Raw genomic sequence first — 144,179 nt, forward strand, 5'->3', positions numbered from 1 at the left:
TCTGAGGGATTGCCCCAGCTGAAGTATTCTGCAGCATTCCTTTGGAAATCAAGCTTGATAACACTCCAAATGAAGAGCATAAAGAATCACCCTGCAACCAGCTTTGCCTATAGAAAGAATCAGAAGAGTCCAGGGGTGGCAGATTTTCAGGGGCAGAATGGCCTGGCCAAGCTTCTTCAGTAGTCACTGCCAAGTCATTGAAGGACCAGCCTGGACTATGCAAAAAATACTGGCAATGGCTTTCCAGTCTAACAGAGGTCTAGCTACCCAGTCTAGCAGAGCCTAGGAAGGGGGCAAGCCAGAATAGCAGACTGCTTGATCCAGCTGCGATGTAGAAGGAGTAAACTTGCTAATCCACTGTCATTGCCTTTGAAAAAGAGTTTTGCAGCTCTGGAGTTAAACTTGCCTTGACCAGGTATGTTTTGGACATGTGTGCATCTGTGCATCACTATAGTTGTCCTTTAAATTCATACCCTTTTTTTAAGTTTCTTCCTATTCTTCCCATTTCCTGAACTCTGAGCTTGTTTGGAAGAATGTGCCCCAGTGTTGAGGGAAATACTTTGGAATTACAATTCTTGCTCTGTCCTTTTGTCTTTTGAGTAAATGTTTTCACTGAAGAATTGAATCTACTGGCTGAGTATTAAAGGGGAGTACACTGGTTGGGGCATGTAAGATAGGGTTTATTTAGGAGAATAGTTACCTACTAGTTACCCTTAGAACCCAGTAATAAGACACTCCTCTGGGATGCACCTCAATTGGGGAATGACTGAACAAGTTATAGTATATGAATGTTATGGAGTACTACTGTTCTATAAGAAACCATGAATGGGGGTGGCTAGGTGGCGCAGTGGATAAAGCACCGGCCCTGGAGTCAGGAGTACCTGAGTTCAAATCCGGCCTCAGACACTTAATAATGACCTAGCTGTGTGGCCTTGGGCAAGCCACTTAACCCCCATTGCCTTGAAAAAAAAATCTAAAAAAAAGAAGCCATGTATGGTCAAAATTTACAAAATCATGGAAAGAATTACAGGAACTGATCCTGAGCAAAGGGAGCAGAACCAAGAAATCATTTTACACAATAAAAACATTGTGAGTTGATCAACTTTGAGGTTTGCAGTTCCTCTCAGCAGCTCAGAGTTAGGACAACCCTGGGACATACCAATCCAGACAAAGAAAAAAACAAAACAAAACTATAGGATCTGAATGAACACAATGTTCACTTTTTAAAATTTCTGTTATTCCTTCTTATCCCATGATTTTCTTTCTTTTCCCTTAGGCTTAATTCCTCACATAGAAAATGACTATTATGTAAACATGTTCAACAGAAATATGCACAATGTTCACTAGACTATTCACTGCTAAGGGGAGGGGGAAGGTGGAAAAATGACTTATAATTAATTATGCATATGGATGAATATTGAAAAACTTTCATAACATGTAATTGGAAAAATAAAATCTCAACAAGAAAACGAAGACCCCCACTCTGGGAACCCAATTGACCAGTGGTGGTGTAAGTTGAATGAAGGAAGGTTATATCAATCTTCCCAGCACTTAGCACAATGTCTAGCTTCCAGTAAGTTCTTAACACATATTTGTTGACTAACTGGGAGACCAGGTACTAATTCATTGAAGTAGAATTGAAACAATTTACATGATTCAAAGAAAGCCATAATGAGGACTTCAGAACAACATGATGGCTTCAGAAGAGTGAGGGGGCAGTATGTCTTGCATATCTTTGCAAGGAGGTGGTGAGCTGAAGGAGCAGAATGAGGCATACATTTTCACACACAGTCAGCATATTGCTTTCTTTTGCTTGACTATACCTTTATTTTGTTATTCTCTCCAATTCTCCTGATTGCAACCCACCCATACCCACATTTCCTATTCAATTCTCTTCCAAATCCTCCCATACATGCTTCAATGTACTAGTTGGAGTTTTAACCTTCTGGAAGGAGTAGCACTGAGTTGACTATCTATGATCCCTACCTCTTTATTTACATGCCCCTCTCTTTGTCCTGATTAGACATTTCTTAAATAATATACCTTCTACAGCTTCTTAAGAACCAGTAATCTTTGGGATTAATAATAGCTTCCATTTCTATAGCACTTTTAGATTTGCAAGACACTAGGTATACATTGTCTTAATTGTCTCTCACAGCAACTATGTGGAGTAGATGCTATTAGTGTCATGCTCATTTTGCAGATGAGAAAACAGGCTGAGATGTTAAGTGACTTGAACAGGCTCACATGGTTAACAAATGTCTGAAGCAGTCAGGACTTGAATTCAGATCTTCCTGACTCCAAATCCATCACTATTCACCAAGACAACAAGTTGCCTCAGATACTACTGCCTAAAGTTTCCCACCATACATTTCTCTGTTGACTTTTGGGTCACCCACAATTCTACCACTTCAGAATCTTCAAAAAGATTTTCAGCCAATTTTCTTAAAATAAAATAAGCAGCATCTATCTAAAACCATCAGCAAACATAAATAATGGAGATGAACTAGAAGCATTCCCAATAAAATCAGAGGTGAAATAAGAATACCCATTATCATCACTATTGTTTAATATTGTTCCAGAAATGGTAAGTGTAGTGATGAGAGAAGAAAAAGAAACTAAAGGAATTTGAAGAGGCAATGAGGATCAAAACTATCACTCTTTGCAGATGATATGATGTGATACTTAGATAATCCTAGAAAATCAACTAAAAAAACTACTTGAAACAATTAACAACTTTAGCAAAGCTGTAGGAGATCAAATAACACACATAGAACTGACTGGGATTGTTCAAAGCACTAAATTTTTCAAATGTAATCTAATCTCTTTTTTAATTCTGGGTCCAACTCATGGAGCATGTGCAGAATTTGTTCTAGATATATTGAGAGTCAGTATCGTCCTAAAGTTAAAATGACCTGAATTCAATTCCTGTCTCTGACACTTACAGCTGTGTGACTCTGAGAATGTCACTTAATCCCATTCCAGTTTCCTTATGTATAAAATGAAGGAATTGTACTCCTAGTCTTTAAATGTTCTTCCAATTCTAAAGTTATGATTCCACTTGCCCCGAGGGTACTAACTTCACAAAGTGGAGAGAAGAGAATAGATAGTAAAGAGCTCCCCTCAGATCATCTATTTAAGGCAGAAATCTCATCATTTCCCTCTTGGTTGCACTCTTCTGGATTTCATCACACTCTTGTGTTGGATGCTCTCACTTCTCTTTTCAGTTTTTTTTTTAAATCTGTTTTCTTAAAGTTGTAAGTAAATTCATATGGAGAAATAAAAATTCAAAAATTTCCAGGGATTCAATGAAAAAAAAATGTGAAAGAAGGTGGCTTAGCCTTACTAGATCTAAAATTATATTATAAAGCATCAGTTATCAAAACTGTCTGGTATTGGCTAAGAAACAGAGTGGTAGACCAGTGGAATAGACTAGTTGCAGTAGCAGGAAATGATTATAGTAATCTGCTGTTTGATAAACCTAAAGAGTCCAACTATTGGAACAGAAACTCTCTCTTCAATAAAACTGTTGGGAAAATTGGAAATTAGTATGGAAGAAACTTAGATTAGATCAACACCTAACACCCTATACCAAGAGAAAATCCAAATGTATACAGGATCTAAACATAAAAAACAATATTATAAGCAAATTAGAAGATCAAGGACTAGTTTACCTGTCAGATCTTCAGAAAAGGAAGCCGTTTAAGAACAAGGAAGAGATGGAGAACATCATTAAAAACAAACTAGAAAATTTTGATTACATCAAATTAAGAAGCTTTTGCACAGACAAAATCACTGTAACCAAGATCAAAAGAAATGTAGTAGATTGGGAAACAATTTTTACAGCTAGTATTTCTGACAAAGGACTCATTTCTAAAATATATAGAGAACCGAGTTAAATTTTCAAAAAAAAAAGCCATTCTCCAATTGACAAATGTTCAAAGGATATGCAAAGGTAATTTATAGATGAGGAAATCAAAGCAATCCATAGTCATATGAAAAATTGCTCTAAATCATTACTTATTAGAGAAATGCAAATTAAAGCATCACTGAGATACTACCTTACACCTCTCAGACTGGCCAACATGACTAGAAAGGACAATGATCAATGTTGGAGGGGATGTGGGAAATCTGGGACACTAATACATTATTGGTGGAACTGTGAATTCATCCAACCTTTCTGGAGAGTAGTTTGGAATTGCCCCCAAAAGGCAACAAAAATGTGCATACCCTTTGATCCAGTAATACCACTACTGGGCCTATACCTTGCATAGATTATGAAAAAGGATTAAAAACATCATTTGTGCAAAAATATTCATAGCATCCCTGTTTGTGGTGGCAAAGAATTGGAAATTAAGTAAATGTCCTTCAATTGGGGAATGGCTTAATAAACTGTGGTATATGTATATATGTCATGGAACACTATTGTTCTATTAGAAACCAGGAGGGATGGGAATTTGGGGAAGCCTGGAAGGATTTGCATGAACTGATGCTAAGTGAGATGAGCAGAACCAGGAAAACATTGTACACACTAACAGCAACATGGGTGATGGTTAACCTTGATGGACTCCTTCATTCCATCAGTACAACAATCATGGACAATTTGGGGCTGTCTGCAATGGAGAATACCATCTGTATCCAGAGAAAGAATTGTGGAGTTTGAAGAAAGACCAAAGACTATTACCTTTAATTTAGGAAAAAACTTATTATGTAATTTTCCCTTATACTCTATGTTTCTTCCTTAAGGGTATGATTTCTTTCTCATCATACTCAACTGAGATCAATGTATAATGTGGAACCAATGTAAAGACTAACGGACTGCCTTCTGTGGAGGGTGCAGGGGGGAGGGAAGCAAGATTAGGGGAAAAAATTGTAAAATTCAAAATAAATAAAATCTTTCTAAAAAAATTAAAAATTCTTTTAAAAAATGTGTTTTCTTTCTAAGTTAGAGTGTAAGCTTCTTGAAGGTAAGGACTGTCTTATGCCTTTCTTTGTATTCCCAAAGCTTAACACAGTACCTTGTATTCAGAAGGTATATTTTCATCCATTTAGTTTTTCCTATCTGGATTGTTTGACTGATCTCTTTTAAGTAATCAGAGACCAAAAGTAAAGAGTAACCATGGATCTCATTGATGGCACCCTGTAATGATTGCTTTAGGAGGATTCAAGTAGGAACATCTGAAGGACCTAAAGGGCTGCAGTAGCTCCCTCTTCCTTTCGAATCCTGTTACGGTGGTCAAAGTCTGACAAGCCTAGGGACCCCTTCTCAGAATCATGTGTTTAAAGTCATAACATAACTAGGATTACAAAGGAAAGCAATTATATTGAAATAACGAAATAAAATTTTAAAATCTAGTTCAAAATCATAAAAAAACTAGGAAAATGGAAATGGAAACAACCCTGAGGTACCATGTCTCACCCATCAAATTGGCTAAGATGACAAAAAAAGGAAAATGAAAAATGCTGGAGGGGATATGGGAAAATAGTTATACTTAATGCATTGTTGAGGAGTAGAGCTGTGAATTGATCCAAAGATTCTGGAGAACAAGTTGGAAAGATGTCCCCAAAGCTATTAAAATGAGCATATCCTCTCACCCAACAATGCTGCTGCTAGGTCAACACCCCAAAGAGATCAAAGAAAGAAGGATCCATATGTAGAAAAACAATTACAGTAGTTTTTTGGGGGGCAGCTAGGTGGCGCAGTAGATAGAGCACTGATCCTGGAGTCAGGAGACCCTGAGTTCAAATCCAGATTCAGACACTTATAATTACCTAGCTGTGTGACCTTGGACAAGCCACTTAACCCCATGGCCTAGCAAAAACTAAAAAAAAAAAAGACTACCTATAGTAGTTCTTTTTTATGGTGGCAAAAGATTAGAAACTGTAGGGATGTCCCTCAATCAAGGAATGGCTGAAAAAGTTATGATCTTTAAATGTGATGGAAGGCTTTTGTGTTGTAGGATAAAGGGGATAATTTCAGAGACCTGGGAAGATTTGTATGAACTGATGATGAGTGAAGTGAACAGAACCAGGAGAACAATTTATATAGCAACAACTTTATAAAGATAATCTACTGTAAAAGACTCAGGAATTCTGATAAACAAAATGACCCACCCCAGTTCCAAAGAACTCATGATGAAATATGTTGCTCACCTCCATAAAGAGAGTTGATGGGCTCAGAGTACAGTTTGAAGCATATTTTTTCACTTTCATTTTATTAAAATTTTTTTACGAGAATGGTGGGGAACATAGCTATTGCAAATATTTGTTTTGTATGACTAAATATATTTGTAATGGGTTTTGTTTTTCTTCTCAATGAGTAGAGGAGAGAATTTAGAATTGAAAATAAAAAGGTTCATGGATCTCAGGTTAAGAACCCCTAACTTAGAGAGCTTTTTGGAGCACTGAGAGGGTGACTTGTCCACATTCATACAGCCATCCTTGTGTTTTGTAAATTAATTTTTTAATAAACAAAAAGCAATTTCTTCTTCCTTCTTCCCTCTACCCATTACTGAAAAAAAAGAAAAAGAAAATTCTTTCAAACATATATGTATAGTTAAACAAAATAAATTGCCCCATTGATTATGACAAAAAAAATCTCATTTTTTACTCTATGACTACCACCTCTATGTCAGCATGAGGGAAGCATGCTTTGTCAGCATCCTTGAGGATAAGTTACCCTAACAATAACAATGACAATCATGATAACTAGCAAGACTGCTCTCCATATTCTCCCTCCTTATCCCCATCCCCTGTCCTCCCTGACCCCCTATACAGGAAGCCTTTCTGGATTCCCCTTTGGTGCTAGTGCCTTCCTTGTACTGATTAGTTCCACTTTATCTTGAACATGGCTTGTTTGGGGGCAGTCAGGTGGTGACCTAGTGCAAAGAGTGACAAGTCTGGAGTCAGGAAAATTCATCTTCCTGAGTTCAAATATGCCCTGAAATGCTTACTAGCAGTGTGACCCTGGGCAAGTCACTTAACCCTGTTTGCCTCAGTTTCCTCATTTGTCAAATGAAATGGAGAAGGAAATGACAAACCACTACAGTATCTTTGCAAGAAAACCCCAAATGGAGTCACAAAGAGGCAGACTCAAATGAAACAACTGTTTGGACATTGTCTTCCCCATTAAACTCCTTGAGAGCAGCGACTGACCTTTGGCTTTCTTTGTGTCATGGGCATCAAGTATGGTGTCTGATATTCAGTAGGCACTTAGTAAATACTTAATGACTGACTAACTATATAACTCTTTAAAATTTGCAAAGTGTTTTCCAAGTGTTATCTCATTTGTCCTCACAACAACCCTTGGGGTAAGGATTATTATTATCTCCATCTAACAGATGAAGAAACTGAAGCAAATAGAGGTTAATTGATTTGCTCAAGGTCACAAAGTGACTAAGGTAGGATTTGAATTCAGGCCTTCTTGATTCCTTTCCATAGCATCACATAGCTGTATTCTTAAGAGGACAGTCAGTCACAGTTCCACCCTTTCTTGATCCAGTGCCTCCAGAGAGCAAGTAGGAAGAAGCCCCTGCTCCAATAGCAACCCCTGAGTAGTTGAAGACACCACAGCTTCTATGATTGACAATGCAACATAGCACCATGTTTTCTTTTCCCTCTTGTGTCTCTTTTGTCTACGTCTAAGGATTCCTACTATTTCCCCGTTTCCTTCATTGCCAAAGTGGAAATGAATTCTTTGCAGGGTTAGTTCTACCCTATTTCACTGAAGCTTCTACTGAGGTCAAACTGTTATTCATTGCGGAAAGGAGATCCTCCCAATCCAACTGGATCAGTTGGCCCACATATAGATTGAGAGCCCCCTAGATATAGCAGTGCTAGGCTCAGAATCAGGAAGATCTGAGTTCAAATTCAGTTTCAAAAATTTCCTAGCTATGTGACTTTGGGCAAGTCACTCAATCTCTGTTTGCCTGTGAAATGGCAAAACACTCCAGCATCATGGCCAAGAAACCCCCATGGACAGAGATCCATAGGAATCAGATAAGAATGAATGACTGAACATAATGCCATAGTCCTCAGAAACAGGGAGACGGGCCTTGGAAACAAGGAAATAAATGTGATAACAAGGTCTGGAAAGCATTTTATCATTGTCAGTTACTATTATTATTATTATTATTATTATTATTATTATTATTATTATTAGAGCTAGGGGGTCTGCCTGCCCTCTGGTGGCCAGAGCTCAGAATACAGAAACAGTGGTCACAATTCTCCAATATCTCATCATAGAATATCATGGTTCTTGCTTGTTGTTTGTCCTTTGTTATCAGGGAGGTGATGCCATGACATGCAAGTGAACTGAATTTAAAGTGAGGGAGGAAAAAAAAGATAAAGTGAGGGAGGACTATGAAAAGTCACTAGTCTCGTTTCCTCCTCTAAATTAATCCAGTTCCTGGGGTAGCTAGGTGGCGCAGTGGATAGAGCATGGGCCCTGGAGTCAGGAGGACCTGAGTTCAATCTGACCTCAGACACCTAATAATGACCTAGCTTCTGGCCTTGGGCAAGCCACTTAACCCCATTGCCTTGCAAAAACCTAAAAATTTAAAAATAAAAAAATAAACTAATCCAGATTCAGTGACAAGATATTAATACTAAAACTGGCCCTGGATGCAACGGGAGAATATGTGAATATGGAAGTAAAGGGTGAAGCTCATCAATGCCATAACTAGTTTGGGGAATGGAGAGAACCTAGAAACAAAAGAACAACATTTACCAACAGAGTTTAGGGGCAGACCTGTAATGTCACTGGTATAGATAACTATAAATAAATTCTACCAGTATAAATCTATATCTGCTTGGCATTTTATGGTCTTACAGAGTCACCTGGGTTCTTTTAGATTTGATTTGTCATAGGGATATCCCTATAAGGACTCCTTCTACCAATACCAATTGGAATGTGCCCTGTAACTTACTGTCATAGAGGGTTTTCTGGGAGCACTGGGACAAGGCCAGGATCACCCAGCCAGAGATGGAGCTTGGACTCAGGTCTTCTTGACATGGACATTGGTCCTCAATCCTATGCCTTATAATCTGCAGAAATGGCAGAAAAATGGCAGGAAGGGGCTAAGTATCATAACAATTGTAAACTATATTGGTCATGTAAATATGTAGCTTCAGCGATCACCAAGAGAACAAACTCTTTGAGGAACCATCCCATATAAACTTTGAAATTCTTACCATAAATAAAACCAGAAAGGTGCAATTAACCAAAATACTGGTGATTAGCAAGATGGCAGAGTAAATGTTTTTTTTTTCCCATAGTACAGTGCTGATTATCTTAAAGGCACTTAAAAATATTTATTGTATGATTGAATAAATAAAGATGAGGTTAGAAGATTGTCAGATAGCATCAAGGTCTGGCTGAGTTGATATAATACAAATTGATGATGGCAGTAATCAGTCTGATTTCATGATTTTCTCTCTAAGTCTTCTGTATCTCTAGTATATGGACTAATGCGGACAGGTCGTCAGTTATAAGAAGTGGAAAGTTAATATGACTGAGGATCAGGTAACTAAGGTCATACCTCATGAAATAGTAAAATAGCAAGACATGATGTCTCAGCTACATATGGAGGCAAATAAAATGGAGGAAAGGGAATGGTGCCAAAACAATGTTTAGCATATAGTAGGTGCTCAGTACTATTGTTGGTTGGTTGGTTGGTTGGTTGATGAAGCAAAAAGGGATGGGTCAAGAAATGAAAGATTAGTGAGAACAGTAAATGGATTTAATGTATGTAAGAGAGTTGGAAAGGTAGACAAACTGAAGATTTAGGTCAGAAAAGAGAATGTCTAATTTTTATTCTTATAATGTAAGAGATGCTGAGATCTAAAATGTGATCATGCCAGTGAGAGGCTGAAGGAGGTTAAGAAGGTCATTGTTGCTGACAAGGTAAATAAATTGAGTAGTTAAATTATTAAAGCATATATTCAATCATTCAACAAACATTTATTTACTGAAGTCGGGAAGCCCCTCCAGCACTAGTCAGAATAATGTTGAGGAATCTCAGGTTGGCAGCTGTGCAGAACTTGGATGGGAGAAGAGAGAGACTGCAAGAGTACAGATGGAAAGTGATGAGATGCTATCTAGATGGTAGAGCCTGAGGAGGAGATGAAGGACCTGGAGGACAGTTCTGGACGATTCATTTCAACAAATATTTATCAACTACATCCAAAATCACTAGAAACTCAAGGACAAAAAATGAAAGTCTGTCCTCAGAGAGTTTATATTCTGTTGGGAGAGGAAGAGGGAGGTTTTATAATATGAATGGAAATAAATGATTTTAAAAATGTTCAAAGCAATTTCAAAAAGGGAGAGAGTAGGGGCGGCTAGGTGGCGTAGTGGATAAAGCACCGGCCCTGGAGTCAGGAGTACCTGGGTTCAAATACAGTCTCAGACACTTAATAATTACCTAGCCATGTGGCCTTGGGCAAGCCACTTAACCCCGTTTGCCTTGCTAAAAAAAAAAAAAAAAAAAAAAAGGAGAGAGTGTTAACTGGGTGCAAAACCAAAGATTTAACATAGGAGAATGCATCCCCAGCATGGTTCTTTGAAGAAAGCCATGGATTCCAAGAGGCAGAGCTAAGGAGTGAGTGCATTCCAGTAATAATAATAATAATGATAATAATAGTAATAATTGTCCTTTGTTTTTGAAGAAGATCATGACATCAGTGAGGCAATGCCATAACAAGTATGACAAGTGGGGGGGGGGGGGGGGCTGTGCTAAGTCACTGACCTCACTTTCTCTTCCAGAGCCATCTGGGTTTCGTGGCCGGATATGAACCAAGATGACTGGAGATGACCCTGGATGTGAGGCAATCAAGGCTAAGTGACTTGCCTAAGGTAGCCCAGTTAGTAAGTGTCAGAGGCTGGATTCGAAACCCTATCTCCTTGATTTTAAGACCAGTGCTCTATCCACTGCCTCATCCAGTTGTCTCCTATAACAACAGCAACAACGACAATAATAATAATAAAATAGAAATGGAATCCCCATACAGGAAGTAACAAGTAAGATTGTTTGACTGGACAGCAAATCTATAAAGGGCCTCAGTAATATGAAACAAGACCAGAAAGATAAGTAGGTGACAGATCCTTGAGGGCTTTAAATGCTAGACTGAGGATTTTGTATTTTATCCTGGGGATAAGGATGGAGAGAGAGAGGGAAGGGTGGATTACATGGATTTCAAAAGATGAAAGATTCTTGGAAAGTAGGAAGACAGACTTAGCCCGGGAGCAGGTGTATTGGGCTTAAAGAGTATAGCATGCCCACTCCTCCCCTTGGTCCTGGGAGCTGGAAGAGAGGTCTCTAGTAAAGAAACTGTCCTCAGTGGAGACACAGGTATCTGTTATAGTGAAGAGGCAGACATAACTGAAAAGTGTGAATTCATAGGGAAATATTTTGAGAATTGAGCAGAAGTTCCAGAGGGACCAATGGGGTATGCTAGGAGAGGGCAGACATCATAATAATGGCATTTATAGAGAACTGACTGTGTATCAGGCAATATGCTAAGAGCTTTACAAATATGATCTTTTGAGCCTTACACCACCTTGAAAAGTAGGTGATATTATCTCCATTGTACAGTTGAGGAAACTAAGGCAAACACAGGGTTAAATGACTTGCCCAAGTCACACAGCTAATAAGAGTTTGAGGCTGGATTTGAACTCAAGCATTCCTGATAATAGGTTCAGTGTTCTAGCCACTATACCACCTAGCTACATAAAATGTATAATTATATATTATATAAATACATTAATAAAATTATTACTTCAAATAATGTTTATATTTAACATTTTATTAAATTAACATTTTATTAGGTTATATGTAATAAATAAAGTTATAATAATCTTATAAACAAAATGAATATTTATTAATTTAATAATATAAACTTATAGGTATTATATATTATATAAAAATAGAAATATATCTCAAATATATAAAGATATATACACATATAGAGAGATTTGAGAAGGAATGAGATATGAGAAGAAAGAGCTAATTACAGTTGGGATGGATATTCAGGAGGTAATTAGTGTGACCATCAGTTGCATTTAAAATGGAGAGAAAAAATGATAAACCTTAGAGTGTGTGTCCATTCAGTAGAAACCTAAGAGCATCAGGTTTTTTCCATTGTGATTTTTTTGATAGCTCGTATTCAGTTTGCAGTCCATTAAAAACCCCCCAGGTCCTTTTCACATAAACTGCTCTTGAGCCACATTTCCCTCATCTGATAGCTATACAATTAATTTTTTAATCTAAGTGGAGGCTTTTATAGTATTTCATTAGACTTGTGATTTCATTGATATGGAAACCCTTTCCAGCGGTGCGCATGGAGCATTACACAACCATGCTATCTCATCTTGGGTAGCTCTTGTTCATGTATAACAGTGTTAAAGCAATAATGAAAGTGATTTAAGTTCTTCAACTATTCTTATTTGCTCCTTACACTATTGCCCAAATGGGTTTTCTAGGTATAAATATTTATTTTCCATTTTAGGGAATGTTCTAAAAGGATCCATAGTCTCTTTCTCTTTTTGTCAGCTTCAAACCCCCATCCAGAGACATTATTTCAGGCAAAACACCTTAGTATTAAATTAATCTCTGGGGATGTTTCTTCCTCGGTTGCCTCCTCCCAACTGTATTCACAATAGTCTAGCAAATGTTAGTGATTAACAGTATCTCTAAAGACAAAGGAAACAATTAAAACAAGAAGGGCAAACTGATTTTCTTCATTCAGATAAGATTCCTGAAAGGAGAGAAAAGAGACATAGAGTTATTGTTTTGGGGTCTGTGATGGGGAGTGACTTTGCTTCTGTCTCAACCCGCTTTGTGATCAATTGGCCGGAGCGAGCTCACCCCCAAAGTTCTGGTCCTTTGCTATTTGTGGAGATTGTCTTTGCTTGCACAGTTGCTATCTCAAGTTTTCATGGTTTCTTCCAGCCTCCCTTTCTCCAGCTACAATAAATAATAAGAAGAATAAATAGCTCTTATTATAGAGCAGATACTGAACCAGGAACTTTACAATTACCATCTTTCTTGGACCTTGCAACAATCTTGGGATATACAGAGAGAGAGAGAGAGAGAGAGAGAGAGAGAGAGGATATGTAGAGAAAACTGAGGTTAAGTGACTTGTCAGCTAGGAATCAGCTAAGGCTGGATTTGAACTTTGGTCTTTTAGCCTCCAGGACCTACACACTATCCACTGAACTGCCTACTGCCATTCCATTTGTTCCATTAGGAGTTGGATTCCTCTTTTAATTTGTGTCCTGGTCTCAGTGGACTGACTTTTAGAGGTCAATGTAGGTATGGCTTATTGTTGGTTGATGGAGTATAGTATACATCAGTTGGAGACTGACCTCGGACACTCACTAGCTGTGTGAACCCAGGCAGGTCATTATTCTTCTGTCTGCCTCAGTGTTTTCCTTTGTAAAATATGGATCATAATAGCATCTAGCTCCTCGGTTGTTGTGAGGATCAAATGGGATCATTTATATAAAGAGTGTTTGCATGCTATATAAATCTTAGCTATCATTATCCTATCATAATGCTTCCTTTCTGATTTGCTCAAGGGACTCATTTGTACCTCATAAAGGGATCATCTGGAATGGCTGCATTTTTACAGTTAATTTAACACCTCATTATCTGGCTCCTTTTATGTGATATGGTCTAAGAGATATTGAGCTCCCTACACATGTTCCTGGAAATTTTTCACAGGGGGGGGGCCCACCCAACATGTTTGTCTTGACATTCTAGGAACACAAGCGGAACATGCACGATATCTGTTCATTATCCTTGTTCCATCCTCTGGACTTCTCCACCTTTGTTTTCCTGTCATATGTTTTTGTTTTTGTTTTTTTTTTAATAATGCCTCCTCAGCTCACTCTCCAAACTTCTTCCCCACCTCTTCCCCAGCCATCTTACTACTCAAGAGAAACCTGTGCCCTAAAGTCTCAATGTCCTCATTGGTGATTCCAAAACCCAGGCTGCTGTTTGGGGAGAGAACCTAGTCATTCCTCTCTACTCACTCTTCGGACTTCCCTTCTTAACCAGCTACCTTGCCAACAACTGTGTGGTGACTTTCTCCCAACTTTTCTAGGTCCCCTTTATGTGCTGTCTTCACTTATTAGAATATAAACTCATTGAAAATATATACTTACTTGTCTAGCATATTCTGAGCATTTTGTAAATTATCTATCTATCCATCTATTTTTTTCTATCTATTGTCTTCCTATCCATCTATATTCCTATTAGGTCCCTATTTTTTTTACTTATATTTCTATCTTCCTATCTGTCCTCTAAATCTATCATCAATTGGGCAGCCAGGTGGCAGGGAGGCTAGGTGGAGCAGTGGATAGAGCACTGGCCCTGGAGTCAGGAGGACCTGAGTTCAAATCCAGCCTCAGACACTTGATATATTACCTGGCTGTGTGGCCTTGGGCAAGCCACTTAACCCATTGCCTTGTAAAAAAAAAAAACCTAAAAAAATCTATCATCAATCTATCCATCTGTATCACATCTATCTATATGCCTATCTCTCTCTCTCTATCCTACTCTCTATATTCCTATCTATCATCAATCTACCTAAATGCCTATCTTTCATTTATTTCTGTCTTCTATTTATCTATCTTCCCATCTATCTCTATCCATCTATCTATATCATTTATCTCTAATTCCTATCTCTCCATCTATCTATATTCCTATCATTTGTTCATCTAAATTCCTCTTTTAACTATCTCTATAGCTATATCTCTCTCTATATATATTCCTATCTATTGATATATATTCCTATCTATCACTTATTCATCTGCCACATCTATATTTCTATCCATCATCTATTCATCTATCACATGTATCTATATTTTATCTTTGCATCCATCTACATTCCCATCTATTATCTCTCTGTAGTTATATCTATCATCTATTCATCTGGCTCATCTTCATCTATATTCCTATTTATCCATCTATCACATTTATCTATATACCTATCTTTCCATCCATCTATCTACATTCCTGTCTATAATCTCTCTGTATCTATCATCTATTCATCTGACAAATCTATCCATCTATCTATAATCCCTATATATCATCTATCCATCTATAACATCTATCTACATGTCTATCTTTCCATCCATCTCTCTACATTCCTATCTCTCCATCTATCTATAGCTTACTTATCCTGTGAAACTCTTCTTTGCTGATATGTTCCAGTTTGCTCATACCTGCCATGAATCTGTCCAGTACCCTTTGTGTGACACTTTAGTTAAGGGCCTCAAGTGAGGCGCTCAAGAATTGCTGAGCAGACTTGAAGGTGAGATGTTAGCTAGAATTTATGCAGAGCTTTAAGGTTTACTACGTACTGTCTAATTTTTATCACATTTTATCCTGCAATCACCATGGGAGGTAGGTGCCATTAATATCTCCATTTTACAGTTGAAGGAACTAAGGCAGTATCACCCAGATAATAAAGTGTATCTGGGCTCTGGTCTTCGTAACTTCAGGTTCAGTTCTTTCTTATCCACCTCTTTACTGTGACCTAAGCAAGGGAAGGAACACAGCTGGTGGCGGGGGTGGGGGGGCAGTGAGCTGATGGAAATAAGGATGAGATAACCCCATAAACCTCTCAGAATGTTCTCCAACCCTGAGGAGAACTGCTGTAGCCTGGCACTGGGAGACAGACAGTCAGAGCATCCTCACTATCATGTTCCCCCCCTCCTTTTTTTTTTAACATAGTACTTTTCTGGATGTAGCCACCCCATCACATTGTTGTCTCATGCTGACTTAACAGTCCATGAAAATCCCAGGACCTTTTTATGTGAATCTGTCAAGCCACATTTCCCCCATCCTTGAATTAACAATTAATTTTTTGAACCCAAGTCCAAGCCTTTACATTTATTCCTAAAACATTTCATGTTATTAGATTGAACTGTAAGTTTCCATCTTCAGCTTCTGATTCTACCATCCAGTATAAACAAATAGATGAATGAATAACAATTAATTAAGCACTTACTCTAAGCCAAGTACTGGGATAAGCATTAGAGATTGAAATAGAAAATTGTCAGTGTCCCTGCTTCACGGAATTCATACTCTCATTGGAGGAGACAGCACATAATAGAATTCCAACTGCAGAGTGGATAGCAAGGTCCAGAGTTGGGTCTTAGGGCACATCAGCAAGGAAGATGGCAATACATGAGAGTCCAAAGAAAATGGTGGAAAGGAAGATGGAAAGGATCATCTTTGCTCATCTCCATGGCATGAACAGTCAACGTGACCATAACCCTTGGGGAGAGTGGTAGAGAGGGTTAGAGGGACCCAGCCTCTGATAGGTTGAAGAGAAAAGTATTTCTGAGGGTTGGAGTGCAGCGGTGTCCTTCATCCTATGGGGGTGGTGTGGATGGTCAGCATATGAAAGGGGATGAGGACTTTAGCAGGAAGTTTGGTGAAAAGGTATCTGGGAAGAAACATATATATATATATATATATGTAGGTTTTTGCAAGGCAAATGGGGTTAAGTGGCTTGCCCAAGGCCACACAGCTAGGTAATTCTTAAATGTCTGAGACTGGATTTGAACCCAGGTACTCCTGACTCCAGGGCGGGTGCTTTATCCACTGAGCCACCTAGCCGCCCCTAGTACCAATATATTAACTGTTTTTCCCAGCTGTTGTCATCTGAATATCTGGTTAGCATTCCCTCTGTCCCTTTAATCTGAGAGCTGGCGAATTGTTTACTGGGTCATCCTTATTTTACTTAGATCACTCTATTCCCTCTACAACTGCCCTAGTGAGATTCATTTTAGTTTGAAACTCAGTTTTTAGTTTAAAGGCTTATCTGATCCCTCCCCCCAACACATGTCTTTCCCCTTAAATGTTTAAACCTGCCCATTTTTGTTCACACTGATGAATCTGTCCATGGTTAGAAAGGTACGGACTCTAAAAATGAGAAAAAAGATGGAAGGCTGATACTGAGCTTGGAAAGAAATATATGGACATTAAGAAATCAAAGGCAAAGCAGGTGAAAGACTGTGTCTTGGCAGCCAGATTAGGGAGGTATGAAGTATGATGACTGCATGATCCGGGACATTCATACAGCAGAGGGAAGAGAATGAGGATGGTCTTTAAGTGCACTGCCCAGGGTCATATAGCTAATAAGCATAAGAGTGAGAGTCCAACCTCTGTCTCTCCCAACTACAAGTTCAAAACATATTCTACTATACCATGTTGTCTTTGGATCAACCCCTTTTTTTCAAGGGAATCCCCCTCAAAAAAGTTATAGCCAATTCAAGGCACTTGGGAGGTCCATACCCACCAACAAAACAAAGCCATAGCTCATTAGTCTCTACAAATATATACTTTTATAATTTAGTAAAGGACACGATGACCGTGTTTGTCCTTCATTCCCAAAGAAGATCATGACACTAGGGAGCTGACGCTATGACAAGCACTTGATTTGGATTTGAGTTGAGGGGCCGGGGCTGTGCTACATCACCAGCCTCACTTTCTCCCCCGGAGCCATCTGGATCCAGTGGCCAGATATGAATCAGAATGACTGGAGATGGCCCTGATGTGAGGCAGTCAGAGTTAAGCGACTTGCCCAAGGTCACACAGCAAGTAACAAGTGTCTGAAATTGTCTCCAGGGCCAGTGCTCTATACACTGCATGACCTAGCTGCCCTAAAGGATACAATTAATCCAAAGCAAGACATTTAATGAATTGGTATAGTCTAGCAATAGGTTATTTTTACCTACAAATCTGGAGTATACTTTGCCACAAATATACATATATCATCAGTGGAAAGGATGACCATGCCTAGGGAATATGTAGAATATGTAGATCCATGACCAGGAACAGACATGGAGGGTACACACACATAAGAATACATGGGTGAAGGAGCACATGGCTACCACAAATGGTGAGGGTGCAAGTGCTGGGAGCATATGGACCTGGTCACACACAGGGAAGGATAACTAATGTCCTCTGATGATGTCATTTCACTGCTCTCATTGGTCTGCTGCCCTCTGGTCTCACATGGATATAATTTCTGCCAGGCTGACTGCTTCTAGGTAGTGTTCTCCTGCTAAGGGGTTTTTGCCTTATTGGGGTTATAGTTGTAACCATAACTTTGTGTTACTAGCTTCTGGCTTTAGTCAAATTCCTCAGCTAAGATGCTATCTCTTCCACATAAAGAAGAGTGGTTCTGGCATCTCTCATTTAGCTTGGAGCCTGGAGTCTTAAGTCTTAGTTCTACCATTAGAGAGGCAAACCTTCCTTATCCAGTGTTAGATTAAAGAAAATTTTCAGCTCAAGGACAAGCCCTTTTGGAAGCCAAAATAGTTAACTAAGTTGAGTCCAGAGACATGTGACCTACCGAGTCTGGGGTTGAATTGCATCCTGTTGTTCCAGACTTAAGTTTAGAAAGTCCTTGTAACTTTTGATTAACCCTTATGGGAATCTGGTGCTCTCAAATCCATTCAGAGAAGCTTCATCAAAGAAAAAAGCCATATGGACCAAAAGCATGTCAAATTTCCCTCAATCCAAGATCCTCTGGTGGGTATGGAAGTGGGCAGGAGGCTAAAAACAAAACAAACTTGGAGGTACATTTACAACTGAAGTATCTTCTACCTCCATCATTTGCTCTGAATGCTCTGTATTCCTGCCATAATTATATATATATTTTATATATCTGATGTGTATACACATATAGTCTACACATTATACATATTACACACACACACACACACACACACACACACACACACACACACGTGGCAAGCAATAAGTCACCCAGGCTTTGAGGGGCTCTAGATTAGCTGTCAGCTGTCAACTGACCCTTAACCAAACAGTAAACATGGATGATGTGCATGTGAGCATAAGAAAAAAATGTAATTAGAGAGATTTTGACAGAGATGGCAGAGACAGTATTTCATAGGGCGGGAAAAGTATCAACAAATGTACTAAGATGAAAAAGGATGGCATTTTTAGGAAATGCTGAGTAGCCAAGTTTAAATGATACATAAGAGAGACTATAGATGAATGATGCTACTAGCTAAGTCTGGACAGGTAATTGCAGGTAGATTGTGGAGAATACTGAATGTCAGGCTAACAAGACTACTTTATTCAGCAGGTGAGAGGGAGCAAAGGAAGAGTTTTGAGCAGGGAATTGGCATGACCAGAGCTATGCCATAAAATGATTTATCTGTTATTCTGCATTATGCTTAATCTGGAAATTAAAGCCCTTGAGTAAGGGATCCTAGAGAAGAGAAGCAGAAGGAGAAAAGGAATCCAGTAGGAGAGCATTACAAAATTCAGGAGGAAATGAGAGTGAGGTGCAGAACTTTAATGAGAGGGGCTTCTAGGTGGCAAAGAAGAAGAAAGAACAAGGGGAAGGTGGGGGAGGAGGAGAAGGGGAGGAAGAGAAAGAGGAGGAGGAGGGGGAGGAGGAGAAGGAGGAGGAGGAGGAGGAGGAAGATAAGAAGCATTTTCTAAATGAGGAAACTGAGGCCCAGAGAAATGAAGAGAATGACCTGAGCTCACCAAGGTAGTATAAATGACACAGATAGGATTAGAACCAGAGCTAGAACTCTTTCCATTTTAGAGCATATATCTCCCTAAACTCTCCATTATTCTCAGGCAACATGGTACAGGCAAAAGCATGATGGATTCAGAATAAGATAACCCAAGTTCAAATCTCAGCTCTGCTCCTTACTGACTCTAAGTGATCTTGTGCAAGTCATTTCTCCTCCCCTGGACCTCAGGTTCCTTATACTCGTAAAACAAAAGGGGTTGAATTGCAGTCCTTTCTGGCTCTAAATCTATCATTTCTATTGAATGATCTCCAAGGCCCCATCCCAGTTTTTTCAATGTGTTCCCCTGTGATGTCCCAGGCTTAGGGTTTCTTTCCCAATTTGCCAGGCAGCCAATTGAGAGAAAGGCAGAGGGTCACATGGCCCACACACAAAATAGCCTAGGAAGGTGCACCAACTGGAAAGGGGGGGAAGGGAGAAAGAGAAGTATCGCTGACCAAACATTTTGCTTTGTCCTCATCATGCTTGATATGCCAGACAACAAAAGAGTGAGACACAGTTCAGCCCTTTGTGTTTGATCACAAAGTGCTGAGTCCAAGTCCCAGAGCAGTCCCATGACTCCCCTCTCTTTATGACCTTCCTCTACCCCATTCCTGATGGGTTAGATAGAACCTCCTAGACCCTCTAATTTGGGTCACTGTCTCCAGGTGGCCGTGTAGATCTATTCATGGATCCATCAATGTCCACCCCACTTTGTCCTTAATATATTTATCTGCAAAATGGATTTTAAAAGTGAAAGATAAATTTGATGAGGTACTTTATCATGGGGCAGGGGTGACCCAGAATTCTCCATATCTATGGAGGCAGAGTAGTATAATGGGTGCACAGACCCTTCTAAAATAATCAGATTTCTAGAATTAGCTCAAGGCCAAGGTAAGAAGCCCTGATCTAGAGATCAGATATTAGCTATTTAGGACCTGGGTCATCTCAGGCAAATCTCTTCCCGTCTTTGGACTGACTTCAGATTTTCACTTCCAAAAAGAAAGAAAGAAAGAAAAAAAGCACTAGACTAAATGACCTCAAATGTTTCCGCCAGCTCTGAATCCTGTGATGGACCTTCAGAAGCACCATAGAAGTCCTTACCCTCAAATAACTTTCAGTCTGCTTTGGGGAAGATCTACACAATGAAAGAAAATAAACATAAGAGGATGTTGGGTCTAGATCTCCTTCAGGGCTGGTGACCCTCTGCTCTTCATGGTGCCAAGCTCATATATAGGGTCACTGTTTGAGAACTAGAAGGGACCTCAGAGAATATCTTCTCATTTTACAGATAAAGAAACAAAGGCACAGGGAAATTAATGATATATCCAACATCTCCCAGGTACCTAGTGTCAGAGATGGAATTTGAACTCAAATCTTTATTCCCTTCCCACTATGCCATGTTTCATATTCCCCCCAGCCTCTGTCCCTGTAGAAACAAACCATTTCTGCTTAAATCTTCTACTACTTCTTAGTCATAATGGTCAAGTGAACCTGGGCCAGTGGCAGCTGCCCTACCAAGCTGGAAAGATTTCAGGTAAAGATCTATTGTGTGTTTTGGTCTGAGGGGCTAAATTCAGAGGAATGTGTTGTCTTAGCTCACTGGACCCTGGAGTCAGGAAGATAGAGGTTCATATCCCACCACAGACACTGACTAGATGTGTGACCCTGGTCAAATCACCTAAGCTCTCTCAGATCCAATTTCTTCATCTGTTCAATGAAGGGGTGGATAGATTCCCTCTATGGTCCCTTCCAGCTCTGGATCTATGATCCCATAAGCCTATGACCTCTCTGGGTCTCGGTTTACTCTTCTGTAAAATGAGGATTGGACCTGAGGACCCCCTAACTCTGGACCTATGACTGTATAAGCATCTCTGTGATCATTATCAGGGCAATGACTCATCTGGTCACAGAAACTCTTCAGAGCTATCTACCAAAATACAGATGGAAGGTGATCTGCATTGGAGATGGGGTAACCATCTCCTTATCATCTTCAACTCCATTTGCTCTTGTCAGTTGTCTCCAAGGGATTCACCCAATGAAAAAGGCCCATCCCGACAGCCCCATGTGACCTGGCAGTGTAGGAGAGGTGAACAGATTCATATGGAGTTTCACCTTTTTTTTGAAGAGCAAGAATCACATGGTGTTTCACCTTTGTCTAGCCCACTGCCAGTAAAGAATAAATAAATATTGGCTGTGTTGAACTGAGTAGTAAGAGATTAGTCTATGAGCACAATTATGTTGATGGTTAATGTGAAGGTCATAGGATCATAGAGCTAGGAGTGAGTATAGAGGTCATCTTGTCTATCATCATTTTATAAATGAGGAAACTGAGGCCCAGCATTGAAATGACTTGCCCTAAAGAATTGGAAATTGAATGAATGTCCATCAATTGGGGGAATGGCTGAACAAAGTGTGGTATGGGTACGTTGTTCTATTACAAACCAGGAGGTATGGGAATTCAGAGAAGCCTGGAAGGATTTGCATGAACTGATGCTAAGTGAGATGAGCAGAACCAGAACATTGTGGACCCTAACAGCAACATGGGGATGATGATCAGTCTCAATGGACTTGCTCATTTCATCAGGGACAATTTTAGGGTATCTGTAATTGAGAATACCATGTGTATTCAGAGAAAGAATTGTGGAGTTAGAACAAAGAACAAAGACTATTACCTTCACTTTTTTTTTTGTTTGTTTTTACAAGGCAGTGGGGTTAAGTGGCTTGCCCAAGGCCACACAGCTAGGCAATCACTAAGTGTCTGAGACTGGATTTGAACCCAGGTACTCCTGACTCCAGGGCTGGTGCTTTATCCATTGGGCCACCTAGCCACCCCCTACCTTCACTTTTTTAAAAAAAAAGTTATCTTATTATGTAATTTTGCTATCTCTTGTGTTTTTATTTTTCCCTTAAGGATATGATTTCTCTCTCATCATATTCAATTTTGATCAGTGTATAGAGCATGGAACAATGTACTATCAGAATGCCTTCTGTGGGAAGTGGGAGAGGGAAGCAAGACTGGGGGGGAAATTGAAAATTCAAAAAGCAATAATTAAAAAAAGAAAAAAGAAATACTTCACAAAAGTATTAAGAAACTGAGGCAGAATTTGACCCTAAGTCACAGAGCTCTTTCTCCTGCACCAAGTAGGGAATAACCAGCTCTGTTTAGTGGAGTGGACAATGAAGCCAGTGGTACTATGGTTAGAGTGTTAGCTTTGGAATAAGGAAGACCTGATTTTCAATCCTGCCTTACCTCTGTCAACCTGTTTCTTTTTCTGTAAAAAAGTTGGAGTAAATTCAACCTGTAAATTCCCTTCTGGCTCCAAATCTACCATGCAGTGAATCCCAAAGCCTCTTCAGCTGCCCATGGATAGCCTGGGCATGACCTCCTGGATACACCTCCTGGTAGGTGTGTTGGATATCCAGTCCCTCTCCTAGATTGGTCACTCCCTTTCTTTGATGGACAAGCTAGAAGGAGCTTCTCAGATCCTGCCTTCTGAAAGTGGAATGTATAAAAAAATTCCTTTTCCAAGTTGCCTCTAGTCAGACCCCCCCCCCCATGTACAACTACATAATCAGTGAACTTAGAGAAATATTAATAAATGTGTGTTATGCTAATTCTGTTTGACTCTTTTTTGTTTTCAGGTTTTTTTCCAGGCAATGGGGTTAAGTGGCTTGCCCAAGGCCACACAGCTAGGTAATTATTAAGTGTCTGAGGCCAGATTTGAACTCAGGTACTCCTGACTCCAAGGCCAGTGTTCTATCCACTGCACCACCTAGCCACCCCATGTTTGGCTCTTTCTTAAGGTCAAACCCTGGAGGTTAACAGTTGTCCTTTGTTAGGATAAACTCTGATTGTTAACATATATTTTAATCTAATTATTCTTTTAAAGGCCAAAACTCTCTCTCTTTTTTTTTTTTTTTAGGTTTTTGTAAGGCAAACAGGACCGGATTTGAACCCAGGTACTCCTGACTCCAGGGCCGGTGCTTTATGCACTACACCACCTAGCCGCCCCTCAAAACTCATTTTAACAGCTGGTAAATAGCTCTAGGAAAGCTTTTTAATCATTCCTAAAGACCTGGAAATCCACACTCCCAGAGTTCTAAGGAGAGGAAGATGAAGACCCAGGCTCTGTCTCCTGATCCATTTAACTACTACTTGTGATTGTTCATACAATGATATCTAATTTTTTCTTTTCATTGAATAAATTTTAAACTACATCAGATTTTATTATATTAACAACCCCAGCTGCCCCTGTCCTTCAATTCTTTAAAAACATGATTCTAGGGGGCGGCTAGGTGGTGCAGTGGATTAAGCACTGACACAGGAGTCAGGAGGACCTGAGTTCAAATGTGACCTCAGTCACTTAATAATTGCCTAGCTGTGTGACTTTGGGCAAGTCACTTAACCCCATTGCCTTAAATAAAGTAAAATAATTGAAGGGCACAGTAAATTTCAGTCAGAAGTTAATGAATACAAATTCATAGACCCCTGAAATCTAACCTATGATCCTTTAAGGTGTGTGGATCCCAAGTTACAAACTTCTGACATACTCCAACCTCTTTATTTTTCAGATGAGGCAGTTGAGGCACAGAGAAGTGACCACTTCAAGGGTCTGATTTTCATGTGGTCTGTGGGCTTGGAAAGGGGGGGGGGGTATCACATCTTTGTTTTCATTAACTTTGGATTTCCTTTATAATCTTAATTTTATTTTGTTTATTTAGAAACATTATTTTGAAAAAAGGATGAGTCCCATGTAGTCCAACCTCCTCATTTAATAAAGGAGGAAATCAAAGGAGGTCAGAGTGGGATGGGAACTAAACCAAAGTCTTAGGGGGCTAGATTGGAACCTAGACTAAAACCAGATTGTCTTCCAATACCCTGCCTTCAAGAAGAGAGAGACAGACAGAGACAGAGACACAGAGAGAGACAGAAAGAGAGAGAGAGAGGGAGGGGGGAGAGAGAGAGATAGAGAGAGAGGCAGACAGGCAGAGAGACAGAGACACAGAGAGAGACAGAGAGAGGGAGATTAAGACTGATTTTGTTTGTATTCTCGAGGGAGAGATAGAGAGGGAAAGGGGAGAGAAAGAAAAAGAAGGGGAGTGAAAATCAGACACACAAAGATCCAGAGAGAGAGAGAGAGAGAGAGAGAGAGAGAGAGAGAGAATGGAAAGCAGAGGATGAAGATTTGAGTCCTGTCTGTGACTGTTACTTGAAATTGCTGAGGAGGTAGTGACCCACAGTGGCAGAGATCCATTCCCTATACAGATATAAATCTGTATATACACAGATAATTGATTTCTTTTGCTAACTGCTAGTCTCCAAGTGGTTGGAGCACTTTGGAGACTTAATTCATTGATCCAGTAGCTTTGTTAAGTACCTATTTTGTTGGATATTGGACCATAAAGAAAACCCAGAAACAAAACCCAAGCAGTACCTGCCTGCAGAGTTTGTGCTTAGCTAGTCGCTGGGGCTGGAGGAGGAGACTGCAGAACTTCCCCAGGTCCTGGAGTCTCTGCTCCCTCTCTTTGCCAGTCTGGACCCTCCCCCTGGGGCTTCCTCTCCCCAGATCTCTTCCAGACGCTCAACCAAGGCCAAGGCCGCACAGTATCCTGGGCTGTGTGTCTCCTTGCTTGTCTTTTTGTTCCCAATCCCAGTCTCTTAGTAACCCGCCTGGTATATTTTTCCCTAGGGCAAAAAAATGGAATCCAAAGATCTGTGAGTGGAGGGGCTGGATAGGGGTTGGAGTAGGGTTGGGGTTGGATGGGGGATGAAGAGGGGAGTAAGGATAGGGTGGGGGGACAGCTGATGGTCTTAGACTTTCTGTGGACTAGGGGAAGTTGCTCTTGAGAGGAATGCTTCTCTCAATGTAGTTGCTTCAAAAAATGGGGCACCTGAGCCCCTGGGAAGCTTCGAGATGAGGCGCTCACTCATCTGAGGAATCCCAGGTTCCTAAGGATGGAGAGGGCCTCAATTATCCAAGCACTAAGCAGGTAAAATGAGGCCCCCTCATTGGCCCAGTTACCTGAGCTAGCAGGGGTTCTTTCTCTCAACCTCATTCCAAGACAGATGTGGAGAAAGCCCCAACCCCCACCAAAATGTCCCCAGTCCGGAGTCTGAGTCCACCCAGACAGCAGTAGTGGCCAGGAATGCCTAGATCCCTTTAAACAAAGACCCAGACAGTGCTGGCCCAGGCGGCTGGGCTGCCCAAAGCCAGGGGATCACCTAGAGATCTAGGCAGAGAAAGCATTGTGCTGACCAGTCAGAGGTGGTCGAGTTATATAAAGACATGAGCCGGGCTAGGCGGGTACCAGATGGAACCCCAGGCTGTCCAGAGGGAGCTCGGTGAGTGAAGCTAGCTGGGCCCCTTCGACCATTACTATCCCCCAGCTCTCGGGAGTGGAAGAGACTTGCTAATTGGGATGAGGGGTGGTCACCCAAAAAAGATCCTCTGGGGTCCCTGAAGAAGGGAGTCAGGGTCAGGTTTGGACAGCTGGCCAAATACACCCTGCAGGGGAAAATGGAAATAGGGGGCAAAAGCAGGTGGGTAAGAGTGACTGTTGGTAGAGGCCTTAATGCATCGATGATAGGTCGATCTGTTTTTTGTTTCCACAAGCCTCATAGAATCTTAGAACAGGAAGGAACCTCAAGGGGCATGCAAGAAACAGAGACCTAGAGGCAGCAGGCCATAGTGAGTCCTGGGATCAGGAGGATTGGAGTTCCTATCCCAGCTTAGACCTTGGGCAAATCACTTAACCTGTCTGCCTCAGTTTCCTCATCTGTTAAAATGGGAACAATTAGCAGCCCCTACTTTAATGGGTTGTTTTTGAGGATCAAATGAGGCAATCTGTGTGAAGCATTTTTTGAAAACCTTGAAATGTTATATAAGCTTTAGATCCAGTTAGTAATAGCCCACTTATTGTAAGCCAGGCATTTTACAATGATTATTTCAAGTGAACCTCACAACAAACCAGAGAGGCAGCTGCTATTATTGTCTGTTTTACAGGTGAGGAAACTGAGGCAGGCGGCGGTTAAGTGACTTGCCCAGGATCCTACAGCTAGTAGATTTTAACTTGGGCCAGCTGCTCTATCCACCGATCCAGCCACTAATATTCTTTAATGGACTTGACTAAGGAGCCCCTGCCCCCCAAATACAACCTGGGTCCTTGAATCTACTGCCTGGAAGAGGAGGTGATAGGCCACACCTCCTAGGGTGGCTAATTAAAGCTTTAAATCACAGCAGATGAGGGTCGTATAGGCTTAGTGGAGAGAGAGCAACTCTGGAGCACTCATTCCAGTAGTCCTTTCTGACCCCCCCCTAATTGCCTCAGTCAATCAGCTTTGGGCTATGGAATACAGCAGCTCCCTTTGGATGCACCTGGTCATCTCTGTCCCCAAGATAGAAAGGTTCTTTCCCTCCCTCGGTTCAGCCAAGCCAAAACTGGGAAAAATTTCAATAGAAATTCTACTAGGAAATTTCCCCCAAAGGGGAAAATACCTAAAAAATATTCATCTCATGAACTGAGTCCTGGTTATAACTCCAGTGTGACTTGGCTGAAACAACTTACAGGTCAGTCAACAAGCCTAAGCTCTGAGGATGCAAAGAGAGGTCAAAACAATTCCTGCGCCCCAAAAGTTAGTCTAATGGAGGAGACAGCCTGCAAACCACATAGTAGACAAAGTAGTCGGAAGGTAATTTCAGAGGGAGGGCCCTGGCCATGAGAGGGACCAAGAAAGGCCTCCTGTAAAAGGAAGAAAGCCAGGAAGCAGAGGTGAGGAGGGGGTCTTCCAAGGATGCAGTCAAGGCAAAGACATAGAGGTGGGAGATGAACATGGCTTGCAAGGAACTGGATCAGCAAATGAGTGGAGGCTGGCTCAGTCAGTCCAGTTCCTACTTCTGAATTAATTTATTTACCCCCTAGGAGGGAGTAAAGTGGGAGTGCTGTACTTTGAGTCAAAAAAGGTCTGGGTTCAGATTTCACTTCTGATACCTACTAGCTGTGTGACCTTGGTCAGGTCCCTTAACATTTGTGAGCTTCCCCTGTAAAAGGTAAAGGGCAGAGGCTAGATCAGATGCCCTCCAAGCTCTCTTCTGGGCTAGTTCTATGATATCATGGTACTGGACTGACAACAGTTTGGTAGAAATTGGGGGATTTGAAATCTGAGGACCCAGGATCAAATCCAAGCTCTGTCACGCCATTTGTATGACCTTGGGCAGGTCCACTTCTCTGGGCTTCGATTCTAAAATGATGGGGTTAGGCTAAAAGAGCTCTGAAGTCCATTCCAGAGCTTCATCCTAAGGCCTGGGTTCAAATCCTAGCTTTGCTACTGCCTACTTGTGTGACCTTGGACAAGTCACATGAAAATGACCTTAACCAACTCCCTGAGTTGAGAAGGGAGAGAGTAAGGCTTGGGAGTCAATGACAAGCCAAGACTAGTACAGGGCTTCTACCCACAACCATGGACAATGCCGGAATTGGAGTCAGGAGAAACTAGGATTTAAATCCTAGCTTTAACAATTATTAGCTGCTCGGTTTCAATCAAGTCATTAAGTTTTCTGAGGCCTCATCATCCTCATCTGTAAAATAAGGAATTTGTACCAGATGACTGTGAAGTTCCTTCCAGTTCTAAATATCATGAATTTACATTATTCTCCTCCTTGGGCTTCAGTTTCCTCTTCGGTAAAGCCAGGAGCTTGCATTGGATGGTCTCTGAGTTTCCTCCCCATTGCAGAACCCACCTTCAAGTCCATCAACAGGAGCTACGGGATCTACCATCTAAATACTAGGCCTGTATTAGTACCCCCAAACCTCAGTTTTCTCATGTCTGAAATGAAGTTTGGGAGTTAGACTCAATGGTCTCTGGTTTCCCTTTCAGTTCTAAATCTATAAAACAATTCATATTTAGATCCCTACACATGCACTCTTTTTTGGGGGGGAGAAGCAATTGGGGTTAAATGACTTGTGTCTGAGCCTATTTCTTTTTTGTTGCTGTTTTTGGTGAGGCAACTGGGGATAAGTGACTTGCCCAGGGACACACAGCTAGTAAGTGTCAAATATCTGAGGGTGGATTTGAACTCAGGTCCTCTCAACTCCAGAGCTAATAGTCTATTCAGTAAACCAATTCCCTACCCCTGGAACCTATTTCTTTCAAGGAAATTTGGAAATGACTCATTGGGGAAGTAAAGTTGATTAATAAGTACCTAGCCCACCAACCAGCTTCTCCTAATTTAGAAAACTAAACCCTGTCCACTTTCCTTGAATTTTGAGGTCTCAAGGACCCTCCTCACTATTCATCTAAGAAGGCCCTTCCTCAAAATGCAGATTAATAGAGTTGTAAAACATTTCCATTATCAAAGAAAAAATGATTATTTCCATGAAGAAGTTCCTCTCAAGAGAAGGGTTGGTTATAGACAATGTAGAACAATGTAGACAATGTCCACAACATCTAAGGTTCATAAAGAAGCATCCCAGCTCATCCACTCTAACCTTCTCATTTAACAGATGGGGAAACTGAGACCCAAGAAGATGGGGTGACTTAGCCAAAGTAGCATAGCTAGACTCATAGCTCTACAGTGGGCAGGGGACCCCCATTTCGTCCATCCCCTTCCTTAATTACTAAGGTCCAAGGATGTAAAATGACCAAGATCACACAGGTATTAAGTGTTTAGTCAGGATTAAATCCAGGACCTCTGACCAAAGAACCAGGACTCTTAGAACACAATTTACATTTGCTGCCTCATTTGAGTCTTCACAACAACCTTGTGAGATAGATACTCATACTACAGATGGGAAAACTTAGACTTTGTTATGTTAGAGATAGGATTTGAACCCAGGTTCCTCCTGACCCTCTTATTGTCCCTGAGGTGGACAGGGCTCTAGGTCTCATACCAACCAACCCTCAGTCCCTTCATCCATAAATTGACTGGACTGGATTGGTCTCCAAGATCACCATCTTGCATTTCTGGATTCTAACAGTTTCCATGAAGACTGAGGATGTAATTGTAAGAAGTCAGTCCATTGGCTCACAGCAGTTTTGCCCCTTTTGGAGGGCATGTGGGAGTGGAGAAGCGGAGGCACACTTGAACTGATGAAGGGGGCTCTGGGCTTCCAAGACAGTCAGGACCCCAAAAGTGACATTCTCTTTCTCTTGCAGAAACTGTGCCGGCAGCTCAGATGGCTCAGACAAACCCTCTGCCTGGGCCTCTAGGGCCATGGAAGGTACCAGGGGAAAGACCTGATGGGAGGTGGGGTCTCAGAGGCGAGGCAGAATACGGGGCAGGGTCCAGAGCTAATTGCAAGGCTGTTGCAGCTGATCAACCTCAGAGCCCAGCCATGTATTTGAATACCCTAGGCAGGGTTTTAATGCTGAGGGTGGGCCCAGGGTGGGGCCCAGTGTGTCATTCACCAGAAACTTCCCCAAAACCCGGAGCAGTTGGTTTATAAAATAAATACTTCCATGGTAAGGAGAGTAGAATTTCTTAGCATTCAAAAAAAAGGAGGTATTTTAGAAAGTTGTTTTTAAAAAAAGTCTTTCCTTAGGTTCCTCACCTTCTCCAATTAGCTAATTAGCAGGGCCTGCCCCAAGGTCGGCCATGGTCATACATGGGGTGAGACCCCAAGAGAAAGGAGAGAAATTTTCTACTGATTTGAAAAGAGAATTCTACAGGCTGTGTGTGTGGGGGGTGGGGGGGGTGTCACACTGATGAGCTATTTTTGAAAAGAAAATACACCCAAAGCCCACATAAAACTTTTAGACAAACCAGGTTAGGGAGAGCTGGATTAATTGAGCTAAATGAGCTTCTGGGTCATTTCCTCTCCAAACTGTGCCAGCTGCCTTCAGTTCAATAATAGCATTTGTGTTCATAGAATCAGAGATCTGGAGGTAGGAGTCTTGAAGGCCAACCCCTTTGTTTTACAGATTAGGAGGCTGACTTACACAGGTCATATGGTTAATAAGTATCTGTGGAAGCTTTTGAATCCAGATCTCCCTGCTTCCTAAGTTCATAGCTCTATCCACTATAACTGTTGGTTTTCAGTTGTGTCTGACTCTTTGTGACCCCTTTGGGGTTTCCATAGCAGATACACTGGAGAGGTTTGCCATTTCCTTCTCTAGCTCATTTGACAGATGAGGAAACTGAGGCAAACAGGATGAAGTGACTTGCCCAGGGTCACACAGTTAGTAAGTATCTGAGACTTGATTTGAACTCAGGTCTTTCCAGATCCAGACCCAGCTTTCTACCCACTGTGCCCATCTACTAGATTATGCCACCTGAGAAACTGGACAAGACAAATGACTGAAACTCAAGATCACCCAGGCTATCCCAGACAAAGCCTGTGTTTCTTCACTGAAAGGCAATATGATAGAGTAAGAGAAAATCTCCAGTGTCAAGAGACCTGGGTTTGAATTCTGCCTTGCTACTTATTAACTCTGTGACCTTGGCTAAGTCACCTGTAAGTTGGATCTGGAGCCATAGAAATAGGAAGAGACTCTGATCTCTCTTCCCCAGGAGTCTCCCTCCATTCGGGGTTCTCTGTTCCAATGCCTCCATTTCAGGCCTTGCAATGCTATCTGTTGGGGAAGAGTCCCCACTTCTATCAAGGTCTGTCTGGGAAACAGGTTACACAACCCTCCTATACACCAGATTTGATGATTTGATTGACTTGACTAGATTTGAATGACTTCAGGACATCACCTCTAGTTAAAAATAAAGGAATCTAAAACTTCCTGAATTATTTATTTCTGTATTTGCTACCCCAAGATAAGAGTTTCTCACCTGCCTTGTTTCCCACTTGTCAAATGTCTTTCTTCCCATCCTCGATTCATTCTGTTGCAGGTCACCATCTATGACCAGGAGAACTTCCAAGGCAAGAGGATGGAGTTCACCGGCCCCTGCCCCAATGTCTATGAGTGCAACTTTGACAATGTCCGATCTCTGAAGGTAGAATGTGGCGCGTGAGTATCTGGCGGCCCAGTAACCCTTCCAGGTGTCTGGATGCACCTAGAGTCAGAACCAACCGGAACTGCACTCCCCAAGACAAATTCAATTGGATGGGGCCAGGGAAGGGCCAATTTTCTTTCTTCCTTGTTTCCTTCCTTCTTTGTAGTGGATAAAGTTTTAGACTTGAAGTCAGGAAGGCCTTTGTTCAAGGCCGAGTCACTTCACCTCCCTGGGCCTCAGTTTCCTCATCTGTAAAATGAAGGGGCTGGACTTCTAGTTCTAAATCTATGATCCATCACATATATTATCTTCTAGGTATATTCCTATTTTACAGGTAAGGAAATTAAGACGGAAAGAATTAAGTGCCTTGGCCAGGGTCCCTCTGTCATTGAGACAGAATTTGAACTTAGATCTTTCCTGACTTCAAGTCCATTGTGCTCTATCCACACTGCGCGACCTTGCTAATTATCTATGGTGACCACCACAGCGAGAAGCACTCACTCTCTGGGAAGAAGGTCCCATTTGTCCCATTGCAATGTAGCTGCCCTGAGCCAAAGCCCCACTTGTCCAGTCCTAGTCATGTCTTCGGATGTTTTCAAGGAGAAGAAAGTGTGAGCTCCAAAGAGAAAGGCGAGCTTATCCTTCTATGTGTTTATGGGGAAGGGCAGGGTCCCTACAGTTCCTACCGACGACCCAATGATTCTAAAACACCAGCTTCAAGCAACAACCATCCTTTGATGCTTCGCTAGGGTCTGGAGATGACCCTGAGAAACAATACAAACAACTAGCATCGCTATGACCCTTGGGTTTAAGTGGTAGCGACTCATCACCAGGTCGGCTGTTGAGGAGATCTTTCTGTTTTTGACCAAATCACCAAATTGGGTCCGTGATCCATTTTGTTAAGGCAAAAAAACCCCCCAATGATGGAATTCTACATTTCATCCCCAGAACCCTGAGCTAGCGAAAGTTGGGAGAAGGCTTACTGGATCGACTTGATGCCAGTATATCACATCAAGGAGGATTGGAATAACCAGCTCACTCCCCACCCCCATCTCTCACCCCCATGCGGTAGGCACTCTCCCCCCTTCTCAGGGCTTAAGCGGCCCTAGTTCTCTTTTCAAGTCATTCCTAATTTTGTGCAGGAGAGAGTTGGCAAAGCCAGTCCCTGCGCTCTCCCAGACTGGATGATAATAACAAAATTAATAATTAGCATTTTAAGGTCGGCAAAGTACTATACATGTGCCTATGCTCATCTGATCTTCACAACAACCTTGGAAGGTAGGTGCTATTTTTATATTTATTTTTATAGAGTTGACACCCAAATCCCACAGTTTGTTAAGTGTCTGTGGAAGGATTTGAATTCAGGTCTTCCTGATTCTAAATCTCATAACCTATTCGCAATATCACAGTGCAGAAGTAGAACCTTTCTTCCCTGAAAGTGTTCTCATTAATCCAACTTTTTTGGGGGGAGGGGGTACCATTCATGCCCTGGTTCCTAGAGCCCTACTCCAACAGGACAGAGAGTGGCTTACCACAGGTGTGTGGGTCAGTGGCTGCTGCTGTTGAGCTTGGCAGCCACTTGGACCACCCATTCTTGCCCAGGTCAGAGAGGGAGTTGGAGGGCTTCCCTAGGCACAGCAGCCAGAGGAGCTGCAGCCTCCGTGCGTCAGAACCATCCATGTTCAAATCCCAGTCTTCCAGGGCCCCCTTGTGGATGGTCAATCTTTCTGGCCTGACAAAACTAACCCATTTATCCTATCCTGTCTCCTATATCACAGGTGGATAAAAATCACAGGTCACCTTGTCATCATACTTGGGAGCAAAGGAAAGGTTGTGGCCTGGCTCTGATGGATGCCCAGATAAGGAAAGCAAGATGGGGTAGAGAGGGAAAGGAAACAACTGAGTGGGAGGTCAATTAATAACAATAATAATAATAAACATTTCTATAACAATCCCTAGGCCAGGCATTGCTAAGGTAGAGGCTATTATACCCATTTTACAGAGGAGGAAACTGAGGCAGAATCATGACTTGCTCGAGTTAGTCAAGTATTAGGGTTCAAATTGGAATTCAACTCTCCCTGACTCTAGACCCCATTCTCTATTCCTGTTTCACCTAATTGAACCTGGAACCTGGGAGGCTGGGCCCTTTTGAGTGGAGAAAAGTTATTACTCTTATTTTACTCTAGGACTCTAGATTTGGGTGAACCAAGGAAATAGGAACCTGATAACACCTAAAATTTCACTTAGCTCTTCAGAGATCCCTCTATTTTGTAAATTTAAGGAAAAGGAAGCTAGCAAAAGGGTAGGTTAAAGACAAAGCTGCCAGATTGTGGAATTAGAGTTCCAAGCATGGAATTTGAGAAGGGGGAAAAAAACTAAGGTAGGTTCTCAAGTTAGAGTATTCTTAGGATCCTGGATGAACTATTAGATAGATATAGGGTGGGATGGCTAGGTGGTGTAGTGGGGCGGCTCGGTGGTGCAGTGGATAGAGCATTAGCCTTGAAGTCAGGAGGACCTGAGTTCAAATCAGACCTCAGACACTTCATAATTACCTAGCTGTGTGGCCTTGGCCAAGTCTCTTAACTCCATTGCCTTGAAAAAAAATCTAAAAAAAAAAAAGATATAGGGGATTGAAAGAGTCCTCAATTTGGTGTCAAAGGAGGTGTTTGATTTCTAGCTCTATAACCTACTATAGGGTAGCATCCTAGTGTAGAGCTGGGCCTGGAATCAGGAAGACACGTTGTCCTGAGTTCAAATGTGATCTCAGACACTTAACTAGCTGTGTGACCCTGGACCCTTTGCTTCAGTTTCCTCATCTGCAAAAAGAGCTGAAGAAGGAAATGGTAAACCACCCCAGTATTTTTTGCCAAAAGAAAAAAAAACCCAAAAAACCTAAAAACGGGTTCATAAAGAGCTGGATACAACTGAAACAAAACTTCTAGCCATGGGACCTTGGGTAAGTCTAATAACCTTTCAAGACCTCAAATTTTCCTCAAGATTTCTTCCATCTTTAAAAAAAAAATGAAACTGGACACAATGACTTCTAAGATCTCTCACAGATCTAAAAGTAGCATGGGTTTTAAGCAGGGGAAGACCAGTTTTCCAACTCTCAATCTCTTTTCTGAAGGAATGCTTGAACAGTTACCCAGAACAAAAAATAAACTCAAAATCCCACCTATCACCCTCCCCATTTGGTTCAGGGCCATCAAGGTAAAGTCGTTCCTTGGATGAAATCATGTAAACTGTAAATAGCCATTCATATGTGAATTATTGGGAAGACCCCCTCAGGGGAGGTGGTGTATTTAAGTTCCCATCTGACCCCTTTCTCTCTCAGATGGATTGGCTATGAACATACAAGTTTCTGTGGACAGCAGTTTGTCCTCGAGAGAGGAGAGTACCCACGTTGGGAAGCCTGGAGTGGGAGCAATGCCTACCATGTTGAACGCCTCATGTCCTTTCGCCCAATCTGCTCTGCGGTGAGTAGCTTCAAGAGTGTGGCACAAGTGTGAATGAGGGACAGTGGTATCACTGTTTCCCTTAGGATTTTTTTGCACAGAGATTGTCAGAGGAAATGGAAATCTTTCCTTCAGGAAAACTTAAGGCTATCAATTTGCCCTTGCTCTGCTGGTTATTTTGTCCCGGGTAAGTTGAAAGCCTCAAAGGGGTTGGGGGGTACCCTAAGTGTGAATGACACCCAGATTATTTTTACCTTAAATGTTTAAGAGCAGATGGCTGGCAGCTGAAACTACCATGTGGTAGGCAAAGAGGATGTTTCTCAGACAAATTATTCCCTTTCGCTATATTTGGGTGGTGTTTTATTTGTTGCAAAAACAGGACAAGTGATTGAAGTCAGGATATGCCTCATCTGTCTGCCCGAGGCTGTTCTGACCCCTAACACCCCCACCTCACTATCAGAGAATGAGAGTTGCTCCCCCCCACAACAGTACAGGCTGTTTTTTTCTAAAGGTGTGGATTCTATTACTGGGAATGGATAAGGAAGGTAAGATGATCATCCAATAGAAGGGTTTCCTTCCTTTGAAAGGATGCTCATTTTTAAGATTTTTCAAGGCAATGGGGTTAAGTGGCTTGCCCAAGGCCACACGGCTAGGTAATTACTAAGTGTCTTGAGGTCGGATTTGAACCCAGGCACTCCTGACTCCAAGGCCGGTGGTTATCCACTGCTCCACCTAGCCACCCCCAAGGATGCTCATTTTGAATATACTCTGATTCATTTGAGAGGCAGTGCAGAATAATGAATAGTAGACCAGGCTTGGCATCAGAAAAAACAAGATTCAAATCCTGCTTCTGATAGCACTAGCTGTGGCCTGTAGCAGTTCTCAATTTCTCAGGACCTCACACCATTCTCTACCAATCTGGAGGATGATTGTTTTTTTCCACACTAGGAGTTCCATACACTAATGGGATCAGAGGTCTAGGTCATCAAAAAAAATGTACATTTAAGGATCCATGAAGCCCTCTTCCCAATCCTAAATTATTTTAATCAAATATAGTAGGTTTATATTTAGACTGGTTTAAAAGATGTTTTTTTTTACAAAGAGTAAAACAAAAGTAGTTTTGGAGCAACTTCCAGGTTCTCTTGTTCTTGGGTTTATAGAACCATAAGGAATCTAAGATCATGATCTTCGAGAAAGAAAACTTTCTTGGCCGCCAATGGGAGATCTGCGATGACTACCCCTCCTTGCAGGCCATGGGCTGGTGTAACAATGAAGTTGGTTCTATGAAGATACAATGTGGAGCGTAAGTAGGAAGTGGGATCCAGGCATCAGGAGACACGTCACCCATGAATGAATTCATTTCTTTACTGAGTTTAATCATTCATATTAGAAAATTTTATCTGTATACAGAGTCCTGGACCATAAGGCAGAGAACCTGGGTTCAAATCCTGTCCTGACTCTTAGAGCTTTGTGTGACCTTGGGCCTGTTTACTAAATTGGCAAAATGAGGTTGAAAGAGATGATCTGAGGCTCGTTTGCAACTTACGTTCTATGAGCGTGGCCACCAAAAAGTCTTCATGGGGCTACATTATATTTATTCCCCATTTTAGCACTAATGACTTCATAATAGGACATAGATCACCCTCGTGGATCCATTTTTAATTTATTAGTAGGGGTTTGGGGGTTGGTACTAGGTTGTCAGCACTGGTGTAGTTCCTAATACATGTCCAAGCTAAAGTATAAAAAAAGTACTTTTCTGTACCACAGGCTGGATACAAAGCATTCTGGGGTGAGAATAGGGTCCCCCACATCCAAGAGTTGTTTCACAAATCAAAAATTAACTACATCTCACAAATTGGGTTCTAATAGGATTTTTCATTCATTCTCCAAGAGTTAGATCTGACATTCATTCCATTTCAGTAACAAGGTGATTGGGGGGGGCGGCTTTTCTAGATGGGTCTGCTACCAATATCCTGGATACCGTGGGTACCAGTACATCCTGGAGTGTGACCACCACGGAGGAGACTATAAACACTGGAGAGAATGGGGCTCTCACGCCCAGACTTCCCAGATCCAGTCAATCCGCCGCATCCAGCAGTAGATATCCTAAGAGAGAAGCCCCCAGCAATCGAAAACCCTTCTATTACTTGATTTGAAAAGAATAATGGGTTTCTTTATACTGCTCATAAGCTATCACTTTTGACTGTGACCAACAGCTAAAAATTCTCAATAAATGTCATTAAAAAAAATTAAAGACCAAAGTTGCAGGGTTTGAGAGTTGTAAAGAACCACCCAGGGTCCATATCTCTGAAGTCACTAAGTGCTGTGTTCAAGGCACTGGAAAAGGAGGAATGGAAATGGATTTTATTTGAAAGGACAGCTGTGACAACAGGATCAAGTTTTGGTCATCCAGGCCTTTGCACTGACTTCCAGATGGCTGGGTTTTAACCTGGTAATGCCCAAGCAGTACTGATACCTTGACTGCTTCCTAAACATTTTGCAAAGCCAAGTTTCAAATGCCACCAAAAGGACATTTATGTTGTAGCAACATGTTGAAGGATATACATATGAAAGGAATAAGGGTATAAAAATAGAAAACTCTCGCTGAAGAAAATACCCTTGAATAAGCAGGCAGATTGTCTTGGCAGGATTAAATATCAAAAAAAAAAATCTGACTAGGTTAAGACTCAAGCTCCACAGGTTGTGAGCTCCATTTGCGGAATCAAGGAAGTGAAGAATTCTACAAGAGATTCACCCCGTGTACCCAGTTCCCTGCTGTGACCAACTTTGCAGGCTGCTCAGGAAAATGAAAGTTCCCCACACACCCACTTTTGGCTTCCCCAGCACCAGATTCTGACAGGTGGTGGGCATTCATCTAATATATATATATATTCCTCACCTAGCACTCTTCCTATCCTAAGAGAGGAATGCCAAGCTTTTTTTCTGAATGAGTTACACTCTGCCCAGGGGATGTCAAGGGCACATAATAATCCAAGTAGCAGAAGTTTATCCTCCTCACTACTCTGAATGTCCCAGGGAATGGTCTAAAGTTCAGTAGTTATTCTTTCACCTGGATTAACAGGGAGGGGAGATGATAGAGCCTATCTATGCTTGCTCAATCCAGGCCTTCAAAAACTTTATCCTTTCACCTTGAAAATCCCTACCAGTTAAGTCAATAACTATCATCACTCAGAGTGCTCTCAGAAAGAGCAAACGGAAAAAGGGTCAAATGGAATACACAAACACTTCATAAACTTTAAAACTTTTATTCAACAATTTACATTACTTTGATCTACAAATTTTCTGGGTTTTTTTTCCGATAAAATAAGTAAATCTAGGTACGGTTGCAGAGCTGTCGTTGGGTCAGCAGAGAAAAAAAAAATTCACGCAGCTTTTTAAAAACACAACAAAGAAAGTTTATGACACAAGACCCTCCTTGGGTTCGATGATGTCAGCTACGGCTACAGCAAATACCTAAGCATTTAGCTAAAAGGTTCATCTCTGGTCACTGCTCTTGGGGATGGACCATGAATGCCTGGTGCTTGAAACCTTTATGAAACTACTTGGGAAGCAAGGAGAGAGAAGGGAGGAGGGAAAACCTTCCTATTTATGCTGTTGGGTCCCCCCACCCTTTCCTCAAGTTAACAGGTCACTTAGCTCCTAAACAAACAAGTGGCCAAGACGTATCTCCTCGCCCCACCCCAACCCTGCAATATTCTAAGGTAACTAGACACAAAGGAGAACCACAGAATAGGCTGCGTCCACCTAGGACAGTCTGCTGCACTCTCGAGGGAGCTTCTAACCTTTCAGACCATGCAATGAGCGGATCTTTTGAGTTTGTAGATGATGGCATAAACTAAACTGCCATGAATACTGACAATACAGAAAAGAGGTGGGGGGGGGGTATCTGCCTGTGTTTTTAGAGTCAACACACATTAAGGACCTCCAGGTGGGTGCCAAAACCACTGAAGGTGCATAAGCACACATGTGATGACTGAAAAATAGCCCTCTTCTATACACTGGAAAAGCTGTAACATTAGCTAGGGATTTCTGTTGGATCTAAGAGCACAGGAGGAAAAACTGTGAAGTGATCTCTTTACCATAATGGTTAGCCTTTCCTAAACAAAGGCCCTAAGCTACCTTACCCCCCCACCCCCCAAAAACAGAGAAATCTTTAAAGAATGGCTTAACTAAACCAGTTCAGGACATTTACACATTTTTAAGCAAACACACAAAAAGTAAAGCTATTTATTTAGTGCATGCATTTGCAGCAACTTAACTGGCCCCATATTCCTACACTAAGTAGCAAGGGTGATCGTCAGGGGACAGACTTCCCTCGACAGTTTTGTGCTTCCTCTGCAAACACCCAAAGGACATTTTGGGTGAGTGTAGCAGCTAAACTAATCTCAAAGTCCACTTCCTCTATTTGAAAACTTGACCAAAACTATGTTAAAACTATGTGTGAAAATAACTCAATCCTACCTTTAAACCCACATCCACTTAAGACATGAAACTGGTCAAAGCTGCAGTGGAGCGCCCTTTCACACCAACTTAGTCCACATCCCTTCCTTTGATCCAAGAAATAGTGGTGAAATTCTGGGAGTGGGGGTAGTTGAGTTTGCCAGTCTCCCCAACAACACGACATCATTTCATGTATCTAAGCCAAGCTCTCCTTTCCAAACTGGGTCTACTACTACAAGTGCTCCTTCTTCCCATTTCCTGGTCAACCAAAACTGTGGTCACAAAGCTAAGAGGAGCAGAGGAGTGGAGGAGGAGGGGACGGATGATGTCACTTCTGGGAATGAGACACAAAACTTTCAAAACATGTGCATAGCTTTATTCAGCTGCTCAGAACTAACCTTTTCACGGAGCTTCGGCAAAACTCAAGTGTGCAAAATGCGTTTCTAAGAAGTAATGCGAGCAAAGCATTCACATTCACACTGGTGAACAAGTAGAGGTGAACAAGTAGAGGCGAACAAGTCACACTAAGGAAAGCAAGTCTGGAGACATGAGGGGAACAGGAACAAACGAAAATTGCACAGTTCATTATTTCCAGACAATGGTTGCAGACAAGCATTTTTCTTTATTTTTTTTTTATTTAATAAGCAAGGTGCTGTGTTTTAACAAAAACTTTTAAATCGGAGAGGGAGCTGATAGCACTCTAGCAGCTCCCACAGAATTCCAGAGCAAAGTTGGCTCCATCCCTCCCAGGGTTTTGCAAACCATTTGAGGACCCCTTTGGTTAAAGGGGCAGGGAGAACATCAAAAAGGAACACAAGAAATGCTGTCACATGACTTGAGGAAGGTGCTAAAAGCCAGCAGGTAGCAGGAAGAGGGAAGGACTGGAAGAGAGGACTCCTGTGACTCTCCTCACAACCTACAGAACAGCCACTAACACATTAAGAGTAAAATACAAATTGCCCCAGTTCGAAAGCAGTTCCAGTTTGTGACAGGACCGATAACCACAGAGACCAAAGGGTGAGCTCATCATTCAGCATGAAATGGCAAGAACATGGACCTCAGAAACTACTAAAAGATCTAATTTTTCCTTAAAAAAATACACATGCAAGGCACATTGATATAAAAATATAAAACTCTGGCTAAAGAAAATGTACGGAATAAGCAGGCAGATTTTTATCTCTATTTACAATACCATGGGCAATATTTAAATTTTCTTCTCAAAAAAAAAAAATCTGTCTAGGTAAGGCTAGGCTACACATTCCTCTTATCCCCATTTAAGGGTTAATGGAAGTGATTTCTTACCCTTTTTGGTGTTTTCTTCCCTGTTTTTTCTTCAACAGTTTCCTTTAAGATCCCTTATTCGCTTAAAAATTTCCCTTCCCTCTTGCCAAGTCCCACTTAATCTGTTTATACCTGGGTTTACCTTTGGTCCAAGTCAACAGATAGAGTGGAAGAGTCAGTCTAGACTCTAAACAAACAAAAGAGCTCCTGAAGCATGCTTCCCAGAACCCCTTCATGAGCCAATAGTTTTCTCCTAAAGGAATGAATCTCCCTGCAGTCTCCATTAAAGAATTTATATGTGCTCACTCTTTTCCAAACTCATTATGGAATGATGCAGTATTGGGGAAACTGTCTTTGCAATATAATACCCTCTCTCCAAAGACTACCACAGAAAATTATAGCTTCACCTGGTAATCTAAACATTACCCCCAACCCCCTCAAAAAAAGGGACAATTCCTCTTAAAGACAGACTATGAGGTTATTTATCTAATTAGCTAACAGCAGCACTTAAACAATGATTTCCCATCTACATATTCATCACATTAAGGAAAGTCATCATCTAGGGTGACAAGAGTTCAAGGTTCATTTCCAGGAAGTAACACATCCTTTTTGACCTTAAAGTTATTTCCCCCCTTCTGCCTCTGTCTCCTGACAAAGGAGGAAAAGGGGGCAAAGCTACAGGGATAAATAAAAAGGACTCATTTTCTGATAGTGAAAAGGGAACCTTATGTTTTTTTAAGGCCAAAAAGCTTTCTAGTAAGAGGCTCATCCAGTTATTGTCTTCATGGGTATCTTGGTAAGCTATCTCCTCTGATATGCTCCCACCTCTAACAGTCTCCTATTCACACTTAAGAGTTAGTGGCTGTGCTGCAGATAGGGGATCTAAGCAACCTAGGAAGAATCATGGGCATATTGTTCATGGAAAAAGTGCATCACATTCTTGATTTTCAGTTACTCATAGCAGCAGCAGGAGCTTTAACCCAAGACAACATGAACACAGTTGTAAGTCCATTCTTAAATGCAGCAACACAATGAAATGTCTTCAAGATCAAGAGAGGTTCCTCAATAAAGAATAAACAACACACTTAGACTTTTAACAGAAGGTCAAATTAAAGAGGCATAATTCTTATTTACACATTAAAATAAACCATTTGTTAAAATACTTAATCTTTACAACACCTAGCAAAAAAAAAAAAATAAAAGACATAAGAATAAAGCAGAAATTCCTAAAAGCAGGATCCACTTTTGGAATCCTTATTTTAGCACCTGAGGAAAGACTGTCATGGAAAGCCAACAGTTTCAGCGGCAAACTATAAATTTTACATCAGTTTAAGGTTGGTGTGTTTGCCCTGTACAATTTTCATACCAAAGAGATGCAAATGGGACTGACTTTTTTTTTTACAAGTTTCTATTGTTATTAATAAGGCTGTAGAAAAGGGATACATACTATGATGTTACAAAATGGCTTTAGAACTCGGAACAGAAACAAAGCTTTAGGATGAAGTGTAAAAGAGGAAATATAGATCCAACAATCCCAGAACACTCAGGGACTGACTTCCCCCAAGAATTTCCAGCACCTATTAGCCAAATGCTCCTAGGATTACAGAAGAATTACTTCATTACCAGACTCACTGCAAGTTGGCAAGTGCCAACAACCCACCAAACCTATCTATGCTGCCTCGAATTCAGCTCTTGTCCTAGGGAAGGACATTAAGACTGCAACAAGCTACCTGAATGACAGTGATAAAATTGTTGTGCAAACTGATTTCAAAGCTCAGTTAACAAGATGCACGAGCAGGATCACTCATTTTGTTCATTTTACCTTCAGTCCAAGTTCACACTTCTCACAATTTACACGGGCTAATCTGCTCGTGGACAATGCATGGAAAGGACTTTCCACACCTGAAAACAATCCTGGTGCTTCTACACACTGTGTTTAATAATCTTGGCATCAAGGATTAGGGCACTAATGTGGTTTTCCTAGGCAATAGAGAAGTTGTTTATACTTCTAGCCCTGCTTCCTACTTTTTCCCTTTGAAAAAACTCCTAAAAGGCCAAGATGCAAAATACCATTCCCCAAGTTAAATGGAAAAAACCTTAACTGCACAAAGGAGAGATGAAAGACACTCCTCCAGTGGCATTTTCAACTTGACATGATACCCTGCCCTCCCCAGGACATCATCCTGCAACAGGCTTTGTGTAACCAGGCTTTTCTGCCATGTATAAGGGATTCGAGGTTTCTACTGCTCTCTTCAAAGCTGTTTCAGTCAAGGTATATGTGTGCTGTGTGTGGTCTGAGGAGATGGACAAATGGTCAAGCCAGAGCTTCTCCAACATGGGGTTGGGGTGGGGGGGGGGTTAATTAGTCCAGAGACTTCTCTCCAAGTTCCTGCTGCAGGGGTTATTCGGTGTGTGAGATTGTTCTAATTTCACACCAAAAATCTTTTCTGAATTTTTCTAAGTTCACAGCAATTAAAAGGAGAGAAGCTACTGGATAATTTCATGTGGGATAGCAGCAGCAGCAACCACAGCTGCACCAGAGCCTGCCTTGGCCGTCTGTGGGAATGAACTTCATTGAGGTTAGTTGTGTCTGCCACTCCACACAAACTTTTTTTTTTAGTGGCAGCTCTTATAAGATTCTAAGTGAATAGTGACAGCTAAGCCCCCAAAGCTCTAAAACAGAAGAAATAATAGCTTTGAGGCCAACTATTTCACAGAACAACAATATCCACAAGTTGGTTGCCTCGCCTGGCCTTCCTTCCTTGAAAATAAGGAGCAAATGGATGTTACCAAACATCTCCCTCCTATGAAACCTGTCGCTAGGAGAGGTGGGAAGCGAAGCTGTCTATGTGATTAACTCAGCAGGGCTGGGTGGAAGAAGGAGCAGACAAAGATAAATACACCCTGTCTTTAAGGGGAAAGGGGGAAGAAATTTACTCAAGACAACTTACTGGAAAAGTGGTCTGTGACATAGGGAGTCTAAGATCAAGATAGATTTTTAAAGAATTCTTCACCCTTAATTAGTATTTTCATAGCTATTAAAAAAATAGGTCATGAGCTCATTCTTAGTGCCATATTTCAAATACTACCTCATTTTTTAAAAAAGATTAAAACCACCTGACTTTTTACTCTGTATAATGAAAACAAATGGCACAAAATAAATACAAGTTTGTTCTCTGAATACTAATGCTTCACACAATCCTTTACTTCCAAGTCTTCACTTTCATTTCCCTCCCCCTCACATGCGGGACACCACACACGCACACAAACACACTAGTTTCAGTCTTTAGAATGTAGGGATAGTGTAATCCCTCAGACTGTATTTGGTTTTATGCTACAGTACTAATACTCTGAGTAGAAGAAAAATTCATTATATCCAACAGTAACATATTATCATTATTTAAATGTGCTAAATTAATCACAGCTGAGTTTTTAAAGTTTACACAAAATAATCAGAAAACAGATTAACTCTTAAGATTTTTTTTTTTTAATAAGTGCTCTGGAAGGAATTGTGTGAGGACCTAAGGAGAAACTTTTCAGACAAGTGGAGAGTTAAGTGTTACAAAACTAGCACAAAGGAGGTTTATCCCAATGTCCTGCTTGTCCCTCAGCAAAAACGTCCATTAATCCAATGCCCAGAAATACTGACTTAATGTGGTAGGGGCACTAGGATTCCCAGAAAGATCAAAGTTTCTACCTTTAGAAAACTAACCATACAATCCAGCTAAACTCCAATGGAAGTGGGGGAAAAGTGAAATATTGGGTCTAGAAGTACACCTCTCCACCACCTGTGCAGAGAAGGAAGGCAGGCCCCTCCTTGCTTCGTGCCCCTTCCCCAAGGGTGAGGGGGCCCTGGGAGGAAGCAAGGAAGACAGGGGCCAACAGTTCGCTTATTATCTTTTGACAATTTATTTGAAAGTCCTTAGGCTGAGTAGTGTTTCCTTAATACTCATTAAGTTTTGCTTCTACATATGGAAGGTCAGATTGGGTGATTTTGTTTCTTAAATAAAAATGTGTATATAGAGAAAATTTTTATTCAACTCCTAAACCTCGCTAACCCCAGAAAAGCTACTGGATGATGGGGATGGGATATCATGAGCCAAAAGACTTGAAAATTGAAGGTAAGCAAAATAGATTTGGGAGAGGGGAAAAAAAAAAAGGACTCTGGCCCTAAGGCTGGCAAGTGGTTACACAAGGCAACTGAACACACAGCAGAACTTTAAAACCAGTAAAACAAACTGGAGCCTTTCTTTTTTAAAGCAACCTTATAATGTTTTGACTTTTAAAAAAACTTTTAAAATTTTTTATTAAAAAAAAAAACACAAACACAGACTTCTTCCACCTCAGTATTATGCTGCATTTTCCAGTTTGTTCAATGCTTTAAAGCTCAAGGATGCCTCAGCTCGGAATTGTACAAGAGCCTGAAGCATCCTAGCTTTTGGCAAGCAGGCAGGAGACTCAACAGAATTAAAATAGGAACACAGGCAGACTAGATGCAGGGCACATCTGTAAACATATTATACATTTGAAAATTACAACATTTGTAAAGGTGATACAGTTTACAGGTGAAATGAAACTATTCTGGAACTGGCCAACCACAAGTTTCTGAACCTGGACTGATACAATAAGTTATTTTTTTAATATATATAATATATATATATATATTATGTATAAAAAGCTTGTTTACATAAAATGGAGTTGGCAATCCATGCTTATACTTTTAAAATCTAAGCAGGGCAGAAACCAGCAGACTTTTAAGATATTTAGTTTTGCTATCCTATGTTGAATCCAACAGCTTCTTTCAGGAACTACCTTAATAAAAGCCTTAAATAATTAACAAAACCAGACAACCCATCAATGCTACAATCTCAAAACGTTGGACACACCTAAACAAAAGGGGTTCAGCAAAACAAGTTACTTTATCCCCTAATGCCCCATAGGATCCAATCTAATCTGAGTAGAAGATACCTTTCCACCTAAATGCCCAGCTATTTAGCCTGTATTTTAAGTGTGGGTGCTTTTTTTTTTTAATTTTTAAAATTCTAGTACCTGTGATGGTGCAACAGGTCAAAGAATTTCTTTTGCCACTTACATCTGGTTGATCTTATATTGGACCCTTGATTTTGCACCCCTCCCCCACCCTCCCCCCAAATTAGGCAAAGACAAAAAAAAAAAAAAGCAAAAACTGTTTTATCGTGCTACACACAAGCTGCAGTGCCCAGGATGGCTGTGATGGGGAGCCAGGGCTGATGCTCTCTCTGCCATAAAGGTCTTCCCAGATTTTCACATTCCATTCTTTAAAAATTTTGCTCTAATAATAATAAAGTATATTTAATAGAGAGATAATTAGAAGCAAATAGTCAGAAGTACACAGATTGCAGGAAAATAGAAAAGGGACAGGGTTTATTTCTTCCTCACTGGCTAGAAACAAAAATGGAAACATTTTCGTTCTCATAGGCTTTTTTTTTCCCTTTTTCTTTTTTTAAATGACTTAAGGAAAAAAATTAAGGGGTAAGGAGTTTGCAGAAAAGTAACATTAACATGTTTTTTAAAATTTTTGGATGAAAAACAAGGAAAACCCCCAGCACATTTAGTGTTAGACAGAGCTAGTCTGGAGCACCTACAATTGAAAAGCGGGGTATATTTTTGCTCCCACTTACAGTTAGATAAAAATGTGGGAATGGTTCTTTTCGAAGGTTAAATGACACAACCACCTGCTTGTTCTCAAATTTGTCTTAAATTGACACTCCTATGAATTCTTCAGTCATCAAAGTCCAATGTGTCACTGAAGCCAAGTCAACTGTGCACCACCCAGGATTCCAGAATTGTAGGGCTTCCACCCCCCCCACAGATGACAATTTCCCCAGCACCCTCCAGGCTGTTTCACTCCGGGCAAGCCATGCAAATCGTTTTCTGGAAAAGGCAACCCCACAAACTTCAAGGCATTTCTATCCAGCATTCTCGTAGGGTTCAAAAGTAAAGCAAAAAGACTGAGGGAGTGGGGGAAATGTTGAATCATTCTGGGCTCCCTGTGATTAGTGTAGCACTAGTCACAGAACAAGAAACCGAGACCTTGAAAAGCAGAATTGCCTCTCCAGAGGGTCATTTGTTGCCCAAGTTGATGACAGCAGGAACTTTGGAACCACGCTTGTGTATGGAGTCTGTATTCATTAATCACTTGCATTCACTCTTTAAAACAAAACAAAAACTAACAAAAAGGAAAAAAAATCTACTCAGTACCGGAGATTAAATAACCATGTGTAGTCTCTTGAAATAAATTTTCTGATTCCTTAAGAAGTCTAATTACTTTCAGTTGCCTCTTTTTTTTAAATAACTATATATATATATGTATATATTATCCTGTGATTCTACTTATGGTTCCTCTGCTGCATTGAAGATCTAGAAGGAGCATCAAAGCCTCGTGTCCCCTGTGAGCCGCTCTGATACTGCAGAAAGGTGACAGACAGGCAGCCTGTCTGTCTGTCTGTCTGTCCTGCTGCCTTCATTGATCTGGACTATCCATGGCTTCATCGTAAGTGATTATCCTTTGGGGATCTGTGGGAAGGGAAAAAAAGGTGAAATGACACTTCAACATGACTCCCCTAAGAAACACCCCACCCACTTAACTTGCTGAAAATTCTCTCACATCTAACTATCACAAAATCCACTTGCTTCTTTGCATGTCACTGATTTCCTCTGCATTCCAAAGCAATTCTCAATATTAGAGTCAAGAATCCATATAGAACAGTGCAAATTAAGTTTAATTTGATTACTTTGTGTACACTCACAAGGGAATTCTATACAAAATATACATATACACACATGTATCTCTCTCAAAGTTAAGTTTAGCAGAACTTTTAGTTCTTTTTAATCATATGTAGATTCTGTTATCTCTTAATCTATGACAATATAATCCTAAGAGAATATTGTCTCTTGGGTGTTTGCGTATGCTTGTCCATCCTTCAGGCAATTTTGTTCTAGAGAAAGGATCCAATTTTTTAAACTAGATTGAAAAGTTCTCAATTTTCTTATCTCTTTTGAATTAATATTTTAAAAATTATCAGTGGGGAACTAGGTGACCCAGTGGATAGAGCACTGGCCCTGGAGTCAGGAGGAACTGAGTTCAACTCTGCCCTCAGACACTTAATAACTACCTAGCTGTGTGGCCCTTGGACAAGTCACTTAATCTCAACTGCCTTAAATTAAAAAAAAGAAACTGAGCTTCAAAAAATAAGCATAAGACATGATCATCACAGAAGCCTAGTTAATGATAACAAAAGCAAAAATGAACCTTAAGAAGCCACATTCATTCCTGAACCAATATTTGGGCTGAGTCTAAGGACACATGAGAAGAAAATCAGAGGTGTTATTTGTGAATATGCTTGATTTGTAACAAGCCTTTTCCAATTAAACCACTATCCCCTGACCACCTGACAGAGTTAACTCAATTGCAAAGAAAACAAGTATCCACTTAATAAAAACAGAAAATGTCTTCTCTCTAAAGAAAATAAAAATCCATACAGTAGCTTAATATCCATCTTAATTTTTTGTGTCACAAAATTGAGAATAAATGAACACAGAGGGAACTCCTAACCTCAGTTGGTTTGGTATCATCTAATAGAGGAAAGAGGGAAGAAAAAAGAATATTTGGGGAAAAAATGAAAATAATTACAGATTTTATAAAAAAAAAAGTTTTTCTATTAATCTGGCTTGTACTAGTCTGCATTATTTTACTTAATTTATACAAGATGAAAGTAATTGGTCTCTAGAAGTATCACACTCTATCTGGGGTACTTCCTAACTGGAGAGACCACTGAGGAGGGAGAGCCCTGGTAGACTCTCTCATTAGCTTTAAATACAAGGAAATTTTCAAAAAAGCTAAATGTTATCTGGGAAAGGTCTAGTCCTGCTATAAAGTATGGGACAGGAAGAGAAATAAGGATAAGAGTAAAGCCAGGGAAGGGGAGGCTTTTTACAATATTAGTTACTTGTGGGGACTCTGGGGTAGCAGTATCAAGGATATTGTTTCAGTTCAAGTTTTGCTTGTACAAATATTCATCTATTTTGGGCTAAAAAGTAACTATCTAAACCTTTAAGGAACTCCAACTGCTAGCCCCTGGTTGCTAGGGAGAACACTGGACTGCCATGGTACTTGAATTTTAATTCTTATGAAGTAGGTGATCTAACATCATGGAGCTTAGCTGCCTCATCTGTAAATGAAAAGATAGGGCAAAGTCTTTTCTAGTATGTCTAATTGTAGGTATTCTAGAAATTCTTCTTAGGACGTCTCCAGTATTATCTTAGCCCGAAATACAGTCGATACTAGCCAAAACTCAGTACATAAAAAGTGTCTGGATGGTACAAGGATTCTCATCAATTAAAGATAGTTCACTAATATTTGGCAAGGAGCCAAACAAAAGTAAAATGTTTCATTTCCTTATATTAAATTAAGCTTCAGGACCCTAGAAGAAAAACTAGACTGATGTTAAAAACACAAACACATTATTTTCAGGAAATATAATCAAGCAGGGCAGCTAGGTGGCACAGTGGATAGAGCAGTGGTCCTGGAGTCAGAAGGACCTGAGTTCAAATCCGGCCTCAGACACTTAATAATTGCCTGGCTGTGTGACTTTGGCCAAGTCACTTAACCTCACTGCCTTAAATTAAAAAATTAAAATTAAAAAGAAATATAATCAAGCTATTATACTTTTACAAATATAAAGTTTTCATTCAAGTTCTAATGGTCTAAGTTTGGGAAGTATAGAGACCTCTACCTTCCCATCTCCTTTTTTGGTATTTCACAACTTAGCCATTTCTTCCCACAGATATGCAAGAGTAGGAAAAAGCACTACTTGATTGTGCCCTTCAATTCTTTAATTGATCTGAAGCCAAGAGATAAAGCATTGCAAATTATTTCTGGGACTACAAACTTCAATTTCTGAGGGTTCAGTTTTTTCAGATCCTCATTGAAGCCCTCCTAGAACATCAGTCAAGCATCAAGATCTGATAGGCCCTTACAAGTCTAATGGCAGCCAAGAGTACCCCATCCCCCAAATACTCTTGGTATTTGTAATTTCCACTAACATAATAATCAGTACTTACCTTGCTTCTGCAAATTCCAAATAGATTCCATTTCTGCAAAAGTAACAAGAAAAATGGTATTAATGAATGCCCCCCCCAAGATTCAGCACAGTAATGCTTCTGATTTTAGTGTTAAGACTTAGAACATGTTTTTTTAATCTCAAGATGATGTGAATAACCTTTTCTAGACATCCTAGACATTCTAGACATCCTCTGTGAAGCAGAAAAAGTAGGCCTGGAGCCCCAGAATGTACCGTTCTCCTTGTTGGGGGGGGGGGGTTCCTTGACTATTTCTACTCTGAAACATGGACCAGAAATAGGCTTAAGAACTTCCAAAAGTTGATTTTAGGAAGCTGTTATTTTATAACTGAAATTAAACTACTGGAACAGATCTTTTTCTTATTTATATTCAGGACCTAGGGAAGCATCCTGTCTATGATTTAGTTGGCTATCACAGTTCATCACCAAAAAACCCCAGGGATTCATGTTAGCCCAGTAGCACAACATACAGCACAAGAATGAAATATGGATCATTTGAAATAAATACATTGTTATGGAATCACAGAGCAACAGTCATTTGAGAAATTCTGAAAGACTATCTAAGAAATCTGTCTTCTAAAAATTAATATCTGATAGAAAAAAAAAATCAAGATGACCAAACAAGTCTTTGAAGTAGAAACAGGACACCCCCTACCGCCCCCCCCCCAAAAAATAACAATAACCATGGGGTGGCTAGGTGGCACAGTAGATAGAGCACCGGTCCTGGAGTCAGGAGTTCAAATCTGGCCTCAGACACTTAGTAAATTACCTAGCTGTGTGGCCTTGGGCAAGCCACTTAACCCCATTTGCCTTGCAAAAAAAAAAAAAAAAAAAAATATATATATATATATATACACACACATATATAAAACCAATGAACAACTTAAAATGACTACACTTGCTTAGCCCCCCCCCCCCAAAAGTTGAGAAAATTGTTGGAATAGCACTGCATGCTTTAAAATTGTCAGGTTAAGTGTGAGGTTCTGGAATGGTTTAATGAAATTATTCCCTTTCCCCCCAATATTTGTTACAAGAGAAGACTGTGTGTGTTAGAATTTTCAGAAATTAGTATGATGTGAACTGAAGCTGAGCAAGATGAGCAGTACCAGAAAAACACTGTACACCTTAACAGCAACATGGGGGTGATGATCAGCCTTGATGGACTTGCTCATTCCATCAGTGCGACAATCAGGGACAATTTGGGGCTGTCTGCAATGGAGAATACCATCTGTATCCAGAGAGAATTGTGGAGTTTGAACAAAGACCAAAGACTATTACCTTCAAATTAGAAAAAAAAAAACAAACTTATCTTATGTTTTACTATCTCATATTTTATTTTTCTTCCTTAAGGATATGATTTCTCTGTCATCACACTCAACTGAAATCAATGTATACCATGGAACCAATGTAAAGACTAACAGACTGCCTTCTGGGGGGGGGGGGTGAGAGAAGGGAAGCAAGAATGGGGGGGGGTTGTAAAACTCAAAATGAAGAAAATCTTTCAAAAATAATCAGTAGGATGGAAAAACAAAAGGCATCCAATAAAAGTAACTTTTTCTTTAATCAGTGCTTAAAATAACCTAACTTTTTTTTAAGTCTAAGTAGCAAGTTGTTTTGGAATGATTCTGGTAAATAAGGAATGGTAGTAACCAGCATAGCTCATCAGTATAAAAACAGGTATACCTGTAAATAAGCAGAACAGAAAAAGGAACACTCATTACATTATAACTTCTATGGCAGGACAGCCAAGTCTGTTTTTCTTAACATGGGCTATGCTAATATACAAGTATTTTCCCACCAGTGAACCTCTCCACTTCCTAATAAGCTGTTCTCTGAAATAATATGCAAGGTCCCAGTGTCAGTTAACAGGTGTTTATCAAATACAGGATAATCCATTATCTTTCTATACATACCATGAATTTACTTTCACAGAATTTTAGACCTAGCTCAAAAGGAAGCCCTTTACAAGATTAACTCAAAGGAAAATGCTGAAAAATAAATCATACACACTTTCTGGCTGCTGAGAGAACAAAAAGTATTTAAAATTAAGCTAGAAATTGGTGCTGACAGATGAAACTTTCTTCTCCCTCTGCAGAATGCAATGCCCTTTTTCTTGAGTAGATTGTGAAAAACTCTAGCCAGCAAATCAACACCAATTACACTGATCCTTACTAGACCCAAGAACTTTCGAGGTAGGATAGGGAAGTTTATCTGAACTAAAAAGTCATAGCATTTCTTAAATTTTGTAAGAAACTACAATTAAAGAGGAAAAGCAGAATCCATTAAGAGGAACTACATTATCATTTCACAATACAGAATGTGTATTAGTCCCCAAAACAGCACCCAGATGTGAGATTATCCAGATAACTGAGTTTTAGTAAAACCTGGTGAAGAACTATATGAAGGGATACAGAATGAAGTGAGCAGAACTAGGATATCGTATCTAAGAGACCAACTGTTAAAGACTTGGCTATGCTGATCAATACAAACAATCCAAGGCAATTCCAAAGGACTCAGAATGAAAAATACTATCCATCTCCAGAGAAGAGAATGATGAAATTGAATGCAACTGAAGTATAATTTAACTCTATTTTTCTTGCCTTTTTATAGAGAATTTGAAACTCTCCTAATTCTTAAAACAATGAGGATTTTTGTTTAAGATAACTCAAACAGGGTGGCTAGGTAATACAGTGGATAGAGCACCTGAGTTCAAATCTGACCTCAGACACTTAATAATTACCTAGCTGTGTGACCTTGGGCAAGTCACTTAACCACACTGCCTTGCAAAACCCCCCAAAACAAACAAAAAGATTACTCAGTCCTCTCAGTAGAAGATCAACAATCTTCTGCCTGATCTATTTGCCCGACCCTTTAAAAAAATCTTTACTTGATTCTGACATCTCAAGTTATCATTCTATATCTCTTCCCTTTCATAACTAAAGTTCTTGAGTTACCAACAAATAAAAGCATCCATTTCTTTACCTCTCATATTCCATAATCCCTCTGCAATCTGTTTTTTCATCCCCATCACTTTACTGAAATTGCTCAATATTATCTAATATCTCTTAATAGCTAAATCCAAAGGCCTTTTTCGGTTTTCATTTGTTACCCTCTTGAGGGTTCAACATGGGTCCAATAATCTCAGCAGAGGACTGTCACATTTATATATCCAGTCCTAATCTCTCACCTCTAATCTCATTTCACTGGCATTATCAACAGATGTTAGACATTTCCATCTACATAATCCCACTGTCATCTTGAACTCAACAAAACCCACTGAATCTCTCAGCCCTAGAATAATTTAAAAAAATTCTCTTTCCTTTGTTTTCATTCCCATATCCTATCAGCTGCCAAGGTTTCTCACTCATAGCACCAGTCCCTTCTCCACTCTGCACAGCAATCATGCTCTGCTTCAGGCCCTTGACTTGCTCTGAGACTCGGGGCTAGCCCAATTTCAACTTTTCTTCTCTAATCTATTTGCTCTGTTGCTTCCAAACCAATAGTGAAACCAATATAGGTTAGACCAGGTGACTTCACTAGTCTAAGATCTCTGGTCAGACATGGCAAGCTCTTTACAAGCAGGTCCCCAACAATCTTTCATCATCTATCTTCATCAACATTCCTTACCCCCATTGTCTCTCTTGGGATCTCTAGATTCACTTCTTCCCGATTATTCTCTCAGTTCAAGTCCCTTCATTTGCTTCCCTATGTACATTCTGCCAACTTCCCTCTCCTTCCCAATGAGAGTTGTTTCTTGTGTCTTCTATCCCCAGGACTTAGCAAGTACTTAGCAAAAGGTTAGTTTAATTGAAATGAACTGGATAATTAGTTCTATTATACCTGTATAGAGCATCTAAGAATACAAAATTCCCATTCCAATAACTATCATCATGGCAATATTTTGGTCAGCAAATTTTCTGGGAAAACTGAGGGGAAAAAAAAAATGTTGGCCAAAGGCCCCCAAAAAGGCAATGGGCCCTACCCCAAGTTCAGGGCAAGTCAGGGCTGAGACAACTGTGAGAAGACCCCATTCCTGAGAATTACAAGGCTTAGTCATCAAAACTAGTAGAGTACAGATGCAGGTCTCTGGATCTTGGGGCAGAAGGAAGCTCTGGGATATAAGCAATAACTGCCCAGACAGGTCACACCTTTGGATAAAGCCCCAGACATTCTCTTCGTTAACATAACTGGTACTTGTGTATTTCTTTATCCAGAAAGTCAATATTTAGAGGGTAAGATCACAATTCAACCACAAGACCCTGTACAACCACCTATTTCTGTGATTCCAGACCATGACACCCTCACTTTGGACAGTAAAAACATGTCCTTGAAAGGGTGCACTGTTTCAATTATAGTTTGTCTTTTTGACAAATTGAGTTTTGCCACGATTTGGGGGTCCCAAGTTTTTAAAGTAAATATAAACAGTTCTGAGATAGTGGTGGGGAGGGTGTCAGGGGGAAAAGGAGACATGGGATAATTGTTAGTCAATCTCTTCCTTTTCAGAGCAGTTGTACAAAACTGTCCTTTAACTCTTCTCAAGTGGTTCAAATACAGAAAATGACAAAGAATTCCTAAATTTACAAACCACTCACCAAAGAAATAAATCCAGGTGGAACTTAGAAAAGCAGAAGGTAGACAGCTACCTTCCACCTTTCAAAAAAAAATTACACAAATTGGGGCAGCTAGGTGGTACAATGGATAGAGCACCAGCCCTGGAGTCAGGAGGACCTGAGTTCAAATGTGACCTCAGACACTTAAAATTACTTAGCTGTGTGATCTTGGGCAAGTCTCTTAACCCCAAAGCCTTGGGGGAAAAAAAACACAAATCAAACATTCACCACTCAATGAGTCAATCAGACTTTCTCTTAACATATAACAAAATTTAAAAAAACTACCAAGCTGGGTCTTTGAGATTTTCTCATATGCCTTCTGAGGAAAAAGTCCTCATTTAAAGTATAGGGCCAGTTAATCCCGCCTACGTGCAATTAACTCACCAGTAAGAAAGCAAGCTTGGCCTATAATTTGCATTCTGGAATACTAATGAAGGTCCCAGATTTGATAGCCTCCAGCTAAGAAATTATCTCAGTGCCAGTCCAACTTTTTTAGCCAAGCAATAAATCAGTATTAACTGAAATAAGACACTAATTAATGAAATCCCCCTCTTCGCCATTGTTTTTTTCTGTGACTGGTAACTTGTTTCCCCTCTCAACCCAGCTTAAAAACTCTTCCCAGTACTACTCTGACCAGCTGCAATTTCCATGTATTTCTCATACCTTCTAGAAACCTTCTACTTAAACATGTAAAATATGGTTCTTCTAACCCAATCCTGCTTGAATGCTTGCAACAGATTAGCCTTTATTATGACAATAAACTAGGACTCTTCAAAAAGAAAAAAGGGCTTCAGTTGGGCTTGGAAGGTGACAGAAGGCCCCCCCTTTCTCTTTATGTACCATTACGGGAAGGGAACTCGTGACTCAATGAGCTTTCTCTAGTACTGAATCAAGTACTACCATGACTGAAGAGCCTCCCTAAGGCTTAAAGGACACCAAGCACTCTGGATGGGGTAGGGATGAGCAGCAAGGACACTCTCTCACACTGGCCCCTTTCATTTCAACTGATTACACGCTCTCTCAAGGATTTATACTTAAATTAGTTCTCACTAATCCAGACTCCACTAATTTGAAATGTTATTCAGAATCATAGAATGTAATCCCATGACAACCCTCCCTCTTTAAAGATGAGGACCACTACCATAATCCAAGTCGGCAGAAAAGCAGACTGTCAAAAAACAGTAGCCACATTTTCCAGTTTATATTAATCCAACAAATGTCCAATGAAGCTCTCCCAACAAAGTTTCAGGGAAGCTGCTTTAGCTACATTGTAAGAGCAAGCTCATTTATCCCATAACCTCAACAATGTAGTTAAGAAATCTATTATATTTATTTTAAGCAATTCTAACAGTTCTTTAATAGTTGTCAGGTTTCCTAGTCCTCAAAAGATTCCAAGCAACAAACCTGCTTAGCAGATTACAGGAGTCTGACACAGCAGTAAGATGTTAAAAGCTTGTCAGTGTGGGTGTAGACAGCAAAACTACCAAGAGTCAGAAAATTCAAGTACTGTCGGTAGTGGTCATTTAGGTTGGAGGCAGTTTCATATACTTCTGTAGCCTCCTATTACTCAAGCTGACTTTCAGTTTTCAATAAAAGATTAAATAATATTCAGAGCACTATTTAAAGGTAAAAAGAAAAATACCAGTGCTTTCAGGGGCAGGTCTCCAAAAACCTGGAATTCACTTTCAAAATATACTGCATGATGTCACTTGGCATCTAAATTGTCATCGAACGAAAAAAGCCAAAACTACATTCGTGCCAGTAACTTGGATAAAAACTTAAATCAATTTGTATATAGTGAAGACAGTGCTTTGGGATCTATTTAGAACATAACAGTCAGCAGGAGACCTTCCCATTTACTCTCCACAACCCCAAAAGGGAGGATGATCAATAGTTCTCAGAACCAGGCAAAAAGCAGTATTCAAGATACAAAAGGCTCAAGGCTCAATTCTCCCCAAGTTAGAGCTATGAACTTGTGAAGGGGCCATGTCAAAGACAAGAAGTTGATTTCTAACTTTAACACCAAAAGTTGATACTGTCTCAACTTGGTAGAATTAAAAAATGAGCCCTAAATAAATCTGAATGGGGGTGGCTAGGTGGTGCAGTGGATAAAGCACCGGACTTGGAGTCAGGAGTACCTGGGTTCAAATCTGGTCTCAGACACTTAATAATTACCTAGCCGTGTGGCCTTGGGCAAGCAACTTAACCCCATTGCCTTGCAAAAACCTAAAAAAAAAAAAACAAAAAAAACCCCAAAATAGATAAATCTGAATAATGCCAAAAAAATGCAGAAAAACACTCTAGTGATTTGTTTCTGTGCTCCTTCAACAACTTTTATAATATTGTTCATTCTTAGGCTTCAAGGCCTAAAGTCCAAGAATAGATGAAAAAGGAGATTCTTCCTTCCATTTTCCACCCCAAGCTAGCAAAAATCAATAAGGATCAGAGTAGGGGGGGGCTGCCTCATCTACAAGGACTGCTCAATGGTCCCATCTGTCTCAAGTTGCTGAGAACTCTGCCCCTGAAGTGAACAAATGGTCAAAGGAGACTGTTGGAAAAAGATCAACACTCCATGGAAAAACCAAAAAGAAAGCGACAAGATATACAACTCTGGGCCTTGACAAACACTGGGACACTTCCACTCTTTATCTCTATCATCAACCCCCAGAATTCTACTTCTAGTCTACAAGTCCTGGGACACAACAGCATGCTGCTCACTGCAGTCTTAGGTAATACTGGGTACTCATTTTTTTTCAGTTTGTTAATATTTCCTAACTATCGTGCCTGCTCTACCTCGCCATGAAGGACAATGTCTGGGCCACCTCAAAGTCAACTGGTATCAGGCTCAGAAACTCAGAGACCCCGTACTTTCAGAGACATGAGATGTTTTCTGTCTTCATCTGCTCTTCTACCCACACTACACCTTAAACATAGGGATTTTAAGAATTACTCTACTCATTTGATAGTAACGTGAGTTTCCAAAAACAATTTTTTACTTAATGCCAATTCTCCTTCTTCCCCCTTCCCCCCAAACTAGTAAGAAGGCAACCTGCCACTTGTACTACTGCTCCCTGGCTCCAGCCCTCCCACCCAGCTCTCAAAATCCCCTCCTTCTGGGCTCCCTTCTCTACACCCTCCAAATTCTTTACCTAAGTTGCTAGGGGGAAACTGGACCGTTCCACCTTCTGGACCTTTACACTCCAGCACCTAGCAGGGTCTGACACACAGCAAATGCTTAAGAAATGCCTGCTGGTTCCTATTCCTAAAGTTGTCTTATAAAACTTCTGAAACTACCTGGATCATGATTGCTTCTATTTTAAGCACTTATTATTAAGAATGGGCAGAAGCAGACAAGAATCTGGGAGAAGCTACTGGGAGAGCCAGGAGGAGAGCTCCAGGACCCCTTTCAATATCCTCCATGTGCCTAAGACACCACACACAGCCCAGTGTTTACTGAATGAATAAAAGCAGTTTTCTCTGTGAGTGTTGGGCACTGGAGAGACAAAGGTCACAACTGAGAACCAGAGGACCAGGATGAGGTGTCCATCTGTGAGCTGAACACTAGAGAAATGCAGGGAAGGGTCAATGGCCTGAGGACTGGGGTTAAGGACCAAGAGACACAGAAAGAGAGGCTATGCAAGGTGGTCAGAGTTCAAGAAAGGAGTCAAATATTGAACTGATTTCCATCCTGCCAGGCAGTAGGAAGTGAATAATAATAAAATAACTGCTATTCTTAAGCTGTTGGAATTTGTACTTATGCACTGTGGTCAATCCGTCATCTTGGTGAGGCTGGATGCTAACTTAATTTACAAGATGATCCAAACAAATGAAAATTCAACTATTTTTAGTACTGACCAAGAACTTATTATCACAACCATTCTTATTTGTCAGATTAAACTCTGAAGGACTTTTAACAACACTGAGCCTAACACCTCAGAGGATTTAGTTATTAAAATGTCACAAGAGCCTTCTTGGGACACTGTTTCCTAAAAGTCAACATATCAAAATCCTCTTCATTCTGCGTGTCCGTCTTAGTGGACTCTAGAGAAACTGTCTGAGGTCCACTCAAAAGGTCAAGAAGGCACTGAGGAAGATTACTCGGAATATAAAAAAGCAAAAACCAATCTAATGACCAATATAGTCAAAGTCTTTAAAGAAAATCAAAAAAATCTATTCAACCTGATATTTGCAACTAACATCACCTCACTTTTAGTCCATCTGACAAGCACTACAAGTATCCCTTTCATATCGCTTCATATAAATGTTCATAAAGAGGCAGGATGACATGTCCAATTTCCTTGGCAAAAGTGAAGTACATCTTGGCATTATAGTCCTGAGCCTAGTGTCTCAGCAGCAATACTATATTATGAACAGGTTGAAAAAAGATTTCTTGTTCCTAAAAGCCCTGAGCTACAGCCTCAGCAAGAACTCAGGTTGGTCCCTATCTTCTGAAGAGGCTAGACCAATCCCATCTGCCCAAGCTACTCCTTATTATCTTCCTTCTAGGGCAGCTCAGTGAAGGAAGAGAATAGTCAATTCTGCCCTCTCTTCCAGCCCAACCCTCTCCTTCTAAAAGGCTGACAGAAAAAGGGCAGTTGGCATCATCACCTTCACCTTCTTCTGGGCTGTGGATAGAAACTCAGGATCCCCAACAATTTCATAACAGAACTCCCCATTAACAACTGCTATGGAGGATATTTCAATTAAGCTTATCCTCCTATCCTGTGACCTCTATCCGCAGTTTTCAAGTCCCAAATGACCCAAGTTCTAAGGCAGTCGGTCAATTTGCAAATTCTAGCTTTCCGGCCTCATGGAAGAGACCAGAATTTTAAGTGCAATGGTAAAACTGGCCTACCACCTTAGGCAAAGGAAGGATGTTCCCACCTCCAGCCTCTCTCCAAATCCCTAAAATTTTCTAGGCAGCTTTCAGCACCACTAACTCCTGTTACTGACAAAAATTAATATGTCGAATTGATTAAAACAGACAATTCATTTAGGGGTTCAACACCTCAAAATATTAGCTAATTTTTAACTGTATTAAAGTCATGTCTCAAAGAGGTAGAAAAATGTCAAAACTGGACACTACAGAGTAAAATCTTGCAGAAAACTGGGCAAAAATGTAGAGCCAGGTATTAAATGAACTAGTTCTCCCTTTTTTCCCCCCTTTTAATTCTTTAGTCTATTTAATGTCAAAAAAGATACCATCAGCTAAATGTTTTAATGAAGTAGGTCATATGAAAATTTCAGGTCTATAATAAAAGATATAAAAACTTCTGTATATTTTAGAAGAAGAGAATAGACTAAGTCTTAAACATTATCTTTTCCAGAGATTCAAAACTGTAAAACAAATTTAGGGAAAGGCACTTGCCCCCTCTGGCAAATGTGTGCTGGTGCAGTGGCTAGAGGGCAGGCAGGGTCTGTAGTCCTGAGTTCAGATCCAAAGTCAAACACTTACTGGGTGACCCTGAGCAAGTTATCTCAGCCCTATCTCAGTTTCCTCATCTGTCAAATGAGCTGGAGAAGGAAGTAGCAAACCTCTCCAGTATCTGTTTTTTTAGGTTTCTGCAAGGCAAACAGGGTTGTAAGTGGCTTGCCCAAGACCACACAGCTAGGTAATTATTAATTGTCTGAGGTCGGATTTGAACCCAGGTACCCCTGACTCCAGGGTCAGTGCTTTACCCACCGTGCCACCTAGCTGCCCCCCTCTCCAGTATCTTTGCTGAGAAAACTTAAAAACAGGGTCATGAAAAACTGGACCAGACTGAAAAACAATCAACGACTGCAACCTAGGCAAGACTGGAAAAATATTCTCTATTAGGTCTCTCTCCACAGGCTTCGACTTACCATACAACAGATTTCAGAGTGTTTGTAAAGAGCACCATCAAATCATTCCCCACATGCAGCAGATCTCAAGGGCTACTATCCCACTATACCTTTGATTCCAGACTCCAGCAGGAGTTATTATGTTATTAGCTGCTTAATGCAAAAAAGTATTCTTTAGTTTTAAAAAAAATTTGTATGGCAAGCACCTAAGAAGGCAATCACTCCCCCCATTTGCTATATAGACAGTACAATCAGAATACCTTCAATCCACAAATAAAAGCAAGGTATTTCACAAAACAATGAGTTACCTTTAGTGTGATATACAATAGCAGCCCTCAGGTCAAAAGAACCCCAGCTATCTTTCCTTTCTAGGCCTCTCTGGTACCTCTGTTCTTTGGCGGAGGCTAACAAAGTGTTCGTAGGAGAGGCCAGAGGATTTTCTATCTCGTAGTCCTTTGAGAGAAACACTAGAGCACCTTGACTACTGATGTCTGCTTTTTGCAGGTCACCTGTGAGACTGGGCTCCAAGGTTAAGGCTCCACCCTCAGGGGCAGTCCCGGGCCTTAGAAGGCCGCCCAGAACTTGAGGACTAGTCCGTTTATCCAACTCATAAGCCTTGGGAAACACGGGATGCTCAGTTCCTGAGGGAATTATTTCAGCACCCTGTGAAACCAAAGTGGCAGGATATTCCCCTTGAAATGTCACTTCCATCACTTTGTGATCCGTAGATTTCCCACTAACAGTCTCAGGACCAGCACTAGGCTCATTGATAAAGGATAAACCCCACTGATTCTGGAAGATATCCCCCAGGTTTTGCTGATCTGTCTGTGAGGGCAGATCCACCTGTGCTGCACCCAAAAGCACAGTTTGCATATTTGAAGGGTAGATAAAAAGGCTAGGCTTGATTTGTTCAACGGCTGCTGAAGTGATGCTCAAGTCCTGGAGAATGGCCTCCGTCCCAGAAGGGGTAGGGGTTACAGTACTAGCAGCGGTGGTGAGCAGTGGCTGATTCCCTGGAGAATACAGACTTCCCTCAGTCCCTGACAAAACAGGACCGTTAGAAAAGTTGGCGGAAGTAACCGACTTCATAGCAGACATGGGGACTTGGGACAGTCGACTCGAGGAGGTTTGGGTCTGACTTTCCCCAGCAGACAGGGAAGGTGATGACAATGACAGGGGAGACACTGAAGGGCTCTGAGCGGCTTTGTTGAGGTTTTCTTTAACTTTGCTTGCATAACTTATTTTGGGAACAATTTTAGCACTGCTATTGTCCACTGGAAAAACTGGGGGAGGTTTAAATAGGGTCCAGGAATCCTCTTTGGAGGCAACAGCTGTGGTGTGTTTGATTTTGGGTCGGTCATCAAACTTTTTGCTGCTTCCACCTGGCTTGGCATCAGAGTTTTTCCGCTGTAAGTCCCCAAGAGCAGGTTTCCCTCGCCCTGCTCCTCCAGACCCAGCCTCGTACTTCCAAATGGGTTTGGAGCCATCACCCCGATTTCCCTTCGGTTCACTGTAATCGGATTTGAAATTGTCAAGTCCCTGCTTGAAGTTGGGGGGCGTGGGCTCCTGCTGCATTATTTTATCCGGCACTAAATTCAGGTTCTCGCAGCCCTTGGCACTGTTGCGTCTGGCTTTCCGTTTCTTTGGAGTGGTGTAGCCACTCTCGGAGCCACTACCATCATTGTCCGCCCCTCTGCCTACATAGCCGTTAGTGATATAACCAGAATTGTTTGTTACAACACCATTTGGAATAGATACTGCATCGGCCTTGTCTATAGATTGGTTATCTCTGGGCTTACTTTCATAAGACTTCTCGTTCTTTTTGTCCATACTGTTTTTCTGAATGAAATTCTTGGTTTTAATTCCTGCTTTCCCAAAGGTACTGGTTTTCACAGTCTGCTTCGGATTTAAATTAGTGTCTATAACTTGCTGGTTGCCATTAAGTACCCTCGAAATGGGGTTAGTGGCTTCATCAGAGCCCAAGCTCTTTAATATTTCTCTTTCTCCAGCATTACCATTCAGTTCACCGTAGCCTAGGAAGACAGGGGGAAAAAAAAGTTATTTTGATTGCAATAATATCTATGGCCACCCTACAATTTTAACTCTTCAATTCTCTTTAATTCAAAAGAAATATGTCCCGGTAAATTATAACTGGTCCTAAACACCAAATAAACCAGAAAATGAAAAATATGGCATTTCTACATAGTCATTATAAAGATTACAGAGTGAACCTATCAAAGACTTTTCCAATTCAGCACAATTAGTCGATTCCTCCTTTTAGCAATTTTCATTGGGTAGAGAAATGACAACTCTTAGAATGCTATATCATTTATCTTTTACAAACTCTTTTCCCCATTCTTTAAAATCCTTGATACCTTTATAGAACTCATGAAATGAAGTGAAAACAAAACTGAGTAATCCTACAAAATCTCAAATGTATATCAAAGACAGGTTTGTCTAGAACACCCAATGTAATGAAATCAGGAACAGTCAAGAGTCAAGACTAAAAAGCTTTACTACGTACAATTTCTCTATATTGGCACTTGGAGCTAGCTCAATGATAAATAGCTAATTTTTCAAAGTTCTTGACAGTCTAGTTTTACAGTGTTTCCAGAGATCACCAAATGGTAAACAGGGAACTTGGAACAATCACCCATTCTTCAAACTGTAGTAAGTGGTAGAGTAGTGGCAATGTGCTTTGTAAAGCAACTTGAGATCACATCATTGAAGTTTTACTACCTTTGAATGGAGGACACAGAAAAAGTCCAAGAAATATCATCTAAAATATTGTTTTAAGGGCATCTGAAATGGGAAGAAACAAAAGGACAGGAAGGGGGGGAAAAAAACCTCCCCAACAGGACTTTTACTGCACTCAACCTCCGAATTCATGGAAAGGGAAGGTGATAATGGAAGGCAGGAAATGGGGGAGAGGGGAGGGCTTTAGAAGATGCATATCAAGTTTTGATCCTTCAATCTTTCTAATGCAGACCTATTAATAATAATCCTAATCTATCAACTTTGAGAATGCTATTAGATATTTTAAAATAGCTTCCAAAAGGACACCAATCCCCTAAAATGGCCTTGATGAATGGCTTAAATCACATGGGTTACTGGTAAAATGAGGAAAGGATGGAGGTTTGAACTGAATGAAGGTCTACCCTAAGAACTCATGGCCACATTGAACATACAAACAAGAAAAGGACCAAAAATTTCTTAAATTATTTCTGTCAACCTTTCTATTTCTGCAAAATTCCAAAAGGGGCAAAAAGTAGGTTCCTCTGGGTCCAGTTTTCTAGGGAAAAACCCTTGCTCACATCTCATCAAAAAGGGTTTACGGCTTAATTAAGAGAAACACTGTTTCTCCCTTTCAAAGATGTGTTTTGTTTTTTTAAATCGGCAGGCAAAGTTTTCAAGTTTTCACATCAGAAACACTCAGATGTCCAACAGCTGCAACGACTCGGGTCTTGTGCAATTCGGGACCTAGGACAAAACTCCGCAAAGCTCAGCGTGCAAAGGGGGTCTTAGGAGACAAAGGTTTGTGCTGTTTCGGACCAATTCAAAGTCATCCACGGATCCGCAGGGCAAAGCCCAAATGTCTGCTTTATCCGGGGATGGCCTTTTCTGGACTTGGAGGACACAAGGGCTCTGAGAACTGCCCAGGGCTCAAGCTGGGGCAGCAGCCGCGGCACTGGAACTCGCAGCCTCCTGCTGCGGGGTCTCCCCTTGCCTATCCGCTCGGCCCCCCGGCCCCGCGGCTTCCTGACGCGCAAGCCTCGAGGGGCCCCGGGCCGCTCCCGGCCCCCGCTCCGCGGCCGCGCGGCCCCGGCGCCCCGGGCGCCCCGGCTCCTGCTCCCCCTACCGGGCGGCCGCCTCACAACTGTTTATCCCGCCGGCGCGGGGGCCCAGCTTCCTCCGGGCTCGCCAACGTGCAAAGTTTCCCGGCGGCGCGGGCGCTGCCAGCTGGGCCCCGGCGGGGCGCGCGGCGGCCACGCGGCCCCGGGCCCTTTAACTCCCCCCTCGGGCCCGCCCGCGGCCGTTGCTCCGAGCCGCCCCGGCCCGGGGGCTCCCCGGCCCCCAAGTACCGTTACCTCCGGCCCGGGCGCCCAACTGCCTCCCGAGCCCCCGCGCCCGCCCCCGGCCCGGCCCCGCCACCCCGCGGCGCTGCCCGGGCTCCTCCTGGGCGGGCGGCCCGGCCCGGATCGGGGGTTCTAAGGCAGTAACGCCCCCAAACGGCCCGCCTCGGGAAGAGGGCCAGGCCCGCTCTCCCACGCGGCCGACACGCGGGGGGCCAGGGTCGGGCCGGCGGGGGCTCCCGGGCCTCCAACAGCCGGGCGGGCGCGGGCCCGGCCCCGGCCCCTCCCCCGCCCCTGGCGAGCGGGCGCCGGAGGCCGCGGGACACGCCGCGGGCGGCGCCGGGCAGGGCAGGGCGGGAGGCCGCGCGGCCCCGCGTGGCCCGACCCCAACCGCCCCCGGGCCCGGGCCCGGGCCAGCGCCGAGGCCGGGCCGGGCCGGGGAGGGGGGGAGGGGCCGGGCCGGGGAGGGGGGGGGCGGGGCACGCGCCCGGCTCGCGCCCCCCCCCCCCCGCGGGGCCCCGGGGCCTGTGACAGGAATCGGCTCCCAACATGGCGGACAGGAAGCGGCCCCGCGCCGAGCGGGGAACATTCCAGCCGCGCCGGCCCCGGCCCCGGCCCGGCCCCGGCCCGGCCCCGGCCCCAGCTCCGGCCCCGGCCCCGGAGCGGGCGGGCGGGGCGCGGCGCGGCGCGGCCCAGGCCTCGGCCCCGGCGGCCGCCCGGCCCTGCCCCCCGCCGCCCGGGCCGGGCCGGGCTCGGCCCCGCCGGGGCCACAGGTGGGCCGGGGCCGCGGCCGGGCGGCGCCGGGGGCGGCGGGGGAGGGGAGGCCTCGGGCCCGGCCCGGCCCCGCGTGGAGGCCCGGCGGGGCGGGGGCCCGCGAAGGTCACGCCGGCCGCCGGGCGGAAGCAGGGGCGGGAGGGTGTCCCCGAGCCCCGTGACCCCGGGCTCCCCGCGCCCCCCGCGCCCCCCGCGCCCCCGGACCTGTTTTCTTCTTGGGCGCTTCCTGGTGCGGCTGGAGGGCGTGCTTGGGCTCGTGCCTCAGCGGCTTGGGCTGGGCCTTGGGGCTGCCGCCGTCGGGCCCGTGCTGCAGGTACTGGTGCGGCTGCTGGTGGTGCTGGTGGTGGTGGTGGTGGTGGTTGTGGTTGTAGTAGTAATAATGGTGGTGGTGGTGGTGGTGCGGCGGCGGCGGCGGCGCTGCCTGGGGCGGCTGCGGCGGGGGGTGGTGGTGGTGCGGGTGGTGGTGGTGGCCGTGGCCGCCGCCGCCGCCGCCGCCGTGCTGGGGCGGCTGCTGGGGCTGCGGCGGCGGCTGGGGCTGCGGCTGGGGCTGGCCGGGCTTCTCCTCCATTGAAAGCGGCGGGGACTCCGTGGCTGCGCTGCGGGCGGCGGCACCGTCTCCGGACCGTCTCGGGCTGCTCTCCGGGCGCACACAGTCCATCTGAGTGGCTCTCGCCAGGGCGCCGGCTGACTGGGGGATTCGCGGAGATTGGCAGGCGCCGCCCGGCAATCGGCGGGCCGGGCCGGGCCGCGGGCCCCGCCCCCCGGCCCGGGCCCGCCCCCGGCCCCGCCCCCCGGCGGGCCCGCCCCGGCCGAGCGCCACTTCCCCGGCGCAGCCTCGCAGGGCTGGGCCTCCAACGTCAGCACTATGGCTCTCCGGGCCGCCGGGCCCAGGCCCGCTCCGCCAACAGCACTTTCCACACGCCGCCCCCCGCCGCTAGCTCGCGTCCGGAGCGGCAGATTCCGCGGGCCGCGGGGCCGCCTGCCCCCTCGGGGCGGCGCCCGGGCCCGGCGCGCGGGGCCGGCGGAGGGGGGGCCCCCCGGGCCCGAGACCCCTCCCCGGCCCGAGTCCGGAGCGCGCCCCGCCAACTTCGCCCGGGGCCGGCGGGGGCGGGGGGGGGCAGTGCGGGGGTGGGGCGGGGGGCCCCGGTGCCGGGGGGCAGTGCGGGGCGGCGGGGGCGCCCCGGTGCCGGGGTGGGGGGCCGGCCGGCCTGAGGGCGGGCCTCGACCCCCTCTAGGGGTACCCCCGGGGCTAGGGCCCAGGTGCGGCCGGAGCAACAAGTTGGGGTGCGCAGGCGGGGCTCGGGGGCTCCCGGGGCAGAGGCCACCCCCAGACCTGGGACACATCCGGGCATTGACGCCTTAGTCCTCGGGGGCCCGGTCTAGCCCTGTGACCTTGGCCAAGTCACCGCCGCCCATGAGCGGCCGCAGGGCCCAGGGGCTCAAGCCCCCCCATCCCATCCAGGGCCTCGTGCTGGCCTCCCTCGGGGTCCCGGCCTCCCTCGGGGTCCCGGCCTTTGTGGAGCCCCTGACCCGGGGAGGGCTTTTACAGATGAGGAAATGACCGGCCCAGGGTCACAAAGCTAGTAAGGGTGTGAGTATGGACTTGAACTCGGCTCCCCCGAGTCTGGGTCCCCTGCTCTGCACAGGCCCCGGGAACTCCGGCCCTCTACAAGCAGTGGGCGGACACAAAGAGGCCAGAAACCAGAGATCCTTTTCCACCCATACGTTATTAGGTTCATATGAAATCTATCTGAAAACTGTCTTGAGCCGGGTCTCTTAAAATGACAACTGCTTTTTTGGCTCCCCAAATAATTATAATGAACATATCCCCCCCCCCCCCCGCATTAAAATATTCTGCCTTAAAGTTGCCTAAAAAAAAAGGAGGAATGTTCAACTAATAATGATGTCAATGTCACATCTAGTGGAAAGAGGGTAGAATTTGCTCTTGTTTCTTGGACACCCTGGGCTTCCATAACACACCTTTTGGCTCTTCTGTCCAAACTGTCAATCATTTTGACTTTTGTGGTTTCTTTATTAAAATCAGAACTGCATGCTTTATTAAAGGGCATCTCCAACTCTGTGACTCCATCTACCCCAGGGAGCTCAAAGCTACCAACTTTTCCCTGGATCTGTGTTCTCCTATCTTGATTTAGAGGTTAAAAAAAATCAAAATTTCATTTAGAGATCTTCTCTGATATCTAAAAAACAGTTTTATTCATAGATGATAGCTTTCAAATCTTTTACCTTGTGGTTTCTAAAATCTGGCAAGCAGTATAGTACACTGAAAAGATAAATTGAGATTTTTTGCTTAAGATATTTCAAAAAAAACAACAAAAAAAAACCAAAATACCTTTTCTCCTTCCTAGAGACCAAGGATGAGGTGTAACACTTTTTTTTCCTCTCTTTTACCGTGGATGACTGTTGCCTTGGATAAATCATTTTGTATTACTCTTAAATTTGAAAAGAATTGCAATTTATGAGTGGTCTCAGCAAAATTGGAGGAGAAAAGGATGAGTGTTTTACTAAGAAAAGTACCTGTTATTGTAGTGTTAGTCGTGATAGTTCTAATATTTCATGAACTCTTTAAAATACACACAAGTTCTTTGACCCCAAAACTATATCTTAAAATATTTTAGCTATAAAGTTATAATTTTCACATCCTTTGCCTTGCATTTATACTCTCTGTGTCCGTCTGAAAGACATAGGAGAAGCTGCTACATTTAATGAAAAATGCCTCATGTGTTTGGCAAATCACTTCCCCTCTCAGAGCCTCTGTTTCCTCAACTGTAAAGTGATGATCTGCGGGGTCCCTTGCAGCTCTAATGATCTGGGAATAATAATCTTTCATTCCAGAGCTTCTTGTTTTCCTTGTGAAATCACATAACATCAGAGGAGTTGGCAATGCAGAGTTCAGTTTTATAACTGTAATAATTAACTTTCACTTTACACAAACTATAATCTGGGGGGGGAAAAAACCTTGTCCAAATGTATTATGTGGAAATCAGAACTACCTCCGATGGTGATTCCAACTTCAAAATTAGGCAAATCACAGAGCCTCCAAAATCATAGAATTTCCCATGTGAAGAATTTCCTCTGTTTCATTTCATTATAGAAAAAAAATTTTGCTCATTTTCTTTTAGATCTCAGAATTTTTGCCTGAAGACACAAATTTCGAAATAAAGACTTTTGAAGGGACCAGGTTGGAGATAAGGAGAGCTCAGGTTAGTCTTTCAGCAAGCAGAATTAGGTGGCTTTCTGGATATAAAAGTTTTCAGTTCAGTTGTTTGACCTTTGGAGCATCATCTTGTTAGAAATAAAAGCCAAAGCGGTCTCCATTGTGTTCACTCAAGTGATGGTGTTTCCAGGAGCACAAATCGTGATCCACACTTAACCAACTCCTGAATTTCAAAGTTCTGTCAAACTGAGCTGCCCTTTATTCTTCTCTGAACTGGAATCTGCACCTAGATTAATGGCACCAGACCCATCATTTTTGGTAGTTGACAGTAAGATGTCTACTAGACCTCCTATGATACAAAAGCCAAGTTGAAAAAAGAAATAACTGAATGAAAATAATAATCATTGGACAGTCTGAATCTCATACTACTTTTTAAGGTGTCAAATGGATTTAATAAAAATAAAAGTGATTATCACTTAGCCTGATAGAGATTAACCTGCAGGAGAAAAGATCTGACTGGGTTCCAGTCTTGGCAGTATCACCATAGATGAATCACTTACCCTCTTTGTATCCCAGGTGACTCCCCTTAAGACCATAAGCTACAAAGAGAATTCAGATGGCGCCCCCATTAGGTTAGGTGGCATAGTGGATAGAGCACCAGTCCTGGAGTCAGGAGGACCCGAGTTCAAATCCAACCTGACAATTACCTAGCTGTGTGACCTTGGGCAAGCCACTTAACCCCATTGCCTTGCAAAAAAAGAATTCAAATGGCGCAGAAATTTAGAGCCAGAAGAAACCTGCAAAACCTTTGTTTTACAGAGGGGGAAACTGAGGCACAGAGACTTGAAATAATTACCTAAAGTTACCTAGTATTTAAGTGGCAGAGTGAGGATATGGACACAGGGCTACTGCCTCTGTGCATCATTTGTTCTACTGTTTTGTGGAATCTCCTTTTCCTTCAAGGGCTTTATAATCATTCCAAACTACATAGATGAGGTTATATTATACATAGACAAGTTTGGTGTCCAGTACAAAAGTAATGTCTGAGTGCTAATTTTCAAGGATAAAACTTCTTTGCCCCTTTTCTATAGGTGACCTGGCCACTCAAGTTAAATCTACCCTTGACTGGTCACTTTACATCAGTCTACATTTCAGTTTCCCCATCTGCAGAAAGGTCTGCACCAAAATGCTATGAAAATGAATGAAGTAATGACCCTGAAGTGATTTGGGGGGAAGAATACAACTCTCCATCCAAGGCAGTGTGTTCCTAGTGCTGAGCTTCAGATTCATGCCACCAGGCTTCATCTCTCCAGTTCAAAGTCTAAAAGAATACAAATCAAAAAAGTCTGCATTAGACCTAATCATACAGCCTGGGCACTGAAAATGGGCTTCAGTGACTTGCAAGAAGGCAGCTGGCCCCACTTGTCTCCAGGGTCAGCAATCCCTGCAAGCTGTAATTTCCAGCAAAACAGCCTCTTGATGGCAGTCAATTTAACCAGAACAAATAGCAACTTTTAGCTTTTAGTGCATTCTGGGCATTAGCATCCGTCTAGGTGCTGCCGGGCAGGTGCGCTTTCTCCAACAGTGTACAAAAGGAAGAAGTTATTTTCTTATTTCCTATCTGTAGCCAAAAAGAACTAGCCCCGAGTCTCAAACTGAAGGATGGGACCAGTGTTGCCATGCAGACCATGTGTTTATCTCCATATCACTATCTTTCAGAAAGAGTTCCTGCCCCCTAGGTCTTAAGAAAAGGTATTTTCACCCTTAAATCTCCAAGGAGATAAAGTTTGAAGAGGGAATCTTGTGATAGAACAACAACCTGCTACTGCCATTAACTTTTTTTTTTTAGGTTTTTGCAAGGCAATGGGGTTGCCCAAGTTCAAGTTGCCCAAGGTCAAACAACTAGGTAATTATTAAATGTTTGAGGTCACATTTGAACTCAGGTACTCCTGACTCCAGGGCCAGCGCTCTATCCACTGTGCCACCTAGCCACCCTTACTGCTATAATTCTTGATGAATGGCCAGCCTGTTTGGTTTTATTTCTGACGCTCAGGATGGATAAGACCATAGATGTAGAACCTTTCTTGGATCATCCACACCAACCTCCCCCTTATAGAGAAGATAAAATGAATTCTTTGCCTTCAGAACACATAACAGAGCCCAGGTCCTCTGACTCCAGATCTGCTCTCTCCACTGCACCACACTGCTTTCCCTCTCTATTTTTCTGTAGCTTGTTCTGGGAGATCCATAAGGATGTTCCTTTTTGCACACAAATTCAGATGATCCCACAGAGATAGACAACATCTGTTGCCTACTCTTGCCAGAAATATGAAACTTGTTTACTAAGGCACCACCAAGTAATCCAGAGACCTTCACTTCCATGCAAAAAAGCAGTCAAGTTAACCTCAGATCTACCAGAGATAAAGTGGTTTGGCCTGGATTTCAGGGAACTAAGGCCGCATTTCTTATTATCTTGTTGCTTTACACAGAATTAATGATACTCAAAGAGCCTCACCTATAACCTATACTTCATACCCTTCCCCTATGAGAACTAGGGGGCAGCTCCTGCTCTGCTATTGCAAGGTCACATTATCTTAGATTATCATGTAAAGTGTTTCCTAACCTCATTGTCTTCATAATTACCATTCCAATAAAGCTTCTCATTTCTTTTTTTGTGCATACCTATCTTGGAGATTTCTTAAGAAACTTCCATTTCTCTCCTTATAGACTCTCTCCATAACTCTGTGGTTAGAAATGACAGATCATTATCCTCATTTTGTATGAGAAGCTGAAATACAAATTGTTGTTTGTCCTTCATTTCCAAAGAGAACAAGAAACATCCCAGATGACTTTAGTGAACTGAATTTGTGAGGCAGAATTGTACATATTCATCAGTCTCACTCTTCCAAAGTCATCATTGTCCAGTGGCAAAACAGAAGTAAGAACCACTGGCAATGGCCCAGGATGCTGTAGATGACCTTCATGGTCTTTGGATCAGATTGTTCTAATCTACCCATTCCTCAAGGTGAAGTCTTCACATACTTGGGGTAAACATCCCCCTAACTCACCAATGGGTTTGAGATCTGTTGGTTACCCCTAACCTGATTTAGCCCATCTGCCAGAGTGTGACCACTGTATATGCTGAAGCTTCTTGAAGACTCAAGTGAGAGATATGAGAGAAAATGGACAACAAAAGTGGATGAATAGCCCTGAAAAGGGCTCAGCAAGCCCTCTAACCAGATATTAGTCCTCCCTGAACACCTATACACTCCTGAAACAAATAGGTTGAAGGTCTTACCTAGTTTCATAATATTAGTACTTTCATAATATTAGTAGTTTTGCTTTTGGGGCTGATTGATTCTAGACTTTAAGATTATAATTAGATCTCAAGTCTGTCAAAGGATGACCTAGCTACCAAGATCCTATGTCTTCAGAGGGTCTTCAGAGACCATCATTTTACAGATTAAGAAACTAAAGCCCAGAGAATTTGTCTGAGGTCACATAGGGAGTAAGCTTCAAAAATAGGATTTGAATACAGATACTCTAATTCCCAGAACTAGTATTCTACTAATTTTTTTTATGGGTTTTTGCTAGGCAATGGGGTTACGTGGCTTGGCCAAGGCCACACAGCTAGGTAATTATTAAGTGTCTGAGGTCAGATTTGAACTCAGGTACTCCTGACTCCGGGGCCAGTGCTCTATCCACTACACCACCTAGCTGCCCCACTGTTCTACTAATTTCCAAGAAAAGAGAGACACCCCACCCCAGATATGTGTGTAAGATGTATATATCCATACACACACACACACACACACACACACACACACACACACACGACCTTGTAGATGTATGTTTTATGGGCCCTTTGGCTTTCTAGTGCAGTCATTTCTCATGCTGTTTCTCAGATCTTTTTTTAGAATCACATGTTATAGATCTTTAGTCTTCCTAACCGGGAGAAAAAACCATATTGTAGGCCATCAGCACTTAGAGAGGGAAATTATAGCTCCTGTTTTTACCATTTGAAAGAAATACACATTATTGAACACCTGGAATGTACACGGCAATCTGTAAATACAACAGTAAATTCTATCAGGCTCGGTTTCAGCAGGGAAGGTAGCCCATAGACATAGGGTTTCCTAGAATATATCGAGTCAGCCTGCTGAAATCAGATTTCTCACTGATCATTGTTTGCTGGGATCTGTATAGACTCTTCAAGCTACCACATTGGACCAAAATATCAGTAATCCTTAAAGTCTTGACTATTTAAAAAGTGGTTTCTTCTATTTAATTTGATGTAGCAACATTTTGGGGGTTTCATTTAATATCAATTACACTAACTTGTTTCCTTCAAGTCATCAAACTTTTTCCTTAGGAAAGACAACAGACTTCCCTAGAAAGAATTTCCACATCTTAACCAACTTTAGGAAGAGAGACTACAGAGAATAGCTAAAATTCTTGTCAGTATTTAAAAAAAAATCTGAATAAGATTGGCTTGTTTTACCCAATCATCCTCTTTGAATGTCTTAGAACTTCTCTCTCATTAACCGGATTCTGGGTGAGCTGTTTGGAATAATCTCAGTCATGCAAATATAACTCTTGCCCCTAGTCAATCTATTATCTACCTGTGGATCAGGAGCCATTAACCAAATATCCAGGTTTTAATCAGTTGAATAGCAAAGAAAATAACAAGGGAATAGTCTCTCTTACCTAAGGGAGTATCCCGGCTATTTCCACAACAGTGGTTGAAAAGGACCACTTCCTGGACCACTTTTTCTGAGGGAAGAAGGACATTCTCAGAGGCGGAGCCAAGATAGCAGAGTAAAGGAAGGACATTTTCTGAATAACTCAAACTTCCAGCTTTTGGCCCCATTAGCACTCCTCTCCCATTTAGCTTTTACCTCAATTTCATTCCACCAGTGGTGGCTACTTCTCTACAAAGCAATTCTCTCCTACATCTTAAAAGATCTTCGGCTTTAAAAGGGAGTGTTCCTTCTTTGTGAGGCTGTCTTAGGCCTTAGGCAACTCAGCCCATTTTCACTTCTTTTTTAATAAGATGCTCACTTTCCACAACAGCAATCCTCATCATTTGATATTTAAATGGAACCAAATTCCTTTCAGTTCTCATCAAAAGCCTGGCAGCCAGCTTCAGGCCTATGAAAAAATACCTTGAAGATTTGAGAAGGCTGAAGAAGAACTAAGCAACTTTGGGGCAGGGTAAGTTGGCGACCTTTGCTTGGAATTCCTGAGGCCCAGCTAACTTTTATGTTCTATCTCAGTTTAAAAAAAAAAAACAGGGGTGGCTAGGTGGCATATAGTGGATAAAGCACCTACTTTGGAGTCAGGAGTACCTGGGTTCAAATCAGGTCTCAGACACTTAATAATTACCTAGCTGTGTGGCCTTGGGCAAGCCACTTAACCCCATTTGCCTTGCAAAAACCTAAAAACAAAAACCAAAAAACCCAGCACACCAATCCAGTTTCATTAATTCAGGGCAGATGTTTTTCTCAGGTTTAGAAAATCTGAGGACACCAACATGTAGTTTCCTCTCCAACTGTATCTTGATCAAGATTCTGCTCTAATGGGCCTTATAGAAAATAACAACTCTTGCCATAGCTGGTGGATATTCTTGAAGCCCACTTCTTCAATTTCCCAATGTTATCTATAAACGAAAGAAATCTTCTGGAGGGAGAGAAAATGAAACACTTTATTCCCAAATCCTACTGGATACAGGTACCTCTCCTAGTGTGAGCCAAAAGGTAGGGTAATTACATCAGGTATTATATAGTCTTTAGAAACTCTTTCCCCTCCCACCTGGATTTTTCATAAGCTCTCAGAATTTGAGTTACAGTCTAAGAGGTCTGCCCATCCCATGACATGTCGCTAATATGATTCACACACACACACATCATGCGACGTATGTTATTTTGATGAACCCCAATAGTCACGGGGTGTGTGGGATATTATTCAATTACCTAATTGCACAAACTCAGTTGTTTGAGGTCAAGAGATTTCTAGGTCATTCTTGATCAGTTAAGGACTAGTTTCTTCTAATCTTGGGTTTGTCATTTTTGGAATGAGATTAGGAGAACTCTCAAAGTTTTGTAATTGGCTGGGGCCATTCCCCCTTTGTAATGGATTTCAAAGGGAGCCTCTACCCTGTGAAGACCAACTACACCCTACCTTCCTCACACTCGATGTTCTTTTCTCCTTGGGTACCAAAGAGTCTAACTCCATGAATGCTGATATCTGTGACTATTTTGTAGACTAGAAGATTGTCTAGATAGGTAAAGTATCTTAGGGTCCTAGAGGCAGCTATGGAAGGGGCCTTAGACACCATCTTGTTGAACTCCCTCATTTTACAGATAGAGATATAGATGAGGCCTAGGGAAGTTAAGCTACTTATCCAAGCTCTATGTGGTTTTAGAGGCAAGATTTAAAACTAGGTCTTCTACCCTAAACCCAATGCTTCTTCCAATTAACCCATAAGTATTTCCTATAAGATAGCCCTCCAAGGGGTGGCTAAGTGGCATAGTGGATAAAGCAGCCCTGGAGTCAGGAGTACCTGGGTTCAAATCCGATCTCAGACACTTAACAATTACCTAGCTGTGTGGCCTTAGGCAAGCCACTTAAAGCCATTTGCCTTGCGAAAACCTAAAAAAAAAAAAAAAAAAAGATAGCCCTCCATTAGTCTACTACCTTGTATAGAGCACTGGCCTTGGAGTCAGGAGAATGGGAGTTTGAATCCAGCTTCACACAATTAACTTTTACTAATTGTGTGACCTTGGGCAAGTCATTTAACCCTGATTGCCTCCCATCCAGGGCCATTTCTAGTCATCTTGATTCATATTTGGCCACTGGACCTAGATTTTGCTTGCATTCATCCTCTTTCCTTTTAGAGAAACTATCTTTGCCTGGCATCTCCCAAGGATTGCTAGTGCTCATGTCTTCTGGGTTGAGCAAGGTAAGTCACTAATGCTTGGCTTTGAATACAGTAAGCAAGTCTACCAACTTCAAACTTCCTAGAGCAAAATCCAAGTAATGGACAGTTCATAGTACCCTAGAACTAGGCCATCAAGTCCAACCCCATTCTATAGATGAGGAAACTGAGACCCAGAGAGCTGATGGGATCAGAGATTTAAAGGTGGAAGGGATGTTAGAGTCCTCAAGTCCAACCCCCCCCATTTTATAGGGAAGGAAATTGAGGTCCATAAACATTCAGGGACTCCTAAAGCCACACAACTAGTCTGTGGGACTGAGATAGGATTCCAACCTAGATCTCACATTCTCCACAAATTGAGCTGCCTCTTCTGATTAGGACAGGCCTCCTTCTGTGCTTAGAGGCCCAGCTGCTGCAGATTCAGGAGGGCTGTACTACCAGTACTGATCACTTGGAATCCTTGTTCCAACAAGGATTGGTTCCCACAGTAAACCATCTCCATTTTCAGTCCTCGCTCTGCTATCTCTTAAGAGGAACCTGGAGGGGGTCCTACCTTTGCCCCATTCCTATTTCCCTATACAGGTCTTTGGCCTTGAGCTCCTCTGGCTTCTCCTTTTGAGTGTACCTAAAATGGAGAGGCCTATGTTCCCCATGGTTGAATTCAACAATCTGCAGTGTACCCCATGTCATGCCGTGTGTTGAGGATAAAAAGATAGAAATGAAACAGTCCCTGTCCTCAAGCAGCTCACATCCTATCGTGGAGCAGTTGTGGAAAAATACAATCCAGTCTCTTTTGTGTTCTCTTTTTGATCGATAACCCAAGTATTTCCTAAGCTCTTAATGCATTTCAGGCCCTATGTTATATGCTAAAGACTCAAAGACAAGTGAAATGACTGTAACTATCCAAGAATTTACTGTTACTATCACTGTTCTCTAAGTAACTGTCTCAGCTTTTTTCTTTTTTTAGGTTTTTACAAGACAAATGGGATTAAGTGGCTTGCCCAAGGCCACACAGCTAGGTAATTATTAAGTGCCTGAGACCGGATTTGAACCCAGGTACTCCTGACTCCAAGGCCGGTGCTTTATCCACTGCATCACCTGGTCGCCCCGTGTCTCAGCTTTTCAATGAAAGACTTCTTATTCCTCTAAAAGAACTGACATGAAACAGTGGTGCAGTGAGCCCCAAACCTACTAGATCTGACTCTACTTTGATCTTTGTCTATGCCTGAGGAAACCACCTAGCATCCTATGGGTCATTCTGTTGTTGTCTCTCTCCATATTCTTCCTCTACCTGCTGAATCAATTCTTAGTTCAGAATAGATGGTAGATGGGGGGGCAATCTTGTCACTAATGCAGTTATGCATTAGTCCTGGAATCAGGACTAATGGCAGGGCATAATAAACATGCCTCCTGAATATTTCTCCTGTTTGGCTAAAGAGGGAAAAATTTGAACCAAAGAACTGGAATCCCAAGGAGGCATATTTCAGCTCAATAGAAAAAAACATTTCCTATCATTTAAGCTCTTAGAAACTAGAATGACCTGCTTCATGTGACTCCAGGCCTTGTGGAGTTATAGTCTAGTAGAGAAAGATAGACAAATACAGAAAGAGCTATAATAGAAAATAATACGTAAGTATATTACATGAAAAGCAAATCTAGTGCTTTGTGAGGTCCAGGCAGGGCACATTTATCAGTTTTGTAGATCAGGGAAGATTTCATAGAAAGATAGTTATTGATTTCAGATTTCAGCATTCATATTGTGTCATATTGACATTCATTTGATGTCGTGATCTTTGATTGCAAAGGACTGCAACAACAATAAGATAGGATGCAGCTCATAGTTGAACAAGAAGAGGAAAGGGCATTCTAGGCAGAAGGATCAAAGGTTATAAAAGTGGGGGAGAATCTAGAGCAAACCATGAATAAACTAGTTTAACTGGAACATAGACTAAAACCTAAAAATGGAAAGAAAGAGTGGAGTCAGATAGTGGAGGGCCTTGAAAGCCAGACTAAACTCAATACTAGTTATAGTAAGGAATTGTGAAGGATTTTGAGCAAAGGAATGGCATGACCAGAATGGAGGATACCTGTGGCAGATACTATGTTCATGAGGAATCCTCTGGAATTATGGTCACTTATTGTGTTGAGAGTTCTTCAATTTTTCAAAGTTGCCTTTACAGTATTACTGCAATTGGGCAGCTAGCTGGTGCTTTGGGGAGAGCCCCAGCCCTAAAATTAGGACCTGATTTCAAATCTAGCATCAGACCCTTACTAATGGTGTGACTAGTCACTTAACCCTGCTGCCTCTCTTCTTCCAGGACCATCTCTAGTCATCTAGATTGAAGGAGCCCAGCAAATTCAAATCCAAATCATGTCTTGGCATCACCTCTTCCATGTTTTGGTCCTCTTCAAGAATGAAAGACAAACATCATCATCATCATCATCATCATCACTGCAATTGAATAAATTGTTCTTTTGGTTCTGCTCACTTCACTGCATAAATTCTTACAAGACTTCCCAGTTTCCTTCTCTTTTAATGTGTATCCCTTTAATTTCCAGTTCTTTACTAGCACAAAAAGAATAACTAAGTATTTTTGTGCATATGGATTCTTTTCTTCTTTTTTTGATCTCTTTGGGATATAAACCTTGTAGTAGAATCATCCAGTCAAAGTATGTCCAGTTAAATGGATTTTGGGGTATAGTTCCCAGTTGCTTGTCTGAATGATTGGACCAGTTGATAGTACCACCAGCAGTACATTAAGGTTCCTGTTTTCCCATAACCCTTCTCTGTCCCTTGCAGGTCCATGGTTCTTTTTCAGACCTGAAACTTCTCTTGATTCTCCAAAAACTCTGTCCCTCTGTAGTGGCTCTGGGGTCACATCATTCTCCCCTCTTCTAAGCTTATATGGTTCCTAGATGCACATGGTTCCTTTGGAGGAATCATGGTGCTGTGAAGACTTCTCTCAAAGGCACTGAAGACACAGACTGGCAGCTACCACTGTGGGTGACAACCCAGAAAAGAGTTCTCACTACTACAGTCCTTGGCATTCTCAGATGGCTCAGCATCAGAAACTGATAGAATCTTATCAGTAGAAATGACATTAGAGGATTATGTCTATTTTGTCACTGTATCCTAAAGATGCTCAGACTCTTCTGACTTCCAGTTGAAACCTCTGGGTTGTCATTCCCTATTAGAAGTTGAGCTTCTTGAAAACTAGAAGGTTTTATTTTTCCATTTGTATGACTAGTGCTTAGCACTGTTTTATACATACTAAGATTTTATGCTTTTCATTCATTCATTTATTCATTCATTCATCTGACCAACTTCTCTGTGGTCATCTCTGCCCTGACTCTTTGTCTTTGACCCTCTAGTCTTTCTTTTAAAGGCCAGGTTCAAGGGCATAGCCCTGGTTTATGATTAGCCATGATTCACTCAGTCATCCTTAATGCAGAGTTAAAGGGGAAAGGGACATACTCCAGGTCAGGCAATTCAAACTTCAGCAGGGTCTCTTTCTATATCAAATCAGAAAATCATTGTGAATGATAAATTTGGAGGGAGAAAGAAAGGAAGCCAGAGAATCTGTTGCTTTAATATAGATGAGCAGTAACAAGGGCTTTTATCAGTGGGAAGAGAGAAGGGAAGGATGTAAGAGATATTGGGAAGGTATAATCAATAGATTGGTGATAATAATGGACTATGAGAGGAGAGAGAATATAATATCCAGGTTTTGAAGCAACCAGATCAATATTTGGTGCCACTGACCAAAATGGTGAAATCAGAATAACATAAGTTTCAGACATACTCATCTTGAGGTAACAGGACAATACATGCCTGAACACTGTGCTAGAGCTATAAATTTTGTTGTTTCATTCTTTCAGTTGTGTCTGACTCTTCATGACCCCATTGGGTTTGGGGGGAGGTTTAGACAAAGATACTGGAGTGGTTTTCCATTTTCGTCTCTAACTCATTTTACAGATGAGGAAACTCAAGGCAAACAGGCTTAAGTGATTTGCTTAGGGTCACATAACTAGTAAAGAGCTGGGACTGGATTTGAACTCAGGTTTTTCTGATTCCAGGACTGATGCTCTGTCCACTTCACCATCTAGCTGCCCAATACTATAAATACAACACATGAAGCAAGGAATTTTCATTTGAATGGAGAAAGCAACAAGAATATATATAATAGTATATACAGATTGAATATAAAGAAGATAAGAAGTTTGAGAGGAAGGGCAGTTGGTGAGTAGGCAGGTAAGAGAGATATAGTAAAAGTAGAAAGGGTAGAGTTCTCTGGGGTGAGGGAGAAAGAAGAGCTGAGGATAAGATACCTTTAACAGAAATAGAGAAATTTAAAAGATTGGTGTGTTGGAGTTCTGCTGTAGACATATTGAATCTGAGATATCTCAGTTTGAAATGTTCAATTGACAGTTGGTGACTGGGTCCTGAAGTTCAGTAGAAAGTCTGGGACTGGATCTATAGATCTAGGAGTCATCAGTGCAGAAATACTCTTTAAACCCATGGGAGCTGAGAGGGAGTGCAGAGAGACAAGAGGGGAGAGCCCCCAAACAGAGTCCTCAGGGACACCCCAAAATTGGTTTCTCTGGGTGATGAACCATCAAAGGAGACAGAGGAGCAGCTCCACAGGTTGGAGGAGAACCAGGAGAGAGTAGTTTATCAAAATCCTAGAAAAGAAAAAGGAGATACTAAAGGATGTCAGCAGAGATAGAGGAAGAGGAGAACTGAAAAAAAAAGGGACATGGATTTGATAGAAGATGTGAATCTGGATTCTGGCAAGGTCAGCATAGCATTATTGTATGGGGAATCTGAATAAGGTGATAGCTGAAGCCATGGACCTAGATGAGATCACCAAAGTAGAGAAAGAAGAAGCCACTCCTTTGCCCCAAACCCTTAACTGGCTCCCCACAGTCTACTGAGCAAAGTTCATCCAGGAATTCAAGACCTGCCACTATCTGACTCCACCCTGTCTTTTATCTCTTACTTCTCCCTCCTAGGTATAATTCTGTTTTAGTCAAATTAGAACACTCCAGGACCCAGGAGATTCCACTGTCCTGCCTCTCTAGCTTCATTCCTGCTATTTCTCATGCTTTGAATTCCCTTGCTCCCCAACTCTTATCTGCTAAATTCCTTCCTACTTTTAGGAGATAGGAACACAGACTGGATCTAAAATTGCATTGACATGGAAAGCTTCCTAGTGAGAATATTCCCTTTAAACCAAGAGAGGCCAAAATTGTACTTTCTTTTCTTTTTTTAATGACTTCAAACATTTTCCCAGAGGGCAGCTTAGGTGGCACAGTGGATAGAGCACCAACCCTGGAGTCAGGAGTACCTGAGTTCAAATTCAGCCTCAGATACTTAATAATTGCCTAGCTGTGTGACCTTGGGCAATTCACTTAACCCCATTGCTTTAAATAAAATTAAAAAAAAAACATTTCCCTCCAATGACACACAATTACAGTTTTCATCATTCATCCTTTTGAAAGATTCTGAATTCCACATTTTTCTACCATTCTTCTTTTCCACCCCCTTCCCAATGACAGCTTATTGGTTATACATACATAATTGTGTTTAACAAATTTCCATATTAATCATGTTGTGAAAGAAGAATTAGAACTAAAGAGGAAAAAAAGAACAGTAAGAAAGAAAAAAGTTTAAAAACGTGAACATGGTGTGTTTTGCTCTGCACTCAGAATTCATAATTTTTTCTCTGGGTTTGGATGGCATTTTCCTTAACAAGTCTCTCAGAACTGTCCTTGATCACTGAACTTCTAAGACGAAATGCATCCATCATGACTGATTATCTCACAATGTTGCTATTATTGTGTACAACATTCTCCTGGTTCTGCTAACTTCAATGAGCATCAGTCCATGCAAGTTTTTCAAGGCTTTTCTAAAATCTAGCCATCATGATTTCTTTTTTTTTAATTTAAGGCAATGGAGTTAAGTGACTTGCCCAAGGTCACACAGCTAGGCAATTATTAAGTGTCTGAGGTTGAATTTGAACTCAGGTCCTCCTGACTCCAGGGTCGGTGCTCTATCTACTGCGCCATCTAGCTGCTGAACTATGTATTTTCAAGTCTCATAAGTATTAATGGATGTTAACCTCAGAGAGAAGGTACTTGCTGGCAGGAAGGGGAAGAGCCCAGAAAAGGCCTTCTACAGAAATTGAGATTTGAATTGTCTTTTTTTCTAACTGATATTTTATTTTATTTTTCCAATTACATGTTATGAAAGTTTTTCAATATTCATCTTCTTGCATATTTATGTTATACATTTTTCTATCCCCCTCCCTCCCCATCCCCCTCCCCTTAGTGGTGAACAATCAAGGAAAAGTTGTCCATGTTCATTTTTGTTTAACATGTTTACATATTAAAGGAATTAGGACTAAGGGTAAAAAAAGGAAACCATGGAATTGGAAGGGAAAACATAAGAGAAGTTTTTAAAAGGTGAATATGACAAACATTATTTTGTTTTGTTTTGTTTTCCTCTAGATGAGGATGGTGTTGTTCTAGCTCTTTGAACTGCTGAGAGGAGCTGTATCCATCATTGTATAATTACAATGTACAATGTCCTCTTGCTTCTGCTCCCTTCATTCAGCATCAGTTCATTTAACTCTTTTCATGCTTCTCTAAAGTCTGACTATCCATGGTTTCTTATGGACCAGTAATATCCCATAACCCCATAGTGTTCATATACCATGTTCAATTAATCCACAATTGATGGGCATCCCCTCAATTTCCAGTTCTTTGCCACTACTATAAATTGCTATAAGTATTTCTCAATATGTAGGACTTTTCCCATTTTTTTCTATTCTTTTTGGATATTTCTGGGTCTAGGGTATAATCAGTTTTATTATTCATTGGGCATATGAACTAAGTCTTGAAGGAAGCAGGAAGCTGAGGGGAAATAGGGATGAGGCAAGGGGAGTCATCCCAGGCAGAAGGGACAACCAATGTAAAGGTAGGAGCTAAAACAAGTAGACCAGAGGAATTGTATCACAGAGCATGTCAGAGGGAGGTACCAGATGATTGGAAAGGCAGATGGTAAGGGGCTTTGATCTGCTCATCAGCTATTATTTTATACTGGAGAATACTCAGCAGCCATATCAGGATGAGCATGAGGAGCCAACAAGGGAGATCTAAATGATAGTTGACAGAGTCAGAAGACAAGTAGAGGTGAGGTCCCTTAAGCCAAGGAGGGAAAGGGTATCTGGAGAGTACAGGTAGCCAAATCCATCAAAGAGAAACTAAAAGAAGCCACTCAGTTTGGCAGTTGTTAACATCAGAGGAACCAGTTTCAGTAGGGTAGTGGGGACAGAGGCTTAAAGGCAAGGAATAAAGGAGAGGGTGGATGGGGAGGAAATGGAGGAAGAAAGTGAAAGAACTTTTTCAGGAAGTATAAGCATGAAGAGGACCAGAACCAGTCAACAAGGAAAACAAGAAAGGTAGCCTAGTAGTTGGATGGGGTAGAAGGATATGATGGGCATTTAAAGAATGAATTAAAGTTAAGGGAAGGCTCTTTTTGGGTTCAGGTTACTAGAGCATGTTTGGGGGCGGGGGGAGGAAATTGGAAAGAAAGTCAACAGAGACTGAAAAATTGAAGATGTATGAAGCATCTTCATAGGATGAGAGCTGGCAGTGGCTCCTGGAAGGGGCAAGAGGAGATGGGATCCATAAAGAAATGAGACATTCCAGCAATCCTTCCCTCAAACCCACCCTTTCCCACACTTCACTATATTTATCCAGGGCATCTTGGACCAGAACCTAGATTGGAAACCTTGGGGACATGCTCACTTTCTCACTCTCTCTTAGCTCTCTTAACAAATCAGTTGCCAAGTTGTATGGATTCCTCCTTCACAATGCCTCTTCCTTCCATCCCCTTCTTTAAAAAAAAATGATTTATTTAAGGCAATGGGGTGAATTACCCAGCTAGGCAATTATTAAGTGTCTGAGGTCGGATTTGAACTCAGGTCCTCCTGACTCCAGGGCCGGTGTTCTATCCACTGTGCCACCTAACTACCCCATTCCATCCCTTTCTCAGTAGCCCCAGGACCATCTCCCTAGTCCAGGCACATAGCACATCTTCCCTGGATTATTGTGATGATTTCTTAATTTACCTCCCTGAATCCAGTCACTTTCCTCTCCAATTAATTCCCACACAACTGTCAAAGCAATATTCCTAAAGCTTGGTGTCTCTCATTCTCAGTAAGGTCCTTTTAGCTTCTAGTTGTCTCTAGAATACAATACAAACTCCTCTTTGCCATCTCATCACTGACTGGGACCCTCTTACATTTCAACCTGTTGTGTAGCCCATTGTTTCTACCTGTGCAGATTTTTTCACATTTCAAATTTGTTACTTAGCCTAGGAAGTATCCAACTCTGAATTATATAATCCTCAAATTTGATAAGCCCACTGCCCACCTATGAATTCATTCTATGTATTAATTACAATGTTAAAGGTCTGAGGACAGAGTTCTGTAATCTATCACTAGAGACAACCCTCTGAGTTGACAATCCCTCAAACAGTACTCTTTGGATCTAGTCATGCATCCAATCGCATCTATTGATCTTGGCCATGAGATCATTATAAGAGAGCCTGGCAAAGATCGGAGAGTTGGGTTTGTTTCCCAGTAGGGCCAGCAAAGGGTTATGAGGTAGTTTGCACATTTAGACTATTGCCCTTGGGGCAGCTAGGTGGCACAGTGAATAGAGCACCGGCCCTGGAGTCAGGAGGACCTGAGTTCAAATCCGACCTCAGACACTTAATAATTACCTAGCTGTGTGGCCTTGGGCAAGCCACTTAACCCTACTGGCTTGCAAAAAAATAAATCCTAAAATAGACTATTGCCCTTGTTGAAAATTCAGCCAAAGACTCAAAAAGGGATATCTACTCTTATCAGAGTTTTGTCCAGCTCCCCTCAACACCCCCTAACTTAGTAGGGAGCAATATGGTAGCCAGCATCTGCCAACAAAACCTGGGCTACGCTCTATTCTTGTGGTCCCTTCGAGGAACTGAATATTTTGCTACAGCACCATCTCTGTATCCCAAATCAACTAATGGGAAAATAAACTCCCCAGTTCTTATTCAGACAGAGCCATGATTTTGTCTATAGGGATACTCCCTCTACTGGTGCCAGTCTCAACCCCAGCACTCTTCATCCTTTACAATTTTTGTCCACGTTTTCCCAAAATCCCTCCCTAGTCAACCCACCCAACATACACTGAAGGCTTTCCCCTGGTCCTTTGGCACTTAAGGTAACCCATCCTTTGTTTATCATTCTCAATACCCAACTGATGCTCAATGCCCTTTTTCCAATATAAAGACAGTGCAATCTAGCTGCATCATCTTTAACTAGAAATAGTATTTTTTGATGTTCCTTTTTTGAAGATTTTATTTATAAAGACTTTGAACTCCCTGTGATTATATTATGTAAATAGATACTTGCATATTGATGATACAGTATTGAGTTTTTATTATTAAACTGAAGCTGAAGAGGAGGAGGAACTCATTAACAGTTACAGAAAGGAAATGGAGAGGTATATTCACTTCCATTGTCAGCCAGTTTCAAGAGGCTTATTATAATCCTAGACACCTGTTGCTGGGAAAGGTAACCTGTCATTTAACAATATGGATGTTGCATTAGAACTCTTCAGGTGAGTGTGGTGGCTTAGCCCTTGATGACTTGGATTCAAATATAGACATATTTGTATGCCCTGGCCTAGAGGATAGAGAGCTAAGCAGATAAAAAAAAATGTTTTTAATGAGAAGAGAACAGGAGAGCCAGAAGGAATCACAGATAAGCAGGACAGCTTTGAAAGTTATGTGTTGGGGGCGGCTAGGTGGTGCAGTGGATAGAGCACCGGCCCTGGAGTCAGGAGTACCTGAGTTCAAATCTGGCCTCAGACACATAATAATAAGCCACTTAACCCCATTGCCTTGCGGAAAAAAACAACAACAACAACAAAAGAAAGTTATGTGTTAGATTTATGATATACTTAACCATATAAAATAATAATCCGCAGGCTGCATAAAATAAAGACTCACAGTTTCATGTGCAGCCTCTCCTATACCACACTGTATAGAACAATGCTTATTTTATTTGTTAAGTTCAGAATTTAAAAAGAAGTAAAAGAAGAAAAAACTGGATTAAATATACGCCAACACTGACACTTGTTATCTGTGGGACTTGAGGAAGTTACTAATCTCTGTGAGTTTCAAATATATGGAAAGCAGACTTTGCGAACCTTAAGTACCACATAAAGGCTACCCATTATGAATAGGTAATAGTAATGTAGAAATAATAGTAATAGTAATAATAATAACAAATGAGAAGGTTGGATTAGTAAGGCTAAATCTGTAACCTTGTGACCATATTAACTGAATACCATCATGGTTGAATTGACAAATATGGACAAATGTGTATAGATATAAAGTAGAAATACAAACATATACACATACAGAGAATTCCTCAAAAGCCTTAGTGCAGGGCCAGCTAGGTGGCACAGTGGATAGAGCACTGGCCTTGGAGTCAGGAGTACCTGGGTTCAAATCTGGCCTCAGACACTTAATAATGACCTAGCTGTGTGGCCCTGGGCAAGCCACTTAACCCCATTTGCCTTGCAAAAACCAAAAAAAAAGTCTTAGTGCAGTTGCTATCTCATAGAGCTTAGATAATCTTAAAACTACATTAAAATTTTTTAAATTCTCCAAACATGTGTGTATGTATATATATATATATACATGTGTGTATGTATATATATACATGTGTGTATGTATATATGTATGTTTTATATATATAAAACATACATATAGTATTTTATAATATATTTATTTTATTTATTTATTTTTTTATTAAAGATATTATTTGAGTTTTACAATTTTCTCCCAATCTTGCTTCCCTCCCCCACCCCCACCCCACAGATAGCACTCCGTCAGTCTTTACTTTGTTTCCATGTTGTACCTTGCTCCAAATTGGGTGTGATGAGAGAGAAATCATATCCTTAAAGAGAACAGAATTCTCAGAGGTAACCAGATCAGACAATAAGATATCTGGGGGTTTTTTTTCCAAATTAAAGGGAATAGTCCTTGTACTTTGTTCAAACTCCACAGCTCCTTATCTGGATACAGATGGTACTCTCCTTTGCAGACAGCCCAAACTTGTTCCCGATTGTTGCGCTGATGGAATGAGCAAGTCCTTCAAGGTTGAACATCACTCCCATGTTGCTGTTAGGGTGTACAGTGTTTTTCTGGTTCTGTTCATCTCACTCAGCATCAGTTCATGCAAATCCTTCCAGGTTTCCCTGAAATCCCGTCCCTCCTGGTTTCTAATAGAACAATAGTGTTCCATGACATACATATACCACAGTTTGCTGAGCCATTCCCCATTTGAAGGACATTTACTGGATTTCCAATTCTTTGCCACCACAAACAGGACTGCTATAAATATTTTTGTACAAGTAATGTTTTTACCCTTTTTCCTCATCTCTTCAGGGTATAGACCCAGTAGTGGTATTGCTGGGTTAAAGGGTATGCACCTTTTTGTTGCCCTTTGGGCATTAGTTCCAAATAGCTCTCCAGAAGGGTTGGATGAGTTCACAGCTCCACCAACAGTGTAATTGTGTCCCAGATTTCCCACATCCCTTCCAACAATGTTCATTATCCTTCCTGGTCATACTGGCCAATCTGAGAGGTGTGAGGTGGTACCTCAGAGAAGCTTTAATTTGCATTTCTCTAATAATTAATGATTTAGAGCATTTTTTCATATGGCTATGGATTGCTTTGATCTCCTCATCTGTAAATTGCCTTTGCATATCCTTTGACCATTTGTCAATTGGGGAAATGGCTTTTTGTTTTAAAAATATGACTCAGTTCTCTGCATATTTTAGAAATGAGTCCTTTGTCAGAATCATTAATTGTAAAGATTGTTTCCCAATTTACTACTTTTCTTTTGATCTTAATTACATTGGCTTTATCTGTGCAAAAGCTTTTTAATTTAATGTAATCAAAATCATCTAATTGGTTTTTAGTGATGTTCTCCAACTCTTCCTTAGTCATAAACTGCTCCCCTTTCCATAGATCTGACAGGTAGACTAGTCCTTGATCTTCTAATTTGCTTATAGTATTGTTTTTTATGTCTGTGTCCTGTAACCATTTGGATCTTATCTTAGTAAAGGGTGTGAGGTGTTGGTCTAATCTAAGTTTCTTCCATACTAACTTCCAATTATCCCAGCAGTTTTTATCAAAGAGGGAGTTTTTATCCCAGTGGCCAGACTCTTTGGGTTTATCAAACAGCAGATTACTATACTCCTCTCCTGCTTTTACACCTAGTCTATTCCATTGGTCTTTATAATATATTTAAATTAAATAATATATACACATATGTTCATGTATATATCTCTCTCTCCTTCCCTCCTCTCTCTCTCCCTCCTTCTCTCTCTCTACCTCCTCTCTCTCTCTCTCTCTCTCTCTCTCTCTCTCTCTCTCTCTCTCTGTCATTGCTCAATCATTTTCAGTCATGTCCAACTCTTTATGACTTCATTTGGAGTTTTCTTGGCAAAGATCCTAGAGTGATTTGCCATTTTCTTCTCCAGATTATTTGACAGGTGAGAAAACTGAGGCAAACAGGGTGACTTTTCCAGAGTCACACAGCTAGTAAGTGTCTAAGGTCAGGTTTAAATTAAGATGAGTCTTCATGACTCCAAACCCAAAGCTATCCATTGAGCCACCTAGCAGATAGCTAGATAGTTATAGATGTATTTGCCACTAAGCTTCCACATCTATATATGTACCACCGTGTGTGTGTGTGTGTGTGTGTGTATGTGTGTGTAATATGCCCCAGGGACTCCCACAAAGAAGAATTGAGTTGGGGGGGGGACTAAAGGAGATGGGAGCTGATTGCCTAATTGATGACCCCAAGGGCTTCCTGAGGTCTGTTCTCACCACTAGGTGTTATCATTGAGTCCCAGTTGTTCTCTTCTCATTATATATACACATACACATACAGGGCAGCTATATTTATGTATGTTTGTGGATCTGTGGATTTATGTATGTGTGTGTGTATATGGCAGCTATATGGCACAGTGAATAGAGTGTTGGATCTGGAGTCAGAAGATTAATTTTTCTGATTTCAAATCTGGCCTCAGAAGCTAAGTGTGACTCTGGGCAAATTATTTCACCTGTTTGCCTCAGTTTCCTCATCTGTAAAATGAGCCGGAGAAGGCTATGCCAAACTACTACAAAATCCTTGCTGAGAAAACCCCAAATGGGGTCATAGGAGAGTCAGATATGACTGGAAAACAACACATGCATTTAGGAGTGTATGTCCATATATACACTGGTTGACTAGTTCATTTCTACTATCTAACTTAGATTGTAGAAATGAGCCAGTCAGCTAATATTGTGATGAATGAAAATCCCCAGAGATAGAGTTTCTGAGGAATTAATAACCTCTTTATAAATTAGGCTAATATTTAATTGATGATCATTGGTTTCTCCACAACCAAAAACAAAACCATGGAGATTACTGAATGCTTAAATACCTTTGGAAAAGGAAGTGCCCCGACAGGTGAAAATCAACCCTTATTCAGGTGAACAATTAATGTGAGGGTAGATCTATTCATGAGGGAATGGGCTAAAGGTCTTCAATTCCTTCTAAAGAGAATATGACTTCAAAGGAAGACCTTTAAAAAGAAATAAACAAAAAGCGGATACCCTTTCTGGTGTGTATTATAGGAGAATATTTTATTTATCTATTTATGGGTTTAACTATATGGCCTCTGAAGTTCCTTCCAACTCTGAGATTCTGAGAATTCTTTAGTTAGTGGAGACAGGACAGAACCTGAAACAAAATCTGAATATTTCCCTAAGTGTGAAAGCAGTTTTAAACTCTTCACTGCCTTCATGTGCCTTGTATTTTAGTACCTATAAACTCGACTGACCTTGCCTTTCCTCACAAGAAGCTGGGCAGATATGGCATGATGTTATCCAGTTTCTCTGCTTCTGCTGTTTACTACCTACTACTTCATATTTTAATATGATTTATGTGTAGTGCTTTGAATTTATAGAGCACCTTCCTGGCATGATTCCTGTTGTCTCTAAAACAACCCTGGGAGGTAGAAGCTATTAGTCCCATTTTACCCATGAGGAAACTGAAGTTTAGAAAGATTTGACAACTTGCCTAGGTTCCACCTAGAAAGCCTCCAAGGGGAGATCTAAACCCAGCTCTTCCTGACTTGACGTCTGGTCTGGTACTCTTTTTTTAAAATTTTTTTAAAATTTTTATTTTTTTTGGCACTCTTAACTATTAGGCAACCCTGCCTCCACTTTACTAATAATCCTTTTAGTCCTTAATGAATGAGCGTCTATTTAACATTTTGATGCACATTGGCAAGGTTTCCAGTTGTTTGTTCATGTAATTGTAATAACTTTTGGGGTTGATATGACCTATTTCCTTCCTCAAGATGCTGAACAATATACAAAGGCAGGCAGAGTTGTGGGGGAAAGGGCAATAGTGGGGGCACTCAAGGGGAAAAACTAGATAAGAAACTTGTGGACATTGTGTAGGGAGAAATGTTAATACTTCCAACAAGTCCTTCTTCATTCAATAAGATCTGTTTTTTTAGTTAACAGATGACAGAATGTTTTTGAAATTTTTTTTCCTGGAGTTTTTCCCTTTAAATTTTGCTACTAGATGGAGAAATGAGGCAATGCAAGAAATCACAAGTTTCAGTAGTAGCATGTCAGTAACTAGAATATTCTAAATGAATTATGCAAAATCACATCATTCTAATAAACAGGATAGTCTGGATGATAGGAATATTTGACTCCCATCTATCAAAGCATTTTTTAAGGTCTACCACTACAGGCAATATGGGTCAGTTTGTGTCCTTCCTAAGGAAGCACTGAGGCCAACTCTGTCCATCACATCACACTGACTTTCATTGCCTATTCTATGGGCTAGAGATAGAAAGACTAACATTTTTAAATGTCTCTGACCTCAAAGAACTTACCATCTATTTGCCAAGACAGACTCAGAAACTTTTTTGAAAACAATTATAAAACACTTTTCACACAAATTAAATCAGATTTAAATAATTGGGCAAACATCAACTGCTCATGGATATGTCGAACTAATATAATAAAAATGACAATTCTACCAAAACGAAACTACCTATTTACTGCCTTACCAATCAAAATCCCAAACACTTACTTTAATGAGTTAGAAAAAGTTGTAAGTAAATTCATATGGAGAAATAAAGTCAAGGATTTCCAGGGATTTAATGAAAAAAAGTACAAAAGAAAGTGGCTTAGCCCTACTTGATCTAAAATTACAAAGCATCAGTCATCAAAACTGTCTGGTATTGGCTAAGAAATAGAGTGGTGGACCAGTGGAATAGACTAGGTGCAATGGCAGGAAACAATTACAGTAATCTGTTTGATAAACCAAAAGAGTCCAGCTATTGGAATAAAAACTCTCTCTTCAATAAAAACTGCTGGGAAAATTGGAAGTTAGTATGGAAGAAACTTAGATTAGACCAACACCTCACACCCTATACCAAGATAAGATCCAAATGGATACAGGATTTAGACATAAAAAACAATACTATAAGCAAACTAGAATATCAAGGGCTAGTTTACCTGCCATATCTAAGGAAAGGGGAGCAGTTTATGACTAAGGAAGAGAAGGAGAACATCACTAAAAACAAACTAGATGATTTGGATTATATTAAATTAAAAAGCTTTTGCACAGACAAAACCACTGTAACCAAGATCAAAAGAAATGCAGTAAATTGGGAAACAATCTTTACAGCTAACCTGACAAGGACTCATTTCTAAAATATACAGAGAACTGAGTTACATTTTATTTTTTAAATTCTTTTTTTTTTTTAGGTTTTTGCAAGACAAATGGGGTTAAGTGGCTTGCCCAAGGCCACACAGCTAGGTAATTATTTAGTGTCTGAGGCCAGATTTGAACCCAGGTACTCCTGACTCCAAGGCTGGTGCTTTATCCACTACACCACCTAGCCACCCCATGAGTTATATTTTAAAAAAAAGCCATTCCCCAATTGACACATGGTCAAAGGATATGCAAAGGCAATTTCCATATGAGGAGATCAAAGCCATCCATAGTCATATAAAAAATTGCTCTAAATCATTACTTATTAGAGAAATGTAAATCAAAGCTTCTCTGAGGTACCACCTCACACCTCTCACACTGACCAATATGACCAGAAAGGATAATGATCATTGTTGGAAAGGTTGTGGGAAATCTTGGACACTATTACACTGTTGGTGGAGTGAACTCAGCCAGCCTTTCTGGAGAGAAATTTGGAACTACGCCCAAAGGGCAACAAAAATGAGCCTACCCTTTGATCCAGCAATACCACTACTGGGTCTATACCCTGAAGAGATGATGAAAAAGGGTAAAAACATCACTTGTACAAAAATATTCATAGGAGTCCTGTTGGTGGTGGCAAAGAATTGGAAATCAAGAAAATGTCCTTCAATTGGAGAATGGCTTAGCAAACTGTGGTATATGTATGTCATGGAACACTATTGTTCTATTAAAAACCAGGAGGGATGGGAATTCAGGGAAGCCTGGAGGGATTTGCATGAACTGATGCTGAGTGAGATGAGTAGAACCAGAAAAACACTGTACACCCTAAAAGCAACATGGGGGCAATGATCAACCTTGATGGGTTCGCTCATTCCAGTGCAACAATCAGGGACAATTAGGGGCTGTCTGCAATGGAGAATACCATCTGTATCCAGATAAAGAACTGTGGAGTTTGAACAAAGTTCAAGGACTATTCCCTTTAATTTAGAAAAAAACAGATATCTTATTGTCTGATCTTGTTATCTCTTATACTTTATGTTTCTTCCTTGGGGATATGATTTCTCTCTCATCACACTCAATTTGGATCGATGTACAACATGGAAACAATGTAAAGACTGACAAATTGCTTTCTGTGGGGATGGGGGAGGGAAGTAAGAGTGGGGGGGGAATTGCAAAACTCAAAATAAATAAAATCTTTAAAAAAAATCCTCATTCCAGTTCTTTCACTGATTGACTAGCTCTATGACTTTTGATGAATCCATTCATTTCTCTGGGTCTCAATTTCTTCATCTATAAGATGAAAGGGTCAGACTAGATGATGTCTAAGGGTCCACTCAACTCACACACTCTTTGAATGTCAGGATGTTATTTGTACCTCTGGTAGCTGGATACCAATTGACTCTGCCACTTATATAACTTTGGACAAGTAACTTAATTTCACTGGGTCACCGATGTCATATAAAAAAATGTTCATCTATAAATAGTTTACCTTTAAGGACCCTCCCAGTTCCAAATCCTTTAACAGATGACATGGATAGATAGATGCATGGATGATAGATGGATGGATGGATGGATGGATGGATGGATGGATGGATGGATGGATGGACAGAGAACGTGGTTATTGTCCTTCATTATCAAAGAAGACAAAAATCACATCACTATGTTAAAGACAAGTTATAGTGTGTCTGACTATGAGTGATCAAACTGATAAGAGCCTGGAACACTCTACCATAGGTCAGGCAAAAACTGTCAATGTGAACACCTGGGGTGGTTACTCTAAACTTACTTATTATGTTCTTTCTCTGATGAGAGCATGCCATTCTTGGTGGTCCTATGGCAGTGTCTTCCATGTTGAACAATCAATCCTAATGTTCTTATTTATTTTATTTTATTTGGGGGGGGGGGTTTTGCAAGGCAAATGGGGTAAGTGGCTTGCCCAAGGCCACACAGCTAGGTAATTATTAAGTGTCTGAGACCGGATTTGAACCCAGGTATTCCTGACTCCAGGGCCGGTGCTTTGTCCACTGTGCCACCTAGCCGCCCCCAATCCTAATGTTCTTGAGAGAGACTTTCAGGATGTCCCTGTAGCACTTCTTCTGACTATTGTTAGTCTTGCCCTGTGTGAGTTCTCTATAAAATAGGCTTTTTGACAAGCATATGTTTGGCATTCAAACAACATGAGCAACTATCATAATTGCTCTCTCTGAGCAAATTGAGACCAGAGAAATGAATGGAATCACCAAAAGTAATATTTGAATGCTTGGTAATTTATCTTGAGAAAGGACCTCAGTGTCTGATATCTTCTGCCTGTTTATCTTCAGGATTTTCATAAGACAATTTAATTGGAAGTGATTCAGTTTCCTGGTATGGTTCTGGTAGACTGTCCAGATTTACAAAGCAAAATTCAATGAGGTCAGCACAATGGCTCTGTAGACCTTCACTTTGATAATCAATCTAATACTTCTTCTCTCCCACACTTTCTTTCAGTGCTTCCAAATACTGAGCTAGCTCTGGCAATGTGTGTGTGTGTCAACCTCATTATTATTGTGTACTTCCTTGGAAAGTACACTGTCAAGGTAAATGAACTTATCTACAGTATTCAAAACTTCTCCATTTGCTGTAATCAAGGGTACTACATATGGATAGTGTGGTACTAACTGATGGATCACCTGTGTTTTCTTGGTGTTAATTGTTTTTTAGAAAAATTTATTTATTTGTTTGTTTATTTATTTATGGCAATGGGGTTAATGACTTGCCCAAGGTCACACAGTTAGGCAATTATTAAGTATCTGAGGTCAGATTTGAACTCCAGTCCTCCTGACTCCAGGACCAGTGCTCTATCCGCTGTACCACCTAGGTGCCCCCACTGTGCCACCTAGCTGCCCCTTGGTGTTGTTAGGCAAAAATTAGCACAAGTAGCAGAGAACTGATCCATACTTTCCTGCATCTCAGCTTCAGAGCTGCATTGAATGTACAATCATCTGCACCAACACTCCTTCCACTTTGGTCTTGGCTTGTGTTCATTCTGTGAAGGCATTTGATAACATGGCTGAAAACATCATGCTAAAAAAGATGGGACCAAGGACTCAGTCTCATTTCACTCTAGTGACCAGGAAATCTCAAGTGCATCATCTACTATCTAGAACCCGGGCATGCATGCTGTCATTAAATTGATGTACAATACTGGTGAACTTCTCCAGGCAACCAACTTTTGACATAATTTTCCATAAATCCTCACATTTGACACTATCAAAGGCCTTAGATCTATTGTATTCTTTTTTTTTTTAGGTTTTTGCAAGGCAAATGGGGTTAAGTGGCTTGCCCAAGGCCACACAGCTAGGTAATTATTAAGTGTCTGAGACAGGATTTGAACTCAGGTACTCTTGACTCCAAGGCCAGTGGTTTATCCACTACACCACCTAGCCGCCCTGTCTTAGATCTATTAATGTTGTATACAGACCTTTGTTCAGCTCCTCTCATTTTTCCTGGAGTTGTCAGGCAGCAAACACCATATTTTTTTCTTTTTTCTTTAGTTGTTTTTTGAGTTTTACAGTTTTTCCCCCAATTTCACTTCCCCCCTGCCCCCACAGAAGGCAGTCTGATAGTCTTTACATTGTTTCCATGCTATACATTGATCTCAGTTGAATGTGATGAGAGAGAAACTATATCCTTAAGGGAAAAATAAAATATAAGAGATAGCAAAATTACATAAGATACCTTTATTTTTAATTAAAGGAAATAGTCTTTGGTCTTTGTTGAAACTGCACAATTCCCTCTCTGGATCTAGATGGTATTCTCCATTGCAGATACTCCAAAATTGTCCCTGATTGTTGCACTGATGAAATGAGCAAGTCCATCAAGATTGATCATCAAGGGAGGCTAGGTAGCACAGTGGATAGGGCACCGGCCCTGGAATCAGGAGTACCTGAGTTCAAATACAGCCTTAGACACTTAATAATTACCTGTGTGCCCTTGGGCAAGCCACTTAACCCCATTTACCTTGCAAAAACCTAAAAAAAAAAAAAAGATTGATCATAACCCCATGTTGCTGTGAGGGTATACAGTGTTTTTCTGGTTCTGCTCATCTCACTCAGCATCAGTTCATGCAAATCCTTTCAGGCTTCTCTGAATTCCCATCCATCCTGGTTTCTAATAGAACAATAGTGTTCCATAATATACATATACCATATTTTGTTCAACCATTCCCCAATTGAGGGACATTCTCTCAATTTCCAATTCTTCGGCAAACACCATATTGTCTGTTCCTCAAGGAATGGTTCTGTATCCCCATTACTCTCTGGTAGGTGACCTTCCAAGTGAAGGATCAGCCTACTAGGAGGATTCTGACAAGAATCTTACCAGCAATAACTAAAAACAAAATACCTCTATGATTGTCACAGTACAATCTATTCCCTTTACTATTATAGAAATGGACAATGGAGGAATCCTTGAATTCCTGTGGAATAATCTCTTCATGCCATATAACCTGTAAAATTTCAGTCAGCTTTTGGATGAGCAATGAATTCCCCACCTTATGGAATAGAATAATCACCAGATGCTTTGCCACATGAAAAGAGCCTATTGGCATTCAAAACTTCCTCTTCAGTTGCAATTTTCAACTAGGAATGGATTGACTTCAACTTGAAGTAAATGGTCTTCTGTATTGACTGATGACAGTCCATTAAGAACTGTATTGGAAGTGTTCAGGTCATTTCTCTAGGACCATGTCTCTATCACTAATCAATATGAATCCATCAACACTGAGTCGTTGAGTTATACCATATGTTTTTGGCCCATAAATAGCCTTCTGGACAACATAAAAGCACTTTGGAATGTTGCTATCTGCTTAAAACTGTATTTCATCTGCTTTCTTACTGAGCCAATAGTCCTACATCTCTATAAGTTTCACTTGTACTTTACTTTTGATGGAATTAAATTCTACCTTCTTAGAAATGGGTAAGTTTAGGGGCAGCTAGGTGGCATAGTGGATAAAGCACTGGCCTTGGAGTCACAAGTACCTGGTTCAAATTCAATCTCAGACACTTAATAATTACCTAGCTGTGTGGCCTTGGGCAAGCCACTTAACCCCATTTGCCTTGAAAAAAACTAAAAAAAAATGGGTAAGTTATACTGTGGAGTCCTCATTTTCCCATTTAGCAGCTTCTGTATTTCCCCATCATTTTCATCAAACTGATCTTGTGTGTTTGCAGGTGATCTGACCCAGATGAGTAAATGCAGTGCTGTATACCAAATCTCTGAAAGCTGCCCACTCCTTTTTTGTTCCACTCTTGCCTAGTGTGTTGTTGGCTCAACTTTCCATCCAAGTTAGCAACAGACTCAGAGAAGAACTCTAATCTCTTGACATTAACTCTTCTGCTAGTCATTTTGCCTTGGGGCTGCCACTTCAGTTGAATGTGAATATTTAGTTTGAAGATGAGTCTGTGATCAGTTCAGATCTCTGCACCACACATTGCTTTCATCACTCTTACATTCTGTCTGTCTCTTCTCTGCATAGTCTATTAGATGCCAGTGTTTGCTATGAGAGTGCAACTAGAAAGTTTTATTGTGTTTAGGTAAACAAAAGATAGTGTTTGTTATGAGAAGATCATGAGATACACAAATCTTCAGTATTAAGTGACCATGGCTATTGCAGTTTCCAACTCCACTCCTCCCAAGTACTCCCTACCCAAAACTATAAGCTTGTCCTCTTTTGGAGGTCTCCAGATCTTCATAAAATTTTCCTTTAACTTCATCATAATTTGTTATGGTGGGAACATAGGCACTAATGGTAGTGTCATGGCATTTTCCTGCCTTGTGGCAATTGCATTGTCATGAATTTGTCATTGACTCCTTCTGGTAGTCATACAAACTTGTTGACTAGATTAGTTTTGATCACAAATCCTACCTCAGCTTCTCAGCATGCCCCTTCATTTCAGCTACTCCAGAAAAATGTGTATCCAGCTCTGACTTCAGTAAGCTGACCTTCATTTGCCAGTCTTATTTCACCCAGGGCTGCTATTTGGATCTGATACCTGCTTAGTTCTCTTTCAACAAGAGCTATTCATCTTTTAAGTCTATCAAATCTTGTGTTGTCTATGTAAGTGTGCATTTTCCAGGCTCTGATGGTAAGTGGAATCTTTTTTGAAGAAGTTTTTGTAGATTTTTTTGTATGTTTTGACTGCAAGGTAACATCCCCTCCTGCCACAGTAATCAATAATCAGGTCAGGGTAAGCAGACAAATTTGTAGGGCACCTTTTCTAGCTCCTTCCTCATATTAGCAGTGATGTGATCCTTAGATACCCAGGAGGCTGCCAAATCCCACTGCTGCTTCCAGGGCAGAGACAACCCAATGGACCACCTGTGTGTAGGGTTGTGATGACAGTTCCTAGTGTATCCACACCTGCAGCTTCATCACTTGCCTATCATCATAGAATTCTGAGATAAGATTGGTAAAATGGTATGGGTGATGTCTTTTAATTTGTGAGTAAATTGAATTTAAGTGAGGCAGAGTTGCACAAAGTTATTGATTTCACTCTCCCAAATTCATCAGACAGAGTCTGACAGAGTCAAGGGAACTAGTGATGGCTCTAGATGCAAGGGATGACCTTACATCTTCAATGTCTAACCAAACTCTAAGAACACCACTGGTAGAATTGGTAGATGAGAACAATTTGTTCCAGTGGAGAAGGTAATAGATAGTTAGATAGACAGATAGAGCATTTAGTAAGGCCTTACTGTGTGACATACTTTGGGCTAGGCAGTAGAGTTGCCTGACTTCCTGGAACTTCTATTTTAATGAGAGAAAATCCCATGGGGGCCAGGTGGACAGTCATGATCAGGAGGTCTGATTTGGAGCAAATAGTCAGGAAGGTGGAAGTCTGGTTTCCAGACAAGGCAAAATCTCATCTATTCAACCTGAGGTGAAGTCTCTCAGATATGGACAAAGATGCAGCTTTCCCAAATCAACCCTGAAAGATAATATAATTGAAAAATTAGATCAGTAACAGAAAAGTCACAGTCTGAGGAGTTCAAGGGGCCTCCCTATTGATTTCCAAACAATGATTATGCTCTTCTCCAAGGGAAGAACTTTCTCCTTTGAGCTCTTCATTAGGTTTACTCCTCATCATTTTGAATCTTTTTGTTTTGCTAATGTTTTTCTTTTCTCAAGTAGATTGTTTGTTCCTTCAGCTTAGCTTTGTGTTTTCACCAGATCTACCCATGGTGCTTTGCAGAGAGAAAGAGTTTCAGAGGAAAGAATGGCTCATGTCTTGCACTTCTTGGTATCTTCCATGTGCCTACCTAGGACATGGCATGAAAGATCATCATTAACTGATATAAAGTGTTAGTTTTCAAAAACAATTCCTGTTGGGAAGTAGCATGTGTTGTTAAAGGGGTAGAGCCTTTGAAGTAATAGGCTTCAAGCTCTGGGAAAGTTCTGTTGCTATGAGTTAGGACGTTGGGCTTAGAGACCTCTGTGGTCCTTTTCTGCTTTAAATCTAATTCTATGATTGGAAGACCTTTAATGTAACATATAGAAATAATTACTACTCACTTCTGGACCACAGACTTCGGCCTTTTCTCCTCACCTCTCCACAGAAATCCCTCCCCAGACACCAAGTAACTATGTGATCCCAGCAAGACACTTTCCCTTTCTTGGGCCTTTCCCCCCTCATGTATAAAATAAGGAGCTGAGACTTAATCTCTAAGAGCCTATACAGTGATAACCAAAAGAATGAAGGGGTGGGGGGGAGGCTAGGTGACTCAGTGGATAAGAGCACCAGCCCTGGAGTCAGGAGTACCTGAGTTCAAATCCAGCCTCAGACACTTAATAATTACCTAGCTGTGTGGCCTTGGGCAAGCCACTTAACCCCATTGCCTTGCAAAAACCTAAAAAAAAAAAAAAAGAATGAAGGGGGGAAAGGTTATCTTTGATTCATCTCATTCTCCCTTTCATCATTGCTGTGACCTGGCATTCAATGCTCTGATTTCACTTTTTTTTTCACTGATCTCCTTCTTTCCTTTACCATTATACCTGATCTTACCTTCCCTGGGTGACATTTTTTGTTTTGTTTTGCGAGGCAATGGGGTTAAGTGACTTGCCCAAGGTCCCACAACTAGGTAATTATTAAGTGTCTGAGGCTGGATTTGAACTCAGGTCCTCCTGACTTCAGGAGGGGTGTTCTATCCATTGTGCCTCCTAGCTGCCCCTGGGTGACATTTCATACTCATAACTCTTTCTTCTCCATCAAAACTTGCCCGTCTTTTGTCCTTTTATCTCAAGGTTGACCCTCTTCTGGAGAATACATATCTAATTTGAGAAGCTAATATAGTGTATTCTAGTATGAATTACTTGTGGGAGGGATGCTGTGGGTCACACAGAACCTTATTTGCCTTCAGACTGCAAACTACAAGTTATGGTTCTGTGGTTCTAAAAGGCAGGCAGCCTGTCTCCATTTTCTCTGGTCTCAAGAACTATGGATTGGAGAGACAACCATAGGCTTGTCTTATAGGTGAGGACACAGACTCAGGGAAATTCAATAATTTGGCTAGTCACACAGAGTGTTTGCAGAAACAAACTGAAACAGATGAAGGACTGGAAGAAGTTACAAGGTGAACTACTGGTAATTTGGCACTGATGTTTATATATGGAAATTTATCCTATTTTTAAAGGCAATTAATATAAAATTAAAAGAAAGACATTAATTAGCTCAGCAACACCTAAAAAGTTCAGTGCCACTAAACAAATTTGGAATCATGTTAGTCTTCAGAAAAAGCTTATGATCAGGGTCCTAATCTACTCCTTTTCTTTCCAAATGTGAAGACAGGAAATTTGATCAATTTCTGCTTATTTCTTTATTTCTTTCTTTTTTATTTCTTAATATTTTGCTTTCCAATTATAAACACTAGTAGTTTTTTGAAAGGTTTTTTGGTAAGGTTTTTAATTTAAAAATTTTTCCCCCACCCTCCTTTCTCTTCCCCATCCCCCCACAGAAGGTAGTCTGATAATCTTTACATTGTTTCCATGCTATATATTGATGGAAATTGAATGCTTTGAGAGAGAAATCATATTCTTGAGGAGAAAATAAAATATTAGAGATAGCAAAATTATGTAGTACATAAGACACTTTTTAACCTTTTTTTATTTAATATTTATTCTCATTTTGTACAATTTTTTATACACTAATAAAATATTCTTGTTTAAGAGTAAACAAAATACCCCCTCCCCCAAAAAATATAGACTCACTTGAGTGATAAAATAAAGGGGAGAGAAAAAAATTAAAATTAAAAAAATAATAGTAATAATTGTAGGTATGGCCAGGTGGCACAGTGGACAGAGCACCAGCCCTGGAGCCAGGAGCACCCAAGCCCATATCCGGCCCCATACACCCAACAATCACCCAGCTGTGTGACATGCAAGCCACCCCAACCCCACTGCCCTGAATAAACCAAAAAAAGGGAGAAAAAAAAGACCAAAATAAAACCAAATAGTAATAATAGTAGGGGCAGCCGAGTGGCAGACAGAGCACTGGCCCTTGATCCAGGAGCACCTGGGTCCGAATCCGGCTTCAGACACCCAAAGATCACCCTGCTATGCGGCTCCAGGCAGGCCACACAGCCCCATTTGCCCTGCACCCCCCCCCCAAATAATAATAATAAAAAAATGAGCTTCAGTCTGTGTTCCAACACCACCAACTCTGTCACGGGTGGATCACATTCTTTTTGATAAGTCCATCACAAAATTTACTTCCATATTTTTCCACTGTTGCCATTGCTGATCACAACTCCCTCCTTTCATATTTCTCCACTACCATGTACTATATTTTCTCTCTCCTTTCACTGACTCTGCTGTAGGTTAGCTGAGTGACACAGCAGACAGATCCCTGGCCCTGGGGCTCAGAGGCCCTGAGCCCCTCTACCACCCCTTAGGCCCAGCATCCACCTGGCCCTATGGTCCTGGACAGGCCATCCAATCCCAGCCCCTTGCAAGAAGTAAAAAAAAATGCATTACATCTGATCACTCTTCTCCCCATGTTCCATCCTCTCCTCCATCATTCACATCCCCACCCCTTCCCCCTGACCCCCCCTCCTTCTTACTCCATTGAGTATATATGCTGTTTCCTCTCCTAGCCACTTCTGATGAGAGCAAAGATTCCCTCATTCCCCCTTGCCTTCCCTCCTTCCATATCATTGCAATAACTCATTGTAATAAAGAAAAATCTTATTATATGAAATATCTTGGCCTATTCCCCCCTCTCCTTTTTCTTTCTCCCATTATATTTCCCTTTTTTCTATTGACTCCATTTTTACACCATATTTTATCTTCATATTCAGCTTTCTCCTGTGCTTCATCTATTAAAGCTCCATCTACCTGTTCTGTTAATTGAGAAGGTTCATATGAGTATTATCAGTGTCATTTTTCTATACAGGAATACATGCAATTCATCATCATTAAGTTCCTCATATGTTCCCCTTCTCCTCCCATCTCTATGCTTCACCTGAGTCCTGTATTTGAAGATCAAACCTTCTGTTCAGCTCTGGCCATTCCACCAGGAACATTTGAAATTCCTCTGATTCATTGAAAGTCCATCTTTTTCCCTGGGAGAGGGCATTCAGTTTTGCTGGGTAGTTGATTCTTGGTTGCATTCCAAGCTCTTTTGCCTTCCAGTATATTATATTCCAAGCCCTATGAGCTTTTAATGTAGTTGCTGCTAAGTCCTGTAAGATCCTGACTGCAGCTCTGTGGTATTTGAATTGTGTCCTTCTGGCTGCTTGTAATATTTTCTCTTTGACTTGTGAGTTCTGGAACTTGACTATAATATTCCTGGGGGTTGGTTTTTTGGGATCTCTTTCTCGGGGGGGGGGGAATCTGGAATCTGTGGATTCTCTCCATTTCTATTTTGCCCTCTGCTTCTAGGATATCAGGGCAATTTTCCTGTAGCAATTCTTTGAAAACGATGTCAAGGCTCTTTTCCTGATCATGACTTTCAGGTATTCCAATAATTTTTAAATTATCTTTCCTAAATCTGTTTTCCATATCTGTTGTTTTTTCAATGAGATGTTTCACATTTTCTTCTAATTTTTCATTCTTTTGGTTTTGAAGTATTAAGTCCTGATTTCTCGTAAATTCATCAATCTCCCTGAGTTCTATTCTTTGTCTGAAGGATTTGTTTTCCTCAGAGAGTTTTCTTATCTCTTTTTCCATCTGGCCAATTTTGCTTTTTAAGGCATTCTCCTCAATAACTTTTTGAACTGTTTTATCCATTTGACCTAAGCTGTTTTTTAGCATGCTATTTTCTTCAGCATTTTTTTGGATTTCCTTGACTAAGCTGCTGACTTCATTTTCATGTTTTTTCATCTCTCTCATTTCTTTTCCCAGTTTTTCTTCTAACTCCCTCATTTGATTTTCAAAATCTTTTTTGAGCTCTGTCATAGCCTGAGCCCAATTTCTGTTTTTCTTGGAGTCTTTAGATGCAGGAGCTTGTGCTTCCTCATCTTCAGACTGAGTATTTTGATCCTTCTTGGGCTCATAGATAATGTATTTCTCAATGATGTTCCTCTTGTTTCCTCTGCTTGCTTATTTTCCCAGTCTTAGCCTGTTTTTGGGGTGCTTCCTGAGCTTTTGGGACACTCCAACCAGGGTCTCAGTGTGTGAGGCTCTGTCCTCCCTCCTGGTCTGTGAATGACCATAAGCATCCCCCTCTGCCATGAGGCTGAGGTGGAGGAGCCCTGCTATTCTGTGGGGGGACCTAGACTGCAATCAGGATCTGAATGTGGTCAGAACCCCAGAGTCCTGTTCCAGGGGCAGAGGACAGAGCTCCACAGTCTCTCTCTCTCTCTCTCTCCACTCCCCTCCCTGGGCTCAATGGGCTCATGCCCTGGGGGCTCCTGCTTACAGGCTCCGCCTGCTTCTGTTTCCTGGATCTAGACTGCCTTGGCTGTGTGCCCTGAGGGCTGGGCTTCATGTACCTGCTCTGGCAGTGTTGTCCCCCCCTTCCCCCAATTTGTGCCTGGTGCTCCCCAGGGTGTAGCTCAGGAAATTCCCCTGCTGCTGTGAGCTGGGGCTCCCAGCACCCTGGGGCTGCCTCCGGGAGGCTGAAGTTCTTTTGCTCTGGCGGGCCGCCCCTCTGGTGAGCTGCCCCTCTGACCCCAGGGAGCAGAGCCTTTCTGCTCTTTTCCAGGTTACCTTGAGTAGGAGAGCCTCCCTGGGTCCCTCTATGGGTTCTGTCTCAAAAATTTAGTTAAAAGTCCTTAGTTTAGAAGTTTTATGAGAGAGCGCCCAAGACAGGATCCTCTCTTGTAGCCATCTTGGCTCCACCCCCAACACATTTTTTTTAAATTGAAGGTTATGGATTTTTGTCTTTCTTTAAGCTCCACAGTTCTTTCCCTGGACACAGATGGTATTCTCTGTCACAGGTACTCTAAACTTGTCCCTGATTATTGCACTGATGGAATGAGCAAATCCATTAAGATTGATCATTACCTCCATGTTGCTGTTAGGGTGTACAATGTTCTTTTGCTTCTGCTCATCTAGCTCAACATCAGTTGAGTCTTTCCAGGCTTCTCTGAAATCCCATCCTTCTTGGTTTCTAATAGAAAAATAGTGTTCTATAAATTACATATACCACAGTTAGTTCAGTCATTCCCCAATTGATGGGCATTCACTCAATTTCCACTCTTTGCTACCACAAACAGGGCTGCTACGAATATTTTTGTACAAGTGATGTTTTTACCCCTTTTCATGATCTCTTCAGGGTATAGACCCAGTAGTGGTATTGCTGGATCAAAGGGTATGCACATTTTTATTGCCCTTTGGGCAAAATTCCAGATTGCTCTCCTCCAGAAAGGTTGAATGAGTTCACAGCTCCACCAACAATGTATTAGTGTCCCAGATTTCTTACATCTCTTCCAACATTGAACTTTGGTCAATCTGATAGGTATGAGATGGTACCTCAGAGCTGCTTTAATTTGCATTTCTCTAATCAGTAATGATTTAGAGCAATTTTTCATGTGACTATAGATAGCTTTGATTTCCTCATCTGTAAATGGCCTTTGCATATCCTTTGACCATTCATCAGTTGGGGAATGGCTTGGTTTTTTGTATTTTTTTAATAAATTTGACTCAGTTCTCTATATATTTTAGAAATGGGTCCTTTGTCAAAAATACTAGTTATTAAAATTGTTTCCCAGTTTGCTAACATTTCTTTTGATCTTGTTTACTGTGGTTTTGTTTATGCAAAAGCTTATTAATTTAATCAAAATTATCTTATTTGTTTTTAATGGTGTTCTTCGTCTCTTCCTTGGTCATAAACTGCTTCCCTTTCCATAGATCTGATAGGTAAACTATTCTTTGATCTCCTAGTTTGCTTATAATATTCTCTTTTATATCTAAATCCTGTACCCATTTTGATCTTATATTGGTATTATTTCTTTATTTCTTGCAAAATTTGACTAAACAGTCTATATCCTACATGCCAGTTTCCCAGGGCATCCCATATGCCACCTCATCCTGGCCCTTGGGCCATAAGTTTGATTTATTCATTTTTCACAGGTCCTATCCCCCAAACTACAGATGACAGATATCATCCATCTGCTTCTAGAAGATGGTAGAAAAGGAAAATTATATTAGAAGGGTCGTTCTCCCAGCTAAAACCACAAGGGTCTCCTTAGCTTGGGAAATAGCTTTATTGGTGGCTCTCATGTGGAGTATGAAAGCAAGAAGGGAGAAAAAACAGCATCCAATTGCTATGGTAACTGGAATTTTGCAAAGAAATCCCCCTGGCTTAGGCTTGTTTCTCAAACAGACTGGCCTGATTATTTCCGTTATTCCTGCTCCTCTCCTTCTGCTTCTTCCTCCACCTCCCATTCCTCCTGTTTCTATTCTCTCCCACCAGACTATGGGAAGGAGTTCTCCTTTGAGGCAATTTCCCACAGTAAAAATCTGACTTTGTGTTATAGATATCCTTTCTCTACTCCAGGAAATATCCTTGTTATACATTAAGAGGCTCTGATCCTGCTAAGAACCATCAAGAAGACATGGCAGGTGAGCCTACCCAGGAACTGCCAAAAATCCTGGCACAGAGCAGACCATTTGTTTTCTTTCTGCCACCATCTTGCTGAATCATCAAACCTTTCCATGCTTCCCCTTCTACACAGGATTAATGTTTCACTGGATTACAGGAAATGTGTAAGAGGTAGATGATTCACACTTGTGATCAGCTGCCATCTTCCCTTCTCTGAAATGTAAGAGCTTGGGGAACGAGGGGAGTATTTGTAAACCTGTATTACATGATATTATTGTTATTTGCATACTTGTCTTATTTCCTCTACTAATTTTTAAAAAATCCATTTGCATTTGCTACTTTCTTCCTATCTCTCTGCAGGATGGTTTCAGACCTCATCAGTCAACTGAACCTTCCCTCTTTAAAGTTAAAGTCTCTTCCAATCTAAAGGCTTTTATTCAAGCCTTCTCCTCCCTGACCTCTCAGCACCAGTTAAGTTTTTGTCACACTTCCCTCTCTTCAATGTCTGACCACTTCCCAGTTCCTATATTCATTGTCTGTGTCACACCTACTAATCTGAGGGAAAAGTTCTTCTGTTCTAGGATTCTCTTCTCTTTTCTCTTTATTCTCTGGGTGACCTCATCTGCTCCTATGGGTTCAAGGACCATCTCTGTGCAAATTACCACCAGACTTGTGGCCTAAGCCTAGTCTCTCTTGAGCTGCAGGCCCACATTGCAAACTGCCTATTGGGCATATCAAACTGCAAGACTTATAGGCATTTATCTCAACCCTAACATGTCCAAAACAAACTCTTTGTCAAATTTCTTCCCAACTTCTCAATTACTATTGAGTTGCTATCAGCTTTCCAAACATTAATGGTTTGAATTCCTAGAGTCACCTCAACTCTTCATTTTTTTCTCATCTCACATCTCTAATAAGTGTCCAAATCATCTTGATTCTATACAATGCAGGCTATACAAGCAAGCAATCATCACCAAGATTCAGACCCTCATCACCTCTTGCTTGAACTATCACAGTAGCTCCTACTTGATCTCCCCATATCCAGTCTCTCATTTCTTCATCCAATGCCATGGAGACATTAAAGGAATTTTCCAAAACCATAGGTCTAATCATGTTACCCTCTTACTCTGTAAAGTCCATGACTCCCCATCATCTCTTGAACACAATAGAGTATCCTTGATAGCCTGGTTTCAACCTGCCTTTCCACCTTTATTATAATATTATTCTCTTTCCCATACTCTACATTTTAGCCAAACTTGCCTTTTTGATGTTCCTCAGATATGATGCTCCATCCCTCATCCCCATGCCTCTGCCTTGGTGCCTCTTGGAAGATCACTTTCTATGTAGAACTTTTTCCGACTTCTGCAGCCAATAGTGTCTTCTTTCCCCAAACTACCTTGCATGCCTTTTGGATATATTCCGTATATTGAGGCAAAAGGGGTTTAGTGACATGCCCAGGGTCACACAGCTAGTACTTGTCTGAAACTGGATTTGAACTCGGGTCTTCCCAACTCCAGGTCTGATCCTCTAGCCACTGTACCATCCAGGGACAACTCAATGGTGCAGTTGGTAGGGCATCATCCCTAATTGTCTTGCATCCAGAGCCATCACCAATTGATTTGATCTATATCTGACCTCTAGAGCCAGTTGACTCTGGAGGAAAAAGTAAGACTGGTGACTTAGCATACACCCCCCTCATTCAAATCCAATTCACATGCATGTCATGGCATCACCTCCATAATATCAATCTTCTTCAATAACAAAGGACAAATATCAGCCTGTATTTAAGTGTGTGTATATGTGAGTATGCCTCTCTCTAGCAAGTAACATAACAAGAGCCTGAACTCATGTGCTCCAACTTTCTATGTAATACCCTTCTCCCAAACCATGGCACCTCTTCTGTTGTTCTGGAGTAAGAGATACCTTCACCAGTGCATTCTCACAGAATTAATAATTCAAGGAAGAATGGAACCTGTCTTAGATGAAACTATTATTAACCCCATCCCGGTTGGGCACTACAGTTACAATAAACTAGAAACAGACCCAACTCTTAATTGTTCCAAGAGCAGAACATTGGTTTGCTGGGTGGCAAAGAAACTGATTTGTGGCCCATCAGAAACACACCTTTAGGAAATCTGGGCCAGCTCCTCATCTGGAGCATGAATTTGATTTAGTGGTCCTTCTGGTCTGTCACTTTCCTGGGTGTTGGACATTAAGTTTGAGAACGTGAATGGTGTTGCTACTCAAAGAGGCTCCTGTAGCAGCCATCAAATACTACTGATATCGGAAAGACATCAAAAAGAATTGAGCTTCACGGGAAGCACTGTCATCTTTGTGTCCATGGACAATCTTTCTGTATCCCAAGCTATTTCCCCCCTTCAAACCACAGAATAATTTTTTCTCAAGGATGACAGGTTCCTAGGAATTTCTATAGAGAGTATTTCTGATAGAGGTCCACACACACAATTCACCATCAAAATTTGGATAAAGTTTCAGAAAAAGTTAGTGGTTCAAGCATTGATCACCATCCCCCATCATTCCAAAGATCAATAGATGCATCCAGTAAGCAAACCAGGGCATTCAGCTGTTTGTACTGTTATCCCAAATCCTTGAGGCAGTTCTAGGTCTCTGGCTCCAGCTGATGATGGTCTGCCAAGAACAACTCAATACATTCTGTCCTCAGGAATTTACCCTCTCAGCTGGCCTTCGAAATTTCACCGTATGTGCCTAGAGGATGTATCAGAAACCCAGCAAATGCCAGTCTTGTTGGTAAAGGGGAATTCAGGCCACTCAGAAGACAGAAAGGTGGGCAAGGGAACAAGACTGAAGCCAGGGAGACAGAGACCAAAGATCTGTCCTGAGCACCCAGCATGCTAGGCATGACTTCCTAGGATTTATACAACATCATCACTGGATAACAGGGTAACATCAGAGCTGAGATCACCACAGATCTTGGAAATCCACTGTTTTTTTACATTCAATTCTTTTAAGCCAGTGTGATTCCGGGCATTTCCTAGTAGAAAGCAGAGGGTGTCCTAGGAGGGAGATGTCATCAGTGTGCTGCCAGTGGGAAGAGTACTAAACCTGGAATTAAGAAGACATGAATTCAAATCTTGCCTCAGACATTTACCAGCCCTGTGACCCTGGGTAAATCATCAAATCTCTTAAGAATCTGTTTCCTCATTGATAAATGAGGGTAATAACAGTACCTGCTTCTTAAAGTTGTGATGAGGATTAAATGAGGCCATATTTGTAAAGTACTTAGCACATTTCTTAGTTTTGGGGACAGAGTGGTCATTTAATAATCGCTTCTTTTCCTCCCTGCCTTTCTTACTGGTAGCAAAAATGACCTGCTCCTGCACAAGTGTGAGTCAAAAGGTGAATTTGAGATATAGGGATGGGATCACTAAAAGAGACTGGAGTATTATTTGATTGACTAGAAGAAATAGAAACCAGAAGTTTTGACCTGGTTTCTGATCAAGGTTGTCCTTTTATCCCTGTCTCCAGAAGGAGGAAGGTTAGGGTCCTAGGAGAAGCCAATTGTCAGCACTCTGGACAGAGGTTAAGAGAAGTAATCACCCTAGCACAAGAAATAATGCTTCCTTAGCAAAGTTGAACTGCGGTGCTGCCTTTCTGGGTGGGAAGGGCAGCAGGCTGTGGGACATTTCAGAAGTGAAAAAAGGAAACATCCTTCTGGCAAGGTAGAGGCTGCCTGCTATTATGGGGTCTGTCGCTATTTCAGGAGCTTTTGGAAAACACCTCAGAATTAAGCAGGCTTCTGGGATTTGGAAAGAGCATGACGCCTTTTCAGCATTCCTGGGAAACTTTCCTAGAGTCTGTGAATTGCTGTGCCTCCTCCCAGAACATTAAGCCCTTGGGAGAAGGCCAAGGGAGCTACATGTGTTTCCCTTGGCATCTGATTGTACCTCCATGTCAGTCATAAGGAGGGTAGAGTGACTGGGACTTTGCCTCAGGATGCCAAATTTAAGAAGCACAGAAAGCAGTTTCATTCTTTCAGTGGTGTAGAAATAACAACCGTAGGCCCTTTGGATGGAATGCTAGGTTTTAAACAGGAAGATCTGAGTTCAAATACTGCCTCAGACCCCAAAGGTCCCTGGAAACATCATTTAACATCTCAGGCTTAGTTTCCTCACCTGGGAAATTAGGGAATCAATTGGATTCATCAAACCCTAGGGTCCTTTTCAGTTCTAAATCACAAAAAGTATAGGCCAAATTAGGGATCTTATACAAGGGCTAGCTTTCTTTCCTCAGTAAGGCCATCTCCAGAGAGTTCTTCCTTTGACTTTTTTTTTTTAGGTTTTTGCAAGGCAAATGGGGTTAAGTGACTTGCCCAAGGCCACATAGCTAAGTAATTATTAAGCATCTGAGGTTGGATTTGAACTCAGGTACTCCTGACTCCAGGGTCAGTGCTCTATCCACTGAGCCATCTAGCCACCCCTTCCTTTGACTTTCTATTCCAACCCCCAAGACATCATCCCTAGATGTCCCAGGCTCTCTGAGAATGTCCCATTACCAACTGAATCGAGGTTGCCAATTTTTCTGCCTTTTTTTCCAGAGGGTCCTGATAATAAAAGCTGATATGCCAGATGAGGGATGACAGGACCTTCCTCAGAGAGTCTAGATCTTCAACACTGATATGGAATCTCTCTAAGACTTAACTCGTTCAAATCAGAGGGCATTTGGTGCCTAAGTCATAATATATATAAATAATTCATAGTCTTTTAGGATCTGAGGATTCCTATGACCATCTTAGATTCGACTAAGATCCATGGAGTGGTAATTATACATTTATAGGTCAGTATCAGACTATGCGGCCCTCATCCCATTATCCTTTGCCATTTTTAATCCTGGGCCTATTTTATCTCAGCTCTAGAAGCCTGGATTGGAATCAGGGTGAGGTGCAACATTTGACCTGGAACAAAATATTCCCTAGTCTTGAGAAACCCTTGAGAGTTTGCAATGATTTCAGAACTGTCCCCATATATTGGTATTCTGGGATAATCCGAATATTCTTTTGTCTCCCCCCACCCCACCCCGGTCCTCCCAGCCTAAGATTAGATTTGAATCTCCTAAGAATTCATAGAACACTAGTCTCTATGGTGTTCTCAGTACTGGGGAGAAACTTCTGGTCCATAAGACACCATGACTGTAGGATAAGACATCATTTGCTCCATGGTATTTGACTGTCACATCAGGGTAGGGTATGACAGGGACAAAAGAGAAGACTAGGACTGGGAGGGTCAAGGTGAGGCTAGAGCTAAAAACAGGAGCGACTGGGCAGCTAGGAAGTCTGATTCCCACATTCCAGACTGATCCAAAGTCAGATTTCATGAAGCACGGATACAAGCAGCTTAGTCAAGGCAATCATGGTCAGAAACAAGGCAAGAGTTTAATTGACACCTGGTTTTTATAAATCCAGATGTCAGAGGTCAAGGCAAGGCTCCTAATGAGAAACTCAATCAATAATTAGGACAGCACACAAGGAATCAGAGATAAGACCTTGAAACCCAAGTAAATTTTGTGTCTCAATCATTTCTGTGTCTCCTGTCGGAGCAAGGAATCCAAGGCTAGGTCATCTCTGGAACTACAGATGGGAGGTGAAAGAGCTACAATGATTATGTAAATGACAGCAGGAAGAAAAGAGGGCAAATGGGACAAGTTCTAAATCAATGGAAGGAGGACTCTAAGGAAATCATGGATGTCACAAATAAATGGGGACCCATCAGTTTCATCACCCCAGCTCCCTTTTGAGTTCCCTCTACATCCAAGACAACCAGTCCAGGGTCTTCCCACTCCAGAAGGATATCCATAGCTCATCCCTATCTAACCTTCCTTTCCAAACTTATTTCTCTCCCATCTCCCCCAACCCCCAAAGCACACACACAGACCCATACCCACCCACCCACAGACACCACACACACACACACACAGGCACACTAATGTCCTTGCTTCTGCCTGTCTAAATCCTACCTACTCTTTCATGAAGCTGAATTAAAGTTTGTTGCATTCTGGCTGAATTTGTTTGCTGAATTAAAGTCTCCTTCAGCCTCCACTGAAACCTCAATTTTAATTCCCTTTGGCCTTGCAATACTTAATTATTCTCTGATTGTTTCATTTATCTAACCAACTAAATTGAATAAGCTTTTTTGAAGGCAATCAATGATTAAATGTTTATTATGTGCCAGCTACTGCTAAGGACTGAGACATAAAGGACAGCAAAGCTATAATAATAAACCCAGCCCATGAGAAGCTCATGTCCTCATGGGGAATATTACATGTAAATAAACAGAGGAGATGGAAAATAACCTTAAAGGGTAAGATCAAATGGCTAGGGAGCTGAGAAGGAAGGTGTGAATAAGGGGATGTTTGAACTGACCCTGGAAAGAAGCCAAAGATCAAGAGGTTAAGATGAAAAAAGAAAGAGAATTCAAGGCAAAGACAATGAAAGGCCTGGAGATGGGAGATGGAGAAACAGTACATGGACCCTACTCTATAAACCTAATGACCTGTTTTCTTTCCTCATCTTCTAAATGTCATCTTCCAGGTCAAAAAGTATGCAGTATCTTCTCTGCCAGGCTCTGTGCTACACCCTGGAGATGTAAAGAAAGGCAAAAATAGTCCCTGCTCTCCAGTATAGGGAGAGAAAACAGCCAAATAACTATATACAAATAAGCTATAGACAAGATGAATAGAAGATGGTCAACTGAGGGAAGTTACCATCACTAAGAAAGACCAGGAAAGAGTTTTTAAAGACTCAGAAGAAACCAGGTAAGCCAGGGGGTAGAAATGGGGTAGGAGAATATTCCCATTTCACTGAGATCACTGGTGAAAATATAGAGTCAGAAATGCAGGGAGCAAGAAGGAGACCCGGGTCATAACTACCTTCTCTTTTAACTTTTCCTCTCATGAGTTTTGTAACATTACACTTTGTTGTTTTTCCCATTCTTTTACAATAAAGCATTATTGGCCTCCTTTCAGTGATGAATTATGAATTTGCCCTCATCACAGATCCTTGACCATTGACAGCTAATAAATCAATGACATGTGCATTGTTCAGTCATTTTCAGTCTTGTCCAACTTTTCAAGGACTCTATTTAGGGTTTTCTTGGCAAAGATACTAGAATGGTCTGCTGTTTCCTTCTCCATGTTTATTTTACAGACAAGAAAACCAAGTTACACAGGGTTAAGTGACTTGCCCAGGATCACACAGCTAGTAAGTATTTGATGTAAGATGTGAATTCTAGAATCTTCCTGATTCTAGCCCAGTGCTCTATCCACTGCTTCACCTAGTTGTCTCTTTACATGTGTTTAGTAGAAGCCAAATAGGGCTATACAAGGGCACTGCAAGGGAGGAGGCTGTCAAAATGTACCAAAACAAAACCAAAATATGCAGTCACAGGAGAGAAAAGGAATGGGAATCAAAGGTCAACTGCAAGAATGTCACAATGCTGATGTAAGGGTGGTTCAGACACAACCCTTCATCATCCTAGTGATCTGACTTAGTTGCTTGCCTCTGCCTCTGATCATTCAGGACAAATCATTCATTCATTCATTCATTTATTTTAGGTTTTTGCAAGGCAAATGGGGTCAAGTGGCTTGCCCAAGGCCACACAGCTAGGTCATTATTAAGTGTCTGAGGCCGGATTTGAACTCAGGTACTCCTGACTCCAGGGCCAGTGCTCTATTCACTGCGCCACCTAGCTGCCCCATAGGACAAATTATTGAGAAATGTTGTTGAGATCTGTGACCAATAAGATGACCAAAGAGTTGCAGTCTTCAAACTTCTCCAACACCAAAACCCAAAGAGAAAGAGTAATTAGAAATGAGTAATTAGAGCTGCATCCTCAAGAAGGTAGAACCTTTGCACAATTTAAAAACCCAATGATATAACACCTGAGGACTTTCAGATTTAGAGATCTCCTTCAGCATCCAACCCCTTACCTGACTCCATGTGCCAGTCATAGTGAACATAAACAACCTCTGAGGGTTATGACATAACATCTGGTTATAAAGATTCTCTTGGCAGCAACCTTGACTTCCCACCCCAAAAGAAATGATGGGGATGGCTAGGTGGCATAGTGGATAAAGCACTGGCCCTGGAGTCAGGAGTACCTGGGTTCAAATCCGGCCTCAGACACTTAATAATGACCTAGCTGTGTGGCCTTGGGCAAGCCACTTGACCCCATTTGCCTTGCAAAAACCTAAAAAAAAATGATCGAACCTCATTTTTCCTAGTCCGGCAAAGGAAGGAGAAATGGACCAAAGTCTTAGAGAAGAGCAGAAGAATGTCCCTCAGAGCTACAGATTAGAGGGGAACAAAGTGTCAGGCAAGGGACTAGAAACTTGTTGGGGCCAGATGTCTCCCCCTTTTAGGTTAATCAGAGCAGGACCTCAGACTCAGATAACTCCTACATCCCCCAAATCAAGGAAGCTAAGATTACTCCCAATAGTCTTACCTTCAAGGTTCTGTGTACTAGTTTTGGTGGAGGAGGTAGCATGGAGAGGATTCCCAAACATAAGAGAGGGTGAATTACAAGACAATCTGAAAGACCAAAAGAGAAAGAGATTAAAAACCCAAGCTATAAATTGATATGCCAAGAGAGAAGATAAAAAAACAAAAGAAAAGGGAAAGTGATCAAAATCTCAAAAAGAAATCAAAGCATGTTGAACAAATAAAATAAAAGAAAACATTTATATTAACTAGTGAAAGAAAAAATTCTGTACACTTCAGAGATGTGGTACAATAACAGAATTCTATAATGGTTCAAACAAGAAAAAAAAATTCAAATAAATTTAGAACAAATCAGAGCACTCAGGGAAAAATTGACTACATCATAAAGAATCTCTCCAAAAAAGGAGAAAGCTAGGTGGTGCAGTGGATAGAGCACCAGCCCTAGAGTCAGGGCCTGAGTTCAAATCCAGCCTCAGACACTTTCTTAATTACCTAGCTGTGTGACCTTGGGCAAATCACTTAACCCCATTGCCTTTTTTTTTTTAGGTTTTTGCAGGGCAAATGGGGTTAAGTGGCTTGCCCAAGGCCACACAGCTAGGTCATTATTAAGTGTCTGAGGCTGTATTTGAACTCAGGAACTCCTGACTCCAGGGCTGGTGCTTTATCCACTGTGCCACCTAGCCGCCCCTACCCCATTGCCTTTTGCAAAAAAAAGTAGAAGCTCTGAGAGAGAATAATAGACTTGGAATACACAAATCCTTAAAAGTAGAGGAAAATTTGGCAGAAGAAAAAGAAGGAAAAGGCAATAATTTTAAAAGAACATGAAGTCTATGTAAGCAAAATGATGATGATGTTTGTCCTTCATTATCAAAGAAGACTGTGACATCAGGAAGATAATGCCATGACATGTACATGAACTGGATATGAGTGACAGGCCGCTGTGCTAAATCACCAGTCTTACTTTCTCCTCCAAAGCCATCTGGATTCAGTGGTCAGATATCTGGACAACTGGAGATGACCTTGGATGCAAGGCAATTAGTGTTAAGTGACTTGCCCAAGCAAAACAGACTGATATTAAAGACAAGATGTTCAGAGATAACCTTAGGATCATAGGTGTCATAGAAGAACATAAGAAATTTAAAAATTTGAATACCATAATGCAGGAAATATTGTAAGAAAATTGTCCCAAATATCTGAATATAGACAACAAAATAATGATTGTGGGAACTTACAGACCACCACACCATCATCATCAACAACAAAAAAACCTACTTCAAAAAATAAATTTTTAAAAAAGCCCAACTCCAGTGATTCAGTTAAATTATTGCAATAATGAACAATAAATTTTGCAATCAGCCAGGAGAAAACCCTTCAGATATGAAGGATAGGTAATTTGAATAATGCTAGATTAGTCTACATTTACATGACCAACTATAATCAAAGAGTATATTCATAGCACCACAGGAGAATCATTTAAAGCTGGGCAGAAACCCTTGGCTTAGGAACTACAGAGCTTTCCCAGATGGGCTCTCTAGATTATTTTCTAAAAGAGGATTATTACCCTCTCTCAGTAACACTATGCCTGGGATCTGGAGTGTTTTTTCAGGGCTGCTTCTTGGCTAGATTCAGAGGGAGGGGGTCTTCACATCTCTGAGAGTAGTTGACAAAGCAGGGAAAGCTTTTCTAGCAGAGTACCTTTTTTCCATCAGCTGGATGGCTAGGTGGATAGATCCGAGTCTGAATTCAAATCCAGTCTCATATTCTTCCCAATTGTGTGAGACCTCAGGCAAGTCACTTTACTTTTGTCTGCCTCAGTTTCCTCACTGAGGAAAGCATCCATCTCCAAGGTACACAGGAAGATAAAATGAGATATTTGTCTGCTTGGCACAGTGCCTGGCATGCAGTAGGTGCTGAATAAATATTTGTTCCATTCCCTTCCCTCTACTGGAGAAACAAAAGGAGAATTCCTCAGTTAAACTTTACAGGAGACAAAATTCCCTCCCTTTCTTGGTTTCCCAGAGACCCTCACCTATATAATACCTTGCCTCTTTGTTGTTGTTTTTCCTGGCCACCTATATATTATTTTTAAAAATTACATGTAAACACCAATTTTTTATTTTTATTTTGAGTTCCAAATTCTCTCCTTTTCTTCCTTTCTTCCCTCCCTCCTCCTTCCTGAGATAGCAGGCAAGTTAGATCTTTCTTCAGTACCTCATTCCATGGAAATGGAAGAAGGGTTGGTTGGAGCAGGAATGAGAGAATGAACAGGGAGGCAAGAAAGCTGGGTTCTAAGACCTCCCTAACTATTTATACTAGCATGTTGCAAAAGAAAACAAAGACCGAAAGCTCCAGTTTGTTCTCCAGTGGATTAAGGTAAACAAGTTAAGTGACCTGCCCAGGGTTGCTAATAAGTGTCTCACATCTTCAATAATTGTCTCACACCAAATTTAAACATCGGGTTTAGAGAAGTTTGGCAGCTCAATTGTCTATAAGCAATTTTGTGTTGCAATTTCAGGCCAGAGAGGAGCACTAGTGCTTATGGCTACAGGGGTCTTTCCTGCATAAAAATCAAAGTACAGAAGAGGGCAATGAACACACCTTTTCTTGGATCACACCACCCTGGAAGTGCTGAAACTTACAGATCCCCAGAAATAGTTCTGAAAATAGCAGTGCAAAACTTGAAACATTATCTCTCTACCACCAAGTGAGCAAATCCCACCATTAACATAAAGTTCAAAGTCAAGAAATGGACTGGGAAAAATGAGCATACACATCAACAACAATAAAGAACATGACTATTAAAAATTAATATACTGATAGAGAAGAACAAGATATAAACCAGAAGACTACAATGTGAAAACTACTGCAAGCAAAGCCTTAAAGAAAAAGTATAGATTGGCCACAAGCTCAACAAGAATTCCTAGAAAAGCTGATAATATTAATAATAATAATGATTGGCCTTCATTCTTGAAGAAGACCATGACATCAGGGAAGTAATGCCATGACAAGCACATGAAATGGATTAGAGTGAGGAGAGGGCTGTGCTAAGTCGCCAGCCTTACTTTCTCCTCCAAAGCCACTTGGGTACAGTAGTCATTTATGGATCAGGACAACTGGAAGTGGTTCTGGAAGTAAGGCAATATGCCTTAAATGACTTTCCCAAGGTCACACAGCTAGTAAATGTCTCTGAGGCTAGATGTGAACTCCTTCCTCTGACTCCAAGATCAGTGTTCTATCCACTGCACCATCCAGCTGTCCTGGAAAAGCTAAAGAAAGAGATGATTAGTAGAGGAAAAACTGGGAGAAGAAATGAGTGATTCAAGAAAATTATGAAAAAGTAGCATAAAAATATTGAATAAATAACACCTTAAAAAACAGAATTGGTCAATTGGCAAAAGAGGTAAAAAGATTAACTGAAGAAAATAATTGCTTAAAAATTAGAATTAAGCAAGTGGATGCTAATGATTCCATAAGAGATTGAGACAATAATCAAAGTCGAAAGAATGAAAAAAATGGAAGAAATATGAAATAATTCATAGAAAAACAACTGATCTGGAAAACTGAGAGATAATTTAAGAACAATTGATCTAACTGAAAGTCATTATCATTTCAGCATCATATTTCAAGATATTAATAAAAAAAACTGCCCCAATATCTGAGAACTAAACACTATAATAGAATTTGAAAGAATCCACCAGTAATGTCCTAAAAGAGATCTTCAAATGAAAACTCCTGGGAATTTTACAGTCAAATACCAAAGCTCCCAGGTCAAGGAGAAGATATTAAAAGCTGTCAGAAACTAGTCATTTAAATATTGTGGAGTCACAATCAGGAGCACACAAAATATAGCATCTTCCACATTAGAGGAGTCAAGAATTTGGAATATGATATTCCAGAAGGCAAAGGACTTGGAATGACAAGTTAGAATAACCCACCCCACCCTACTGGAAGTAATAAGGGTAGCTGCCATCTCTAGTTGGGACATTGGCATTCTGCTGTATCTGTAATTCCTAATTAAGACTGTCTTCTAGATTAGAAAGCATCGAGTAAGATTTTTCTTGTTTTCTTGGAAATATTTAAGAATTTATCAGAAAATGCATGATGTATATTTTTAACAAAATATATTGCCTTATATGCTCTTTATTTTCCCAGAAATTTAAATTTACTTTGTATATTCCTCATTTGCATTCCCCATCACCATCACTAGTTCCTGATTACTTTTGGTATTAAGACTCTAATTTTATAATTTTGAGTCTAAATACAATAAAGTGTAATAGTGTTTATAAGCAAGTGTTCTGGGCCAAAAAGTTCCCAAGAGTTTGAAGAAAATTATTTTTAGAAACTAAAGCTATGGTGACCATTAATTTTTGGAATTATAAAGATTTTGTGTATCTTTCTGCTAATTACTAAGTTGCCCCCTTACACTGTTTGAAATGATCACTGTGCCTGCTGCTTGAATGTCTTGTTAGGAGCACAGTGCCTATCCCAGGGTCTGTGTTAAGCTGTTTGTAGCATAAGGCTGGAGTGCTGTCTACTAAAACAGTACTATCTTAAACAAATTATGTAGTCTATAATATTTTCTAGTAAATTCTTTTGACTAAAAAAAAAAAGAATAACCTACCCAGAAAAACTGAGTATAATCCTTCAAAGAGAAAAATAGCTTTTTAATGAAATAGAAGACTTTCAGGCATTTATGATGAAAAAACGAGTTGACATTCAAATGCAAGATTCAAGGGAAACAGTATCAAAAATGAAAAGGGTGAATTCACCACCAATGAAAGTGAAATTATAGCATTTATTAGAAAAAATAGGGATGCACTGGGAGAAGGGGAAAGGGAGAAAAGGAATGGGGAAAATTATCTCACATAAAAAGTGAAGAATATGTACAGTAGAGGGGGAAACAATATTTGACCCTCACTCTTACCTGAATTGGTTCAAAGAGAGAAGAATATACATATATATATATATATACACATTTAGGTTTCAGTTTAACATTGAAATCTGTCTCATTCAAATATTATGAAAAGGGAATAAGAGAAAGGGGAGAATGATAAAGAGGAGGGTGGATTAAGGGAGGCAATGGTCGGAAGCAAAGCATGCTTGAGGAGGGCCTGGTTAAAGACAAAAAAAGGATAAAATAGAAAAAAAATCAGATGACAGGAAATACAATTAGTAATTTTCTTTTTAGGTTTTTGCAAGGCAAATGGGGTTAAGTGGCTTGGCCAAGGCCACACAGCTAGGTGATTATTAAATGTCTGAGGCCAGATTTGAACTCAGGTACTCCTGACTCCAGGGCTGGTATTCTTTCCACTGTGCCACCTAGCCACCCACAACTAGTAATCTGAACTGTGAATGTTAATGGGATGAACTCACCCATAAAACAGAAGTGAATAGCAAAATAGATTAGACATAAGAATTCAGTAATACGTTGATTAAAAGACACACACCTGAAACAGAAAGACACACACAGAATTAAAATAAAAGGCATAGAACCTATTATACTTCATAGAATCTATTATACTTCAGGCAAAGTAGAAAAGATAGGTATAGCATTCATGATCTAAAACAAAGGAAAAAGCATAAATAGACCTAACTAAAAAAAGAGATAATCAGAGAAACTACATTTTGCTGAAAGATATAAAAAAAGAAATAATTTCAGTACTAAATACATATATATTAAATGGCAGAATTATCCAAAATTCTTAAAGGAAAAGATAAATGAGTTACAAAAGGAAATAGATGAGAAAGTTGAAAATAAAGCTATACTTATGAAGGAGTTCAACTTTCTCATCTCAGAACTAGATAAATTCATCTCTAAAATAAATAAGAAAGAAGTTAAGGATGAATAGAATTTGGGGGAAATTAGATATGTCAGATCTCTGAAAAAAATTAAAAAGAAATAGAAAAGAAAAGTTTTTTTCTCAGCTATACATTGCACCTTTACAAAAATTGATCATGTGTTAAGGCAATAATCTATGCCCTATGCATACAAAGGCAGAAAAGCAAAGACATTAACTGCCCCCTTTTCAATTCATAATGTGATAAAAATTATATTAAAGGGCCTTAGAATAATAGATTAAAAGTTAATTGGAAACTAAATCATCTCATATTAAAAAATGAGTTGATGAAAGAACAATTTATAGGAAAAATAATTTCATCAAAGATAATAACAATAATGAGACAACATGGGGGCAGCTAGGTGGTGCAGTGGATAGACCACTGGCCCTGGAGTCAGGAGTACCTGGGTTCAAATCCGGTCTCAGACACTTAATAATCACCTAGCTGTGTGGCCTTGGGCAAGCCACTTAACCTTGTTTGCCTTGTAAAAAATAAATAAATAAATAAAAACAAGAAGAGTAAAGAATTAATTAGACATGCAATTTGAAAAAAAAGTAAGAAAAAGAACAGATTAAAAATCTTCAAATAAATGCCAAAATAGAAATTCTGAAAACCAAAGAAGAGATTAATAAAATTGAAAATAAAAAACCCAATGGGGCAGCTAAGTGGCACAGTGGATAGAGCACCAGCCCTGAGGTCAGGAGGACTTCAGTTCAAATATGACCTCAGATACTTAATTGCCTAGCTGTGTGACCTTGGGCAAGTCACTTAACCCCATTGACTTAAATAAATAAAATTTAAAAGAAAAAGCCCATTCAATTAATGAGTAAAACCAACTGGTTTTATGAGAAAAAAAAACACAATAAAATAGAAAAACTGTTGGTTAATTTGATTTTTAAAAAGAAGAAAACCAAATTGACAGTATCAAAAATGAAAAGGATGAATTCACCACCAATGAAAATGAAATTAAAGCAATTATTAAGAGCTATTTTTACTCAAGGTCATACTAATAAAGCTACTAAAGAATTATTTTATAGATCTAGGAAAAATAAAAGAATTCATTAGGAAGAACATCAAGAATATAAAGAGAATCAATAAAAAAAAGACAAAGAAAGCAACCTAGCAGCACCAGATTTCACACTATGTTACAAATCATTAATCCACAAAACAATCTGGTTTTGGTTAAGAAAAAATAGTGGTTGGATCAGTGGAATAGATTAGGTACACAATACATAGTAGTAAATGACCATATTATTTTATTGTTTGATAAACCCTAAGATTCAAGATTTGGGACAAAAACTCAACATTTGTCAAAAACTGCTGGGAAAACTGGAAAGCAGTTTGGCAGAAAGTAGGCATAAACCAACATCTTGCTCTGCAAGCCAAGATAAGGTCAAAATGAGCATATGATTTATGTATAAAAGGTGATAATATATGCAAACTGGAGAGCATGGAAAATTTGTCTATTAGATCTATGGATAAAGGAAAAGCTTATGATTAAACAAGAGAGAGGATCATAGGAAATAAAATGTATAATTTCAATTACATGAAATTAAAAAGTTTCCACAAACAAAACACAGCCAAAATTAGAAGGAAAGAAAGAAACTTTGGTGGTGGTGGGGGGCGGAATTTTACAACAAATCTCTCTGATAAAAGTCTCATTTCTCAAATATACAGGGAATTGAGCTAAATTTATAAAAAATAAGAACTATTCCCCAATTGATAAAAAGTCAAAGGATATAACAGTTCTCAGAGGAAGAAATCAAAGATATCTATAGTCATACAAAAATTTCTCTAAATCACTATTGAGTATAGGAATGTCGTTTAAAATAACCCTGTTACCACTTCACACCTATCAGATTGGCTAACACAACAGAGAAGTGAAATTAGGAACACTAATGCACTGTTGGTGATATTGTGAACTATCCATGAGAATAATTTGGAACTATGCCCCTTTGATCCAGCAATACCACTATTAGTTCTGTATCCCAAAGAGATCAAAGAAGTATGGGGACATATACATATATATATATATATATATATGTATATATATATGTATATATATACATATATATACACATATATGTATGTATATATACATATAAATACATACATACATACAAAAGCATTTATAGTGCCTTTTTTGTGGTAACAAAAAACTGGAAGTTGAGAGGAGCCCATAAATCAAGGAAAGAATGAAAAAGTTTCGGTATATGATTGTGATGGAGTTCTATTATGCTTTAAGAAATGGGGGGGAGTTAATTTCAGAAAAACTTGGGAAGATTTATATGAATTGATGTAGTGAATTGAGTAGAACCAATAGATACTGTACACAGCAACACCAATGTTGTGATTCACTGTGAAAGATTTAGCTAGTCTGCTCTATACACAATTACAAGACAATTTCCTTTTTTTTTGGAGGCATTCAGGGTTAAGTGTCTGAGGCCAAATTGAACTCAAGTCCTCCTTCCATCTTGGTGCCCCATCCAAGAAAATTCCAAAGGTCTCATGATGAAAAATACTATCCATCTCCAGAAATAACCAATCAACTGTGAATGTAAAGTGAAGTGTGATTTTTATTCACTTTATTTTTCTTGCCTTTCTTTGGCAGTGTGGTTATTATGGAAATATGTCTTGTATATTTTCACATGTATAATTGAAATAAATCTCTTTCCTTCTTGAGGGGTAGGGGAGAGTCCAAAGAGAAGGAGAGATTTAGAAACTCAAAATAAAAGCTTAATGTTTACAATAGATAAGTAAATAATTTGAGGAGGAAAAGAAATAATAAAATTTGCATAAACTAGATTGACAGAATTCTCCTGATCTACCAGTTTAGTAACCTTGTCAAAAGGAAGATAAGGTTAGTCAAGCATGACATGTTCTTGATGAAGTCATGAAAGTTTTTTGTCATGGTAACTTCCTTCTCTAGATGTTCACAAATGATCCCTTTAATGATCTATCACTGAATTTTCCCTGGGAGCTGAAGACAAGCTTACTGGCTTATAGTCTGTTAACTATTGTCTTTCCTTAATAAAAAAAATCAGGACATTTGCCCTTCTCAATTTTTGTGGTACCTCTCATGTGTTTGTTTCACAATCAATCAACCATTCCCATTTCTTGTGCCACTTCTTTCAATGCTTACAGATGTAGGTGGGGGCCAGTGGATGAATTCATCATCAAAGTTAATAAAGTTTCTAATGATCTCATTATTTATCTTGGGAATCAATTTCCTTCCAACATTCTTGGATCTGTCATTTCTAATACAAAAATTATTTTCTCAGGAAAAGAAAAGCCAAGCAAAATGAAAATCATACAATACTACCTTCTCCTACTGTCAATTATCTTTGTCACATCTACTAAAATCAGAGATACTAGTACTTCTTTTATTCTTCTCCATTCCATATAGCTTTAAAAAATGATCTTTTCTATGTCTTTAGCTTCTTTTTCAAGCCTCAGCTCATTCTGAGCATTGGCACTTCTGGCATTATTATTTTTTTTAGGTTTCTGCAAGGCAGCAGGGTTAAGTGACTTGCCCAAGGTCACACAGCTAGGTAATTATTAAGTGTCTGAGGCTGGATTTGAACTCAGGTCCTCCTGACTCCAGGGCCGGTGCTCTATCCACTGTGCCACCTAGCTGCCCCCCAGCATTATTTTTTAACCTGTCCTTGCTTCAATTTACTCTTAATTCTTTTAAAAATTTAAGTTGGTGGGTGACTATGCATGCACATCAGTCTCTTACATTTTTCTTTCTCAATGGAATTGTTTTTTTTCCGGGTCTTCATCATACATTGTCTTATACTCTTACCTTTGGTGGGCACAAGTACTAAACTATCTCTCCAATTACAACCTAAACTTAAAAGTAGTATAAAGTATACCATCTAAGGGAAGGCAATAAGAATTGAATTGGCAAAGAAGGGAAAATACTCTAAGTGAGAGAAAGCAGTATGTTACAATATTAGGAAATACTGAAACATCAGAAAATGTTGAAAGTTACAAAGAGGCAAGTTTCTGCTCAGTGGAAGAGAAAATTATTAGGAGTGGAGCCAAGATGGCGGCATGAAGGCAGCATTTCCTGGGAACTCCTTTCCCCCAAAACTCCAAAAGCCAACAAATTATGGCTCTAGTAAAAATTTAGAGGGGCAGAACCCACAGAAAGACTGAGTGATACATTTTCCCAGTCCAAGATAACTTAGAAGTTCCGAGGGAAAAGTGTGTCTCACCAGGACCAGGAGTTGGAAAAAGCCCTGGTGGCAGCCCAAGAACAGCTTGAAGGGGTGGAGAGAGAATTCTGCTACACCAGAATGAGTGTGGAGTGAGGGAGCACCAGCCACAGAACCTGCAGCAAGAATCTGGAGTGAGGGAAGACTGCAGGAATCTCTCTGCTCTCCCTTGGGGTAGGACTCTCTGTTTCCACATGCAGATCCAGGTTGCAGTTTGGGCTTCCATACTAAGATAGCCAAGCAGGACTCCTCCTTACAGCTCCAGGGCAGAGGGAAGTGTGGTGGTCAGCTACATATCAAAACACAGGCAAGAGAGCATAAGACCTTGGAGGAATAAAGGTCTCAGTGGGGTGTCCCCAAAAAAAAAATCCCAAAGCCTTGTAAGTGCTGTAAATTAGTCTTGGGATGAAGAAATGAGTAAACAACAGAAAAAGAATAATCTGACCATAGAGAATTACTTGAGTCCCATGGAAGTTCAATACACAAACTCAGATGATGACAAAATTGAAGTTTCCATATCCAAAACCTTTAAGAGAAACAGAAAATGGGCTCAGACTATGGATTACTTCAAAGAACAGACTTTGAAAAACAAGGGAGGTGGAGGAAAAATTGTGAGTAGATATGAGAGTGATGCAGAAAAATCATGAAAACCAAATCAACAACTTGAGTAAACATAAACCCCCCTCCCCCCCGAAGAAGATGAGAAACCTCAAGAATAGTGAGAGAGAGAGAGAAAACAATGTACTTGAGTTTTGTGTTCAGATTCCAATGGCTCTGTTTCTGGGATGAATTGCCTGAATCAAAAAAATACTGAAGTAAATAATATGTTAAAAACCAGTTTAGACCAAATGGAAAAAGCAAAACAAAAGGCAAATGAGAAGAATGCCTTAAAAAGTAGAATTGGCCAATTAGAAAAAGAGATAAAAAAAGCTCTCTGAAGAAAATAACTCCTTCAAATTCACAATGGAACTAAAGGAAGCTAATGACTTTGCAAGAAATCAGGAAGTATGAAACTCTTCCAAAAAAAGTCAAAAATTAGAAGAAAATGTGAAATATCTCATTGGAAAAGCAAATGACCTCGAAAACAGATCCTGGAGATATAATTTGAAAATTTTGGTGCTATTTGAAAGTCATGATCAGGAAAAAAGCCTAGACTTCATTTTTTCAAGAAATAATACAGCAAAATTGTCCTGAGATTCTAGAAGCAGAGGGTAAAATAGAAATCGAGGGAATTCACTGATCACCTCCTGAAAGAGATCCCTAAAGAAAAACTTCCCGGAATATTATAGCCAAATTCCAAAACTCCCAAATCAAAGAGAAAATTCTGAAAGCTGCCAAAAACATACAATTCAACTACCAAGGCTCCATAGTCAGGATTACACAGGATCTAGCAGCATCTCTACATTAAGGGCTTGTAGGAATTGGAATATAATATTCTGGAAGGCAAAAGATCTTTGTTTACAACCAAGAATCAATTACCCAGCAAAACTGTACATCCTCTTTCAGGGGAAAGATGAACTTTTAATGAAACATGGGACTTTCAAACTTTCTTATTGAAATAGCCAGAGCTGAACACAAAGTTTGATCTCCAAGTACAGGACACTGCTGAACCATAGAGGGGGTGGATGAGAAGGACTAACTGTGAGGAACTTAATGATGTTAAACTGTTTGTATTCCTGCATGGAAGAAGATACTGATAACTCATATAAACTTTCTCATTTACAAGAGCTGTTAGAAGGAACATATATAGACAAGGCACAGGAAGGAACTGAATATAATGGTATAATATAGAAAAAGATGGAGTCAATGGGTGATAAAGGAAAGTACTGGGAGGAAGGGAAAGGAGATGAAGAAGAAGCTAAGAAATTTCACATAAGAATCAAGAAAAAGCTTTTTCAGTGGAGTGGAAAGGGGGAAGGCAAGGGAGAATGAGTGAGTCTTTATTCTCATCAGAAATGGCTCAGAGAGGAAATAACATACACACTTAATAGGGTGAGGAAATCTATCTTACCCTAGAGAAAAATGAGAAGGAAGGGATGGGATAAAAAGGAAGGGGGGAATAGGTGATAGAAGAGAGGGAAGATTGAGGGAGAGGGTACTCAGATACAACACACTTTTGGACAGGGCCAGGATGAAAGGAGAGAGAGAGAATAGGAATACAGAAGAGGGAAATACAGCTAGTAATAGCAACTGTGGGAAAAATATTGAAGCAACTTCTTTGGTGGACTCATAATAAAGAAGGCAATTCATCCCAGAAACAGAGCCATTGGAATCTGAACACAAACTGGAGTACATTTTTTTTCTCTCTCACACTATTCTTGAGGTTTCTCATCTTCTTTGGTGGGGGGGGGGGGGTTATGTTTACTCATAACAAAATTATTGTAATAGTAGTAATAATAAATTAAAGTTCACTTGAAAAAAAATAAAATAAAGAGAAATTTATTAGGGCTACCCAAAAGTGGAATGGGCCAGTTCAGAAAGTAATTAGTTCTCCCTCATTGTCAGTATTCAAAATCTTGAACTTTATTGTCAGGAATGCTAAGGATAATATTTTTGTTCAGGTTTGTATAAACCTAATGGGATTATTTGGTTTCTAAAGTCCTTCCCAGCTCTGAGTTTCTGTTATTTGGGGTGACAACAAAGGAACAGAATGAAAGTGAATTGAGTTGATGAAGTGGTCACAGCAAGAGATATCAAAGGAAGAGCCCAAGTGTTCCAGAGCCATTCAGGAAATAACAAAAATGACCTGGAGGGAAATGTCCAACACATGGGGTGCTGGAATCTTGTATGGGAGATCTATGGGTAACATAGAAATAGAAGATTTAAAAAAAATAAGTAAGGATGGGTTGAATTCTGTCCCTAAAAAGGAAGTGCCAAATTCATAAGATCACTGATCCAGATCCACAGGAGTATACTGACTACCCAGCTAAGAAGCTCTGAGTCTCTTCCCCTCCCACACTGATTTTGTTTTTTGTTTGTTTGTTTTGGACTAGGTAAAGAAACCATTCTTTGCCTCTTTTCTTTCTTACCTCTCCTTAATCAATGAATAGGCCTTGTCTCAGTCAAACTGTGATCTGTTAAAGACCTTAACTTAAAAAGGTCAAAGTATCCCTGGGCCATCTCCATATCTGATCCATAACTGGCCATTGACTCTGGAGGAAAAAGTGAGACTGGGGACTTTGCACAGCCCTCCCTCACTTAAATCCAATTCCTTTGCATACCCTCCCTGATTTCTTGATCTTCCAGAATAAAGGACAAACAACAATTCTCTCCCTGTAAAATGTAAGCTCCTTGAAAGTAGGAATACTTTTGTCTTTATATCTTTGCCTCCAGGTAGTATACCCATCTTAAGCACTTGAAAAATGTTTGTTGATTGGTTTATGATTGTTCTTCAAAGCTTATCTTATGTTTATTTTAAATTTTTTAGAGCTTGCTCTCCAGCATCACAAACAATGATAAAAAAAAAAATAACTCAAATCTACCTAGCCCTTAAAGTTTGCCAGTCCTTTACATACATTATTTCATTGTAGTTTCATAATAACCCAAGGAGTTAGTAAGTACTAGTATGACCATTTCTTTTTTTTTTTTTTTTAGGTTTTTGCAAGGTAAATGGGGTTAAGTGGTTTGCCCAAGGCCACACAGCTAGATAATTATTAAGTTTCTGAGATCAGATTTGAACCCAGGTACTCCTGACTCCAGGGCTGGTGCTTTATCCACTGTGCCACCTATCCGCCCCTAGTATGACCATTTCTAGCGGAGGACACTCTAGTGAGTCCTAAGGACCCTCAGAACACAAGGAGCAGAGGGGTAAAATGATTATTAAGGGTCCCATAGCCAGTAAGGGTCTTGGTCCCAGGTTAACCTCACTCCAGGTCCCCTGGCCTCTTCACTGTCTTAGTGCTCCCCCCAGGATCTGCTACAGTAGTCAGCCAACAAATTTGTGGGGTGATTAATTATAAAGGCAGACCTTGCTTTTCCAAATGGGTCCCTGAACTCAGACAATAAAGAAACCCATAGTTTCATATAATAGGAACAATGTTCTGATGTTGTAGCATCCTAAATGTCAGAAACAGGATTATCCCTAGGGTCCTTTCCAGTGTTCACTTATAATATATATAAATATATATATATATATATATATATATATATATATATATATATATATGACAGATCATATGCATGGCTAATAGCATATCATAAAACCAAAACTGCAATAACCTTAAACCTCTATGGTAATTTAAAACAGTAAAATTGTGGTCTGAGTTCCATAAAATGGTCATAAATATAATGTATACATTTATTCTACTAAGGGCCCCAGTGTGCCTCACAGTATATTTACAACCCATAAAAAAATAGACCTTGGCTAGCATGAAGTCGAAGTAAAATAAATTGCTGAGTTCCACTCAAACTATTGTTTAACTGCATCATCTTGAACGAGTCACTTCACCAATTCTGAACTTCAGTTTTCTCAGCTGTAAAATGAGGGGGTTGGACTGAATGAGGGATTCTTTACTGTTTTTTTATGCCATGGATTCCTTTGGCAACTAACAGAGATTATCTTTTCTCCATCATGATTTTCCCCATACCCACTTTGTTGTATTATGGATGGCATAAGGAATTAAATGGGACTTTGAGGGAGTTTTGTAGAAACCACAGACTATGCAAAGGCCAGCAGAGGACACAGAGCCTATGACCAAATTTTATAATATGGAACTATAATCACCCCATTAAAGAAAAAAAAATTCAGATTTTTTCAGATAGGAAAGCCAACAAATTTGACACAGATTCTCTGGATCCAAGGGGTGAGTATTTAACCTCGTAATATGGAAAGGATAACTATATTGGTCCCTTCTCAGAATAAAGTTTTTGCCTAATTTTTTTCCCCAGGGCTTCTTGGGGAAGCTTGATGGCACTTGCTAGCCCTGGATTCATCTTTCTAAATTCAAATAAGACCTTGGACACTGACTAGGTATGTGACCCTGGTCATGTCATTTAATCCTGTTTGCCTCAGTCTCCTCATTTGTCAAATGAGCTCAAGAAGGAAATGGCAAAATTCTCCAGTATCTCTGCCAAGAAAACCCAAAAAAGGGTATCACCAAATGACTAAACAACAACAAAAGCTTGTCTTCTAGAACTGAAGTATCCTAGTGGAGTCCCAGGAGAGGTGGCAGTGGGTCATATATCCATGTGGCCCTTTGCAAGCCAGGTAGCATCTCTCATCTTCAGTTTTCTCATGTGTTAAATGGGAATAATAATGGTACCTACCTCCCAGAGTGGCTACAAATACCGAATGAGGTGATGTATAAAGGGCTTTTGCAAAACTTAAACTGTATTTAAATGCTGACTGTAGTTATTCCATGACATCAGGGAATCCCTAGGGAAGAAAGGCCCTATCAAAACCTAGAGAGCGTCTTCTAGACTGACCCTTTCTCATTTTACAGAGGAGGAGGACAAGGCATAAAGGGACAAGTCACACAGGAGTAAGTGGCAAAGCTGGGGATTTGGGTTCAAGTGCCAATGCTCCAATGAAACTCAAAGGAAGAATTAAATTCTCTTAACAACTGTGTGAACAATTGGCCAAATCACTAATAATAAGTGAAACAAGGGGCAGCTAGATGGTACAGTGGATGGAGCACCAGCACCAGCCCTGGAGTCAGGAGCACCTGAGTTCAAATTTGGCCATAGACAATTAATAATTATCAAGTCACTTAACCCTACTGCCTTGCAAAAAAAAAAAGTGTAACAAAAATCAAAACATCTTTGAGATTCTATCTCCTAGCCAACAAACTATTAAAACTCTGGAGTCAGAGGGTTTGGGTTCAAATTCTGTCTCTGACACTTGGACCTCAATTTGGTCATCTGTCAAAAAAAAAGGAATTGGACTATATGGGTTCTGAAGTTCTGCCTACATTAGACCTATGATCCCATGATTATTAAGGAGTTTGAGTACTTTTTTAAAGTAATGTTGAAAAGTTTGTGATTCTTTGATTTTTATTGGGAGATGGGTTTGAACAAGTATATCAATAAGTGGACCACAGGGATGAATTTATCAACCACAGGTTCTCTGAAAGATGGTTTGAAAAGCCATGGTGGGCATATGATCTTTGTCAGCACCGTCCACCTTAATGCATCAAAAGTTTATTTACTACAAAAGTCCTTTTCCAATCTTTCTTTTGGTTTTAGACTCATTGTTTTTTGTTGTATAAAACATCTGATTATAATATAGTCACCATATCTCAGATAAGAGTCTGACATCAAAGAAACATAACACAAATAAATGACAATGAGCTATTTATTCTCCAGGGGAATTCAACATTAACAACCATGTGGACAATTTCCAATTACATGTTATGAAAGTTTTACAATATTCATACACATGAATATGTACATTTTTAAGTTACAAAATTTCCTTCCACCATCCCTTCCCACCCCCTCCCCTCAGTGTTGAACAGTCTGCTGAATATTGTACATTCACATTTGTATTTAGCATGTTTAATGATTAGTCATTTAAAAACAATGAAATAGGAAAGAAAAACATAAGAGAAATTTTTAAAAAGTGAATGTAGTAAGGGGCAGCTAGGTGGAAGAGTGAATAGAGCACCACCTCTGAAGTCAAGAGAACCTGAGTTCAAATCCAGCCTCAGACACTTAAAAAAATTACCTAGCCATGTGACCTTGGGTAAGTCACTTGACCCCATTGCCTTGAAACCCCCCTCCCCCCAAAAAAGTGAAGTAGTATTCATTCAGATTCTGTAGGTTTTGTTTTTCTTCCTCTGGATGGGGATAGCATTTTTCATAGCCCGTCTCCTAGGGTGGTCCTCGTTCTCTGAACTTACGAGAGGAACTGCATCCATCAAGGTTGAATAACTCATGATGTTGTTGTTAATGTGTACAAAGTTCTCTAACCATATGAACAACTGATCCAAATAACTAATAATAAGAGAAATGAAAATCAAAAAGTTTAGAAATTCTACCTTAGGGGTGGCCAGGTGGCACAGTTGATAGAGCACTAGCCCTGGAGTCAGGAGTACCTGAGTTCAAATCTGGCCTCAGACACTTAATAATTACCTAGCATTGTGGCCTTGGGCAAGCCACTTAACCCCATTGCCTTGGAAAATCTAAAAAAAAAAAAAAGTGATTAAAACTTCATACTTAAGAAAATCCATTGCTTTTTTACATCAAGTAAGTAAAAGACAGAAATGCTTCATATGTACAAAAATGTTCATAATAGCATTTTTTTAATTATCAAAGAATTGGAACTTCAGTAGGAATTTGTCAGTTGGGGAAATGTTTAAACCATCATGGTTCATGGATGTAATAGAGTATTACCATATTCCAAAAAAAAGGAAAAATGTGAAGTATTCAGAAAAGCATGGGAAGACTTACATGAACTGAAACAGAGGAAACAAAATCAGGAAGTCCAAGGACACCATGAGGGCAATAATGTAAATGGAGTGGAAAAAAGTGAGTACAACATAATTATAATGTCTAATTTTTTCCTTGAAGAATTGTTGAAGAATTATGTATCATTCTGTTAGAGAGGTTGGGAATTATAGATGTGGAATATTGCATATACTGTCAAAATACTTGAGATTTTAATTTTGCTGAGCTGATTTCCCCCCCCCTTTTAAATCTTTTTTTGTTGTTGCATTGAATAGCTCACTATGTAGAGGGATATAGGGAGTTTAATATCATGTAAAAACAAAAGATTTCAATTCTTCCACATGACTAATGTGGAAATGTTTGGCATAATTGTACATGTGTGACCTATATCAGAATGCTTACTGTCTTAGGGAAAGGGATGGAGAGGGAGGAAGGGAGAAAAATTTGAAACTCAAGATATTATAGAAATGAATGTTGAAAATTATCTTTGTCCAAGGGGCAACAAAAATGTACATACCCTTTGATCCAGCAATACCACTACTGGGTCTATATCCTGAAGAGATTTAAAAAAATTTTTTTTCTTTTATTAAAGATTTTGAGTTTTACAATTTTCCCCCAATCTTACTTCCCTCCTCCACCCCGCACAGAAGGCAATTTGCCAGTCTTTACATTGTTTCCATGGTATACAATGATCCAAATTGAGTGTGATGAGAGAGAAATCAAATCCTTAAGGAAGAAACAAAAAATATACGAGATTAACAAGATCAGACAATAAGATATCTGTTTTTTTCTAAATTAAAGGGAATAGTCCTTGAACTTTGTTCAAACTCCACAGTTCTTTATCTGGATACAAATGGTATTCTCCATTGCAGACAGCCCCTAATTGTCCCTGATTGTTGCACTGATGGAATTAGCAAGTCCATCAAGGTTGATCATCACCCCCATGTTGCTGTTAGGGTGTACAGTGTTTTTCTGGTTCTGCTCATCTCACTTAATATAAGTTCATGCAAATTCCTCCAGGCTTCCCTGAATTTCCATCCCTCCTGGTTTGTAATAGAACAATAATGTTCCATGACAAACATATACCACAGTTTGCTAAGCCATTCCCCAAATGAAGGACATTTACTTGATTTCCAATTCTTTGGAAATGTTTGGCATAATTGTACATGTGTGACCACAAACAGGGCTGCTATGAATATTTTTGTACAAGTGATGTTTTTACCCTTTTTCATTATCTCTTCAGGGTATAGACCCAGTGGTGGTATTGCTGGAACAAAGGGTATGTTCATTTTTGTTGCCTTTGGGCGTAGTTCCAAATTTCTTCCAGAAAGGTTGGATGAGTTCATAGCTCCACCAACAGTGTAATAGTGTCTCAGATTTCCCACAACCCTTCCAACAATGATCATTATCCCTTCTGGTCATATTGGCCAGTCTGAGAGGTATGAGGTAGTACCTCAGAGAAGCTTTAATTTGCATGTCTCTAATAAGTAATGATTTAGAGCAATTTTTCATATGGCTATGGATTGCTTTGATCTTGTCTGTAAATTGCCTTTGCATATCCTTTGACCATTTGTCAATTGGGGAATGGTGCTTTTTTTAAAAAACTGACTCAATTCTCTGTATATTTTAGAAATGAGTCCTTTGTCAGAATCATTAGTTGTAAAGATTGTTTACCAATTTACTACATTTCTTTTGACCTTGGTTACAGTGGTTTTATCTGTGCAAAAGCCTTTTAATTTATTGTAATTGAAATCATCTAGTTTGTTTTTGGTGATGTTTTCCATGTCTTCCTTAGTCATAAACTGCTCCCCTTTCCATAGATCTGACAGGTAAACTAGTCCTTGATCTTCTAATTTGTTTATAGTATTGTTTTTTTATGTCTTAATCCTGTATCTATTTGGATCTTATCTTGGTATAGGATGTGATGTGTTGATCTAATCTAAGTTTCTTCCATACTAACTTCCAATTTTCCCAGCAGATTTTATTAAAGAGAGAGTTTTTATCCCAATAACTGGACTCTTTGGGTTTATCGAACAGCAGATTACTATAATCATTTCCTGCTATTGCACCTAGCCTATTCCACTGGTCCACCACTCTATTTCTTAGCCAATACCAGACAGTTTTGATGATTGATGCTTTATAATATAATTTTAGATCAAGTAGGGCTAAGCCCCCTTCTTTTGTACTTTTTTCATTAAATTTCTGGAAATTCTTGACTTTTTATTTCTCCATTATGTATTCCCTTTAATTAAAAAAAAAACAGATATCTTATTTTTTTTTTGCAAGGCAAATGGGGTTAAGTGACTTGCCCAAGGCCACACCCCTAGGTAATTATTAAGGGTCTGAGACCAGATTTGAACTCAGGTACTCCTGACTCCAAGGCCGGTGCTTTATCCACTACACCACCTAGCCACCCCAACAGATGTCATATTGTCTGATCTTGTTATCTCTTATACTTTTTGTTTCTCCCTTAAGGATATGATTTCTCTCTCATCACACTCAATTTGGATCAATGTACAGCACGGAAACAAAGTAAAGACTGGCAAATTGCTTTCTGTAGGGGGTGGGGAAGGGAAGTAAGATTGGGGGAAAATTTGTAAAACTCAAAATAAATAAAATCTTTAATAAAAAAGAAAAGAAAATTATCTTTGCATGTAATTGGAAAAAATAAAATACTATTAAGTGGGGGGGAGGTTTCAATCAAAATAAGATAAAATTGAAAACACAAAGCAATTATAGTACAGTGAAAGCTATTGGTTTTGTTCCAATTATTTCTAGATAATTTCATAGATAATTTTTCTCTCTTCTGCAATTGAGATAAACATATTATTCCATTTTTTGTGGGGTTTTTATGTTTTAGCCATTGATTCCCTTGGATTTTGCATATATGAGATGTTGATCTAATTCCATTTTCTATTATATGACTATTCATTTTTTCCCCAACACTTTTTATTGAATAATGATTCCTTTCCTCTGTCAAACACAAATCTTTTGTATGCTTTAGGATCTAACTATGGATTTTCTGTTTTGTTCCAGTAATATATTTTCCCTTTCTGTATCTAGTGTCAAATTGTTTTGATGATTACTGCCTGCTCTACAGTATAATTTATAATATAATAAATATTCTCTTAATTGCCAAATCTAATGACCTGATCTCAGTTCTCATCTGTCTTACCTCTCTACATTTAATTTCGTTCAGCAACCTCTTTTCGTAGACGTGATCTCCTCCCTGAGTTTTCCTGAGACCACTCTTTCCTGGTACTCCTCTTACCTACTTGACAGTTCTTTCTATCTTTGTTAGATTGTCATTCAATCTCTCCCTTTGCATAGATGGACTCCCTGGCTCTGTTCTGGGTCCATTTCTCTCCTATCTCTATGTTCTCTCTTAGTGATCTCAGTTTCCACAGGTTTAACTATCCTCTCTATTGGATCCCCAGTCCAAGCTCTTCTCCTGAATCCTAGTCTTGCATCATTAACTGTCATCATGATGACCTATAAGTGTCTCAAATCCAACTTGTTTGAAATAAACTCATCTTTCTACCTCAACCCTCCCTCTCTTCTTCCAAACTTTTCTATTTATTAAAGGCTCTTCCAGTCAATCAGGTTTGTAATCTTAGACTCACCCCAACTGGTCACTGTCATTTATCCCTAAGTGGCCAGGTCTTATATATTCTACTTCCAAACTATCACTTGTATCCCATCTCCTTCTTTCTGTTCACAGAGTCATAATCCTATTTCAAGGTTTTATCATCTCTCTGATGGAATATTATATTAACTTCCTTATTATTCTTTCTGCTTCCTTTCTTATATGAGAGAGGGGACACACATGGTTCCATACTCTTTTTCAGATCAACTCGAGAAACTCAGGGAGAAAGAGAAAGACTTAGGAAGCCTGATCCCTAATATGCGCTTAATTTCCAGTTTATCCCCTTAAAGACTTTGGGGGAATTTCCTCTTGGGAAACTTTAGGTTCTCCTGTCATACCAGCTCCCTTCTCCATTGGTGAGTTCATTTTTGGAGCTCCATTTTGGGAAAAGGCCCAGGCCAGCCATGCTTCATTCTCCTCCCTTATCATGCTTTCAGTTTTCCTAGATTTCACCATCACAGCTCAGCTGCTTCATCATCCTGTACTTTCTCTCAGACAGCCAAGAGATTCTCAAGCCCCTAACCTTTTCCTCTCCCTGATTGTCAGCATCCTTTTATGTCTTGACTTCCCCTTTTAGAATGCAAACTTCTTGAGGATAAAAACCAACTTTTTGTTTGTATTTGTTTCCCCAGCCCTCAGTACAGTGACTGACACATAGCAAACATATGTATTTGTTACCTGTTGCCTATCTCCAATCTCTCCCTTTTCCAGTCCTTCCTCCACACAGCTACCAAATTAATTCTCCTAAAGCAGAGGTCTGGCCAAATCATTCTCCACTCAAGAAACTCTACTGGCTCTCACTGACCTTTAGAGAAGCCAGACCTGGATTTATTGCCCTAACAGATCAAATTCCTCAAAAGCAATTCTCTCTCTCTCTCTCTCTCTCTCTCTCTCTCTCTCCCCTCCTCCTCTTCCTCCTTTCTTCTTCTTCCTCTTCTTCCCTCTTCTTCCTCTTCCTCTTCTTCTTCTTCCTCTTCTTCCTCTTCCTCTTCTTCTTCTTCCTCTCTGCTTCTTCTTCTTTCTCTTCCTCTTCTTCTTCCTCTTCTTCTTCCTCTTCTTCTTCCTCTTCCTCTTCTTCTTCTCCTTCTTCTTCTCCTTCTCCTCCTCCTCCTCCTTCTCCTCCTTTTCCTCCTCCTCCTCCTCCTCCTCCTCCTCCTCCTCCTCCCTCTCCTTCTCCTTCTCCTTCTCCTTCTCCTTCTCCTTCTCCTTCTCCTTCTCCTTCTCCTTCTTCTTTCTTCTCTCTTTCTCTTCTATTGCCTCAAGTCCCAGTTCCATCATATTCCACTCATGTCAATGTCCTTTGCCTTGACATTATGGACACCAGTGATTTTCACCCTCCCATCAACCTAACTAACATAAATGAGCTTTTACAAAGTGCTATTTACTGAAAAAGTATAGCAGGTACAAAAAAACTGCCTCTTCCCCCCCAGCCCAAACCTGAGCACAATATCCTTTCTACCACATGGTCCCTAAGAAGAATGGGTTCAGACTTAAAAGAACCTCCATCATTCTTCCCACCACCAAGTTTACTTCCTCTTGTAGCATAACTGTTGAATGAGTCAATCCTGTTTTCTGGACATGTAAAGTAAATTTCATTACTGGGCTAGGTCAAGTAGGTTACTCCTCAAAGATGACTCCTAGACTGGGCAACTGGACCCCAGGTGGTTCTTTCAAAATTCCGAGCTTTCACAAAAGCTTGTTCCTAAGGAAAGAAGACATAGATAAGTGGTGACCCCTTTTCACTTGCTTAGGAAACTGTGCTTATAACCTGGTTTTATTGATTTTATTTTATTTATATTATTTTATTAATCATTTCCTTTATTTTTATATCATTTTGGCTGTAATTTTGCTCACCTTCCTGTGTGCTTTGTTTTTTTCATTTTATAAGTTCTTTATAAACAAATTGAACTCATAAAATTTTTCTTTTTTCTCTCTTGTTAACATAAGCTTTCAGAGTCATAAATTTACCTCTGAGTACTTTGACTGTATCCCATAATTTCTGATGTTATAGTTATGCTGTCATTATCTTTGAGGCAATTGGTTATTGTTTCAATAACTCATTCTCTAACCCCGGCTATTATTCAATAAATCATTTTAAATTTCCATTCTAGACCTGCATCTTTTGATTGCATTATCATTGCTTAGTCCTAGCTTTATTACATTTTGTGGTATTTAAAATTTCTTTTTAACTTTACTTATCACTTCTCTATAATATAAAATAGGATCAGTTTTGAGGAATGTCTACAAGAGCAATCGCAACAAATATTTATTATGGGTCTAGTGTACATAAGGCATTATGTTGGGTTTTCAGTTGGCTACAAGGCTGTATAAGCCAGGATCCTAAAGGAACTTATGATCTAATAGGTGGATAACAAGCAAACAGATAATAGTAATAATGTTAACATTTAGATAGCAATAATAATAATATTAATGACAGAGAATGTTTATATAGGCTTTAATGTTTGCAAAGGGAGAGGCAGCTAGGTGGCACAGTGGATAGAGCACTGGCCCAGGAGTCAGGAGGACCTAAGTTCAAATCCAGTCTCAGACACTTGATAATTGCCTAGTTGTGTGACCTTGGGCAAGTCATTCAACCCCACTTCATTGAAAAAATAAAACAAAGCAAGAAAACATTTGCAAAGGGCTTTATATCCTCATTTAATCCTCATGACAATCTTGTAGAAGGTACGTACTGTTATTATCCCCATTTTGCAGAAGGGGGAAATTGAAACAGACATGAGCTGTAATGTAAAACTATAAAACATATATAAACATATACATACTAAAACATATACCTATACACACACACACACACATACACACATGGAGTGGCACTACATCATCTACTTTCCCCATTACATTCCATTAACTTTCCTTTAAGATCATTTCCATATGTATATAATGCTTATGACAAAGGGGAAGGGGGAGAACTCCCTTCCAAAATCTATCTGAATTCCATCCGAACCTAAAGAAGTCCTAGTGTCTAGAAGTCTTAGAAGAGCCATGTCTGCCTCCCACAAGAACCCTTAGCTCCTCTGCAAGCACTCAAGTTAACAAGACATTAAATATAGGAAAGATTTTATGTACAAAATAAACAGAAGGTATAGAGGTTTTTAAAAAATAACTTCTTAGGACAGGGACTATTTCTTTTTTGTTTCTCTGCTCCTCATTACGCAGTACTCAGCACAATACTGGAAAACTTAATAAATTCTGATTGATTGATGACTCATAGTTCCAGTGAACTGATAGGACTGGGTTGTTTCTCAGTGCAGGTAATGTTTTGCAGCACCTAACTCTGGCAAGGACAAGGTCCACAGACTGCTGCTTCATGGCACTTTGGCTCATTGCCTCCCTGGGCACATTGGTTCTCTATTGTGCCAGTGTTTTTCTCTTTGCTCTGGTTCCAGCCACATTGCACATGTCCAGGCTCCAACTTTCTTCACCATTATCTCCCATGGAAGCTTTGTCTGGCACTGACTGCTAGGTGTAAAATGACTCTCTCTAGGGTCCTTGTAGACATGCAGATCTTTCTTCAGGTCTTTGAGGTCTCAGTGTTCCTTCCTAGCTGAAATCAAGTTTCCTGTGAGCAATGGAGGATGCACTTCACTGAAAGAAGAAGGAAGAGGCTTACCTGAACATCCACTGTCTTACCTATCATCTTTCCTTTTTTTTCCCCCTCATCTTTTTGTCTGCTTCATCACGATCTGTCCGTTGTATTCTGAAAAATGCAAAGGATCACAGATTTAGAACTGAAAGAGACCTTAAAAATCTTTTTTTTTAGGTTTTTTGCAAGGCAAACGGGGTTCAGTGGCTTGCCCAAGGCCACACAGCTAGGTAATTATTAAGTGTCTGAGACCGGATTTGAACTCCAGGGCTGGTTCTTTATCCACAACACCACCTAGCCGACCCTTCAGACACTTTTTCTTTGTGTGACCCTAGACAAGTTACTTCCTCTCCAGGTCTCAATTTAGTTATTTGTTAAATGAAATGAGTTGGACTTAAATATTTCTAAGGAGGGGTGGCTAGGTGGCTAGGTGGTGCAGTGGTATAAAGCACCGGCCCTGGAGTTCAAATCCGGTCTCAGACATTTAATAATTACCTAGCTGTGTGGCCTTGGGCAAGCCACTTAACCCCGTTTGCCTTACAAAAAAAAAAAAAAACTTTAAAAGAAAAAGTGTCTGAGTTAGGATTCAAACTTAGGTTTTTGTAACTAATTCCAATGCTCTGTCTGCTTACTATGCCAGTCAGCTGCCTTAACTCCTACTACTAATTTCCATCAATTATTTTGAATAAAATGGATAGTTTTTCTGTTATATTTAACATACTAGGAGATGACACATAAAAATTAGAACATGAAACATATTACCCATCGGATTTATGGACAGGAGAACAACTTATGAATTAAACAAGAGAAAGAGAGCATTGTGAGGTGTAAAATGGCTAACTTTGATTACATTCAATTTAAAAAGTTCTTGCACAAACAAAACCAATCTAATCAAGATTAGAGGAAAAATAGAACATAGGGAGGGGGGAGATTTTTTTTGATACTTTCTCAGAGAAAGACCTGATTTTCAAATATATAAAGAACTTTGCAAAATCTATAAGAATATGTAAAATCTATAAAACCAGTTGATAAATGGTCAAAGGATATGGCAGTTTTGCAATGAAGAAATCAAAACTACATATAGTCATTTAAAAATGCTCTAAATCACTATTGATTGAAAAAATGCAAATAAAACTAACTTTGAGATTTCATCTTTTACTTATCAGGTTGGTTAAAGTGATAAAAGAGGAAATAGATAAATGTTGCTAGGGATGTCAAAAAATTGGGACATTAATTCACTGATTATGGAACTGTGAACTGAACCTGGAATTATGCCCAAAGAGTTATAAAACTGTGTATACCCTTTGACCTAGCAATACCACTATTAGGTTTGTTTCCCAAGATGATTAGGGAAAAAGGAAAAGAGCTTATATGTTTTAAGATATTTATAGCACCTCTCTTTGTGGTAGCAAAGGACTGAAAAAATGAGGGGATGCCCTTCAATGGAGGAATGGCTAACCAAGTTTTGGTATATGATTGTGATGAAATACTACTATTCTATAAGAAATGATGTGTTGGTAGATTTTAGGAAAAGTTGGAAAGACATGAAATATTAAAAAGTGAAAAGAGCAGAACCAAGAGAATGTTGGATACATTAACAAAAATATTGTCATAAGAACTACTAATTCATTTTAAATATCATAAATACTCAAATCAGCCACAAAGGATTATAAAGGAAAATGCTATCCACCTCCAGAAAAGGAACTGATAAATAGAAGCATTTATATTGTAGTTTTACATATATATAAAATAAAGATGATATTTGTCCTTTATTTTCTAAGACCATGACATGATGGAGATGATGCCATGACAAGCAAGTAAATTGGATTTGAATGATGGGGATCCTATGCTAAGTCACCAGCCTCACTTTGTCCCCTTGAGCCATCTGGGAGCCATCAGATATGAACTAGGATGACTGGAAGGGACCCTGGATTCAACACAATCAAGTGACTTACCCAAGGTCATACAGCTAGTAAATGTCAAGTGTCAGGCTACACTTGAACTCAGATCTCCCTGACTCTAGGACTGGCACTCTACCCACTGCACCACCTAGCTTCCCCAGACATATATGTGTTTGTGTGTGTGTGTGTGTGTGTGTGTGATGTGTGTGTGTATTTGTATATGTATGTCTATGAATACATACATATATTTGAGTCTAATGGTAGCATTCTCTAGGTGTGGTGGAAAGGGAGAAAAAAACAGTGCTCAACAGAGAAAAAAGAAAACTTATAGAAGCACAGAAAAACAGAATAATTGTGAAAATGATAAGTAATATTTATTACATAGTTAAAATAGTAATCACTATGAAATGGAAATTCATGGTTGTATACGGAATCCTCTTTTTATATTGTGCTGTGGACATAAAAACGTTCTTCTTGTGGGGTTTTTTTGTATTTAAGTTCAAAATAAATTTTTTAAAAGTTTAAAAGATGATTAAAAATAAATTTAACACACTAAGATATCATTTCACATATACATATATCATATTCTATCATATTATGTATTTTGGAGCAGTGAGGTGGCACATTGGATAGAGCACTGGGCCGAGAGTCAGAAAAACTCTTCTTCTAGAGTTTAAATGTGATCTGAAACACTATCTACGTGACCCTAAGCAAGACACTTCACACTGCTTGCCTCAGTTTCCTCATCTGTAAAATGAGCTGGAAAAGGAAATGACAAACCACTCCATGATCTTTACCAAGAAAATCCAAAATGGGGAGCAGGACCAAGACAACATTGTGCACATTAAGAACAATATTTTGAGTTGATCAACTCTTATGGATGCAGCTCCTCTCAGCAGTCCTAGGACAACTGGGAGGTTTGCTAGGGACAATGCTATCCATATCCAGAGGAAGAAAAACAAAACAAAGAAAAACCTACAGAATTTGAATGAACACTATGTTCATTTTTAAAAATTTCTCTTATGCCTTTCTTTCCAATCTCATGGTTTTCTTTCTTTTACCTTAATCCTAATTCCCCATACAGAAAATGACTTATCTGTAAACATGTTAAACACAAATGTACATATACAATGTTCACCAGACTATCTACCATTGAGGAGAGGAGGGCGGGAAGGGAGGGAGGGTGAAAGGAAATTATGTAATGTAAATATGCATATGCAGTGGATGAATGTTGAAAAACTTTCACAACATGTAATTGGAAAAATAAAATAAAATATCATTTGGGAAAAATGAGGTCACAAAGTATCAGACACTATTGAAGAATAAAAACAACGAATGTTATATTCTATTTTCTTATGTTCTATTGTACTATATTACATTATATTCCAGATTTCTGTGCTCTTATTATACATGACACCTTTAAGCATAATATGATCATAAGACTTTCTAGATAGAATTCAACTTTATTAAATATTAGGAGTGAAACTCCAGATTTTTTTTTAATTTATTCTTTAACCCAGAAGAGAAAATTCATTTCAGGAATGTGCAATTAGTCAAAAAGCCTCAGGGTTGGCATATGGAGAAGATATGAGCATTTGTGGTCAGCCTGGTGTCTCCCAGAATCTCTGTCACCAACAGAATGACATCAGACCCGTAGGATGGGGGCAAACGTGTGATGAAGTCCAGTATTATTGCTGCTCAGGGTTAGAGGCAAGGCCACAGAGATTGCAACAGACCTGCTGGCTTCTCCTAAGGTCCTTGACCTGAGCACCTACCTCACAGGACAGGACATACTAGCAAATATCTTTCCCCCTCTGGGGCCACTTAAAATAACTAACAGTATAAAAAATTGTTAATGGGCCTGTATGGTCTCTTTGCTGATCTATCACAGTTGAGGCAGAACCTAGTCTATACAAGTGTCATAGGAGAAAATATATAATTATAGTAATTACAACAACATTTATATTATACTTTAAGGTTTGTAAAGTATTTTACAAGTATCTTCTTTTATACCTGAAATAAACCTGAGAGGTAGGTGCTATTCTTATCCTACTTTTTACAAATGAGAACACTGAGGCCAAAAGTGCTTTGGTAAATTGTTCAATGTCACATAGTTGGTAAGTGTCCAAGGCTAAGTTCGATCACAGGAGTTAGAACGGACATTAGATATGGTGTAGTTAGGTGTGTAGATAGTGAATCCTGGAGGGGACTGCCTTCTTTTATGAAGAATACAATCCTGCAAGAAGAATTAATAAATCTCTAAATCTGTGTTATGCCTGTGTACATACCCAGTCAAATACTGGGAATAAAATTGTTTTGGTGGGAAAAAAAGAAGGAAGAAGAAGATCAAGAAGTGGGGGGGGGGGAGGAAAAAAAGAGGAGGAGAAGGAGGGAAAAAATGTGATGTAGTCCAACCTTCTCTTTCTAAATGAGGGATTTAGGGTAGAGAAATGAAGAGATTTGTCAAAGATTAGCCTTGTAGAAGTGGCAGACTTGGGATTTGAACCCAAACCCTTTGACTCCAAATCTAGGGTTCATTTTACAGCACCCCACCATGAGCAGACGGAGAGGCATCTACTAGAGACTGACCTTCCACTGGGGACCACCAGGTATCATGCCAGTTTGGAGTGTGGGCATGTATAGAGTATAGACATTGGTTTAAACCACAGCAAAAATTCCCAAAATAGATTTTTCTGAGTCATTGAACTTTTTGATTTCCAAATGTTGACTTTCATAGGAGCCCATTGTGACAGCCCAGCCAGAGTGTTTCACAATTCTGGAAAGCAGATGATGGCAAAAGCAAAGCTATCTACAATAATTTGTGGTGGATATGATGTTAGTTGAGCTGGTTGGTGAGCTAAAGGTCCTCTAAGTCTTTATCTTTTGGTCAAGGTAGATAGTAATAGACTGCCCTTCTCAAGATCATCTCTCCATACCTCAGAGACATGCTTCATGTTAGTAGGCAGCTTCTTGTCACTTAATACTCCCAGTACTCTCACATCTCCCCACCTTTGCTCAGGATATTGCTTTTATGGAGAATACCCTATCTCTACCCCCTTTCACCTACTGAATTATTATCCATTCCCTAAAGCTCATCTCTTATACTGCTTCTTCCATGGAATCTTCCTGATTCCCTTTACAATTTGTCTTTTCAGTCTTGTTATGAATGAGTTGGTGAATGAGAAAAAAAAGTCTTTTACCAAGTACTTAATATGGTCCAAAACACCATACTAGCTGCTGACAAGATGAAAAATGAGCGTAGTAGCTGATCTCAGAGAGCTGATGGGACAAGATGGCATATGGAAGAATATGTAGACTCTGGGGGTTCTTATCCAAGTTCTCACTAATGAATTGAGTTCCCCCTAGGGCTCAGAGCTTCCCCTCCCTCAGAGTTATAGGGATATCTCAAAGGGGGGCAAGGGGGGTTAGGTAATCTTTCTAAAGCTATCAGCTCAAGACCCCACTTTGCTATATTCTCTCCAATATCATTGCCAATGCCAGTCAAACTCTTAAAATCTCTTATTGGCACACCAGTATGTTAGCCAATTAAAATCAATGAGTTTTTCAAAAGGGTTATTTTTTTGAAGAGATATTAAGAACACTCCTCAGAGACACCCAGGGGCATCTCAACCCTTTGAGAGTGGGCTCAAATGAGATAATTGGCATCTCTGGAGCATTTACCCAATGTTTTTACTCCCAAATGTACTAGAGTTGATGGAGTTGTTCCCTGTAGATCATTGCTACCACTCCTCAAGACTGCATTGATGGCCTGTCCTGGTTTGACTTGTAGGAAATTCTGTCACTGGACCTTTCAAAACTCACAATGTCATAGCCATTTCTATGGCCCTAAAAACAGGCAAGAACAAACACCAACAAGCAGAGGTTCCATGTCTTCATGGGTCACCTCCACTGAAGAGGCCTCCCTCCCCACCCAGAGACTTAGGGTTTATCTTCCCTTGATTTCATCCAGGAAAGAGAAAGACTTAAATGGTTCCCTAAGAATCTTTTGCATGCTCAGTTC

General features: G+C 40.5%; 2 protein-coding genes and 1 long non-coding RNA gene across 4 annotated transcripts; 2 read left to right on the forward strand and 1 right to left on the reverse strand.

The window, feature by feature from the left end:
• The first annotated feature begins 25,882 nt into the window (after positions 1-25,882).
• CRYBA1 (crystallin beta A1) lies at positions 25,883-37,095 on the forward strand. The gene is made up of 6 exons (XM_074190102.1): positions 25,883-25,913; positions 29,724-29,788; positions 31,405-31,523; positions 34,844-34,985; positions 36,125-36,267; positions 36,918-37,095. Exons 1-6 carry the CDS (start codon positions 25,883-25,885, stop codon positions 37,063-37,065), a joined length of 648 nt encoding a protein of 215 aa, XP_074046203.1. The 3' UTR covers positions 37,066-37,095.
• NUFIP2 (nuclear FMR1 interacting protein 2) lies at positions 35,816-65,861 on the reverse strand. The gene is made up of 4 exons (XM_074189104.1): positions 65,311-65,861; positions 60,568-62,292; positions 49,809-49,841; positions 35,816-47,261 (listed from the first exon to the last, which is right to left on the reverse strand). Exons 1-4 carry the CDS (start codon positions 65,762-65,764, stop codon positions 47,209-47,211), a joined length of 2,265 nt encoding a protein of 754 aa, XP_074045205.1. The 5' UTR covers positions 65,765-65,861; the 3' UTR covers positions 35,816-47,208.
• LOC141488760 (uncharacterized) lies at positions 65,156-77,706 on the forward strand. Of its 2 annotated transcripts, XR_012468781.1 has the most exons (3): positions 65,156-65,419; positions 68,247-68,327; positions 73,400-77,706. It is a non-coding gene; the product is annotated as an uncharacterized LOC141488760 (long non-coding RNA). The 2 variants fall into 2 exon arrangements; XR_012468780.1 differs by having other exon boundaries at positions 68,247-77,706.
• The last annotated feature ends 66,473 nt before the right edge of the window (positions 77,707-144,179 follow it).

This window comes from Macrotis lagotis, chromosome 5 (genome assembly GCF_037893015.1).
Source record: "Macrotis lagotis isolate mMagLag1 chromosome 5, bilby.v1.9.chrom.fasta, whole genome shotgun sequence".
NCBI lineage: Eukaryota > Metazoa > Chordata > Mammalia > Peramelemorphia > Peramelidae > Macrotis > Macrotis lagotis.

Bases quoted from the DNA above. Each gene is read 5' to 3' on its own strand.
- CRYBA1 (XM_074190102.1), top strand. From the start codon at position 25,883: ATGGAACCCCAGGCTGTCCAGAGGGAGCTCG. The intron at 29,789-31,404 runs GTACCAGGGGAA...ATTCTGTTGCAG, and splicing joins GGCCTCTAGGGCCATGGAAG to GTCACCATCTATGACCAGGA. The intron at 34,986-36,124 runs GTGAGTAGCTTC...TTGGGTTTATAG, and splicing joins TTCGCCCAATCTGCTCTGCG to AACCATAAGGAATCTAAGAT.
- NUFIP2 (XM_074189104.1), bottom strand. From the start codon at position 65,764: ATGGACTGTGTGCGCCCGGAGAGCAGCCCGAGACGGTCCGGAGACGGT. The intron at 62,293-65,310 runs GTCCGGGGGCGC...CTGTCTTCCTAG, and splicing joins AGCGCCCAAGAAGAAAACAG to GCTACGGTGAACTGAATGGT. The intron at 47,262-49,808 runs GTAAGTACTGAT...CCCTTCCCACAG, and splicing joins TTGGAATTTGCAGAAGCAAG to ATCCCCAAAGGATAATCACT.